The sequence below is a fragment of the Labeo rohita genome, chromosome 7, assembly GCF_022985175.1.
Source record: "Labeo rohita strain BAU-BD-2019 chromosome 7, IGBB_LRoh.1.0, whole genome shotgun sequence".
In the NCBI taxonomy this organism is placed as follows: domain Eukaryota; kingdom Metazoa; phylum Chordata; class Actinopteri; order Cypriniformes; family Cyprinidae; genus Labeo; species Labeo rohita.
This window is the reverse complement of record NC_066875.1, coordinates 3,981,584-4,125,762: the sequence shown is the minus strand read 5'-3', so window position 1 is coordinate 4,125,762 and position 144,179 is coordinate 3,981,584. Positions and strand designations below refer to the sequence as shown.

At 35.2% G+C, this 144,179-nt stretch overlaps 5 protein-coding genes across 18 annotated transcripts; 1 reads left to right on the top strand and 4 right to left on the bottom strand.

Annotated features, from left to right (window-relative positions):
* Positions 1 to 6,073: 6,073 nt before the first annotated feature.
* Positions 6,074 to 47,976, bottom strand: dhx15 (DEAH (Asp-Glu-Ala-His) box helicase 15). Of its 2 annotated transcripts, none has more exons than XM_051115506.1 (14): positions 47,824 to 47,976; positions 43,987 to 44,329; positions 42,224 to 42,417; positions 41,949 to 42,108; positions 38,449 to 38,667; positions 30,957 to 31,124; positions 18,861 to 18,947; positions 18,436 to 18,585; positions 18,085 to 18,193; positions 13,977 to 14,168; positions 11,409 to 11,531; positions 9,183 to 9,373; positions 6,687 to 6,856; positions 6,074 to 6,583 (listed from the first exon to the last, which is right to left on the bottom strand). In XM_051115506.1, exons 1-14 carry the CDS (start codon positions 47,829 to 47,831, stop codon positions 6,466 to 6,468), a joined length of 2,232 nt encoding a protein of 743 aa, XP_050971463.1. In that variant the 5' UTR covers positions 47,832 to 47,976; the 3' UTR covers positions 6,074 to 6,465. The 2 variants fall into 2 exon arrangements, with proteins under 2 accessions (XP_050971463.1, XP_050971462.1); XM_051115505.1 differs by lacking the exon at positions 47,824 to 47,976 and adding an exon at positions 47,635 to 47,796.
* A 3,234-nt stretch (positions 47,977 to 51,210) lies between these two features.
* sod3a (superoxide dismutase 3, extracellular a) lies at positions 51,211 to 57,677 on the top strand. Its single transcript, XM_051115509.1, has 2 exons — positions 51,211 to 51,367; positions 55,345 to 57,677. Exon 2 carries the CDS (start codon positions 55,354 to 55,356, stop codon positions 56,020 to 56,022), a length of 669 nt encoding a protein of 222 aa, XP_050971466.1. The 5' UTR covers positions 51,211 to 51,367; positions 55,345 to 55,353; the 3' UTR covers positions 56,023 to 57,677.
* Positions 57,678 to 65,218: 7,541 nt separating this feature from the next.
* Positions 65,219 to 86,217, bottom strand: ccdc149a (coiled-coil domain containing 149a). The gene is given in 13 exon segments (XM_051115508.1): positions 65,219 to 65,879; positions 67,686 to 67,772; positions 80,196 to 80,272; positions 80,593 to 80,642; positions 80,644 to 80,738; positions 80,879 to 80,963; positions 81,075 to 81,147; positions 82,240 to 82,412; positions 82,595 to 82,711; positions 83,308 to 83,415; positions 83,510 to 83,548; positions 83,637 to 83,798; positions 85,883 to 86,217. Coding segments are annotated over 13 exon segments (1,632 nt in total). The 5' UTR covers positions 85,934 to 86,217; the 3' UTR covers positions 65,219 to 65,364.
* Positions 86,218 to 86,959: 742 nt separating this feature from the next.
* On the bottom strand, positions 86,960 to 128,005 carry LOC127168547 (uncharacterized). 13 transcript variants are annotated; one of them, XM_051115492.1, is made up of 7 exons: positions 127,875 to 128,005; positions 120,207 to 122,211; positions 119,967 to 120,130; positions 119,638 to 119,858; positions 108,693 to 108,822; positions 108,435 to 108,535; positions 94,772 to 97,048 (listed from the first exon to the last, which is right to left on the bottom strand). In XM_051115492.1, exons 2-7 carry the CDS (start codon positions 122,185 to 122,187, stop codon positions 96,916 to 96,918), a joined length of 2,730 nt encoding a protein of 909 aa, XP_050971449.1. In that variant the 5' UTR covers positions 122,188 to 122,211; positions 127,875 to 128,005; the 3' UTR covers positions 94,772 to 96,915. The 13 variants fall into 13 exon arrangements, with proteins under 13 accessions (XP_050971459.1, XP_050971449.1, XP_050971450.1 ...); XM_051115493.1 differs by lacking the exons at positions 108,435 to 108,535; positions 108,693 to 108,822 and adding exons at positions 97,228 to 97,328; positions 97,470 to 97,599; XM_051115496.1 differs by lacking the exon at positions 119,638 to 119,858 and adding an exon at positions 109,043 to 109,263.
* Positions 128,006 to 128,461: 456 nt separating this feature from the next.
* LOC127168550 (uncharacterized) lies at positions 128,462 to 136,289 on the bottom strand. Its single transcript, XM_051115507.1, has 7 exons — positions 136,192 to 136,289; positions 130,483 to 132,474; positions 130,242 to 130,405; positions 129,937 to 130,157; positions 129,651 to 129,780; positions 129,406 to 129,506; positions 128,462 to 129,314 (listed from the first exon to the last, which is right to left on the bottom strand). The coding sequence occupies exons 2-7, from the start codon at positions 131,462 to 131,464 to the stop codon at positions 129,176 to 129,178; spliced, it is 1,737 nt and encodes a 578-aa protein (XP_050971464.1). The 5' UTR covers positions 131,465 to 132,474; positions 136,192 to 136,289; the 3' UTR covers positions 128,462 to 129,175.
* Between the last annotated feature and the right edge of the window lie 7,890 nt (positions 136,290 to 144,179).

The following is a 144,179-nucleotide window of genomic DNA, read 5'->3' as shown; positions in this document are numbered from 1 at the left end:
TTTAAAACCTATTCACAAAGCTGCTGAGACAAACTTTTACCAAAGAATAGGGATAAGTCTTAAGCTAAGAGTAAGGGCGGGGTTGACCTCGTTGCTATAGATGATGTCAGCATGCTTACTAACTATGCACACAGTGATTGGCTGATAGGGGAGGGGTCTCTGTCAAAGATTAATTCATAGAAATATTGTAGAGTATAAAAATGTTGCCAATTTAAATAAAGATTTTAAAATGCAGGCTAAGTGTCACTAATTAAACAAGTATGTTCAGCTAACTGTCAGCCTCTTACACGTGTGCTTCTCGTAAACAATTACCGGATATGCATATAAACAGAAGATAGAATAATCATGGCTGATATTAAGACATGCAAATGTAAAAGAAAACCAAACTGGATACAAGAACAGCTGTTACTTCTTGCCCAACTGGTTAATGAAAACAAGGATGTAATCAAAGGAAAATGCAGAGTTGGGATAAACTCCAAAACCAAAAAAGTTGTGTGGGAAAACATGCAAATAATGTGGCGTTTCTAAAATGTTTACGTTCCGAGGCAGATTGCCGGCAACAGCCATTTTAGCCCTGCTGAAAAACAAAACAAAACAATAGAAACCATCACAGAATTTTTAATGTTGTTACTAGTTATAATGGGAATTGTATTGGTTTTAATGGTAGCTGTAATGGTGTCTGTTGGTCTCTACCGGTAATTGCTCACCTTCTACAGTATCTCACAAAAGTGAGTACACCCCTCACATTTCAGCAATCATTTTAGTATATCTTCTCAAGGGACAATACTATAGAAATGAAACTTGGAAATATTTTAGAGTAGTCAATGTGCAGCTTGTATAGCAGTGCATATTTACTGTCCCCTGAAAATAACTCAACAAACAACCATTATTGTCAAAACAGCTGGCAACAAAAGTGAGTACACACTAAGTGAACTTGTCAAAACTGTCCAAAGTGTCAATAGTTTGTGTTAGCACCATTGTTATCTAACACTGCCTTAATCATTCTGCGCATGGAATTCACCAGAGCTGCACAGGTTGTTGCTGGGATCCTCCTCAAATCCTCTATAATGACATCATGGAGCTGCTGGATGTTAGACACATGGTGCTTCTCCACCTTCTGCTTGAGGATGCCCCATAGGTGCTCAGTAGGGTTCAGGTCAGATCACCTTCACCTGCACCTTCCTCAGCAAGGCAGTTGTCATCTTGGTGGTGTGTTTTTGGTCATTATCATGTTGGAAAACTCCCATTTGGCCCAGTTTCTAAAGGGAAGGCATCATGTTCTGCTTCAGAAATGTACAGTACATAATGGAATCCATGTTTCCCTCAATGAACTTTGAGCTCCCCAGTACCAGCAGCACTCATGCAGCCCCAGACCACGATGCTACCACCACCATACTTGACTGTACGAGAGACACAATTTTCTTGATACTCCTCACCAGGGGATCACCACACATGCTGGACACCATCTGAGCCAAACAAGTTTATCTTAGTCTCATCAGACCATAGGACATGGTTCCAGTAATTCATGCTCTTGGACAGGTTGTCTTCAGAAAACTGTTTGCAGGCTTTCTTGTAAGCCAGCTTCAGAAGAGGCTTCCTTCTCGGATGATGCCAATGCAAACCGACTTGTTGCAGTGTGCAGCATATGGTCTAAGCACTGACAAGCTGACCTTCTACTTCTGCAACCTCTGAAGCAATGCTGGCAGCACTCATGCATCTGTTTTTTGAAGCCAGGTTCTGCACCTGACGCACAGAACGAGCACTCAACTTCATTGATCGACCCTTGCGAGGCCTATTCCGAATGGAACCCGTCATGAAAATGACCCTGGCCACAGTACTGTAACTCAGTTTCAGGTTGCTGCTGAACCTCTTATAGCCTAGGCCATCTTTGTGGAGAGCAGCAGTTCTAATTCTCAAATCTTCAGAGAGTTCTTTGCCATGAGGTGCCTTGTTGAACATCCAGTGGTCAGTATGAGAGAATTGTAAAGCACCAAATTTTAACTGCTCTAATACAAGATACACAACTTTGTATGGTCCTGTCAAGCAGACCAAAACATGAACTTGAAAATGAATAGGACATGTGGCTTTGCATGGTTAAATGACATAGTGCTGTTATTACTTTTATTGCCAGGTATTTTGTCAATAATGGCTGTACACTGCTACACTGCTGCACACTGAATATTCTAAAATATATCCAAGCTTAATTTCTATAGTATTGTTCCTTAAGAAGATATACTAAAAACGTTGCTGAAATGTGAGGGGTGTACTCACTTTTGTGAGATGCTGTATGTAATCAAACGCAACAGTCATAATACCCCCGCGATAAAGGTGATACCTTTTTAAAAGCTCATTATCGTCAAATGTTTCTAAATGTATGTATACCTTCCGAGGCAGATTGCTGGCCACAGCCATTTTAGAATAGTTTGTGATTTGGTCTTAGTTACCTAGGGGTCTTCTTCACTACTCCTAATGTTTCACAGATTTAGGAGCTAGTTTCAGTGCTCTTAGAGCAAAAATTTAGGAGTCCTAAATTGAGGATCGGCCCAGTATTTTTACGATTTTCTCCTAAATCTGCAAGTTATGAGCTACTTTTAGCATTAAGTGTTTTGTGAATACGGGCCCTGATTTGGAATTTATGTCATTCTGAATTCAGTTCTGAGCATACATAGTTGATGCCTTTTTTCACGGATTTCACAAGCCTTAAGTCTGTCTGGATGGGTCTCTGTCAGCCGCTGCAGTGCTTCCCCATTCGTCTTTGACAAACTGCTTAAATTCAGTCTGGTTTCATGAAGATTGTGAGCGGACAGCCTTTTCTGAGTCCACCCATAAATTTCCCAATTGGATTGAGATCTCGGCTTGGCCACTCCTGGACTTCAACATTGTTTATAAGCACTTCTTGTGCAGCTTTGGCTTCATGCTTGGGTCACCGTCCTAGAAAATAAATCATCTCCTGGGTCGCAGGTGTCTCAGACTGCATCAGGTTTTCCTCCAGGATTTACTCGTGTTTTGCTGCATTGATTTCATCCGCTACACCCCACAATCCTTCCAGGACCTGCTGCAGAACTTCATCACGGCACTTCACGGTCGGGATGGTGCGTTTCTGATGATGCACAGCGATTGGCGAACGCCCGACATGGCATTTAGTTTGATGGCCAAAAGCTCAATTTTGGTCCCATCAGACCAGGGGCTCTTCTTCCATCTGGCTTCAGAGTCTTCCTCATGCCTTCTGGCAAACTCTAGCCGAGATGTCATATGACATTTTCAACAGTGGCTTCTTTCTGTCACTCTTCCATAAAGCTGTGACTGGTGAAGCACCCATACGACAGTTGTCATATCCACAGTCTCTCCAATCACAGCCACTGAAGCTTGTATTTCCTTCATTGGTCTCCAGTGTCCTTGCATGGTCACATCCTTCTCTAGGTACATTGACAGCCATACTCTTTCCATTTCTTAACTATTGATTAAACTGTACTCCAAGGGCAAGGGCTAATCAATGACTTGTATCCATCCCCTGCCTTATGCTCTTCAATTATTTTTTCATTCAGGTTCTTCCACAAAACTGACCTTCCATATTGAGGTGTATTTATATTAGAATCAATCGAAACTCTCTGACTATGTACAAATGACAAGCATTTTTGGTGACCTCAAAAGTCAATTGCTTCCACTTGTGATGATATAGATCACATTTAGGAGCTTAGTACTTGAATACTAATAGTTGAAAGCAGCTATTTTAGATTTTTCATTGTAATTATTTTGATCAGTTTGTAGACATGCAAGTATTATTCATGTGCTCTGTAACATTTATTATTTTGATTTCAGTTTTTATGTTAGTCATTTTGTGCTGTCATGTTTAGTTGGATACACACACTACCGGTCAAGTTTCTGAACAGTAAGATTTTTAATGTTTTTCTCTTCTCTCACCAAGCCTGCATTTATTTGATCCGAAGCACAGCAATAACAGTACAATTTTGAAATTTTTCCTATTTAAAACAAACTTTTCTATTTAATTAATTTTTTTTAATGTAATTTATTCCTGTGATCAAAGCTACATTTTCAGCATCATGACTACCGTCAAATGATCCTTCAGAAATGATTCTAATATGATTATCTGCTGTTTAAGAAACTTTATTCTTTTTTTTTTTTATCATCAATATTTAAAACAGTTGAGTAAAAAATTTTTTTCAGGATTCTTGATGAATAGAAAGACCCAAAGATCAGCATTTATCTGAAATAAAAAGCTTTAGTAACATTATACACTATACCATTCAAAGCCTGAAGTCAGTATTTTTTTTAAATGATAGTAATGAATACTTTTATTTATCAAGGACACTTTAAACTGATGAAAATTGATTTTTTTTTTTTTTTTTTTTTTCATTTTTTACATTTTCTGATGGATCATGTGACTGAAAATATTTTAAAATGCAATTTATTCCCGTGATTTCCAAGCAGAATTATTTAAGATTTATATCGTTACTCCAGTCACATGATCCATCAGAATATATATATATATATATATATACAGTAGTCAACATTTGAAGTGGATCAAAAGCTTTCACCAAAGTTGTCCTAAAACCAAAACAATACCCGTTCTTGTCTTAGGACAACTTTGATTAACTTTTTCGATCCACTTCAAATGTTGACTACTGTATATATATATACACATATATACACATACATACATACATACACATATATGTATATACATATATATATATATATATATATATATATATATATATATATATTTATATGTATGTATGTATGCATGTATATATATACATGTATAAAATTATTATTATTATTATTATTATTATTATTATTAATTGTATTTTATTTATTTATTTCATTTTTTGAAATAATTCTGCTTGGAAATCACAGGAATAAATTGCATTTTAAAATATTTTCATTTAGAAAACAGTTATTTTAAATAGTAAAAATATTTGTACAAAATTGTACTGTTTTTGCTGTATGTTACTTTGGATCAAGGAAATTCAGGCTTGGTCAGCAGAAGAGACATCTTTGAAAAAATTTAAAATCTTGCTATGGTAGTGTATATACAGTATTTATTCACACACACACACACACACACACACACACACACACACATTATACACACAGCTTTTCAAATTGTAGTTCATTACTGATTATTTCTATTCTTTATCAACATCATGAAGTGCATTAAACATTACTGGGGTTCATAAATAAACCACAGGGTGTTATTTTAGCTTCATTTCAATTAATGAAAAAAATAATCATCATCATCATCATCATCTTAGTTAGTAACACTGGTACCCCCTTTTCCCCCAAGTAACAGTACATAACATGGAGACAATCTGAATCAAAATAAGAGAACAGAAAAATTAGAATATTACCTTGAATGATACTGCACTCAATGCAGACAATATTCAAAGTCTTCCAAAGACATTCAATATTTTGTACTCCAAACGGCACTCAAGGTCTGCAACTTTATTCACATTTTAAAAATGGCAATGCATCAAGACAAAAATATCATTACATATGACCTAGCACTCAAAAGATTGACAATAACCCATCAAAATCTATATTTCAGCCACGTTGAGCTTTATGATTCTACTGTACAGGGCAGTTTAATGACTTGGTTCCATCGGGATCCTTATTTTGCCATTAACAGATAAAAAAAGTATCCAAAAAGTGGACTACTGTGTGTTTATCAAACAGCTAAAACAACTATTTTAGTATTCCTTCAACCAGTCTTAGAAATCAGAAGGAAACTGTTGGAATTCTAAATTGGGTGAATATGATTAAAAAAATTAATGCGGTTAAACATGCAATTAACCTTATAAATGAACACATTAACATGAATGCCCTCAGCTCGACCCTAACAAATATGACCACTCGTGTAATTCATTAATTTATTAAGCAATTTGTAGAAATCACATCTCAGCAGTACTTACATTCAATATATCTCTACCTAAACTATTAATAAACATTATGCTCCTTTATTTTGATAAATGTGCAATTTAAGTCCACCCTGTAAGTGAATGCTTTATTTCCGTTTCTTTAAAGTCAACAAAAAAATAAACTTGAGCATGGCTGATATCAAGGATTTTTATTATTGAAGTAAAAGCTCCTTTACAGAATAAACAGGGACTTTTCTACTCAATAACATAGCAGGAAGTTCTCAATGTCGATAAGGAATGTCAACATCCACATGAATGCTCATGCAAAAACAGTTGATGTGTTTATCCCTGTTAAGCATTTGCTCCCAACCAATCCTTAGTGCCTAGAGTGACCAATTAAACGATACGCTTTTCACCAGAGCCGGGAGCAGAGAGTTATAAAAAAATAATTATATCTCGACGACAAATCAAAACAGAAAACAAAACACAGACGGAAACCTAATGTCGACGTGTGACGATGTACAACTTCAGAAGCATTGCACGGCGCGTAATTCAAAACGATCAGTCCTTACACCGTTGCGCAGGTTCAGTATTGAGAATACTCCTTGGTTTGAAGTTTAGCGATGATGCGCTCCAGCTGCCTCTTTGCCTCGCATTGAGGGAAGTTGCCCATCTCGTAGTACTGTGGAGCGATTTTCACCAGCCTGAAGGATGAGATGACACACAGTGTTTGCTTGGGTCTTTGTTGCAAAAGCATTTGCCAACAATGCACAAACAAATTCAACACATTTGCATGTTTCAGCTTACCATTCGGGTTTGATATCAGTGCAGGTGCGGATGTAGTTCTTGGTGGTCAGCACAAACTCGTTGTAGAGGACCCACTCGGGCTTGTGGTCCAGTACGGTGGAAGGGTGCAACTGGACCACCTGGTTGTCCTTCACCGTGAGATAGTGTCCAGTGCGCTCCAGGTGAGCAACCTGATAACACCAGAGACGCAAATTAACAAATAAATCAAGCACGAGCTAACCAAACTCGCACACGGCCGTTTCTTCAGGCGGCGTAAGGATGTCGAGATTAACCCGGGCAATCAGTCTCAATAAACGGCCGACTCAAACAGAGACGTCAGCAACAGTGCGCCCGGTAATTCGTACGCTAAGGCGCAAATTTGTCTCACCAGTAAAGGTTAATGTTGACAAATATTTCAATATTAATGGAGTAATTCAACTAGTCAGGTCACTTGTTTCAGGAACCCCCTCCCAGAGAGCGACTCGATAAAAACGTCATTTATTTTCACCACGCCGGACCAAAATTGCCTTGATTTCTTGTGTGCGCTTAAACGGTCACACTTTGATAGAAAGCCATGCATTACATTAGCAAGCTCCAGTGATCCTGTATTCCCAACAGACACGGTAACTTTTAATTCAGACAGATGGGAAGGGAGAGGAATCAAGCTCTGCTTTAAAACTGATGTATTTTAGTTTAGGATTAAGAAAAATACAGTGGACTAAGAATTAACTAAAGCCTTTAAATGATACGATCACTCAAGGCTGTGTTTGATTATAATATATTCATGGCTGAAGGGTGTTACTGTCTTGACAATACGGCTGTGACTGTATTGAATGATTTTCTAACATTGTTGCTACAAAAAAAAAAAACTTGCAATGGAAAAAAGGTTTCTATGAAAGCATAGTAAATTTTGCTTGCAATTCTGAGTGTGTCGCATATCTTTTTTGTGGCAATCCTAAGAAAAAAAGTCACAGTAGCAAGATATAAACTCAGAACAGCATGAGAAAAATCAAAATTACCCCTATTTTATTATGTGGCAGAAAAAATAATAATTGCAAGATAAAAACTATTAATTTTGAGATGTGGTTTATATCAAGAAAAAAAAGTTGTAATAAAATGTTGCAATTATACCTTTTTTCATCCTGTGATGGAAACCAAAAACTGAATTGTGACGTGAAAACCTTTTAAAAATACTTTTTAAGTTTTCCCAAATTCCGTTTTATTTGTTTCAAAATTCCAAATTTTCAGTTTAAATTTTTCTGGATTCAGTTTTTTTTTTTTTCCATTTGAAATTTTCTAGACTCCTTTTTAAATGGTTAAACAATTATTATTATTATTTTAAATCAAAAAGGATGTCTAATAAGTTAAAATCATATTTATTAAAAGATTAACAAAAATTACACGTTTATGGCCCTATAAAAAGTTTTGTTTTTCTTACCATACGTTTTATTGTTACCAAATTCGTGTTGTATCATGTCTAATTATTTGAATGCATCAGAACAACTTAATTTATTCAAATTTATTCTAAAAACAGCCTTATGAAATATTTAGTTGCTGCTTTCCTCAGAAATTCTGTATTGTATTGTTCTGTACTGTACATTTTTCTTTTTAGCAGGAAGCAGGATTCATATTTAAATAGTGTTTTTGCGTCTTAATATTCACAGATTCTAGTCCATACTGCAATTTAATTAAAGTGTTCTTTTGATAAGTACTAAAAATACAAGTACTAAAGTACTAAAAATACAATTATTTTGTAGCAAACTTTAAAAAATTATAATATTTACTTTTTTATATACATTTTCATCATTTTCAAATCTAAAATTAGCAAGCTTTTATTTTGGCGGGTATTTTATTTTAGTATTTTATCTTCAGTAAATAAAATGTCACAGTTTTGCATTGAGCTTTGAAAACTGCAGCGAATAGCCTGGAATTCTGCTTTCTGTTTGAATAGAAATCTTATACAGTATTACAGTTTGTTGATCTACTGTCGGTATGCAAAAAGCATGGCCTGAACTTATTTACACACTGCATTTCTTATTTTTGGTCGCACTTACTTATTTTTTTACACCTTTTTTTTTTTTAATAGTGTATTAAAGCAGATATTTTCATGAAAATGTTACATAAATTCAAGTGGTTTGCTTCCTATATTGAGCATTTTTATACAGCTGGAACACTATCCAGAACTAGTTTTATATTACTATCTTAAGGCGAATTTTACATAGTACAACCACAGTCAGTGCATATTATCAAGATCAGTTCAAGCGACCCGTAAGGCCACATCCATTTTCTGTTGATATGCCAACACATTATGTTTTAAGCCTCTGGGTTGAGGACATTTCCACAGGATATAAATAGGATTATCGCAACGGACATTACAATTTACCATAAAGCACATCTCCGTGTGCAATAACGTGCAGGGAGATCTACAACACTCTGAATCAAAACCTTGGAACTAAAGAAGCTTATTGGCATATTCATTAATTGACTATGATATTTTGGGTGCATAAATAAACATACCTGCATGAAGAAGCCGGTGACGAGAGCGCGGCGGATGTTGATGTAATAGTCTCGGCTGGTGAACTCCGTGCTGCGTCGCGGCAGGTTGAATCGGTCCATGATGCGTGAGAGCTGTTGCCGCACGTTATCAGCCGACATCAGCGAGCGGTAGTTAATGAAGTTATCGTAGCACCACTGCACAGACTCGTGGTCTTTAAACAGAATGGTTATATGTTAAAAACAGGTCAAGAGCAACATCTGAAGAATGGTCTACACAAAACACTAAATATGCAGCTTAATAACAACTTAAGATTTAAGTTGTGGCTTTAAATGTAAAGTGTGTAATTTTTGCAACACTCAAGTCACAAAAAATTATGGGTTTCGCAAACAATTCTCTACATCTACTAACTAGAAGACCAAACATATTCAAACCCCAATCTGAGGCCACTGGTTGAGTTAATGTTGTCAGGATGTTCAAATGAACAGAACAGTGTTTCACTAACAGCGTTTATGCTTTCGAAGGAATCAATCTACAAATGGCTTACTTGTAGTTGTCCTTCAAATTTGGTTAAACACAAAAATTACACACTTCACTTGATATACACTACCAGTCAAAAGCTTTTGAACAGTAAGATTTTTAATGTTTTATTTAGCAAGGATGCTTTAAATTGATCAAAAGTGATTATAAAGACATTTATAGTGTTACAAAGGATTTCATATAAATTCATATAAATGCTCTTCTGAACTTTCAACAAAACCTGAAAAAAATTCTACACTGCTGTTTTCAACAAATGTTTTTTGAGCAGCAAATCAGCATTTTAGAAAGATCATGTGACACTGAAGACTGGAGAAATGATGCTTAAAAAAATCAGCTTTGAAACCACAGGAATAAATTACCTTTTAAAATACATTCAAATAGAAATTTTATTTTAAATAGTAAAAAATATTTCAAAATTTACTGTTTTTGCCGTACTTGGAATCAAATAAATGCCAGCTTGGTGAGCAGAAGGCATTAAAAATAGTTTTGACTGGTACTGTATTAAGTAACTTAATAAGAAAGCAAGAAATATCATAAGCATACCGGCTATTGGCCCGTATTGTTATTTAGCTGGAAGAAATGTAAATCCTCAGAGAACCAGCATAGTATAAAGCAATCAAATACCTAATTGTCACTAACTGCGTGTAAAAAATACACATTATAGTACATAACAATCTGAAATATATTACAATGACATTTCAGGAAAAAAAAAAAATTCAAAATAACAAGAAAATGTATCTATTTACAAAGTAAATATATATATATATATATGCATCTATTTAAACCATGTTTTTCTTATTTTATTTCTACATGAAAATTTGATACGTACATTCATTTAGACCATTTTTCTAAGAATAGCAAAAATGCAACACTAGGCATTGAGTCACATTTTCTATGGTTCTATTATGGCAACTATTTAACTAACAGTTATTTTTGAATCATTTTAGTAGTTAAGAATTATTGCTACATTGTATTTAAAATATACTTTGATATAAATTACAGTATTTAAATGGTCAAATACTAAAATCGCAGACATTTTCATGACTGTATACTAACTGGTTGGAATTCTCCAAATGTGTTTTTTGTGCTGTACTTTTACTTGTCTATCAAAAAATGGTGGTGAAATTTGCAACCCTAAATGCCCAGCACTGCATTTTTGCAACATATTTCCAAGTTACACCCCAACACAAATTCTCCCAAAACTGAAGTTTTTTTTTTATAACTAATAGCTTCCTAAAGGGTGAAAAAATACATAATGAATAAAAAATAATCAATGCTTTTTCCCCCCCCCCATTCTCTATTAACTTATCTATGCACTAATAATGTAGACTTTTTTGTACTAACAAATTAACATGAAACTTACATAAACTTTAACATACTCTCATGACTGTTAGCAAGCTTCATATAAGCACAGACTACTAGATAAAACCAGTGAGGTGCAAGAAACCCCATGGGAGCTAATACGGAAGCTGACGTGACGAATGAACTGCATGCAAGTCACCGTGCCTTTCAGAACAGTTTTAATAGTGCGCTGCCTCGCAGGCACCGATTTTGATGAAACAAATTACGATTTTTGGCCACCTACAAAAACAATCTGAAATTAGTTGTAATAGATTTAGGCAATTAGGCTAATTAAAAACGGGTGAAGGGAATCATCTCACATGAGCAGTAGATGCAAGTGTGTGTATGAGTGTGTGGTGTATACGTACTCTGTTTGAAGGCATGGTAGACGTTGAGCAAGGTCAGGTGGTCCCCGTCGATGTGGGCGAACCTCATTTTGGACTCGTCGGCTGCCTTCTTAGCTTCGGTGGGACGCACAAAGCACTGTGGGACTAAACAAGGTTGGTATGGGCCCCAACATAGCCGCCCATAGGGATGAGTCAAGCGTTCACCCAGACAGGACACAAGGCCTAGTTCTGAGGCTAGAGCACGGCACAGGGTACGCTACACCAAATGGTAGGACGGGGTGGGGGGAGAGATGCTTCTCTCAGCTTTTGATTTTCCTTTCTGGAAGAGAGGATTTGCGGCTGTGCAAATTAAGCTAAACTTAGGTCTGATATTCTTGAGGGAGTCACCCGGCACGGTCGAACCTGACTGATGTTACATTTACAAAACATGCTGGCTACATGCACTTAGGCCTAAAATTAAGATTTGTGCATTTGAATTGCACAGTTTTAGTGTGTTGAAGAAAATTGGGAAGTAGTAATTTTCCCGGGTCCAAGCCTCTACTCATTTTATTTTAAAAATACTGTCTCAAGATCCATTTACAAGCAATATTTATTCAAATTACACGTTTAATCTCACAGTTTCTGTGCTCACTGCATCCCAGACACCAATATTTTAACAATTTATAAAAGATGAATCATTGTCTGGCCATCTGGCATTTCGGTACCGAGATAAAGGTTAGGATTATAATTTTTCAGTAGCATTACATCACAACAACACAATATTAGCACCTTTTGGTGTTTTCCCGTGTCATCTGAGCGTTTGGACTCTGAAGTGGATTATGATGTCTGGTGTGTTCAAGTTATTCAGTCTGCACAAGATATCGATGTACCACTTCTACAAAAATAAGCATGATTTTTAAACATTAAAATCATTAACAAATGTGCATCAGTGTGTTTTTGCTTTTTTTTTTTTTTTTTTTTTTTTTTTTTTTTTTATTCAGTTTATGAATGTGCAGTATTTATTTATTTATTTACTTATTTATGCATTGTCAGCAGCAAGACTATCTTCATGGGGAAAACACAAATAAGTTCTATAACAATAAGCTATATGAGATGTGTAAGGTTAATACTAGACAAAAAAAAATATTGCATTCAGATGCTTTTTTTTTTTTTTTTTTTTTTTTTTTTAAATCATATAAACTTCTGAAAAAAATTGTTATAAAAGTGCTTTAAATTGAATCTTCTTCACTGTCTAGTTGTACAATACTGTCGTATTATATACAATTGCAATTTGGATAGTTTTATACAGAACTATACATCTAAAAATCAATCATTATTTCACTTATTTCAATAATTATTTCAAGTTTGTCAATACAGCTGCCGCCACCATTGCATATAAAATGTTTTCTCTGTAGGCAAGTTTCCATTACAGATTTGCGCAACTTTGGCGAGATTACAGAAATGTCGATAAAACAGTATTGCGAAAGGACAACGTTTTTTATTACCAGTGTTATGCGACTAAAACGTAATTTGTTCCTCTCGCGATAAATCATGGCACCGGATTTTGGTGGGATTTGGACGGATTTTGGCTTTATTTAAATCGAAAGAGGCGTATGTGTGTATCTTTACAGAAGCAGCGCTGAGAGCCACTTCGGAAACGTGCTGGTATAAACATAACGGGTTGGAGCCGTTACGCGCCGCAGATGCATGCAGCGTACATAGCCGCTTTCAAGTGTAAGGGGCTTTCCCTGATATTAAAGCTTTAGACTATGTATGAAGTGTTTATTGGAGTTTACAGTACATTGAAGAATGATTATATGACTGTTTACATATGCCATGTGATCTGTAAATGCGAAAAAGCCGTTTCCATTGCAGTTTTGCGAAATATTCCTTTTTCAAATTGCCTGAAAAACCACCTAATGCGAGCGTATTAATCGTTAATTAATCGTTGCACAGCACTAAATACAATCTTTCCGATATGACTTCAACACACCATTTTAACAATAAAAAAAAAAAAGATTTTGAAATGAATTCTACATGCAATTCAAAAATATAAATCTTACATTAAGACCTAAACATATTTTCAGTAATTAGGAATAAGTGAGGTTCAAATGTTCATGAGTTTAGATTATATTGGACCGGATCTGAAGCCTACCATTGTTTGAAGGTTTACTCAGGTCAGATCAGAACTCTAACCTCTAAAGCGCTAGTAAGCGAGCTCTTAAGCGGTCGTATCCTACGTCCTTCTCTCCCCCACCCCTTTGCATCAGACATTTAATAGCTTCAAGCGGCATTCTGATTTGGCAGTCTTACAATGTGACACATTAAAAGACTGGACTGTTTGTGAGCACTTCCTTTGAGAGTCGTTCTACATAATGGCTTCAGCCAAGCAGCTAAACGCATAAGCAGACTGTTTGTTTATGCAACCATTACGATTAACTTCGTTGGCAACTTGACATTGTGCATATGTAGACAATACAACAGAAGACATTTTGCTTTGGTAATTGATAATGAGTGAGCTACAAAGAATTAATATTTCATAGTCCATTAGGCTACTCTAATAATTCTTAGATCATATGCAGGGGTCGTGTGTACGTGAGCATGTACTACCTGATAGCATTGCGGTGATGGAGAGGATCTCGTTGGAGCAGTTGAACTCGCAGCTGGCGATGACCATCTTGGCCAGCTGGGGGTCGAGAGGGAACTCAGCCATCATGGAGCCCAGCTCCGTCAGGTCACCATCGTCATTCAGCGCCGCGAGATAGTTCAACAGCTCCAGGGCTCGCATCAGGGTCTCAGGAGCTGGCAGAAAATTTTTTTTTAATATAATACATGAAATTGAAAGTGAAACTAAACTGGAAAATGGATCGGGAATTCTGTGCATGTAATATATATTAATTATTTAGACGATAATCAAACTATTTTTTTAGTAATGTGTTTAGTGAGTGTTTGTGTTGGTACCTTGGCTGGTTTAAGCCTATTGTGGGGACAGACAATTTTTTTTTTACCACCCTTATTAAAATGTGTGTTATTTTATATCGAATTCTTACATCTAATCAAATTCAATTAGTATCATTTCAAAAAATAAAAATGAATAAAATGACAACTGCATTAATAACAACGCATTTTAAAAAATTTATATTAAAATAAAACTAACTGCCAGTAAAGTGGAAGAAAGTCTCTGTCTTAATAAATCAGTCATTGAATCATTCATTTTAATCAATTTGTTCAAAATAGCTGATTCTATAAAGAAACAAGAGTTTGTGACTGTGGGACTGCCCCATTACCCACACCTGCAGTCTTGGCAACTTGAGAGGAACACTTGAGATGTCTCTTAAGTGGCCAAGATTGTATGTGTTGGTACTGGGACAGTCCCAGAGTCACAAACTTTGTTTATTTATGAGTTAAAGAATTCGGTATAACTTTATTTTAAATAGTACTAACTAGTTGCTTATTGGCATGCATATTAGTAGCATATCAGCTGTTTATTAGTACTTATAAAGCACATATTAATGCCTTATTCTGTATCACCATATTTTAGATCCCTCAACCTTATCTCATACTTAAACTACCTTACTATTAATATGCAGGAAAACAGGAGTTTACTGCGGCAAAAGTCATAGTTAACAGTTAGTTAATAGTGAGTACTGATCCCCAAACTAAAGTGTGAACAAATTCTTTGATTTTTTTTTTTCTCCAATTTTTAAATAACTTATCATATAATATTCAAACTGTTTTTAAAATCTATAATTTATTTATAAATTGCATTATTTATGCAAATATAAAATATCTGACCCTGGACCACAAAACTAGTCATAAGGGTTACATTTTTTAAAATCTTTTTTGAATTAAAAAAAAAAAAAAAAAAATTAAATACATTTTTGGCCGAGATACAACTCTTTGAAAATCTGGAATTGGAGGGTGCAAAAAAAGCAAAATATTGAGGGAAAAAAAAAAAAAAAAAAAAAAAAAAAACACTAATAATTCACCTTTCAAGTTGCATATTACTAATCAAATATTAAGTTTTAATATATTTACGGTTTATCTTCATGGAACATGATCTTTACTTAATATCCCAATGATTTTTGGCATAAAACAAAATAAATACTAATCGACCAATACAATGTATTGTTGGCTATTGCTACAAATACACCCGTGCTACTTATGACTTTGGTTTTGTGGTTCAGGGTCACATATTTGCATTAAAAAAAAAAAAAAAATTAAATAATTTTTTTAATAAATTGTTTAATTTTGTACTAAGTGTGCAAGACTATCCCAACTTCAGGCCCTTAACAAACACTAAATCCACACTTTAGAGCGGTATTTGAAGCTAAAATTATCCCATTATTCATCATGTTCAGCAATTTATGTGCACAAAATCATGAGATTAAAGAAAACGTTCAAGTGTAACATAACTTGGCAGTAAAATGTAAAGTGCACATGGTGTACTGGTTCAGAGATGAATATGCATATTTTCTAACTGCTTTTTATAACTTAATTAGAAGCACCACAATGTAATTCTCTTCTGTTACAGGAAAATCTGAACAGACATTTAGAAGTGCAAAGTATTGCATTTTTACAAAGCTATGTTGTCCAATTGGGTCTGACACACACTTGCACCCTTCACACCCACTTGAACACTTGGGCCAAATAAAGGTAGACCAAGCCAAAGACTGCAAGTGCAGCTATTACTTACCAATCTGTATGAATGTGTTACTGAATCATTCGCTCAAATGATCTATTTAAATATGCAGATCATTCAGTAAAAACACCACTTTTGCTCTATTTTTTGTTGGCTTTCTAACTCGTTTCATCACGCAGTGAAAGCATAGACACTCATCTCTGTTTGCTTTTTGGAAAGTAGGTATAGATAATACATGTACACTAAATGGCATTTAGTTTGATTTTTCAAATCTCTAACCCCAAGCAAGAGAAAAAGTAACGGTGATGCTTGCCTTAGACACCTTATTTAAAAGAAATGCACATAATGAAAGCCATTTTCTTGTCGTGATAACATTGTGGCTGTGGTCTCCTGGACAACAACTAACTTTTAATTCAAGACAAAAGGGGCTAATTTTTCATCTGACATGCAAGCAGTTCCAAACAGCAGCACCACTAATTCAATTATAGGGAGGAACCTCTACTTAATGCATCAACACTGGTCACACACCAACAAATTCAATTACTGACCTTTGGCTCTAGAGAGTTTGGCTCTAATGACCAGTTGCATGTTAACTGAAAATTAGCATTGCCCAGGGTTTGGAGGAGTTTGCTGAATAGGATGAAAGACCGTGGCTGTCTTTATCAATGAGTCAGGAAAACTTCATTTAAAAAAAAAAATAAATAAATAAAAAGTGCAGCGGTCAGTCTGTTATGAACGAGTATCGATCTGTTATATCAGACATATTTTTTCTATTTGTTTTGAAAGGATGTAGAATTACTCGTGCTAAAGCAAGTAATACGTTCGAAGCAAAAATTAAGTATAGGTGCCATGCAGTGAACCCGGCTGGAAAAAGTAATTTACACACACGGACACCACATCAGAAATAAACTATACCAGGGAACGTGCCGACGTGTTAACTAAATGCAAAATCAATGAGAGAGAAAGCTAAAGGTACTTTAAAGTCAGGAAAATATAAGCTAGCGTTTGGCAAATGTCACCAAGCAAATGGCTTCTATCAGCTTCAACCAGCAATGCAAACACCTGCTGTTTTTTTAACTTATTTTTTTAACAATATTTTACATTTCTATTTAAATTTGTCAAATCTACTTTGCAGCATCATTGGCTGCTGGTTTATTTAACAGGCCTTATAAATTCAGTGAGGCTATCACTCTCTCTCTCTTTTATATTATCCAGCTACACATCTACTTAGCTAGTCAAAAGCATTGGTATTTTAGGAAGCAGAAAGCTTCAACATTTTTTGCGCAACTTTAGAGATCTTTTAGGGTCGTGAACCTTTCAGAAAAGACGATGAGCCAATCACACGGAAACGTTCCAGTCGTTACTATTCAGAGATTACAAGTCTGGTCATCATGCACTTTTAATGAACGTCCACATCAGTCTTCATACTGCATAAAAGCAATTACACGATCAAAGCAAAGCCAGACTCTGAAATATCAGTCAGTTTAAGAAAAGCAGTGTCCAGCTGCTTTTTTACCCAGGCTCCACCAGATACTCTGAAATGACCCAGACAAACTATGCAAAACACTTAAAGAGCCAAATACTTTTTGACATTTCTGAAGAAAATTTGAGTGCCAAGCATCTTTACAGAAAAGTACTTAAACATCCAGAATATCTGCAGTTGACACACCACTGGCTCTCTTACAATATGTATTAACTAAATAATACAGTCTTTTAAACTATGGTAACTTAATGACGTTAGCTAATGGATTCATCTTGTTGCATTGTGTATACGAATATATGTATATAAATGTAAACGACAAGTTTTCCCAGATCGCATAATATATATATGCAACGACTTTGCTGGTAGACACAAGCAACGTGCTCTCGAGTTATCACAGAATGGCTTTGACAGGTCCAATATGGCAGATGGCTTACACACAGCAGCCCATATAAACAGCCACTAATAAGGCAACTTAATACATATTGACAATCGTGTTCTGATTGGTCTTCAAGTATGTGCTATAAAACTCTAATATGTTCCATTTCATAGTATCAGACTCTAAAGAAGCCAGAAAGTAGTTATTAAACTCGTACCTGGTGGGTCCATGAAGTCAAAGTGCACCAAATCATCGATACCAAGCTTCTTGAGCTGTAGCACCACAGAGCCCAAATTCGACCTGAGAATCTCAGGGTATGTGTTATCCTGACAGGAAAAAGGCAGACACAAAAAGAAAAACAAATGAGCTGACTGAATTTACATGGAAATTTGCCACAGTTTGTGCAAAAAGGGGGCTAGAAGTGACCAGAAGTACTAAAGACTTGAAGGAACCTGGGTCATCTGCTGATCGACCAAAATATGATCCAACCAATTTCACTGGCGTATAATAAATTCAGAGCAAGTGCACCTCCCAGATGCCCGCAGCAGTTATGATTAGTTTCACAAACCTGCATCTCAGTCTTGTAGGCCTTTTCGGTGTAGAGCCGGAAGCACTTTCCTGGGCGCGTACGTCCAGCACGACCGGCTCTCTGCTGGGCCGAAGCCTTGCTAATAGCGGTTACGAGCAGCGACTCGACTCGAATGCGAGGGTTATACACCTGTGCAACGAAAAGGAAAGAGCCATGTGAATAATAAATGCACACCATTGCACCACAGCAATATGCCAAAGCGAAGCCATCCTTCATCTCTGACTGGACTACATGTATGACAGCAGCAGCTGGGCTAGGGAAATGTCAGCAGAATAAATAACTAGCTTTTCCATCTCGAGTCGCAGTCAGAGCCCCGCCACTGGGTTTATCTGGGGATTTCAGAGGCAAGAGAAACAGATGATGGGGCGAGATTAGACAAGTGAGGCAGAGGAGAGAAGACTAACCTTTTGCTTGGCAAAGCCAGGATCAATTACGAACACCACGCCATCGATGGTCAGGGACGTCTCAGCGATGTTTGTAGAAACCACGACCTACGAGAGCAGAAACAATACGATCAAGAGATCAAACTGACCAGGCAGCTTTTACCACACACAAAAAACCTTAAAAACAAAACAGCCCACCCTTAAGTCTCTAAACTTACAGTTGAACGTGTAATCTTTTAAAGTATACTCCATTTGATATCGTGTGCTCTAGAAAGCTTAATCTTTGTCCAGTGCCTGCGCTTTTTCCAGAAGTTACGACCGATAAAAATATTGTATGCACCCTTAAAGTTGCAGCTATCAAAACTTCTGTTGCAGTCTCTGGTATTCTGCTGTTGTTCTCTGTTTAGTTACATTTTCTACTGTGAAAGAAATGGCTCGAGTCAGTGTTGCCACCAGAGTTGGGTAGTAAGTGATTACTAGATATTTACTTGAAATATCTCTGAAGAACACATTCGCAACACATTTGCATGTTTACTGATCAATATCACACAATGGTAATACTGACATGGAGGTAAACAAATGAAACGCATCTGTTTTGATGGTACATTCAATGATAAATTTAAAACAAGTTAGATAAAGTAATTAAAAAGTAGTCAGAAAACATTATCTAAAATGAGCAACCTGGATTATGTTACTAAATACAGTTTTCATCATGTAATCAGTAATGGATTACAACTTGTAATAGCGTGGTCACCATATCAAAATTTTGACTTGCTACCTGACTAAAATATCGCAATACTACGACAAAAAACAGAGAACAGGAAAAGTAGAGATCTTTAATGGTAAGCTAGCTAAAAGGATAAAGCCAAATCTTATTTTATGATATAGCAATTTTATTTTACAAAAGTCATTTTTGTTATTTTATCTTTGTTATTAATAAGAACACAGATGCAAGTAACAAACTAAAGGAAAAAATACAATAAAACAAAGGCACAAATGAAGTTAATAGCACCCTATAAAATTCATTTTATTTCTTCCCAAATTGCGTTTTATTTTCTAAATTCCGTTTTCATTTTTCTAGATTCAGTTTTTTTCCGTTATTTTTTCTAGATTCTATCTTAATGGTTATGTGAAAAAAAATAATAATAATAAAACAAATAAATAAAATCAAAAAGCATGTTAGCTTAATTGAAATCATGAAACTTACACAATTTAATAGCAATTTATTACAAGTTTAACAAAATTTTTATTTTAAGGCCCTACGAAATACGCTTTATTTTTCTCAAATTCAGGTTTATTTTTATTTTAGAAATATGGTGTTGTGCATTTGCAATTTTCTGGTAAATAATTTTTTCTGGTAAATATTCATTTAATATTGTTTTAATATTTTATTAGTAGTAGTAGCACTGTAATTACATTAAGTAATATTTCTGCCACGTTAAACTGAACTTTTATTTTGACGGGTTGCTGTGAATTCTACAGATTGTTCATGTGTTCATGTACTCATTAAGGCAGTAGAGGCTGAAAACACAGCAAACGTAGTGTACACTTCAGTATGTGCGCAGTAAATGAAACCGCGTCTGCGCCATTCATTCATACAGAACATGCAGGATGCATATTTTCCGTGATATTCCGCATTATACAGTTTGTTCCATTTCTATGACTGAATCCTGTGATTCTGTGTTTTCTGCTTCACAATTATCATAGGGCCCTAAATAAACAGTGCTTAACTCAAGAAATACAGCTCCTTATCAGAATGCATTCTTAAAGTACCACTACTAGTGAAATGTGGTATCGTACAGTTTTTAAAAGCAGGGTGCCGTTATACCTTTTTAGTGCCGGTATATCGTGCAACGCTAATTTGTAAGTAATCAACCCTTCTCTAGCTGCCACTTTGTGGAACAACTCATTAGTGGAAAACAAATTGCGACCTGTGCGTACAAAGAACGCATGAGTGTACAGCAGTCACATACTATTCTGGTACGAAATTTGCATCATACGCACAGTACGCAGACCTTCACGTACGCATAAAACCAAAATACACTTGATTTTACAAGTGGTGTAGGACAAGTAATGTTGAATACTTGGTGTAATGGGTTTATTCAAATCTCTAACCACTCTCTACACCAGCAGGGTGGCTTTTTTTTAGTACATTTCATTGGTGATTAGACAGTTTTGCACTGCTGTGGGCAAACCAAAAATCGAATTAAAAGAAAAAAGTTCTGTGGTAACTGAAGAGGGCTGAAAAAAGGCAAAAATAAAAAAAATCAGTGGGAATTAAATCCTTAAAGACAGTTCAGTGAGCTGTCGCAACCTGGAAGACTAATACAACCCAACAGGGGAGTAAGGCAACAGTTGCTGCAATCAAGTCAAATCGTGAGTGTGCTGGCTGAGCCGGACTGCTTTCCGCCGAGCAGCCCGTCCAGACACATTACTACTGCTCTTTTTGGCGGCAAGATACATGTCTGTGCACAGCACGCAGCCATCTTCCCCTCCCTAGAGAAGCCCACCTCTAAGAAACTCTATTATTCATGCCACGTCTCGCTCCTTCACTCGCTCTCTGTCCCTTTACAGTACAGGTGGCCTTCATCATGTGTGCTGTAGTGACATATTGAATCATCTTTGAGCTAGAGACCGTGGACTGTCTTTGATATGCTGAGATGACGGTGTCCATGAAGCTTCGGAAGAGCTTTATAACATTGCATAGGTAAGGGTTGCTTACTGTCCAAATGGGGGTCATGAATCACAGAACGTAAAAATCACAATCCGAGTCAAGTCAGAGGTAGGACAGAGTCTCTTGATAATTTAAAGGTTTGCTTTGTGTAGTGTCCCAGAAAAACCAAGCAGCCAGCAGAGCTGTAGCTGGACGCCATCAATGGATCACAAATGGTGGAGGTGTGAGGCGCACATTCACAGATAACAATTTGTTAATGATTAAATTACATTTTATGAAATGTTTTATTTGAATGCATAATTACAACTTAATTTAAGTGTATTTTTACAATAGTTAAATTTTCTGGTTATGAAATGAAGGCATAAAATAATTTAATTTACTTTTTAATCAAATGAAAATTAAACTTTATTTTTGGCCAACAAGGTTCTATTCAAATTAAACGATTAATTATTTAACGATTCATATTTAAATAGTCTTTTTGCTTAATATTTAGAGACACTAGTCCATATTGCGACTGTAACCTATTTGATTAATTCATCCAAATTTTGACAAATTCCATGACATTCCACAAAATACAGTAAATTACGTTTTTATAACTGGATTCCGCAATTCACTTCACTTTTTCCACATCGCCGAAATCACAGGGCCCTACATATGCCAACAAAGAGAAGCCTGTTGCTTCACCAGAAGACCAGATTGTGACATTCTGATCAAAAGCAAAAACTTTAAAATTTTCAAACAAATGCATGGATGAATTCATCAATAAGATCAAAAACATGCATTTTAAAAAAACAGACAAAATTCCACTTCATGCTGACTTTAAGTATAATATTCTACAGAAACGTTCTATATTAATTCTAGACTTAAAGGGACCTATTATGCAAAAATTACTTTTATAAGGTGTTTGAACTTTTTTTTTTTTTATTAATACAATAAATCATAAACAATCTTTCTAAACAGGCGATTCCAGATTTTCCAGGGAGAGATCTCTATGCTATTAGCATAGACAAAGCCCTGAGTGAGAAGCAGCAGTCAGCCATTATTGTTTTCTTGCTGTATAGCTGCTGGAGATCTACAATGTCAGCACCTAAGAGGCATTACAAATGTTGTGTTTTGGGATGCACCAACGAACATAGGAGTCTCCACAGACTCCCTCTTTCTGAGCCACTAAAGACACTGTGGTTAAATTTAATTTTTGAAGTAAATGTCCCAGAAAAAATAAATTGGTAAAGTCCCCTATATGTTTAGGGATCAATACAAACGCTTTGTGTTTGTCAGCTCCAAACAAAGTAATTATCAGCTGTTCGTCTTCCAAACTGCCTTTCTGAAAGAGCTTCTTGGCACTCTGTAAGGCTAATGTTGCTAAAGCTACCATTGTCTCGGCCTGTTTTCACTGATGCTGCCTTTACGTGCTGCCAGAATGATTGTAAATAGGAAAATGGTCATTTAAAACTGCATAGGAAAGCAATGTGAAGTCAACAGCTTGATATGGTCAAGCTCATAATCCCAAGCGGACTTGTAAGGTTTGTGAAAGCACACAATGGAACCATGAGACCAGCTATGTCACCATTTTTAATCACGCCGTGCTCCCTGTCCGTGTAATTCATAAACGTGTATTTATTATGCACAGTACAATCAGATGACTGACTTTTAAAATCGATTCCAGTTCAAACAAATAAGGCTGAACACTGCTACTGAGAGTTTCTGACATTTTCAGTGCGCGAGATTGTCCTGTTTTGTTTTTGACGGTTCTTGGGGGCAGAAGCACCAGCTCATTTGCATTTAAAGGGACAAACACAAAAACGCAGTGTTTTGGCTCTTCTCCTAAAAGTGGCATTTTTAACAAGCTATAAAGAATTATCTGTTGAGTATTTTGAGCTAAAACTTCACACACATTACGGGGACATCAGAGACTTATTTTACCTTCTTGTAAAACAGGGCATAACAGGTTACCTTTAAGATTTGAAAAAGTATCCTACCTGAAATTACCAAGATAACTAAATGGATTCCAAGTTAGGACAGTTCAGTAATGCAGAACTTGTGCACCCTTTTACAAAAAACAATTTAAATATTTTACAGCAATACAAACACAATTTGAGCCACAATTCATGCCTACAGCAGAAACAAGCTTAAAGTTTAATTAATTTGAATATTGTTTGAATTCCTAACCCTAAGTGGGAGCAATAATATTACAGATGCTTGCTTTGGCAAGCTCCACTAAAAAGTTTTTTGCAATGTAAATTTTGAGTTTCATTAAACTTCCTGGCCTCCATTACTAAGAGAAAACAAACAAACCTCATATTTCATGTAATTCAGTCCTCTCAAATGGCTTCGAGGCTCTTAAATCCTACTTTTATAAGTGGATTTCTCTTCAGCCACAAATGTTTGGCTAGGTTTGGTAATGCAGCAGAGGGTCTATTCATGGAGCCTTTGACCTGATGTAATTCAGCTGCTGAAAAGAATCATCTGCCTATATATTCATGGAGAATTCACTGAAAAAAGGCCATCTGGAGTCTGGAGACTGAGGGCCACGACCCAATGCCCACAGAGCGTGCTCTTAACAGACCAGTGAATGACAGCGGGGTCCGGAGCGCTTCTGACACACGATAAAAAGAAATGAGGGTTCCTAACCAGTCTGCATCCTTTCAGAAAATAGGACCACCTGGGAAAGACCGTTGAGATGAAATATATTCCAGAGTGGTAGCCATGGAAATTATCGAAAGGTGAGCGCCATTGGAATGAATTGCACAGCAAAAACACTAAATGCATTACCAGTACTTAGTCATACTCGTTGAACCGTGAGGTGTTGAGAAATTGCATCTTTTAGGAGGCAATGATCCATGCGCAAGTGGTCTGGAAAAAAGTAGGCGGGCTGACCGAACAAGGCTAATACCAGCAACATTTCACTTGAATAAGTGCATTTTCAATTCTCTTCGATGAGTCCCTCATTCGATGTTCTTCTTTGGTTAAAAAACTGTGAGGAAGACACTACAGGTCAAAAGTTTGGAACAATTAAGATTTTGTATGGTTTCAAAACAAGTCTCTTCTGCTCACCAAGGCTGCATTTATATGAAAAAACAAGATGTTGCAAAATGTTTTTGTTTTTAGTTTTCTATTTTAATATATATTAATGTAATTTAATCCTGTGATGAAAAAGCTGATTTTTTTGGCAGCCACACTTCAGAAATCGTTCTAATAAGCAGATTTACTGTTCAGTTATCATCAATTAGAGGTGCTCAATTATTAATATTTTTATTTTTGAAAACGGTTTTTGCTGCATAATGTTTTTTTAGTATCCTTTGATAAAAAGATCAAAAGAACAACATTTATTTGGAACAAATCTGTCACTTTTGACAAAGCACTTAGTATTTTTTTTTAAATCTTACCTTAAACTTTTGAGTGAAAATAAAAATATTATGCAGCAAATTGTTTTCTACAGTGATAATGTTTGATTTGAAATGATTTCTGAAGGATCATGTGACATTGAAGTAATGATTCAACTTTGCATCACAGGAATAAATTAAATTTTACAAAATAAAATAGAAACATTTTAAATAGTAACAATATAGTTTTTTCTGTATTTTTGAGCAAATAAACAGCACAGGTGAGCATTAGGCTTGCCACGATAGACGGTGTTGACGGTGTTACCGGTTTTAAGACGCAACACCGATGACATCACTTTTCCACCGTGACACCGTCCCCACGTTTTTTTTATTAAATATTTATTTGAATTAAATGGAAAATATAATTCTAAATAATTTACTTAAGACAAGAGCATGCACTATAATTAAAAACTGAACATGGCTACATTGCGTCATATTTCATTTATCACGTGAGGAGAACGAGAGGAGTCGAATTTACAGAAAGAGAATGGCGTTGTGTTTTTTTTTTTCGTTATGTTAATAAAAGTTCTGTTTAATATCAGTGATTTATTTTTTTTTGGTACTTTCGTTGTCGTCCATTCAAACAATTGACGCCGAATTGCCAATTCCCGCAAAACTGAAAGTGAAAGTATAATACGCACGCATTTATAAGCTATTTAAACGCAGAAAAAAAGAGGAAAAGAGGAAACCCCCACCCCCACGGTGATACCGGTATTACCGGTGTTGTCACATGTCGATTAACCGGTGGGGAAATTTCCTCATCGTCACAACCCTAGTGAGCATTAGAGATTAGGACTGTCACTAATTATTTTGGTAATCGAGTAATCTGTCGATTATTCTGACGATTAATTGAGTAATCAGGGTTTTTTTGTAGCAGTAGTAGTAGTAGTAATACAAACAGACCTAAGTGAACAACAGCCTTTAAAATGACCTAAAATACATATATAATAGTAATGAGGCAATAATAATTCAAATAAAGTAAAGTATCAAAAGGAAGTAATCAAATGGTTTATTCACACAAAACTGTTATAATACATAATGTATTATAAACAATCAAGCTAATGTACATTATGCATTATAGCAAATTCCTGCAGAGGGCGCCCTGATGATTGTTTTTACACTTTACTGCACAATCTAATCCATGTTTGAAATTAACTCAGCAACATTTAATTCAAATTTCCACTTAAACTTCAATATTTGGCCACTTCTTCATGGTCGAAACGCTACAGCCACTGTAATTTCTTGAAAATGTGAACATCAAAACGTCTAAACTCAGAGCGAGGATTTAAACTTTTATTTTGAAATCGCAATGAACAGTTACCATATTCAGAAAGATACGGATGTATTCTCCTGTGTTTGCGTAGGTTTATAAATGATTTACATTACAAATCTATAATAAACCCAAACTCACAACAATGTGCAGAGATGGAGTTTGAGAAGCTTCACACATGTAAACGATAACACTTTGTGAATGGAGAAGCTCTGAGATGCACGTACGTAACCTACACGCATGTGAATAATTAAAGCGCATATTAGACCTGCATCACATTTTTATTTAATTGAATCGCAACGTTTGTAAATTCTTAATAGTATTATGTTTTATAATGATTTCTAAATGGGTTTAATATGTGGAATGCGCCACTTCCGGGCAAAATGCAAGAATGGACTTTTAAAACTGAATACTCAAATAGAATTGCATCCTATTAGATGCAGTCTATTAGAGATTAATTCAAAAACAAACAAAGAATAATCTTAATTATTCCAAATGCTCCAAATATTCACAAATGCTTTCACAAGTGCATTTTTGCATTACTATAGTGATAAAGTTGGCTTAAAATGTCCATGCTTTTAAATCAGATGTGCTGTTATTTAGGTAACTACCTATAAACATGCTGACAGTTTGACCTTGTTATACAAGATTTTCTTCAAACGGTTTCTCCGCCATGACAGCAGTTGACCAGAGTTGTTTACATTTCAAATTCACAAAAATAAGCAAAACACTTCCTTCAATCACGCTGAATTAAAAGTGACTACGGAAGCCATCGCAGTTGCGAACAGGCCGAGACGGCTTCTGTCTGTCCGTTTCTGCACTGAACCAAACAGACATTTCATCAGCAATAGCACGATTTTATTATACCTTACCTTATTATATAGTTTTTAAGCAGCACAAGTGGAAAAAGCTCTAAACATCATCATCATCATCATTACTGGGCTGTATTGACAACCATTTAAATCCAATGGACTTCATATTAAAACAGACATGCTTTATGACTTTGCTTAGAGTGGACAGTAACATATCAAATGGTTTTAGGCACAGACATGGTCTTAGGTTAAGAGTCTAAATATTTAGGAAGACCACTTTCTGTCCACGTACAGTTCTTAACAAGCTAGATTCATTAAGAATTGTTTTTCACCGCATCCTCGTTTTTTCCTTTCCATTCTTCCATAACCCGCTTATTCCCGCTGTCAGCACAAGGGAGATCTTACCACATCCCAATTAACTCCAGGATCAATAAAAACGTTGTTGCCGAAATTTGCCACAGTCCTTGATTTCCCTACATGTGACTGCTAAGAGTCACGTGAAGTTAAATCCCATCTAATAAATCCATGCATCAGCAGTATAACAGGGCTGCTGGATTTGTCCTGAAGGAGGATGTGACTGCACAGGTGCAGATCTCACAATATCTGCACACACACACAAACACATCCCGTATCTGCCAAAGGTGGCTTATATGCATTGTGTTTAATATATGCCAGAAGGTGTGAAGAGTTGACATTTTTACAAGGTAATCTGAGCCTGTCCTTATGTACCGCTGCCACTGAAGGACAGAAACACAAGGCGCTAAAAAATAAATAGTTTCGAGACAATGTACAGTCACCTCATCCTTAAAAAAAACAAACAAAAAAAAAAAAAAAAAAAAAAAAAAAATTTTTTTGCTAAAAAAAGTTTTGCTAATCCCATTACGGAGACCAACCTCCTCTTACTTTTTGTATCACAGAGATAATAAATGTAACCATCTTTAGCATGCTAGTTATTTACCAACAATAATTTTTTTTAAACAAGTAATAAGTAATTATTGCTTTAAACAAGTAATAAAAATGACAAAATTATTCAACTTTATTAAAATGAAAAATCTAAAAAATAAATAATTAAAATTAAATAAAAAAAATTAAAATTTTAAGCATTTTGATGATACAAAATTAACCTTGGTTTAAAAAAAAAAAAAATACATACATATATATATCTATATACACACACACACACACACACACACAGCCGTTCAAAGGTTTGGGGTCAGTACATTTTTATTGTTTTTTTTTTTTTTTTTTTAAAGAAATTAATACTTTTATTCACCAAGGATGTATTAAGTTAATAATTAAAAGTTTATAATAAATAATTTACATTGTTATAAAATATTTATATTTTGAATAAACACTGTACTTTTTAAACTTGTTATTCATGAAAGAAACCTGAAAAAAAAAAAAAAAAAAAAAAAAAAAAAAAAAACCACAGGTTCCAAAAAATATTTGGCAGCACAACTGTTGATATTATCCAACATTGATCATTCTAATAATAAATCCGCATATTAGAATGATTTCTGAAGGATCATGTGACACTTAAGACTGGAGTAACAGCTGATAAAAATTCAGCTTTTCATCACAGGAATAAATTCTATTTTAAAGTATGTTAAAAAAAAAAAAAAACATTTTATATTGTAAAAACATTTTGCAATGTTACTTTTTTTTTTCTATATTTTTAATCAAATAAATGCAGCCTTGATGAGCATAAAGTGTGTGCGTCTATATATATATATATACACACACACTACCGTTCAAAAGTTTGGGGTCAGTAAGACTTGTAATAGTCTTTAAAGAAGTCTCATATATATAGAGATAGATAGAAAGATAGAGCAAAAATGAAGTTGTTGTATTGTGGACCTAAAGTAACAGCGTGGAAGATTCTTAATTTAACCAAATTCTGTAAATAAACAAATTTTTGAGTGCATGGAAAGTAGGGAAACATTTGTTACCTTATTCGCAAGTCTGAGCTTTTAGTTTTTGACAAAAAAAAACAAAACACAAAAAAATTATATATTATATATATATATATATATATATATATATATATATATATATATATATATATATATATATATATATATATATAAAAAATTGGTATTTATTTATTTATAGTTCTGAGTTTTGCTAATCCTATTATTGAGACCAATCTTTTCTCGTTTCATTAATGTCTATAAATGAAATCATTCATTTCTATAAATTATCACTGATAGCTTTTTTTTTTTTAATAAAATAGAACGTTTCTGAATAAGCAGCTCTCTGTTCCCAACATTAGTGTACATCGCAGGCATTGCAGCATATTCACATCAGCCCCTGCGAATCCATGTCCACTTTCATTTTCTCCTGAACAGCGCAGGCAAACAGCGGCAAATGTTTGAACTTCTGAAGCAGCTTATGCCCGGGCTTACGAGTAATCAAACCTCTGAGAAACCCAGAGCCTCTTTAAACATGGAAGTGGTCAGGGGAGAGATGAAATGACACAATGCCCTAGTGGAGGGGGATGGACGAGGCAGATACTTGATATGTGAAGCAGGCGGATGCTGATGCCGTTCGCTACATCAAAACACAAACCAGGCATGCAGCTAAGCCTTCGTTACGGCTACAAATACAGCCATCACGTTGAAGGAATAAAAATGCGGAAATCTGTGGTTCAGTGAACGCTTGCGTTCGTTCATTAGGACATCAGCAATCTTTGCCTGGCAATAATGACAAGCGGAGCCATTTCTGTAGGGGAGCGATGACTCATTAATCAACTCCTCATCAGATGTTCGGCTAAATGTTTGCAAACTCGTAGCTGACGATCAGACGTGATATTCTGTCAGATCTTTGGCCAGTCAAGCAGGCGTCCAGGTGCTTTTCACACTGTAATCGTCAGGCTTGTTTGAGAGACGAAGAAGTGAAATGAGAGTAGAGAAAACAAAAGAGTGATTGCGCCTGAAAAGCCTCCTGCTAAGAGTAAAGGATGACTGACGATGAAAGACACTTTACAGTGGATGAGCTCTGATAAAACATCTAGAGTGAATTTTGTTTTTTCAAAGCCAACATGCCAGAAATGCCAAACGACCATATTCAAGTCGGGAAGCAGAACAGGAGGGAGCGAAAGCAAACCGTCCAAAACCAACTCGAAAAAAACAGTACCGATCCAACACATTTCAAACGATAGAAGGATGAGTAATATTCCTTTCCAAAATTAGAGAAAAGAATCATATGCTGACAAAAGCAGCATATGCTATGAGTCATTGCTTTACCAAAGCTAAAGATGGAAGGAGAGAAAAAAAGAAAACCTAATTTCCACCATTCCTTATTTCTCATCCTTCCCTCTCCTGACAGACTTGAGTCATTCTCGCATCCTCTTTTTTTTTTAAAAGGAAGATGCTACTATAGCTGTGCCGATACAATCACATATTAGTATTTTAATTCCACTGACAAAAGTGAAAGGGATAGTTCAACATAAAAAAAATAAATAATAAAACATTCACTGCTTTTACAATCTCTAGAAGTCCTTTTTAATGCATTGGAAGTTTAATGCAAGAGAATCCTAAAATTTGATGATTGAAAGTCTTAGGTTTCATATGGTTTTTAAAAAAGTCCAACACAGAATGTCTCCTCCCCCATGTTAAATGTCAAATGAAACTGTTGCCAACTTGCTACTGTAAACAAAAGCTTTTTTTGAGGTTTGCCCCACCTCCAGGATTTTCTGATTGGTCCTTTTGAAAACACAGCGCTTATACATGAGACAGTCATTTATTATAGTAAAAACAATGGAAATGTAGCGTATTTGAATAGAAAAATGCGTTCTGTTCTATTCTGTTTGGAACTTTTGTCTGTGGAATATTCTACCAAAGAATTAAAATATCTCTTAAATCAAACCACATTAGAGGAAATAAAAGCAACACCCATCCAGAAAAGCAGGGTTTGTCAGTTTCTTGTTAAAATCTTGTGATCACGATGTATTGAGTCATATGTGGTGGTGACATTTACCTTCCTGCCGATGGCTCCGTTGGGTTTGCGGGGTGGAGGCGGCTCGAAGATCCTTTGCTGTTGTTGTGGTGGCAGTGTGGAGTAGAGCGGGATGATTTTGATGTCGCCAACCTCAGGGCCGAGATCGTCAATCTCACGTTTGATCCGTTTGCAGGCTTCGTCGATTTCCTAGAAGGTAAACAGACTGATGTTAGAGGCCACAAAACAGAATTAACCCCTGCCGAGTGCCAAAAAGACACTTCTGATGAGTGAATTCAATAGAATTATCATTTTAGGAACTGAATCATAACACAAGGTTTAAACAGATGACATTTGCCATTCCAAAAGCTTTTTAAAATCACAAACTAGGAACATCTGAAAAACATATGTCTACCTACCACAGATATAACAATATCAAAATCTCACAATACGATAACATTGCAATATGAAGTCCACGATACAATATTTATTGCAATATTTATAAAAAAAAAAAAAAAAAAAAAAAACAAACAGACAAATGAAGAATTGGGAAAAAAAAAATAGTTTTGTACATTTTAAAGTTAAATTATTCTATCTAATGCACTTTGAAAACTGAAAATTAATAGCTCCAACCCATGTTAAGTTTAAAAAACAAAAACAACTTAAGTTAGAAAAAAACCTGAACTTTAAAGAGGACTCAACCCTCTTTTTATTTGCAATATACCATCTCAGTCTAAATTACGTTCACACTGGCGTTTTAGGAAGTCAAACAAACTAAAATATAACAACAACAACAACAACAACGACATTAATAACCATATATTGTAAAACAATTGCACTGCAAAATAAATGAAAATGAATATTTCATAAGTATATTATTTTTGCTTTACACTACAGTAGAGAAATTACAATACTTTCCTAATTTCTACACTTGAAAGAGATATTTTGAATTTGGACTGCAGTAATAAATAATTAAACCGCTAGCTGTCAGCAATTCATACTGCACTTTTAAGCTTTTATTTTGACGGAAACAGTAGGAGCGCTTTTATTTTGAAGGAAAACTCCAGCTTCAGTGAAAACAGGCTTACAAAAACACGTCACACTAAAAATCTAGTCTGCCATGAAAATAAAGCACAACTACTGGCCGTTGCTTTCCCTAATGCATGCAAGTTCACTGCATTCATTCACTGTGAATGGAGCCGTTCGGAGGCATAGAAAACACCGGATCACGAGCTGATCACCTGAACGAAGTGAACAAACCAGGGTCAATTTTTCAAAATTAAGATTTATACATCATCTGAAAGCTGAATAAATAAGCTTTTTATTGATGGCCAAGTTACAACTACTTAAATATCTGCAATCTGAGGGTGCAAAAAAAAAAAAAAAAAAAATTCTAAATATTGAGAAAATCACCTTTAAAGTTGTCCAAGTTTTGATATATTTACAAAATATCTTCATGGAACATGATTTTTACTTAATATCCTAATGATTTTTGGCATAAAAAAAAAATTCAATAATTTTGACCCATACAATGTATTTTTTGCTATTGCTACAAATATGTGGTACAGGGTCAGAAATATTTTTCATTTTAACACAAATTATGATTACGAGGCACATTATGAGACTAATTTTTGCACAGTTCCTTGCAAAAAACTGTTATGATCTCACAACACTTTTAGCATAATATATGATTTGTAAACTAACACTTTTTTGTCCCATTAAACATTTCACTTTGAAAGTGGCACTTACTTTATTTAAAAAAAGAAACATGTACTGATGACAGAATTGCCATTTTGGGTGAATTATCCCTTTATAAACAGGGAGAATTAGGTATGCTAATAAACCTTAACAACTATTTTGATATGCTTTAATAAGCTCCAAATCAGTGGTTTGTGTAAATCCACCCTCTATTTGTCCAACTTCACCTCATATCAACTGATTTTGGATAAGCTAACCATTAATCTCCACCTTAGCCACTTTTACAAACATCATTAACTGCTGGATCAATTCCCCCATGCTGGAAACACCAGCACCACCGAGGCTTCAGTGGTTTAGTTGCGGTACACTTGATGTGCCAGTTGTGTCAACGGAGTGAGAAAACGAAAGCTGGAGTGCATGGCGTGCGTGGTGCTCGGGTAAGATCCCTATGGCTGTGCTATCAACAGCGGCAGTCACAAGGGCACGTGTACACTCACACGCACGCTTTATTATTCCAGATGGCAATGTAGTAGAGCTAATGTGAGATGAGAAAGCCCCAGTGATGCATAACCAGGAGCAAATCACAACAGATCAGTTAAGCGAAGCTGAACACTGAATGAACAGAGTGGCTTGAGATCTAGAAATACGTGCCGGTCGTCACAGCAAATTAGAGACGCGACCAGCACGAATGCGTTTTAAAAAAGCACATACTTAAAAAAAAGGAAGTGTCAAAATAAAGTTCATCTAGACTGCTATTAACACTGTTCACTAAATGCTTTTTCTCATAAGAAATATTCACTCTGACACAAATGAAGAATGCTTAATATTTACTGCAAAGCTTTGTCTTTTCTTCATGCATGAGCACATCACGCTCCTCACAAGAGGCACGGTCCTAGTGACTTGGAAGTCAAAGCTTATGCAGTACCGCCATCCTCAGGCCAAAGTGTGCATTGCACACAGAGATAAATGGCAAACAGTCAAGCAATGATCTCTACAAAAACTTCAGGCTGTTGTAATAAAGCATTTATCGATATTGTGACATGCACTGCGACACTGAAAGGCCCTAAAAGTCTCTTACATCTTTTACTCGAGACCCTTTCATTACGTATCTAAGCAGCCATAGCTGATCATTTACCCATAAAAGCATTAAAGCTCGTAAGCGCGCTGATATCCCAGACATGGTAGTCCGTGCACGCGCCGAACCGCTCCCTGGGGCACAATATGCGCAGAAAATGGCGCCGGTGGCCATGTGCATCTTAATCAAAGCTCTGCCACAACAGAGCAGGACAAGGCAAATCTGAATGGATTGATCAAATTAGCCAAAGTATTAATAGTCCATCAGCCCTTGGGAAGCGGCAGCTGTCAGGAGGACTGCTATCCGTGCTGCCAAGGCACCGGGGAGAGAGGGACACGCGGCTGTGCCAAAGCAGAAGAGCCTGCACCTGGAGCAGGACGCCAAATCGAGATCCCTCGCTTCTCGCGGCGGGCGCGATACAATACCGGAGGAAAATATTTTAAACGGACGCTTTAATCTACATGCTGCAGATGCAAATGAGCTGGCACGGATCGAAAGGAGAAAACTAATCTTAATCAGTGGTAATTTAGGCCTGATTTAAATGAGCAAAGTTGAACAAATAACCGCATCGTATCAGCGAGGGGTTTTTTCTTTTCTGAAAGATTGTGTGGTTTAAAACTAATTGCTGTTTGCGGAAAGCCTACGGAGTAAAGTCGTCCGTTTCTTCTGCAGAATTTCGACGCATTAGCGGGAACCTAAAACGAAGTGGACAAACAGCTTAAATTGCTCAACTTCATTGACCTAAAGGAGCAAACTAAGCTATTATATGACCAGCCTAAAAACCAAGCTCTTGGCCTAGACTTTTATCATATTCAATCATTCTTTAAATGGCCGAAATATAATGGGCAACTCCACTGCTGTGATCATTAGTCTCATCACATGCTTAAGATGGGAAATGCTTAAGCACAGCACCCTTTGAACTGCCCAAGTCCATATGAACTCCATTAACCCAATTAAAAGCACATTAACAAGCGAATGTGCATTAAAAAGCGAGATCTGCTACTACAGAGCCAAGAGATGTTCAAACAGTCAGCATGTTGAGTGAGTTTTATGTAAGATACTTTGAAGAATGTTGATAATCAAACAGCTGCAACATTGATTTCCATTATATGGACAAAAGGACAAAACAGACATTAAAGTCAATGGGAGTAAAAACTGTTACAACTATTCTTCAAACATCTTAGGGCCCTAGGATTTACACAATGCAGAAAACGCATACAGAACTTTGGAATTCAGTCGTAAAAATGGAATACTGTATAATGCAGAATGTCATGTAGTTTGCCAAATTTAGTCACTTAATGAACATTTTATCATTTCACTTGAGAAAAACTATCATATGATATGCAAACAGAAACGGGTAGAAACAGCAACCCATCAAAAAAGTTGAAGAAACTTGAAGAAACTGTGACAGCAATACATGAATTCACGTAATAAAATAAAGTGCTAACAATAACACTAAAATTATTATTAAAATATTATTGGGTTGCGTTTCATTTTTATTTGAGTAAAAGATAAATAATGTTTAATGCCTACTTTTATTTATTGAAAAAAAAAATAATAATATTTAACAGTTTTTCTAGAAAGAAAAAAGTTTTTTTTATATAAAATTAATTAATTACAGACACTTTTAACCATTAAAAAAAAAAAAAAAATAAATAAATAAAAAAAAAAGGAACACTGAATTTGGTACAAATAAAACTGAATTTGATAAAAAAAAAAAAAAAACGTACTTCATAAAAATGTCATTTCTGTTAAACATTTAATAAACTGCTGTTAAATTGTTTATATTTAGTTTAAATGCTTTCTGATAAATACAATTTTATTTAATAATTATAATAGAGTCCAGAAATATTAAAATAGAAAAAAAAATGTAATTTTGTTTTTATATAAACTTAATGTAGTTTTATATAAACCATTAAAAAGGTTTCCAGAAAATGAAAGCGGAACAGAATTTGGTACAAACAATAATAAAAAGTATTTCATAAAGCCTTAATGTCATTTTTGTTAAACAATTAATAACTTGCTATTAAACTGCTTAAATTTCCTGATTTCAATTAATCAGACATGGTTTCTACATAATAAAGCTTAATTTAACCATTAAAACAGAGTGCAGAAATATTACAACAACAAAAAAAATGGTATCCAGCAAAAGTAAAACTGAGGGGGAAAAAAGGAGTTTGGAAAAAATTACAACAATGACAACAGGATATTAATTTTTGGGTAAGCTATCCATTTTGGTTGAGTAAATGACAGAATTTAAAATTTGGGGTGAATGATCCCTTTAAGAACGTCATATTAAATTTTGACTTTGTTTGGGGCAGGACTACGTTAAAATGCAAAAGTGCAAACGAAGAGTCGGGCCGATCGCGATAAAGACGAGCCCGCTTGTATCCGCTGACATTCTGGACTTGATAATGATTAGTTCACAGCAAAGAGAACAATCCTGCGCATCGATAAATCTCCACTCAATTATCATCCGAAGCTGGTGGAGACACTCCAACTGCAACTTACTTGAGTTCATTCATTCTGCAACGAGCCAGCGATCAATCTCACACCTGCAAATGAAAACGGATGTACACGACCAGACCCACTGGAGAAACTAATGACGGGAGTCTGCCGTTAATAAATAGGGTGTCAAATTACCTGATTAGGTGGATGGTGCGAAGATATGACTTCTCTTTGAAAAGGGAAGTGAGAGGCATAAATGGAGGAAGTACTGTGTTAAGTCTGACTGTCTAGCTTGCTTTGAATGCGGTTTCAAATCAAGCAAATTGTTAAATTACTGCAATTTGCATGATTTTTTAGTCTCCTCATTACCTTCATGTAAAGTATCCAAGGAAATTAAGTTCATTTGTCTTTGATCTTTGCAAAAGGAGAAGAGGAACAGAAGCAATATGCGGGGAACACTGGTAATTCTCCATCTGTGACCGTATTTATCATTTGGGTGGGTCCCTGACCCTCCACTGCGCTCAGGTGAGCACTGGTTGCAGGAGACGTAAAATAATAAATGGCTTAATTTCAGGGCTGAATCTGGGTCATTCTCTGCCATCTCTCACAGGCTTTTGCCTTTGCGCCAAGGCCAGCTGTGTTCATGGCCATTATCAATCTAAGCATTGATCTCTTCTGCACTATTTAACTGTTGTGTGTGAGGCGGCTTGAAAAATGTCACAAATGACAAATGTGGCTCATAATGAGCATCTTGAATGTGAAGTCATAAAGCCACACACACACACACACACAACCAAAACAAAGTACCCACGGCTTGGCATTTATTGGTTTCTGCAATGCCATTAAAAAACACTTTTAAACAAAAAATAAATAAATTTGTGCGGATTTGTCACATGGCATTTGTGTAAAAAAATACAATAAAATAAATAAATAAATACATAATAATAATAATAATAGTAAATTTAAAAAAAATTATATACACACACACACAAACATAAATGATTAATTAGGGCTGTCAGTTTAACACATTAACGTGATTAAAACATTTTAACGCCGTTAAGGCGCTGACCTACCCCCTAACCTGTACGTCGTCTTGCATGTCATATAGTTGACTGTTGATAAATATGATGCAGGGAACAACTCTATAAATGCAGTTATGACCTAAAATTCAAGATATTTGTGCAAAAATTGCCCAGTATGTGTTTTTGTCTCATATCATATAAAAAGCAATAATCACATAAGCGCTGATTTTGTCCCGATCTGTCACGAGTTTAAATGTGACTTATATAACAGTTCAGTAAATAAGAAGTTGATATTTTGTTTTATCCTAAACACATTATGTGGTTTTGCTCAATTTTGCAGAGAACATATTACCTTTAAACCATAGTAGAATTGTTGTGTGCCTCCGAGCAACACAGCAGTGTTTTGTTTCTGAATGACTCTTTATTTTATAAATTTTTTGGAACGAATTGTGTGAATCAATGATTCAAAGGCCCATTCATAAAGAGAGTCGTCTGAACGAATCATAAAGGGACTTATCGCCACTTGCTCGCAGATTTAGTTTATTTACGGTGTCTTTTCATAAAAAAAATAAGAATAAAATAAGAATAAAAATGAAGGATAGTTCACCCAAAAAGTTTAAATTGTCATTTACTCACCCTCATGTCATTTCAAAACTTTCTTTTGTGAAACTTTTTTTTTTTTTTTTAAGACTGCTGTAACAAAGCTGTTTTGGTTACAAATTACTTTCACTGTATGAACAAAAAGTACTGTTACGTTTATGTTCCACAGTTTATGTTAGGCCGCTGCAGCCTAAATGTTTGTGTAATTAATTTTATGTTAGATCAAATAAAATATTTCTTTCTAAAGCTACAATCTGTAATCAGATTAATTAGATTAATTAATCGAGACATCATATAATTAAATCAAAAGTTTTAAATCGAACGTCCTATTAATAATATGTATTTATTTTAATTTTACATAAATGATATATACAGAGAGGTTTTATTTTCCAATATTTAGACAAAACACTAATTTTGAACCAAAAATCTACCTAGCTGCCTCTGTACCCTGTCCTTGGATAAAGAGAGTAAAATGCCTGAGTTTGTACAGTTTATACAGTTCTTAAAAGTGAAATCCAAGCACTTTTCAAAATCTCTGTGCTTTTCAAGGCCAAGGAAGCTGTTATGATAAACTTATAAGGGAAGGGAAAATATCAAGCATTTTCAAGGACACTACTCAAAATTCAAGCACTTGAAAACACAATGGATGAAATCAAGCATTCTCTGCATGAACCCTATGCAGCGAAATTACCTCCTGTCCGGTGAGGAATAGCAGCACATCTCCCTCATCTTCCTCACACATGTGGATCTGGATGACCGTGCGAATGGCCGCTTCCAGGTAGTCCCTCTCGGGCTCGGGCGTGTAGAAGATCTCCACGGGATGCGTCCGACCGGGAATGGTGAGCAAGGGGCAGTTGTCGAAATAAACCTGAAACTTTCCGGCGTCCAGAGTGGCGCTCATTACGATGACCTGGGGAGAAATAAATAGACTGAAGTGACTTCTGAACGGACACCATTTCACACAGCATTTGGTAAAAGCCGCTGCGCTTTGCCCGTGTCGACAGCGAGCACGTCTGGTTCTCTCTGGGGACATTATGATTCTAATGGAAGAAAAAAAGAAGAGAGCCATTTTGAGGTCCACCCAGCGCTTTTCCACATCATGACACGTTATAATTGCTCTTAAAGCATATTAAACTTTAAAGCTGCGTGGGGATGCGGGGCTGAGGGATCACTTGGAGTCACCTAGACCTTATTTAACAGTCTCTGAACACATGTATAACCTTTGATTTGTTCCTGACAACAAGTAGTCATTACCCATCTGCTTTATGAGAATCGCTCCAGCACATTTCAGCCATAAAACTCGCTGTGCTTCTGCTCTCCTTGGGCTGATGGCTTTCAAATGGGCTGACCCAGCAGCAGCCGCTTTACCTCCACTAAAGCGACTGGCTGTGCATTTCTGAGTGCAATGGCCACGTTTGTCTTCAAACAAACGGCCACGCAGCTGTCAGGTGCGTGAGCGGCTTTGTCGGCAACGGTCCGATGAAGAATACAGAGAGACAGACACTCGCAGAATTATTTGCATTTGTTAAGAGAACAATTTCTCCTGGCTCAGCTTGATTCAGCTTCAAAACTGAACTTCTTACAAATTAGATTCTCTCTCTTTTCTCTGTTACACAAACAAGTATTCATTCAAACAGCAAAGGAACAATTGAGGACATGTATAAAAAAAAAAAAAGTGTATTAATCAAAATAGTCAAAATAGTCACCTTTCAAATTGGTCAGTACCTTATTGACCCTATAATCAGAACACTAACAAATCAAAATTATTTGATAGTTAATTCAAGATATTCAAGATAAATGTGTATTATTTTGCTTTAAAATTCACCTTCTCAGCTTTCTGCAGGCTTTATGAGGGTAAATTTAAGACTAAATCTGAAATCAAGATACATTTACTTGAGAAGCAAAACTACAGAAGTCTTTAAGATTAGCACAAACAAAAATCTGCCCTAATTCAAAGGGAAACAAGTTTTCAAATCCAACTGACAGACATCTGCGACCATGGACCACAAAACCAGTCTTTAGTAGCACGAGTATATTTGTAGCAATAGCCAAAAAATACATTGTATGGGACAAAATTAGCGATTTTTCTTTTTTGCCAAAAACCATTAGGATAATAATTAAAGATCATGTTTCATGAAGATATTTTGTACATTTCCTACCATAAATATATCTAAATGTTTGATTAGTAATATGCATTGCTAAGAATTTCATCAGGACAACTTTAAAGACAATTTGCTCAATATTTTGATTTTTTTTTGCACCCTCAGATTTCAGCTTTTCAAATAGTTGCATCTTGGCCAAATATTGTCCTGTCCTAAGAAACCATACATCAACGGAAACCTTATTTATGTATCAGTTTTCAGATGATGTATACATCTCAATTTTAAAAAATTGACCCTTATGACTGGTTTTGGGATCCGGGGTCACATTTGTTTGTTTTAAGCATAAACTCACTTAACTTTGTTCAATTTCTCAGAAAACAAGACTTTAGTTATATTATTTTTGAATCTCAAGTAAATCTATCTTGAAGGCAGTTTAGATATTTGTCCTGGATAAGACAAAACACCAAGTAAGATTCATGTTTTTGCAATGCATGCAACATTTAATGCCATGAATTTCAGCTCAAATCTAAGATCTAAGACAATTCAATAGCTCTTAAAAAGGTGAATGTTTATAAGTCACACTTTTGTTCCCTAAAATGCAAGCAATGTTAACGCAACTAGGGATGTCATTAGCGATTAATTTGGTACTCGAGTAAACTGCCGATTATTCTGATGATTAAGAAATCGGATATATATTTTTTTTTGTAGTAATAAAATTAGGCCTAAGTGAATAGACCTTAAGATGGCTTAAAAATACATATATATAATTGCAATGAGGCAATAATAATTAGTAATCATAGTTTATTGAACAAAACTGTTAAAATACATGTTTTATAAACAAATGGAGCTAATGTACATTGTGCATTATAACAAATGCCTGCAGAGGGCGCCAACAGCCTGACTATTGTTTTTACACTTTACTGCGCTTTATTGACTCAAAAATGTCCACTTAATCTTTAATATTTGGCCATTTCTTTAAGATAGAAACGCTACCACCACTATAATTTCTTGAATATGTGGACATCAAAACATGTAAACTCAGAGTGAGGCTTTAAACTTATTTTTAAAAAAAACGATGAACAGCTAGCATATTGAAAAAGATACTGATGTATTCTCCTGTGTTTGTGTAGGTTTATAAATGATTTGCATTACAAATCTGATGAAACAGCGCACGTTTCTCAGATGAACGTTATAATAAACCCAAACTCACATGGAGTTTGAGATGCTCCACACAAGTAAATGATAACAGTTTGTGTAGCAACATTTACTGTGAACGGAGCCTCTGTGAGATGCACGTACATAATAATTAAAACGCATATTATATTAAACCTGCTTTGCATATATGTATTTAATTGAATCGTAGCGTTTGTGAATTCTTAATATCATTATGCTTTATGATCTTTAAATGGGTTTAATATGTGCAATGCGCCACTTCCAGTATTTTGACAAATACTATTTTTTATTAATCAAATACTCAAATAGAAATGAGGAATCTTTGCAGCCCTAAATGCAACATGATTTTAAAATTAGTTCAATTTAACAGAATTTAAAAATCTGGATTTGGCTTTATTTTTTACTCCTTTTCACTACTTTGCCCAAGAAAGCAGGGACTAATGCAAGTTTATGACATGGGTTTAGGTTATGTTTAGAGGTAAATTCAAGATTATTTTCTAGTTATAATATGTTCAATAAGTACATTTTATATTCAAAAGAGGATTGAAATATAAAGTAGCGAATTACCTCACTAAAGTCATGATAAAACTGAAGTAAAACAAGATTGTTAAAAGTGAAAAACAATTTAGGACAGTAACTTGATTTTATCCATCAGTTGTTGATTGGATGGAGGCAGATCTGAACGCAATCTTTCACGGTAAATTTGGGCTGTGATTTTTTTTTAATTAAAATGATAGTAAACAAAATTAAAATGAAATGCATGGATGAAATGTTCACAAATAAGATCATTAAATAGGGTGAATTTCCATTTCATGCTGACCTAAATATTCTTCACTTTACATCCTGCACTTTATATGAAATTTTAAACAAAACAATAACCACAAGGTGGTGCAAGCATATGATCAGCATGACATACCTTAAGGTCGGACCTCTGCCGAACCACTTCTTTGAGGACGCCCATCAGAATATCTGTGGCTAATGTGCGCTCGTGAGCCTCATCGAGAATAATGACACCATATCGCTCCAGCAGCGGGTCGTTCATAGCCTCACGGAGTAACATACCGTCTGTCATATATCTGTAAACACAAGACACGTCCATTCATTTACCACAAAAACAGACCAAATGTGATTTGTCCAAAAACTGAATAAACCACATACACATCTTTGTTTTCTGCAAGAATGATAACTTACTTCAGTATGGTCTTTGCAGAGCTACAGTCCTCAAATCTAATGGAGTATCCGACCTCCTGCCCCAGCATGACGTCCATTTCATCTGCCACTCTCTGAGCCACACTCATGGCTGCCACCCTACGGGGCTGTGTACAAGCCACACCGCGCTTAGGGCCAGGGAGCGCCCTCACCATATCCACACACCACTGAGGGATCTGAAAAACAAGAGCAGACCAATCCATTAATACGCTTTACTGCGTTTCTCTGGTTTTGCCTTAAACAAATGAGTGAGTACATTTGTTAACATGGTGCCAGTCACAAATTCGTCAGAATCCCTCTCGGGAAGGTTGTGAAAAAGGGCACACCAGCTTTGGATGCTTAAGCCTGTTAGCAAGCAGCAGCATCATTTAAGATATGAAAAAGGAGAACAATAAAAAGGACACCAAAAAAAAAAAAGTTGTAAAACCCGTTTTTTCATGCATTCAATATGCCTATGCAACAATAATGTTGGTAACACTTTACAATAAGGTGTCACTTAACATTAGTAAAAACATGAGCAAACAATAAAAATACATGTATTGCACTTTAATAATCTTTGTTAATGTTAGCTAATAAAAAAAATACAGTTGTTCACCGTTCACTATCATTAATATATATATTATTAATATTATTACTATCATTACTATTCTAATTACATTTAGTTTAAAAAATATTGTTTTAAATAAATCAATAAAGAAATTCATATCTTATTTTTAAAATATTATTATTATTTTTATTAATATTAATAGCAAAAACAACAATAAAACATCAATTTTTATAACATTTTAGAGAACTGCAATAAAATTACAAACCTAATATGTATGGCCATTTTAATTCATAAATATTTAATTTAATTTATTAAATAATTTCAACTATAGATAACTAATGAACCTTACTGTAAAGTGTTACCATAATAATAATAATAATGGGAACAGCAATAATAAAGACAACAACAATATATTGTGCTCCATAAAACAAAAAATGAATAAATAAATAACATTTGTAAATAATAGGTTTCTTTTTTATTTTATAGTACTATAGCAATATACTTCTTTGGTTTTTAGAATTTACAAAATACTTACCATTATTATTATTATTATTATTATTATTATTATTATTATGATTGTCATTTAATTTTCAAAAATATTGTTTTAAATAAAAATTAAATTGAAAAAGAAATAATATCTTACTATAAAATATTTAATAATAATAACAATAATAGCAAAAACAACAATATTTATAATTTTTAGAGAACAATAAAATCACAAAACTAATATTTATGGCCATTTTAATTTATATGCATTTAACTGAATTCATAATTTATTAATTTATTTAAACTATAAAGCTTTGTTTTGGCAGAAAACTGCAGGGAGACTTTAAATCTCCTTTTATTGAGAACCGATTCATAAATGATTCTCATTGCAAATTTGGGAAGATGGTTGGTGCACGTGACTTAAAAACCATGTTATATGTGACAGTGCTCACAGTCACGATGCTTAAGTGGAGCAATATAATTAAATCTCAGACTCTGCAATTTGAAAACTGCACCAAGTCATACTCCACTCTCATGCTTTAAAGCATTTACTGTTTTGTTATGATAAAGAACAATCTGAAACACCCTAATTAATAACTTTAAAATCTATTATCGAAAGATCTCTGAATGCAACAAGCTTTTGGCTACGGAGGCCAAAACAAGATCTTTGTGAAAAGCTGTAAAGCATAAGGAAACCCTTGTTCTGTCTAACCTGTGTGGTCTTTCCAGAGCCTGTTTCTCCAACGAGCACAAAGCTCTGGTGCCGGTTGAGGATGTCATTAAAACGTTCTTTGTACTCCCAGACGGGCAACTGCAGCCTTTTCTTGAGGATCTCGTAGTAGCGTGGCGTGTGAGGCAGGTTGGTGAAGGGGTTGATCTGCTGATTCATGGCCGTCTGCTTCAGTGGGATCATCCCACCGCCGGACACGCTGGAGCTGAGGGACGCACTGGACGCCTTGCTGTCTCTTTCCCGGTCTCGATCACGGTCTCTGTCTCTGTCTCGGTCACGATCGCGGTCCTTCGACCGGTCGTCTCGATCTCTGTCACGGTCCTTACTGATGGGGAGACACAAATAATAACACAAGGTTTCAGTTTCCTGGCAAAGTTAGTGCTCAAACTGATAATATTCAAGAGAATCTGATATTCAAACTATGCGTTTAACCAAGCGATTGCGTGACTCTATTAGCAAGCTCTTATGTAACATCATATTAATGAGATTTCAGAGTGTTTCACAGCTGCTGGGTTTCAGTTTATTTGAGGAAACCCACCTGACTGTCGGCCTACTGGTGGTAAACAACAGTTATTTGTGCATCTATTTATCCCAGTTAATAGCAACTTAGTGATAGGCTAGCAACTGATAACTGACAAACATTTATAAATACAGCAGACTGATGACTTTAACAGTAGCACGAACTATGAGAGCTCAAAGTAAGTCAGTTTTAAGGATTTAATAATACTGTTCAAAATCTATTCCCTTGTGAAAAAAATGAATGGGATTTTTACTTCGAGTACACAATTGGTGCATTCTAAGTTTTAATATTAACGATAACTGTATTTTTATAAATGCTTCTAGTTTGGGTTGAATGGTTTGTAGCGATGTCTGAATGTCAAAAGAATAGGTTTTGTGTGCGTGTATGCGTCAGATCTTTTAAGTGAATCAATTGTGTCAGTCCTTAAGAGTCTAAATGATCCGTTCACTAACCCAACTAAATCAGTTTGGTTGACTACTCACTGAACCGAGTGCACTCTATTAAGTTCTAATAAGGATGACTGCTTTTGCAGCAAATGATTATGAATCATGTTTTGGCCAAAAAATAAATAATTAAAAACCTTTGGATGTTTTAAAGTTTTGCCAAAACCAACTCTGTTTGGCATTAGTTGTTATTGTCATACAATCAAATGGCAACCATATTCATAAGGAGTTTTATCCGTAACATTTACACTATTTCCAGATTTACAGCCATCAATAAAAAAAAAGTTATTTCAGTTCAGTCATCAGTTCAACGAGTTGACGACAAACCGATTCACTCAGGTTTGAATCGTTTAGAACACCATCAAAACCCGATTCAACCGAAACGTTTAAAAGAGCCGACAAAACGGAATGACTCATTCAGAATTTGAACATCACTACTAACCACTAAACACACAATTATTAAAATAAACTATATATTGAAAAAATAATACATCATCACTGAAAACCAAAGATTAAGTAGGTCATGCTTTAACCGTATACAGCCAAAAATCAGCCTCATTAACATAATATTTCAGGATTCACACACGCACATCCCAAACACTTAACGGTTTAAAGTCATTGTTTAAAGTGTCAATTTCCCTGTGAAGAAAATGAATGATTTTTTATGTTTTAATATTAAAGAAGTCTGCATTCAATTTTTTTCTAAATGCTTGGTGTGTAGCAATGTCTGAATTTCAAAATAATAGGTTTTGTGTGTGCATGTGTCAGACCTCTTAAATGAATCATTCGAGTCAATTGAGTCTACATTATCCATTCACGAACCGTCAACTGATTGAACTGAGTGCAATCTGTTAAGTTTGAATGACTGCAAATGTCTGTATTTGCAGCAAAATAACAAAACATCTTGGCAAATATAAGTAAATCCATAAATTAATTAATTAATAATAAAACCAGCTGTTTTGAATTACCTTCCACTCTCAAACAACCTAGCATTTTATTTGTAACATTTATGATATTTTTCAGATTCACAGCCTTTAATAAAAACCTGTTATCTCTGTTCACTCCTCAGTTCAACGAGTTGACGACGGAACCGATTCACTCAGGTTCGAAGCGTTTAGAACACTATCAAAAACCGATTCAACCGAAACGTTTAAAAGAGCCGACAAAACGCAATGACTCATTTAGAATTTGAACATCACTACTAAACATTAAACCCAAAAAACACACAATTATTAAAAATAAACTGCATATTGAAAAATAATACAACGTCACTAAAAACCAAAGATTAACAGGTCATGCTTTAACCGTATACAGCCGAAAATCAGCCTCATTAACACAATATCTCAGGATTCACACACTCACATCCCAAACACTTAACGGTTTAAAGTCATTGTTCAAAATCAATTTCCCTGTGAAGAAAATGAATGGAATTTTTTATGTTTTAATATTAAAGAAGTCTGCATTCAATTTTTTCTAAATGCTTGGTGTGTAGCAATGTCTGATTTTTTTTTAAAATAATAGGTTTTGTGTGTGCGTGTGTCAGACCTCTTAAATGAATCATGAGTCAATTCTTAAAAGAGTCTAAATTATCCATTCACGAACCGTCAACTATTCATCAACTGATTGAACTGAGTGCAATCTGTTAAATTTTAATCACGTGCTAGCGGCATCAGTCACAAAGACTCACAAAGGCAAAACATCTTGGCAAAAATAAGTAAATCCACAAATTAATTAATTATAATAAAACCAGCTGTTTTGAATCACCTTCCACTCTCAAACAACCCAGCATTTTATTCGTAACATTTATGATATTTTTCAGATTCACAGCCTTTAATAAAAACCTGCTATCTCTGTTCACTCCTCAGTTCAACGAGTTGACGACCGAACCGATTCACTCAGGTTCGCTAACGAATCGTTTAGATTAGAACACTGAAGAACCGAAACGGTTAAAAGATCCGACAAAACAGACTCATTTAGAATTCGGACTATGCACCAATAAACCCAAAAAACAAGAGCAATTATTTAAAATAAAATAAAAATATACTAAAAGTAATACAATGTCACAGAAAACTACAGATAAACAAAGTAGGCCGCGCTTTATTAGTCTCATTAACATACTATCTTAACATTTACACGCTCACATTCCTAACACTGATCACTTTAAGTGTTTTCTAGCGGATAGTTTCAGAGCCTACGTTAGTTGTGCCACATTCCGACACCGGCAAAGTCACGATCACACAACACATTTACACTCAACATCATCCGCTGCTCATTTAACGTTAGCGGCCTGCTTTAACACTCGTATATGCTGCACAAACGCTTCTTCACACACCGCGAACTGGAAGTATAAAGTAAATAGTCCAAAAAGCAAGTGGAATGTAAATAGTGCCTGTTGTATGTCAAACCCGCGATCAGACACGTGCTAGCGGCATCAGTCACAAAGACTCACAAAGGGCTTGTGTGTATAACAACGTGTTTTCCTGCGAGCTACGATAACCTTTTCGAAAAGCAACTGTGCATTTTATATACAATGTTTGTTAGCAACGATATCTCTGTCCGTGTAATATTAAAACCACACCAGCACAACAGTGTGGACATGCTAGGACAAGCTAGCCGCTCTTTCCCTCCACAGCGGACCGCTAAAAACACTCCTCAGACTCAACATACCCATCAGACGACCTCTTCTTGCTCGATGAATAATCATCGCCTAAATCCAACCGATACCGCTTTGACATCTCGTAATAGAAATATTAATAATAAGGCAAAAGAGAAGAGTTTGGTCGGTTACTCCAACGCAGCCGCTGCACTCTCTCTCATGCACGGCTAAACGACAAGATGGCGACCGGAAGCACTTACCTCATCATTATTATTTCAAGTGCACTGAAGATGAACACTGCAACAGACACCTCTATTTATGCATATTATTTACTGCAGTTCTTAGTGTATTTTGGCTTAAGATGCAAGAGAAGTGTATTAAATAATGTACACTGTGGATGCTCTGCACACAGTACCCGGAGGTTATTATATGTAGCGCCAAATAAAGCCGACCGCCCCCTCGCAGAGCTGCAGTTCCTGCATTCACCGCACGGGGCGGTAGAGAGTTTGTCTCATTGGATTTTCTTCACCAGCCATAACTGTTGAGTTGTTAATTTTAAGTAATTAACTATAGTTAAAGGGACAGCGAGTTGTTTTATTTTCTTAAAAAGTACATTTGAAATATGTTAACCGTAAATGTGGTATTGAATAACATACTAGGCAAGAGATAAAATTATAATTAATATACTTAAATTTGCCTTAATATGTTAGTGAGCACATTAAAATCTTTAAAGCATGACGAAAGATTATTAAAAATCATTTTAATTGTACTTAAAGTAAAACTTTTCTTTTAATTTTCTTTTATTTAATTTTTTTAAAAGAAAAAATCATTAAAGTGTCTTTTTTGTAGCCTTTTTGTTTCATTAATATGCATCCGCAAGTACAATTTAAAAAAAAGCTTCCAGTAAAGTACAGGTACACATTCAATACTATTACAAGCATACAGGAAAAAAAGGTTTAAAAAAGCCTGCATTTATTTTATCCAAAGTACAGCAAAAACAGTACAAATATTGAAATATTTTTACTATTTAATATAACTGTTTTCTATTTGAATATATTGTAAAATGTAATTTATTCCTGTGATCAAAGCTAAATTTTCAGCATCATTACTCCAGTCTTCAGTGTCACATGATTCTTCAGAAATCATTCTAATATGCTGATTTGCTGTTAAAGAAAAATATTATTATTATTATTATTATTATTATTATTATTATCAATATTTAAAAGAGTTGAATACATATTTTCAGGATTCTTTCATGAATAGAAAGATCCAAAGATCAGCATTTATGGAAAATAAAAAGCTTTTTTTTTTTAAAGAAGTTGTAGAAATTAATACTTTTATTTAGCAAGGATGCCTTAAATTGATCAAAAGTGATGATAAAGACATTTATAATGTTACAAAAGATTTCTATTTTAGATAAATGCTGTTCTTTCGAACTTTCTATTCCTCAAAAAAAATTCTACTCAGCTGTTTTCAACATAATAATAATAAATGTTTTTGAGCAGCAAATCAGAATATGATTTCTGAAGGATCATGTGACTGGAGTGATGATGCTAAAAATTCAGCTTTGAAATCACAGGAATAAATTACATTTTAAATACATTACAATAAAAACAGTTATTTTAAATAGTAAAAATATTTCACAGTTTTACTGTTCTTTGCTGTACTTTGGATCAAATAAATGCAGGGTTGGTCAGCAGAAGAGACTTCTCTAAAAAAAATCTTCGACTGCTAGTGTATGGTGGTGCATTTCAGAATTGTTTATTTTTCCAACAACATGCAGTTAATTGAATATTTAATTATCTTTATCTTTAATTATTTAATTTCTATCACTTTCGGTATATGACACTAAAAGTCATAATGATCTATCACAAGTCTGGCTGCAAATATCCACTTTTACTGTGAAGATTTGAGAATGTTTTATTACTCAGAAATCACGTTTCAGTATTATTCCCATATGTTTAGTCAACACTTTATTTATTTCTACCCAAGACATTACTGGGAAATCACCCAAACCTGTACTGGCATCCTTTGAGAATATCCCGACTGAAGTCTCAGAATGTACTGAGCTCTTGTACATCTCAGACTATGATAATATACTGCAATGAATCAGCTAGTGCAGAAGACAATCATTGCCGTCGACACAGGTAATTACACAGCCTAGGCATGGCTAACAAGCTACATAATAGCAACTGGATCATTGCTCGCGGCTGGGAATTGATGGTGATGGGAAAAACAAAGTTAACGTTAACAAGACTTTGCACAGCACTCTGTATAAATCTGAAATACAGGGCATTTTTATTTCCGCTTTCACAGACAATTAAATAACAGGCCAATTGCATGTGAAATAGGCTTGACGGGCTTAGGACAGAGTCTGCAGAAATGGTTTCTTGAAACAGAACTGTCAGATATTCACTTATGACAGTCCTTTATGTGAGATGAATAAAGAGTGGCTTTAAACTGTGACCACAAAACCAGTAAGGGTCAGTTTTTTGAAACTGAGATTTAAACATTATCTGAAAGCTGAATAAATAAGCTTTCCACTGATGTATGGTTTGTTATAGGACAATATTTGGCCAATACAACTATTTGAAAATCTGGAATCACCTTTAAAGTTGTCCAAATGAAGTTCTTAGCAATGCATATTACTAATCAAAAAATAAGTTTTGATATATTTATAGTGGGAAATTTTTAAAGTGTCTTCATGGAACATGATCTTTACTTAATATCCTAATGAAACCCATGCTACTTATGACTAGTTTTGTGGTCCAGGGTCACAAATGAGCTTTAAATAGGATTTACAGAGCATGTCGTGGCTCAGTAAAATTAGTTTCATGTAAGATAACTAACAATTAAAGCACAACTCTTGTGCTGTGCTGAAAATCTTTTACCTAATTCACTGTTTCAGTGAATGACCAGCCTTTTAAAAACAGCTTGTAAATCCCTCATTATGCCATACTATCACCAAAGTTTTTGTCAGCTTCTTTTCTTTGAATTAGCACAGGTTTTGTAGAGACTGACTGATCACAGGCCTCAATGATCTGAGGTTATACAACTCAGTTTCATACAGCATTATTTGTGGGTATTTTTTGATTTGATCGTTAAAAAAAAGGAAGAATGAGGAAATTACATTTCCAAAACAAATAGGAAAACAGCTCTGTTAAAAAATACAGAAATTATTTAAAAAAATATTTTATACAGTACAGTTTAATTTTATTAATATTAATTTAATTACTACAATTTAATTATAGCATAGTTTGCCCTATTTTTATAGCTTTTTTCTTTACAGTGTGTCATAATTAAAAGAAAACAAGCTAAAAAAAAAAAAAAAGACTGACTCTAATATTTTGCACGCTATTCATTTTTGACTCAAAACACTATAACAAGTGAACAAAATCCCCAAAGAAGCACAAAAACCATAAATAAAAATGGGAAGCTGTTATTCCCTCTGTAAACAAAACCAGTAACTTTTTGTCCAATGTGATAACATTATCTAGCATTTTGGCAAAAAGAAAATCAAAATGACCAGAACACAACATGAGAGTTAATGTGCCTCTTTTATATTAAAACAGACTCTATTCATATCTGCACATAACTGTCATGTGTTACATGTCACATGTCAACATGGTTAACTTGTAAGCTCCACACGAGTTCTCAGAAGAGCAGCCAATCAATAATACAAAGTTTGATCATAAGTGGTCATTCTCTCAACCCGGTTCACGGCTGCACACGGATTAAGCTTCGCCATAATCTTGTGACCGCAATAGTCTGTGCACTGTTTCAAGACAAAATTTCAATCATACGGTATGTATAGCTTTGCTGTTTTTCTTTTTTTTTTTTTCATTGACAGCTGGTGCAAATATTGACATGATGTTGACTAAACATGTGGCTTTTTGTGGAATGGTTCTGTCCTTTGATTTTTTTTTTTTTTTTTTTGCGTAGCTAATAATACCAGACTGTGCAAAAATAAAACTATTTTGTTTTTCTTTTTAACTTTCCCATGTGAAAAAGAAGAACACTTCCACATACTTTTAAAAAGAGTACATATTATGAAAATAATTGCAACTGAATGAAACACATTACAGTTATGTGAAACACATAATAGTTTAAATGGCAACACTTTACAATAAGGTTCATTAGTTAACATTAATTAACATGAACTAAGAATGAACAATACTTCTACAGCATTTATTAATATTAGTTAATGTTATTTTCAGCATTTACTAATGCATTATTCAAATCACAAGTTGTTAACATTAGTTAATGCACTGTGAACTAACATGAATTAACAGTGAACGACTATTTTTATTAACTAACATTATTAACAAGGATGAATAAATCGTGTAATAAATGTATTGTTCATTGTTCATTCATTTAAGATTAATACATTAACTAATGTTAACAACATTATTCTAAAATCACACATTACTGTAAAGTTTTGTTACTGTTTTATATTAAATGCAATTATCTGAACTTTAGAGTGCTTTTGGCACACTTAAGTAGGAGTCCATCTTTATATACAATTTTATAATTATGTCTATTGTTTTTAAAATATGGTGAAAGTACTGCTGAATGTACTGACAAATAATTATGGTAAACTAAAATATACAATGTCATTTCTATTAAAACTTGTATGTCATGTATTTAAATTTCTTTGTAATTACACATTTGTAATGATGAAGTTGCAATTCAGTGCATTTAAAATATATTTACTTTAAATGTAATATTGAATAACACTCTACTGTTACAATTATGTGCTTTGGTATGTTAAGTGTACTTCTTTAAAGCAAGAAAACAAAAGATAATTAAAACAATCTAATTTAAAATCTACTTTAAAGTCTAACTTTAAGGTAACATTTAATTTGACATTATTTTTTTTAAAGTGTACTTAAGTGTGTTAAGAAACAGTCATGAAAGTGTCTCTCTTTAAGTACATTTAAGTGGACTTTTATTTTGTTAATTTTATATTATCTGCAAGTACAGTTTTTTTTTATTTTTAAAAATACTTTCAAGATTTGATTGCACATTCAGTATAAAGTGCATTTGTGTTTCACAAGTGTACACAGAACGTTTTTTAAGGTTGTGCTATTTTTCCCTTGATGCAATCTAATCTGGCTGTGCTATTTTAAGCTAATGCGACTTCCCCTCACAAAGCTCCCTGAAAGAAAGCTTTGAAATTTGCCTAATGCAAAGAAGAACAAAACTGAAAACTTTGATGTGTACTTACTAGAACTCATTTCCTGAATTGCAACTCTATCAAAAATACAACATTGTTAATAGAGAAGTTCACTTCCAGAACAAAAATTTACAGATTTACTCACCACATTGTCATCCAAGATGTTCATGTCTTTCTTTCTTCAGTTGTAAAGAAATTATGTTTTTTGAGGAAAAATGGATTTTTTTCCATACAGTGGACTTCATTGGTGCTCGTGAGTTTGAACTTCCAAAATGCAGTTTAAATGTAGCCTCAAAGGGCTCTCAAAGGGTATTATCTAGCGAAACGATCAGTTATTTTCTTTAAAAAATTACAATGTACAGGTGCATCTCATAAAATTAGACTATCATGGAAAAGTTCATTTTTTTATTGTAACTTATTTTAAAAAATTAAACTTTCATATATTCTAGATTCATTACATGTAAAGTAAAACATTTCAAAAGTTTTTTTGTTTTAATTTTGATGATTAGAGCGTACAGCTCATGAAAGTCAAAAATCCAGTATCTCAAAATATTACATTTACATTTGAGTTTCATTAAATCTCCATCCCTACAGTATAAATTCCAGGTATCTCTTGTTCTTTGAGACCACAATAATGGGGAAGACTGCTGACAGGCAATGGTCCACAAGACAATAACTGACACCCTCCACAAAAAAAGTAAGTCACAGAAGGTCATTACTGAATGGGGTGGCTGTTTACAGAGTGCTGTATCAAAGCATATTCAATGCAAAGTTAACTGGAAGAAAGAAATTGAGTAGGAAAAGGTGCACAAGCAACAGAGATGGCCGCAAGCTTGAGAAAACTGTCAAGTAAAGCCAATTCAAACACTTGGGAGAGTTTCACATAGAGTGGACTGAAGCTGAAGTCATCGCATCAAGAGTCACCACGTTCAGACGTCTTCAGGAAAAGGGCTACCGAGCCACTTCTGAAACAGAAACAACATCAGAAGCATCTTACCTGGGCTAAGGAGAAAAAGAACTGGACTGTTGCTCAGTGGTCCAAAGACCTCTTTTCAGATCTGTTTTTTGATTGATCTTAGGAAATATTCTAATATTTTGAGATACTGGATTTTTGACTTTCATGAGATGTATGCTCTAATCATCATTAAAACAAAAAAAAAACCTTTAGAAATATTTTACTTTACACAAATCTAGAATATATGAAAGTTTCAGTTTTTAAAATGTTACAATAAAAAATCATGATATTCAAATTTTATGAGATGCGCCTGTATATACTTTTTAACCTCAAACTCTTGTCTTGTGTAGGTCCATGTGAACTCAGCTTTTTGCCAGTTCAATACAGTTAGGGTATGTCGAAAAACTCCCATCTCATTTTCTCCTCCAACTTCAAAGTCATCCTACATTGCTGTTTTACCTTTTTTTTCGTAAAGGGCGTTTGCTCTTCTTTGCATGTTCACTTTGAAAACAATGGGTCGGTACTAGGGCTGAAACGATTCCTTGAGTAACTCAAATACAAAAAATCATCGAGGCAAATTATTTGATTGTCTCATTCTCTCTCTTTGACACAGAAAGTTATAAAGTTAGTATCAAATGAAGAGTGCCTCAGCATTAGTACAAATGTGATGTTACTGAATTTATGCAACAGTTCATCAATTAACAACAAGTTAATATTAAGAGACTTACATTTTAGGCAGCATATTGCCTCACTTACTTAACAGTGACTTGCTGGCGGTTTTGATTTCACATTTAAAGTATCTTCATTTTTAAAATACATGTAAATATCAGTATTCAATGTTCTGATTATATAAAATATATATATATATATATATATATATATATATATATATATATACATATAATTATTATTATTATTGATATATTTGTATTTGCATTTTTGCATTTTGAATGTAATTTGCCAAATAAATGCATTAAATGGGTTTAGTTTTCATGGTTATTGTATGGAATTTCAGCAACAAAAATTCATTTTTCTAAAAAGGAAACAAAGTAGTTGTTTATTTTAAGAGAACTATCTTATTTTTTTAGATTTAGTATTATTCTTTAATAAAGAAAAATTACTTCTTATCCTATTATTTGATTAATCGACGGAATAATCAGTAGAATACTCAATTACTAAAACAATCGATAGCTACAGCCCTAGTCGGTACTTGTATGTAGGTTGATTTTAAAGTTGGAGAAGAAAATGAGATGGGAGTTTTTCGATCTACCCTAACTGTCTTAAAGCGGAATGCACACTGTTCACACAGAGCTAGACAAGACAAGCATTCGAGGTTAAAAGGTATATAAATTGTAAATTTGTTTAGAAAATAACTGATCGTTTCACTAGATAAGACCCTTCTTCCTCGGCTGGGATCGTTTAGAGCCCTTTGAAGCTGCATTTAAACTACATTTTGAAAGTTAAAACTCACGGGCACCATAGAAGTCCAATATATGGAGAAGAAAACATAATTTCTTTACGACTGAAGAAAGAAAGGCATGCACGTCTTGGATGACAAGGGGGTGAGTATATTATCTGTAAATTTTTGTTCTAGAAGTGAACTTCTCCTTTAAACTAGCATGATATTACTAATTCCACTCCTCATTGTAGGCTTTAAAGATGGAGAAAATCATCCTAAAACTCCCTCTGATATTGCTGGCGCTGCATATACAAAGTGGAGAGTTTTCTAACAGTTCAGTTCTTGTGATCGTCGAAGCTCCAAAGCCAGAAGTCGAGGAGTTCAACAACACAATCTACGCCACTTGTGAAGTAACTCCCGTCCCTAATTTACCCCCCAGCCAGCCACAGATCTTAGGGCAGGTGCTTTTCAAGCAGGTCTTTCCCAGTGGAACCCTAAAAGTGAAAATCAACCTCCACGGTTTGCCTGCTGATGATCAGCAAATGCGTGCCATCCACATTCATCAGTATGGAGACCTCAGTCAAGGATGCATCACTGCTGGTCCTCATTACAACCCGCAGGCGGTTGACCATCCCGCTCATCCTGGAGACCTGGGCAACTTTGTTTCCGAACAAGGAGTCATAAGGCAGTTCCGGAAGCTCCCGGGGGCCAAGCTGTTCGGGGGTCAGTCCATTCTGGGACGCGCGGTGGTGGTTCATGAGAAGGAGGACGATCTGGGAAAGGGGTTAGATGAGGAGAGCAAACGCAGTGGGAATGCCGGGAAGAGAATCGCTGGCTGTGTGATTGGCATTACTACTCCAAGTCTGTGGCAGAAGACTGAACGGCTCCCTGGGGAAGAGCTGGAGGAAGTAAACGAGAGTAAAAGATGAGAGTGGTGGATGTGGAGCAGAAGAAATAATGCATCGTGACTTAAATTGATACATGATACTGTTTATATGTAAGAACTGTGATTGAAATAGGACAATAACGATTAACTCTTAAAAATGGGTTTTTAAGAAACTTTAATTCAAACATTATTAAGATCTTTTTGTGACTCCTCTTCATGGAACCAGAGAAATAAATGTCATTTTTAATAGTGTTTTTTTTCTGTCCTACATTAACATAAAATCCATTTTAAAAATGTATTAAAATTCCCTATTTTTATTTCCATTACAAACACCATGGTCCCTTTAAATTAGGTGACTTTAACTACACTGTAAAAAACTATTTGTTGAGTCAACTTAAAATAATTTGTTACCTGGCTGCCTTTAAAATTTTAAGTTCATTCAACTCAAAAAAGTTGAGTCAACTTGAAATGTTAAGTTGTACTAAGTGACAACTATTAGTGACAACTTATATATCTGAGTTGATTCAACTTAAAATTTTAGGGAAGCTGGGTCACAAGCCCAGCTTTTAAGTTTAACAAATTCAATTTTTAGTTTATTCAACTCAAATATCTAAGTTGTGACTTAGTACAACTTAAAATTTTAAGTTGACTAAACTTATTTGAGTTGACTGAAGATTTTAAGGCAGCAGGGTAACAAATTATTATTATTAAGTTAACTCAACAAATCGCATTTTTTGTTGTTGTTGTTGTTGTTGTTGTTTTTACAGTGTAGCCCTCACAATAAAAAATAATAGTAATATTAATAGTTATGTTCATGTTTAATTGCAAATCACTTTTGTTGCTATTGAAGCGGGTTATAGTTATGGTTAGGGACAGATTTTGTCGTCTTCTACAGAGGAAAAAAATATATGAGCTCTTGGTCAGTGTTGTACACTGGGAAAGAAATGAATAGGAATTAATTAAATCATAAAAAAAAAAAAAAAAAAGCTGTGTGTTTTGTTGAATTGAATTGAATGTTGTTTAATTTAATTTGACCACTATAAAAGATTGACCAAGATCCTGAAGCACATGAGTTTCAACACTTACTTTTATTTTAGGAGCAGTTGTGCTCCTAACTTAAAAAACTTAGAAGCACAGTCAAAATTTCAGCAGCATCTTCAAATCAATCATGAAAATATCTGATAAAAAATTAGCCTTCCCATTACCCATTACAACGTGATATTTATATAGTTTGAAGTAAAAGTATTTGATGGACGTGACCTGACCTGACCTGAGCATTTACTCAATATCATTATCTAATTTTTGGCCGAGATGGCTTTTAGCTGGTTTTGCATTTGAACTCTTCATATATATATATATATATACTAAAGCAATAGAATAAGAACAAGTAGAATGAAATCAGTATTAACAAAATAACAAAATTAATTAATAAATAACAGAGGTGGCACAGCAACTCAAAAGTTGCTATAAGTATATTTTCAGATGTTTAATGCAATTAAATTCATGTTTTAAATATAAACATTTGAATATAGAAATGTTAAATGATTTAAATAATAGTAAAGATACTTTAAAAATAAAAAATATAACTGCCAGTAGGTGGCAGCAAGTCACTGATTTTATTACCGAATCATTCATTCATTTGATTCGTTTGAACGGCTGATTCATTCTGGAATAAAGCAAGTGTGAACAAAGCATGAATGGGCAATTGATTCATTGACTCACTAGATTTGTTTAAAAATGCACGTTCATTCATAAAAGAAACAACACTGTGTTTGAATGGAGATGTGCAGCAACATAGCTGTGACTTTGTTTTTAAACTACTTTTTGTCTACAAAATGGAGAAAAGTCAGGCAATACTGTTTTAGTCAGACAATATGAGTCACTTAATATTAACTTCTTGTTTATTGAACTGTTGTATTAAATCAATATCTCATTTACAAACTCCCTTAAAAACCATTAAAAGCCGTCACTCATCTCACAAAGTTCCATTATAATCAACAAATCTTTTATTTGTACTTATAATAAGTACAATGTACTTACTGCGTTCATATTGGATACTGGTAAGGTTAGGAACAGGTTTGGTGGTATGGGTAGGTTTAAGGATAGGTTAAGGTGTAAGGGGTGGGTCAACAGTGTCATTAAATGTAATTACATTCATGCATTTTTAAAAATAGAAGCACAATGTAAAAACATGTATGTACACAATAGGTGCATTGTATCAAATGATTCATTTAAATGTAAGTACATAGTAGTTAAGGCTGCGTAATATAAAGTGGGACCTCAGACTTCAAAAGCATTTTAAAGCAACAGATACCAGCTAACAGAAGTGACATGACTTCCACTCGCTAGTAAATCTGAAATTATTAATATCTGGAGTTATCCTGGCCACTGAGAGGCTCAGTTTCATGATTTGTGCCGAACAACCACCGACAGACAAGCTGCCTCAATTCCCAAGGCATAAACAAATCAAACAGAATATAAATAAGGGCATAAAACGCAATGTGCCGTGCGCTTCCTCTTAAGGTCTATTTGGGACAGTGCTCTTGAAGGAAGAAGCGCTGAAATAATTGGATGCAATGAATTACTTTCAGAAGGGAGATGTGATGTCTGCTGTGAGAGGCCGCCATGGGCTAAGCGAACAGATTTGAATTTAGGATTAGTGCTGTGCTTGAACTAATAATGTTTATGCATAAAGTCTGAATCGGGATCGTTGGAGTGTTTGCCTGATATCGTCAACTAAATTTTTTTAAAATATTTTACTGGTGCTGATATATTCAAAGCTGGGAGCTGTGCAAACATCACTGATGAGAGACTGAAAAATACAGAACTTTGAGCTGGTACTGTAGTACATTTCTTAAAGGAACAGTTCACCTTAAAATTAAAATTCGCTGAAAATGTACTCACCCTAAGGCCATAGATATAGCCTTGAGATATGAAAAGCTACATGTTTGTAAGAAACAACTGCATCGTTACTTCAAACCACTGAATCACTGAATTGTGAGGTTTTTTTCTCAGAATTGCAAGTTTATATTTTTCCCCCCTCAAAACTTTATATCTCACAATTCTGAGAAAGTCCAAAAAAAAAAACTGACTATTTCTCGCAACTGTGAGTTTATATCACACAAGTCTGAGAAAAAAAGTCAGAATTGTGACTTTATATCTCGGAATTCTGACTTTCTAACATGCAATTGCAAGTTTATATCTCATAATTCCAAATAAAAAAAAAGTCAGAATTGCGAATTTGCATCATGCAATTCTGAGAAAAAAGTCAAAATTGTGAGATTAAAAAGTTGCAATTACCTTTTTTTTTTTTTTTTTATTCAGAATGCAATGCAAATCATCATTACAATATTAAAATAGCATAACCTAACATAAAAATTAACAAGTGCAACAGATTTCCAGACATTTTCTTATACATTTCACTTGCTGTTTTACTGGCTTTTTGACCTCAAATGTCAAATATGCAAAATATGAATAAATTCATAACTTCATTCATGAATTCCACCTTAAAATGCTTTAATATTACAAACTAAATATCCAAAATATATTTTTAAAAAGTAAGAATTATAATCATTTTCCTTTATAATTTGTCTTTTCTTTAATGGAAAAAGTAGATGAAAAATACACTTCCACCATCAAAAGCCATTATTTTCCTTATTTATGAGTAGGAACTTAAGAGTACTCGCAGGCTGCTCATAATGCATGCACTCCTGTAAAATGAATCCCTCTAGATTTCATACAACGACGCTCTCACCTGCTTCAGAATATCTTTATGTTCCACAATGAATAATTCAGCAGTGTATGCACGCAATCTCCTGTACAAATGCGGCGTTTCTTGTCTAATAGGACCAAAGAGCAAGTGAAAGCAGCTGTTGAATATGTGTAACAGCGTGCAGACAGTGACTGACGAGCTGTCGGTGCGGCAGCGTGGAGATGGCAGGCGAACACGGGACGCAGCGCACAGAGGAGTCAACCGGAGTCACGTCAAACTTCCGATTTTAGTCCTAGTTAAGAAGTTTTACAGTGGCGGAGTGAAAGGCAGTCAGTGGCAGCAGGGGACTCGTCTTTGACAGGAGATGGTGGAGATGACAGCAGGCTGACTCAAAAGATTTGCTTCCTGCTTGTGGAGAGATCCTACAGCGCAGGCCCACCCGTGAATGCACTCGAGCTGCACTCTAACACGGGAAAGTAGCGCTCTTTGTTTTGCTTTTATGGTACAAAATCTGTCACTGGGGCGGTACCCTTTCCAAAAACGTACAACTTTGTACATTATATAGTCTCAAAAGATTATTATTACTTCAAAGGTACCACCCCAGTTTTTATAACCTGTTTTTATGAGAGTGTATCCGCCTTTCTCTTTAGGTAAGAGTGGGCGCGGCCATTTGTAAATTTTATGGGTCTGGCTTCTGGCCTCATCCGTGTCCGGCTATTTTTAGCTGTACAAAACAACTCGTTTTGCTGCTTATTGCAAATTGGTGTGACTTACCATTTTATTTTATTGTATTATCCTAAATATTAACATACTAGTTTGTAGTGCAAAAGTTTACATCCCCTTGATTCTTAATATTGTGTTGTTACCTGAATGATCCACAGCTGTGTTTTTTTTGTTTGTTTGTTTAGTGATAGTTGTTCATGAGTCCCTTGCTTGTTCTGAACAGTTAAATTGCCCGTTGTTCTTCAGTAAAATCCTTCAGGTCCCACAAATTCTTTGGTTTTCCAGCTTTTTTGTGTATTTGAACCCTTTCCAACAATGACTGTATGATTTTGAGAGCCATCTTTTCACACTGAGGACAACTGAGGGACTCATATGCAACTATTATAAAAGGTTCAAACACTCACTGATGCTCCAGAAGTAAAAACCATACATTAAGAGTCAGGGGTGAAAACTTTTGAACAGAATGGAGATGTGTACATTTTTGCCCTTCAGAGGCTACAGAAGATACTTGTTTCCCAGAAGACAAAATAAGTTAAATTTCCCCTTACCTTTAAATTAAAAAATGCATGATTATTCCTTCCTTTCCTTTCCTTCCTTCATCAGTGAGTGTTTGAACCTTCTATAGTTGCATATGAGTCCCTCAGTTGTCCTTAGTGTAAAAAGATGGATCTCAAAATCATACAGTCATTGTTGGAAAGGGTTCAAATACACAAAAAGCTGAAAAACCAAAGAACTTGTGGGACCTGAAGGATTTTCCTGAAGAACAGTGGGCAGTTTAACTGTTCAGGACAAACAAGGGACTCATAAACTATCACTAAACCAAAAAAAAAATAAAAATAAAAAGAAAACAGCTGTGGATCATTCAGGCAAGAACACAGCATTAAGAATCAAGGTGATGTAAAATTTTGAACATTTTTATAAAGTCAACTATTATTTTCTCTTGTGGACTATACGTAAACATCTTTTATGTAAAATATCTTATTCAGGTCAGTACTAAACGAACAATAACATGCATTTTGTATGATCCCTCTTATTTTGGTCAAATAAGTAACATTTTGCGGATACTGAAAGGGGGATGTAAACTTTTGACCTCAACTGTATATAAATGAAATGCAATGTAATGTAATATTTAGCCCCTGGAATGCCAATTTTACTAGAGGAACCCCACCACAAAACGTGTATTTTACCCCCTAAAATGTGATTTTTAGCAGGGGACCCCCCTTGAAACACATTTGCTACTTTCAGGATAGTTTTGAGTAGCAATTGGGCAGGTTTTGTTGTGAAAACCTGGCAACCCTGACTATTATGCCTAATTCTATATGGCGATACATGCTACTAGTTGTCACTATAAGACCAAGTAAACCGCCACTGCAACATGAACAAAATTACTAAGTGCATCTTTAATTACCTTGAAAATAATGTCACAACAATGTACAAAATAATCTAAATTATTCTACAAATTCTGCACTGTAACTTATTTTATGTTATGAATAAAAGAATACAATGAATCCATCTTCCAAATCAAACCCTGCTGAAAACAAAAACAACAACAACAAAAAACAATAAAAACCATCACAGAATTTGTAATGTTTTTTACTGGTTATAAGGGGAATAGTAGTTTTAATGGGAACTGTAATAGTGCCTATGGGTCTCTACTATTGGTGGCTTATTAAGTAGGAATAATTATTACTTTTATTATTAAAACCACTAAATTGTAATGGAATAAGTCCCAAAACACACTACATGAAACCATTTTTAATGGTTTTAATGGCTAAAAGTTGATGGTTTGTAATATTTAGTAGTGAAAACCATTTGTAGTGGAAATTTCTGTCATGGTTTCTACAGTATTTTTTTTTTTTTACACCAAAAATATCTTTACCCAAATGCACTTTGGTAAACCTATAATATTTAAATAATTATTTATATTTAAATAATATTTAAATAATTTAATTATTTTAGAGCTGTCGGGTCGGATTTCGTGGGTAATTTCATGCATATGTCATCCGCCCGTGCGTGTTACGTCACGTCCGTCCGTAGAGAATAATGATTTAGGCTTGAAAGTTGTCAGAAAGAGAAAATGATCGTGAACAAAAACAACAAACAAACCTTATTTATTTGTTCATCTGCTCTTTTGTCATTTTTCCATGTGTTCACGGCGCTTAATCCACATGAGCAGAGCCGAAGCACAACCAAAGCAGTGTTCTTCCGCAAGAGGCGCGCAGTTCTATTTTAACCGCTAGAGGGCAAAACGTTGCATAGTGTAGCTGTATCGTTTTTAATACAAAATTTTATCTATTTTTTTCTCCTGCTTACTCATTCTTGAGCTGGTGAACGGGTAACCTGCCTAACCTCATCCTGCAGAGACTCTCAGCCTCATAAGTCCATTAGCTCCGACTCCCATCTGTTTCCCAAAAGCCATTCCTTTCCTTCCTAATGCCGCATCAGCTGCCTGGCATCATGCCGCCCAGTGTGCCTGTGTATGTGTAATACTGAGGCAGATTAAAGGAGAAAAAGCTTGGCTTCTGCAGAACAAGCAGTTCAAACATTGCCTTTTGATGTATTTGCAGTCAGGAGCAGCTGCCAGCTGAGTTCATTCTCCGCTTCTTCTGAATCAGTACACACGCATGTGTGTGAAAGGGAGAGAAAACATTAACTTGCACAAGTATGGCTTAGGTCACAATTATTCAACTTTTTAGTTTTTCAGGGATGTCAAAATGATCATTTATGTTTCTCAACACACTTAAGTGCACTTGGTAATAATGTAAAATTATTAAATACATATTAAATCATTGTTTTAATAATTTTTTTTTGCGCTTTAATACACTTATTTTGATGTGTTGGCTAACATACTAATGCACATGTAAAGTATTTCATTATCATTTTAGCTGTAGTGTTTTATTTTACATTACCTTTAAAGTTAATGTATTTTAAATGTAATAATGTGAGAAATGTGTCTGAAGGAGTCTGAATAAATTATATATATATATATATATATATATATATATATATATATATATATATATACACTACCGTTCAAAAGTTTGGGGTCAGTAAGACTTGTAATAGTCTTTAAAGAAGTCTCTTATGCTCATCAAGGCTGCATTTATTTTGATTAAAAATATAGAAAAAAAACAGTAATATTGCAAAATGTTTTTACAATATAAAATAATGTTTTTTATTTTAACATACTTTAAAATAGAATTTATTCCTGTGATGAAAAGCTGAATTTTTATCAGCTGTTACTCCAGTCTTAAGTGTCACATGATCCTCCAGAAATCATTCTGATATGCGGATTTATTATTAGAATGATCAATGTTGGATAATATCAACAGTTGTGCTGCCAAATATTTTTTGGAACCTGTGATTTTTTTTTTTCAGGATTCTTTCATGAATAACAAGTTTAAAAAGTACAGTGTTTATTCAAAATATAAATATTTTATAACAATGTAAATTATTTATTATTAACTTTTAATAAACTTTTAATTATTAACTTAATACATCCTTGGTGAAAAAAAGTATTAATTTCTTAAAAAAAAAAAAAAAAAGAAACAATAAAAATGTATTGACCCCAAACTTTTGAACAGTAGTGTGTGTATATATGTATATATGTATATATGTGTATATATATATATATATACACACACACATATACCAGTCGAATTTTTGAACAGTAAGATTTTTAATGTTTTTTAAAGAAGTCTCTTCTGCTCACCAAGCCTGCATTTATTTGATCCAAAGTACAGCAAATACAGTAAAATTTTGAAATATTTTTACTATTTAAAATAACTGTTTTCTATTTGAATATATTTCAAAATGTATTTTATTCCTGTGATCAAAGCTACATTTTTAGCATCATTACTCCAGTCTTCAGTGTCACATGATCCTTCAGAAATCAGTCTAAAATGCTGATTTGCTGTTCAAGAAACATTTATTATTATTATTATCATCATCAATATTTAAAACACTTGAGTACATATTTTCAGGCTTATTTGATAAATATAAAGATCCAAATATCAGCATTTATCTGAAATAAAAAAGCTTTTGTAACATTATACAGTATACCATGCAAAAGCTTTTATTTAGCAAGGATGCTTTAAATTGATCAAAAGTGATAAGAAAGTTACATAAGAAAATGTTACAAAAGTAACAATTTCTATTTCAGATAAATGCTGATCTTCTGAGCTGAAAAGAATCCTGAAAAAAATTTACTCAGCTGTTTTCAACATGAAATCACAGGAATAAATTAAATTTTAAAATATATTAAAAAAGAAAACAGTTATTTGAAATAGTAAAAAATATTTCTTAATGGTATTCAGGCTACCTTTTTTTTTTTTTTTTTTAGAAACCAAGATGTAATATCTTAAGTAATTTTACTTCTCAGGTAAATGTATCTTGATTTTACAATCCTTAGATATTTGTGCTGGAAAACAAGATAAATCTACAGAGCAAGAAATTTTTTTTTTGCAGTGAAAATTGAGGGTTTATTGGCTTTACATATTACATATTGTATAAAATCCAAAATGTGTTAGTCATTTTTTATTCAGCTACTTTGTATCTGACCAATAAATTTCCACATTTTAAGTTGGTTGGGAAACACTTTGACTGTGATAATTTATTTTTCTTACCCAATGAACAGACATTTTTTTTTTTTTTTTTTTGCATATTTAAGGCAATTTTGCATGTCAATTAAATTACCCTGATTAAAATAATAATAATAATAAATAAATGCTGTGCTGGAAAGCAAGACAAAACTACTGAAAAAGTAAGTTTTTTATTTTATTTTTTTATTTTTTCAGTGAATGAGACATAAAACATTGAAAATCAATTTCTTTTTTTTTTTTTGCCTCAATATTATATACCGTATGTAATATGGATTGTTTTACAGATTTTTTTATTCATCTGCTTTGTATCCAACCAATAAATCAGACCCTTCACCTTTATTTCCCCCTCCTATAAAAGAAGAGAGTCACTTTGCTCAACAGGCTCCTTCTTAATGGAGGAACCTTCCGAAATATCTTCAAAGCAAGTTCTGGGCAGTCCCACAGAGGCCTGAAAGTCGACATTTTCCCAGGTGGTTTGGTCAAGAGTAATTGACGGTAATTGTGCAGGATCCAGAGCCAAAGCGGCATCTTCAGCCTCCTCCGCTATCAGACAGAGCTCTGCCAAAACCTCACCTTCTTCCACAGCCGGGCTTCCCCATCCGGAACGCGTTTTTGTGCAAACGCCCGTGTTTTTTTCCACAGGACCCTCCTTCACCTCGGTCCTGACCTGCCCATTAGTCTGCCTCCCAATGTCTGTCCCGCACAAGACGCTCTCCTCCCCGAAGTCAGGGGTGACAGGTGTGTCCACCTCCTCTCCGCCTCCATCTGGACCGGGGCGGGAGCCGCGCCACATGTTGGGGAAGCTGTCACCGCCAGCTGTGTCCTGCTCCCACGGCGATGGCCCTCCTCTTCCTGTCCTGTCATCTGAGCCAATCAGGGGGACAGAGAAGATGAATGGTCACTGTGTCAGTGCCATGCTAATGGCACACAGCCCTGCCTGAGCAGCTAATGTGTGATTTACCACCGCGGTGAAGCTCAGTTAAGAATTCAAACCAAGATGAGCATGCCGAGCCAAAGGCAGGAAACTGTGAAGATCACAGCGGTTCAATTTCGAGATCAATTATTTTTATAACACTGTTTAGTGGTGCCTGTTAACGCAGTGGTTCTCAACTTTTTTCAGATTCGAGACCATTTTCAAAGATATTTCTAGTTCTTCTGCTGTATCCACAGCTTGTTTTCAAACTTTTTTTATTTATAGAAACTAGGAGTGTTAATATAGTAAATAATTAAAAGTAAGTAAATTTTAAGTAATAACTACTTAAATTTTGTAATTCAGTAAGTTTGAAGATACCGTAAAAAAAACAAAAAACAATTTGCTAAATTAAAAATAATTTGCTGCCTTAAAAGTTTACGCTCCGTGAACTCAAATAAATGAGTCAACTTGAAATGTTAAGTTGTACTATGTGACAACTTAGATATTTGAGTTGGCTCAATTAAAATTTGGTTTGCTGAACTTTAAACCTGGGTTTGTTACCCAGCTGCCATAAAAGTTTAAGTTGAATCAACTCAAACATCTACGCTGTCACTTAGTACAACACTCAAAGTTGACTAAACTTTTTTTTTGACTGAACTTAAAATTTTAAGGAAGCAGGGTAACAAATTATTCTCAACAAATTGTTTTTACAGTGTACACGAGTTCATAGTTTTCCTTCAAAAATACCAATTTCTTACCAATTTCAACCCGATAAAAGCTTGTCATGTTAATAAAAAAGGAAAAGATGCTTGTTTGCACCACAGGATAAAAAAAAAAGATAAGGTAATTATGACGTTTTATCTCTCTTTTCTGTGAGTTTATATCTTACAATTCTGGGGTTTTTTTTAGAATTGTGAGGCAATTCTAAGAATAAAAGTCAGAATTGTGAGATATAAATTACATTTTAAAATACATTCAAATAGAAAACAGTCTTTTTAAATTGCAAAAATATTTCACAATATTACTGCTTTTACTGCATTTTTGATCAAACAAATGCAGCCTTGGTGAGCAGGAGAGACTTTAAAAAAGACATTAAAAAAATCGTAACAATTGCAAACTTTTGTTATAGTGTTATAGACTCAATGCTATGTCCAATTTTAACCTACAATGAATTATTAATTATACTCCTTATACATTTAAACAGAAGCCTGTGTGACAAAGCATGTATCTGGAACATTAAGTTTCAAATATCACACGAGCAAATAAAACACACACAACAAAGGCATCCAGCTGGGAGAAGAGCGTGACGGCCTGTCATCGACGGCAACAGCTTAGTTCTGCCTCCGTCTGCTTCACCGCTGCCTATTCTGCTGGATTACTGACCCATATTTGAGAGCATTCAGCTAAAAGGTTAAACGCCGCATGCGGCTTATTTGTGGGACGACAGGAACCCCAAATACCGCTTTACGCAACCGCATCCATATTTATGGGGCAGCGCCGAGCGCAAAACACGCCCCGAAAGTTGGTGAATGTCAGCGAACGAGAATTCGCTAGCATTTGCCAAATGCCATGGCATTTGAGAGGGATTGGACGGTCAGCCGCTCCGACCAATGAGAGCGAGCGTGAAGGATCGGCGCCATCGCAAAGGGACGAGAGGGGTGGGCCGCTCAGAGAATTAGCTAATTACAGCTCTTCAGCCTCTTGGCGGGACGATTAGCAAATGGCAGATTTGGTTACACACAATTACACCGGCTCACCTGCAGCAGGTCGTGGGTTAGTGCTTTTCTCTGGATGGTCGACGGAGGACAGAGGAGCGGCGCTCAGAGTGATGGCATCTCTGCCTCCTGTTGAACATCACAGAGATGAGCTTTCATTATTTATACTGTGAAAATACCATTGGCAATGCAAACTACCAACAGACAACGTAACCAGTAACAATACATTACAATAAATATTTATATATTTTTTTAATATTTAACTTAAAAATTGATTTAAATGTAAATATTAATTTTGTAATACAATTTGTAATTCAAATAATATAAAGCATAAAATACAATTTTTTTTTAATTCCAATAATAAATACAATTTAATATATATATAATAATTCATATCTTATAATTTATATTTAATTGTACATAATATATGTGTGTGTACTGTGTACATTTATTATGTATATATATATAAATACACACGTGTGTATATTTACAAAAAAAAAGTTTGTTGTATATATTAAAAATATTTATATATAAATATAAATTATATACATATTTTTTTTAAATATATACTGAGTCAGTTTTCATATATACTGTACATAATATACACAATACACACATATATATTACGTAGACAAAAACTTATTTTGAATGCAATTAGTGGTGATTCATTTTTGCCCATCACCAATTTTAATTAAAAATGAATTAAATGTAAATGTTAAACAAATTACATAATTTTGTAATGCACACAGTTTGTCATACATTTCCATAAATTCAAATAAATTATATATTCTATATAAAATTGATAAAACTAACACAATATGTACATTTTTAAAATTCAATAATTACATTTTACATTTAAAATGAACTAAATGTAAAACTTCATATGACCATTTTAATTAAAATGTATATTTAAATATTTTATATAAAATTAATGTTACATTTATAATTTTACACTTTACAATAATTCATTCATATTTATTTACATGTTATAAATATGAATATATTTTGTAAATGTAAAAACTAAATTTAACGTTAATTTGTTTTTTATAATTCTATTACAGAGTAGCTGCCTAAAGACTGTAAATTATGTGTAAAATCACAATATTGCATAAAGGCAGCACAAAAAGAAAGGGATTGTATGCATTATAAAAATGCCAAAATGTAAATATTAAACCGATGTACATAATTGACAAAATATGTAATAATAAATAATAATGCTATTTTAAAATAATGCAATAAAATGTATATTTTAAAATAAAACATGTAAAATCATGTTTAATTTTAATTACATAAAAATAAAATTAAATGTATTTTTTCAGTGCAAAAATACACACATTGTAAGCCTTATAAAAAGACAAAATATGTAATTTTGCAACATTAAATTCATTTTACATTTTTATGATAGTTTTTAAATTATCTTACATTAATTAAATTTATATAAATTAATTATGATGACGCATGATGTGTGCATATATTAAATTATTTATTTATAATAATAAATATATGATGTAACTGTAAAACATATATATTAAAATGTAAGCATTTATTTCATTTTAATTCTATTACAGAGCAGCTGTCTTAAGATAAAGATATGTGGTATAAAGGTGCAATGTTGCACAAAAGCAGCACAAAAATATGCAGATGTGAATCAACAAAATGTCTTGTGTCGGACGGCACTGATGCTGCTTTGTTTCTTTATAAATGAGCAAAAAAAATCAGCCAGAGCATATTTTTGAAAGTGTACATAAAATATTTTAGTTCACATTGTACCTAGATTTATTTCTAAATCAATAGCTCTATATTCATACTTAATTATTCTGTGTAAATGCATTATTTCCAGCACTTAACAGTCAAAGGTGAGCACATACACCTTCCTCAGATATAGTTTCTGCACTGCCTCTGCAAAATAAAAACGGCACAATATATGACGAGAGACAATGAAATCTCTGGAGGATGTCAGTGGTCAGTGATGAATCCAAAATCTCACTCAAACCCAAAAATACACAGAGCTCTCCCACACAAAAGGTGACAGTTTTCTATGGGTACGTATGGATCAGACGGGCCACATGCGCTCGCACACAGGAAGACTACAGCCGCCCTCATCTGTCTTCATTAGTTCTGGCTGCATGCATCACAGGTTAATGCCATATGTTTCCCACAGGGGACTGAGCACTATATGCTGGAGCCGTCGTAACACCGGCCACCAGCGTCTGATCCGTTTACACGCCGCTTTCTAGGGCCACTGTGCTATGAAATATAATAAACAGGGAAGGAACAAAAACTAGAGCAGCACTATGTATGAGAGATCAGAAGTCTTGTATAAAGTTCACAAAACAGTACTTGAATACTTGAAAGTCACATTTAACCCATTATATCCTACTATATGAGCTGATACGTGAATTTAAAAGCCTCTAAATGATCAATCTTTACAATCTACTACATGCCTTCTGTCGTCTGACTGATGATTTACACTTTCTATACAGTAAAAGGCCTTTTAGTAAAATAAACATACGAATGGCTTTTATATTGTTAGTAATATTTCAGGATGAACACCTACTGGACTGAAGCAACTTAGGTTCATTTGATTATAAGTTTTGAAAAATCATGTTCAAACTTTCAAAATCAGGCTTTTGAGAAACATTTATTCAATCATAATGTATTGCACTGCATTATATTAAAACTACAGAGTATTGATCATAAAGCTAATAATTAAATATCTTATCAAGACACATTATTGAGAAATACAGAGTGACAACTGATATTTATATGCATTTTATGCAAGCAGTCTGATATATTGTTATAAAGTTCACACTGATTCACATTACAAGCTATCAGCTCCTTATTCTCACTTCTCACTATATCATATATGAGCAATAAAAGCCAAATAAATCAAATGTGATGACATAAAAATGACAAATATGCAATTTAAAATAAGCTAACTGTAAATAATAATGTTATTTTTAAACAATGTCATTATTGGTATTTTAATCAAATGTACAGATATGTAAAATTATGTGTAAAATAATTGTAATTATATGTAATTAAATTTACTTTAAATTTAAGTTATGATAAGTGGGTTTAAATCAAATTAAAATATTTTAGTATCAGTTAGAAAAAAAAAATGTTTTCATTACATTTAAAATAAAACGTAAATAATAAATATTACATATTGTAATGCACACAATTTGCACATTTACATAAATTTAAATAAAACTATGTGTATAAAATTACAAATATGTAATTTAAAATAAATAAACTGTAAATAATAATTATATTTTTTAAAATAATATAATTGAAATTTTAATCAAATGTATACACATGTAAAACTGTGTGTAAATTCTTTTTAATTATATATAGTTAAATAAAAATAACTTAAACTTAAGTTATGTTAGGTTTTCTAAATAGAACTGATTTAGAATAGATTATTTAATCGTTATGACAAATTTATACACTACCAGTCTAAAGTTTTTGAACAGTAAGATTTGTAATGTATGTTTGGAGACTTTGGAGACCCCAGTTTAAGGGACAGTTCACCCAAAAATTGTCATAATTTACTCATCTCATGTCATTTCAAAGCTTTATGACTTTCAGCACAAAACTGTACAGTAAAATGTTGTTTTGAACCCCATTGACTGATCAAAAACAGTTGAATTTTTTTATCTGATATATTTGAATTTGATATTTTAATTTCATTTTAACCCTGTAAAGTCTGATGTGTTAAATAATAGTCAGAAAAAATATATACGTGCAGATTATTGTAACAGAAGAGATTATTAAATAATTTTCAACTCAGTCAAAAGATTTTTGATGTTTTTTAAAGAACTTTTTTCTGCTCACCAAGCCTGCATTTATTTGATCCAAAATACAGCAAAAAAACTATTTAAAATAACTGTTTTATATTTGAATATATTTTAACATGTAATTTATTCCTGTGATCAAATTCAGAATTTCAGTCTTCAGTTACATCATCCTTCAGAAATCATTCTAATATGCTGATTTGCTGTTAAAGATTATTGCTAATCAATATTTAAAACAGTTGAGTACATTTTTTCAGGATTCTTTGATGAATAGAAAGATCCAAAGTTTAGCCTCACCATTCCTTTGAGTCAGTATATTTTATTTTATTTATTATTAATTTTACTAAGTGATGATGATGAAGACATTATAATGTTACAAAAGATTTCTATTTTAGATAAATGCTGTTCTTCTGAACTTTCTATTCATCAAAGAAACAGCTGTTCAACATCAGAATATTATAATGATTTCTGAAGGATCATGTGACTGGAGTAATGATGCTAAAAATTCAGCTTTGAAACCACTGAAATAAATTGCATTTTAAAAATATATTAAAATAGAAAACATTTATTTTAAACAGTAAAAATATTTTCAAAATTGTACTGTTTTTGCTGTACTCTGGATCAAATAAATGAAGGCTTGGTGAGCAGAAGAGACTTTAAAAAAAAAAACACCAAAAATCTCAGCTTAAAAGGGCTCTAAACGATCCCAGCTGAGGAAAAAGGGTCTTATCTAGTGAAACGATCAGTCAATTTTTTCGGAAAATAAAAATTTGTATACTTTTTAAGCACAAAAGCTTGTGTAGCACAGGCTCTCGGATGCGTGTCCACGGGTCGTTCTTGAACGATTAATTCATTTTGAACGATTCTTTAATGTGACTCGCAAGTGATTAGTTCAGTCGCGCATGCGCAACATCCTATTAGTTTCTGTACTGGAATTAGTTCACCTGTTTGGAGTCTTTGGGTTTTTCGAGACGTTCGTTCATCTTATGGGGCTGTCACGTGATGCTGATTTTGCTAAAATGAACGAAATGACTCGAAAAAAGATTTGTTCATTTTGCTGTACGAGACTCAGAGGTCCGAGTCGCTAAAATGATCCGAACTTCCCATCACTACCACGAATCATGTCTTTGAATCACCACAAGTTCATCATCTGTGTACTCTGGCTCAAAAAGGTGGAGTATGTCAAAAAAACAACATTTTACTGTACAATTTTGTGCTCCACTGAAAGTCATACAGCTTTGAAATGACATGAGATGAGTAAATGATGACAAAATGTTCATTTTTGGGTGAACTGTTGCTAAAATGTGGTTCAAGTCTCCAAACTTTTTTGGGTACACTTTATGTACATCTACAGAAATGATCATACACTGACAGCTGACAGCAGTCGAGGGCCTCCATATGGTCCTCCGGACTTCTTGAAGATCTCAAGAGAGGCTTTATTTTTAAGAGACACTGAAATGATCCCGTACGCTCAACTTTCTTTGTCTGAAAAGGTCATTGGTGTGTTATGGAGAGCGGTGTCTGAGCTAATTAAAAAGTCAGGCTAATTCTGTATGCCGAACAGCATGGAGCTTGACTGCAGCAGCTTCACAGCCCGCTGTGCAAAGCAGGATGGATGGATGAGAGGCGATCCCCACCTGGCAGCTGCCCATCCATCCATTCATTCACTGCTTGTCCCTGCCGCACACTGGGGAACAAAACCATCTAGTTTTACAGACAAACAGAGCTTTGCGTCACGTCGTACGGCTCGGAAGCCACAGAAGTCGCCGCTAAATTCCTCTCGTGGTGACTTCTGGCAAACTTCAAACAAGAAATGATCTCTCTCACTCGTTGTCTTGTCATTGCGATGGCAGGTAAAAAGAGTCGTGAGGGGAAAACAAGTTTAAGTCAGACAGGCTGTGCTGACAGGAAACAAGGAAACAAGTACAGCCTGTCACCTAAACAGACAACATGAAAAAAAAAAACAGGACGTCCAAAACTCTTCTATTCTCTCTCTGGAAATAAAGGTGCACTCATTTTGTGTCCCTGTTCCCTTGTGAAAAAGAAGTACATTTTAGCATGCTTTTAAAATGAGTACTTAAGTGTGAACTGAATGTAAAGTTTTCTTACACTTAAGTGCATGCTAATTGCAACCAAATGAAAATGTACTATAGTTTACATTTATAATAAATGCAATTAGCTGAACTTTGTGCTTTTTGACCCACTTAAGTAGGACTTAAGTACACTTCTATATGTAATTTCATAATTACTTATATTGTTTTTGAAGTATCAATCATTTATGGTAAACTAAAATACACTTCAATGCAATTTCTATTGAAACTTATGTTATGTATTTAAATACATTAACTTAAAATAACACACTACAGTTAAAATATATTTAAGTACTTTACATGTAATTTACTATGTTAGTAAACACTTAAAAATAAGAGTACAGCACAACAAAAGATTATAAAACATCTATTTTAAAGTAAAACTTTTAATTTGATATTACTACAAAGAGCACTTTTTAAAAGTGTATTTAAGTGTGTTAAGAAACAGTCATGAAAGTCTCTCTTCAAGTACACTTTTACATTTGTAATACATTCTTATTTTTTGTGCTAAATAAAGCTGTAAAAGTTATGCACTATAAACACAATAATTATAGGTATATTTCTACTTCAGTAGTACTTCAGCGCACTTGAAAAAATATACTAAATACCACTAATACTTAAATTGATTTTTGGTGCATTGAAATAAAGTATACAACTGCAAAACTACACAGTTTTATTAGTGCATTTCTTAAAAGTGTACTTTGAATGCTTTAAAAATGTGTTAAATCTGAGTAGACTTTTATACAGTAATCCTAAATTTAAATGAAACTGATTTTATTAAAAAAAATTCTATTACTAATGTAGATTTTCCCAACTGTGGTACCCAAGCACACTTAATATAAATGTAACTAATGCTTAAATTGATTAAGTAGTCAGATATAATGATATCCTAGTGTACTTGATTGTATTATTTAAAGACACCATTAACATGTAGTTAAGTATATAAAATAAACAAAGCACAACAGAAGATTCTAAAACATATTTTTTAAATGTATTTTAAAATAAATTTTAATTTGATATTACTACAAACTGCACTTTTAAAAGTGTACTTAAGTGTGTTAAGAAACAGTCCAGAAATAAGAGTACTTCTATAAAGCACAACAAAAGATTATTAAAACATTTTTTAAAATGTATTTTAAAGTAAAACTTTTAATTTAATATTATTACAAAGTGCACTTTTTAAAGGTGTACTAAAGTGTGTTAAGAAACAAACAAATACTTAAATACCAGGAAATTACATTTGTAGTACATTCTTATTTTTTGTGCCAAATAAAATTGTAAAAGTTAGACACTTACAAACACACTAATTAAAATTATATTTCTACTTTAATAGTACTTTTATTTGCATTTGAAAAAGTATACTAAATACCACTAACACTTAAACTGATTTCTAGTGCATTGGAATAAGGTAAACTACTGCAAAAACACACAGAGGAGTTTTAATAGTGTATTTCTTTAAAGTGTGCTTCGAATTCTTTAAAACTGAGTTCAATCTTAGTAGACTTTTATATAGTAATCCTAAATTTAAATTAAATAGATTTTTATTAAAAATATATAACTAATATACTAGTTCTAATGTACTAGTTTCCCAACTGTGGTACTTAAGTACATCTAATATATTTATTATATATTATTCTTATATTTTAAATAAACAATAAGTCTATTTTCTACGTATAATGAGTAAATTTAAAAGTGCATAAAAATGGGTTTAAGTGTACTACAAGTGGTAACTAAAAAAATGTATTTAATACAGAGATAATATGTTAAAAGCACATTTTAGTTCATATTCATGGTGTTCCAAAACAGCACAGTTGAGTATACTTAGATGCTCTTAAGATTATCTCAAGAAGTACTAAAGAATAAGTACAAATAGAGCATTTTAAGTACATCATGGAAGTATACTAAGTGTACTGAATAAAAAGTGTTTTTAGTGCACTTTTTTTACCCAGGAAAATAAACTTAAAAATTGCGTTCTGGGGGTCAAAATACATGTTTTTAGGCAAGGTTCCACTGCTTAAATATCACGTTATTGGGGTCGCTCAATCCCGCGTAATTGGCAGCACTGTACAGAACGTGCATATTTTAAGCACTTTTTGGCCAATATGTCTTATACTGACACCTACTGGCATGGAGGAAGCCTCACAAAAAAACATTAGTAATCAATGCTGTATAAAACAACTTATTAATTTGTGACCAGATGTCCAAGTGGATATCAACATAAAGCCCCCATGAGGCCACTTAGTCCATGTAAAATAAATCATCTTTTATTATGCTACTGACATCACACAACTGCACATCACTTTAATCATATTTACCCAAAGCACTCTTAATTCAAACTTCAAACTTTTTTAATGAAGAAAAAATTAGCATGTGCACCTTTCTCCTGTTTATTTCTGCAAGGCCACCGAATCTGCCTTTCGATCACGTTCATAGACTAAGCCGTGATCCTCTCTCTCATCCACAAAGTTCCCTAATAATATCACATTCCCCAAATGTGTTTGTAATGTGGGCAATCAGTTTCAGTAATGGATGCTTGTCACTTTTATGGCGGCAGAACGACGTCTTGTGACATGTGAGCGTCTGATCGGTGCTTCAGTCGAAGTGCTTTACTACCCTCTTGTGGATGGAGACTGTGAGTGCTTCTCTTGAAGCAGGCGCTTGTATGACTATTTTAGACAAGTAGGCCTATGTGGGCAGTTGTTAAATGGCCCATATAAGAAATTAAGTGAGGACTTTGAAACTAAGCTAAAATCTGTTCATTAGTATTGCTTTGGCAAGTCAGGCATCACTATTGCTCATACTTGGGTTAGCGATTTGAAACAACCCCTAACTGGAAGATTAAAGCATGCTATTACTTTTCTAAGTAATCAGACTTACACATTTTGCCGGGTAGGCAGTAAAATAGAAGAAATCGGGGCAGAACCTTCCAAAAAAAATATTATAGAGAGATTTAAATATTTTGAATAAATATTTTGTTGAAAATGTACTTAACCTCAGGCTATCCAAGATTTAGATTAGTCTGTTTCTTCATCAGATTGGCAGAAATGTATCATTGCATCACTTGCTCACCAATGGATGTGAACGGGTGCCGTCAGAACGAAAGTCCAACCAGCTGAAAAAAACATCATAATAATCCACAAGTAATCCACAATAACACCAATCCATCAGTTAACATCTTGAGAAGTGAAAACCTACAAGTTTCTAAGAAACAAATCCATCGTTAAAGCATTTTAACTTTAAATAACTGCTACTGGTCAAAACATGAGTCCATAATTTATGATAACGCTTCTTAAAGTGCAAAAGTCCATCCTCTGTTGTCCTCTCACATCAAAATAAACCCACACATTTGTTTAGAGCTGTTTTTGCTTGCATATTTTCATTTTCATATGATTCAGACAAAACAACTGGAGGAAGCAATATTATAGAATATAGACTTGTATTTTAGCCACAAGCAACAGTTTGAAGTTTAAAAAACACAGATTTTGGCTTTACAAGATTGTTAAGTGATAGACTGGAGTGGTTTGGATTACTGTAATGTTTTTATCAGCAGTTTGGACTCTCATTCTGACGGCACCCATTCACTGCAGAGGATCCATTGGTGAGCAAGTGATGTAATGCTACATTTCTCCAAATCTGATGAAGAAACAAACTCTTCCACATGTTGGATGACTTGAGGGTGAGTACATTTTTAACAATTTTACATGAACTATTCCTTTAATAATTTACCCATCAACACAATAGTTTTAAACACAATAACAGCATTCAGTGACATTTCTCACCACGGTTCAGAAATCTAGCATCACTGTCACATGATTGACTGTTTCTGGCTGCTTCCTGACACTGAGGAATAGCTGACGAGTGATTTCACAAATCGCTGTCAGTCGTCCCATATATTTTTGGAGGAAAAGCTGGCGTGCACCACAGACATTGACAAATGCTGCGTGAATGCACTTATTCTTAACACGTTAATGTCCCATCTGAATACCTGCTAATGAATAAAAAAGCAGCATATCTCTAAAACTATGAGTACTGCTTGTTAATAATAAAATATTTGAACATTCCGTGCTAATTTTTATTGAGAACTTGACAAAAACTGCCTAGCTGATAGTTTCAGACTATTCTGAATGTTCCTAATCAGTTCATAAGGGAGCCGTCAAGTGTGCTGATATTTGTAAACTCTGTGCAATAACACATTTCTTCAATAAAACACGACAGATAAAAGAAAAAAAATGAAACACTTTAGCATACTTTTGAAAAGAGTACTTGCATAATATACTTTAAAAGAATATCCTTAAGTGTGAACTAAACTGCAAATAGATTTTTTGACCAACTTAAGTAGGACTTAAAGGAGAAGTCCACTTCCAAAACAAAGATTCACATGTAATGTACTCAACCCCTTGTCATCCAAGATGTTCATGTCATTCTTTCTTCAGTCGTAAAAAATTATGTTTTTTGAGGAAAACATTTCAGCATTTTCTCCATATAATGGACTGATATGGTGCCCCGATTTTGAACTTCCAAAATGCAGTTTAAATGTGGCTTCAAACGATCCCAAATGCGGCTGTAAACGATCCCAGCAGAGGAAGTCTTATCCCAGTCTTATCTTATTTTTCAAAAAATACAATTTAAATACTTTTTAATCTCAAACACTCGTCTTGCTCTGCCTGAACTCTGCGTATTCTGGCTCAAGACAGTTAGGGTATGTTGAAAAACTCCAATTGTATTTTCTCCCTCAACTTCAAAAATCATTTCAAAATCATCAAAGTGAAAATCAACGTGAACATGCAAAAAGATCAAACACCCTTAACAAAAAAGGTAAAACAGCGATATAGGATGATTTTGAAGTTGAGGAAGAACATGAGATGGGAGTTTTTCGACATACCCTAACTGTTATGAACTGGAAAAAAACAGTCCAGGCAGAGTAAGACAAGACGAGCGTTTGACATTAAAAAGTATATAAATTGTATTATTTTAATGAAAATAACCGGTCGTTTTGCTAGATAAGACCCTTCTTCCTCAGCTGGGATCGTTTACAGCCGCATTTGGGATTGATTGAAGCCGCATTTAAACTGCATTTTGGAAGTTCAAAATCGGGGCACCATATCAGTCCATTATATGGAGAAAAACGCTAAAATGCTTTCCTCAAAAAACAATTTCTTTACGACTGAAGAAAGAAAGACAGGAACATCATGGATGACAAGGGGGTGAGTACATTATTTGTAAATTGTTGTTCTGGAAGTGGACTTCTCCTTTAAGTAGACCTTTATATGTAATTTCAAAATTACTTTGAAAAAATGGTTTGAAGTACTGCTGAATGTACGGACAAGCATTTATGATAAACTTAAATGTGACCCTGGACCACAAAACCATTCATAAGTGTACTTTTTTTTTTTTTTTTTTTTTTTTTTCATATTGTGAAAGTTGTATAAATAAGCCTTCCATTGATGTATGGTTTGTTAGGATAGGACAATATTTGGCAGAGAAACAGCTATTTGTAAATCTGGAATCTGACAGCGCAAAAAAAAAAAAAAAATCAAAATATTGACAAAAATTGCCATTAAAGTCATCCAAAAGAAGTTCTTAGCAATGCATATTACTAATTAAAAATTCAGCTTTGATATACATTACCGTTCAAAAGTTTGGGGTCAGTACATTTTTATTGTTTCTTTTATTTTTATTTTTTTTTTAAGAAATTAATACTTTTATTCACCAAGGATGTATTAAGTTAATAATTAAAAGTTTATTAAAAGTTCATAATAAATAATTTACATTGTTATAAAATATTTATATTTTGAATAAACACTGTACTTTTCAAACTTGTTATTCATGAAAGAATCCTGAAAAAAAAAAAAAAAAAAAAATCACAGGTTCCAAAATATATTTGGCAGCACAACTGTTGATATTATCCAACATTGATCATTCTAATAATAAATCCGCATATTAGAATGATTTCTGAAGGATCATGTGACACTTAAGACTGGAGTAACAGCTGATAAAAATTCAGCTTTTCATCACAGGAATAAATTCTATTTTAAAGTATGTTAAAATAAAAAAACATTATTTTATATTGTAAAAACATTTTTGCAATATTACTGTTTTTTTTCTATATTTTTAATCAAATAAATGCAGCCTTGATGAGCATAAGAGACTTCTTTAAAGACTATTACAAGTCTTACTGACCCCAAACTTTTGAGCGGTAGTGTATTTATGGTAGTAAATTTACTAAATATCTTCATGGAACATGATCTTTAATTAATATCCAAATGTTTTTTAGCATAAAAGAAAAATCTATAATTTTGACCCATACAATGTATTGTTGGATATTGCTACAAATATACATGTACAACTTATGACAGGATTTGTGGTCCAGGGTCACATATATGTTTTAATGTCAATCTGTTAAAATTGTACCTATTGTGTTTCTAATATATTTGAAACTGCACATTTATAATGATGACATTACAACTTAGTACTTATAAAATATATTGACTACAATATCATTACTTTGATTCAAGGCTACGATTTTATCCTATAAACAAAAAGCTAATCAGATATTCAATAGATATATGGGTAAAAATAATAATTAACACCAGACAAAAATAACAATATCAACAAATGGAAAATGGAAAGCGCAAAAAAGTGAACAGAATGCAAAAAACACTGACCTGGGAGACTCCAAAGTCCAGAAATTTCCAGAGTCTTCAGCTTTCTCTCCAAATCAGCAACTCGGTTTCCCAGAATTCTTTAAGGCACAATAAATGTACTCAAAATGGATTTATGTGTAACCTAAGACATCTTTCTCTCACAACTTAAATATTTGAAAGCTGATATTTGAATGTACACTGTATATATGATTTTTAGTAAATAAACTAAAAATTATTGTAGTACATTTTTACAAAAAAAATAATATTTTAGTCTTTCTGCTTTAAAATTAATTTTTTTTGCAGTTTCCTTTGGATTAACTGTGAAATCTACGTGTAATTTCTGAGTGAAAATTGTTTCCACACCAATTTCTTGCAATTATACATAAAACAGTCCATGCAAAAATGGTTACACACAAACCTGTTGGTCTGTCTTTGGTGCTGAATGATTATGTTCTTCTCATGAATGGTCTTCCAGTAACGCTGTCGCTAAAGACTTCAGGTCTGCGATAGACTGAGGTGTGGCTGGTAAACTGCAACCATTATTCTCTGACAACAAACCCTGCACTGCAAACAGCAGGAACAGAGGTGTGAATAAGTCTACACGAGTGAATGCACTCATATGACATACTGAATAGCAACATTTCTTCACTTCCTTGTTAGGTCAGTTCTTTAAGCTTTTAAAAATGATCAAATGATCTAAGCACCTTGTTTAGGAGAAAGGACTCCAGAAAGAGCACTGCTTTTAGACTTGCCACCAATCTCAGGGTTTCTTCTGCGATCCAGAGCGGTCTATAAGATGTCCAGGAAGACGGCGATATTGCAAATACAGTGAAATGTTATAATACATTATAACAGACTTAATCCTGATTAAACTGAATAACTCAGACTTCTCAGGCTTACCTTATATTTCTGTATGTTACTCTTTAACAGACTGACCTCCTCTTGAACTTGTTTGAATCTCTCTTGCAAGTATCTGCAATACAACAAAACCTTTTGTTGCATGAAAAATACATCTCAGCTTATCTGCAAACCAAAACTCTGTATGATCAGACTGCCAAATGTATTCAGTCTAAAAATTCAGAATAAGATTTTTTTAGATACTAAAACCTAACGAAAAAACAGCTTTAAATGTTTTAAAATGGTTTCTGTCTGGTCCTTTGTGGTCACTACTTAGTCATGGCTGGTCTAAATGACCAATCAGTGGCTGGAAGGGTAGTTAGACCTAGTAATCCACCTTGAACCAGCAATAAACTAACTACCACGTCTGCACTAGGGGTCCGGGCCACTAGGGGGCCTCAGCAAACATTAAAGGGCACCAAATTATGACACAAAATTATTTAAAATAATTATAATAAGCAATAATTTTTGTCTTATTAGCTAAAAATAGCTTTTTATTATTATTATAATTTTTTTTTTTTTATTGATTGACTAATTGATTGATTGACTGATTAAAAAAATAAGAAGAACAACAACAAACAGAATTCACAGTCCTGGAAAATCTGAATATGAGAAAGCCTGATTTTAAAAAAATGGATTTCTAGATATCAAGTAAATTAAATTGTGATTGAAATGAATTTAAAAAAACTTCCTCAGTCAATTACAAACAGCTGGAAAAGCCAAATTCATTGGTTAAAAAGAGTGGGTAAAATTCAAAGTTGTTGTTTTTTTTATCTGGGAAATTACAAAATATCTGGAAATGGTAAACTCCTTGGTTAAACATCCCTTATCCAATACATTACAAACATATAGAAAAGTCAAACATATTAGATTAAAAAGTGGTATCCCTGAAGAAAAATTAGCTTTTAAAGTCTCTGGAACTCTGATAAATAAAATAAAATAAAATAAAATAAAAACTTTATCTATGGACAATCCTAATTTCTGTTAATTAAAAAAAATGTTCTGAAAAAAAAAACTTAGTCATTACAGCAGACATACTGAAGGAAACCTAGCCTGCATGTGAAGGCCTTAAAAAAATTATGGATAATCGAGTGCCCAAATGAATCAAAATGGTTGAGAACCAGTGCATTAAACACAATTCTGCCAAGCTACATTAACACCCCCTGACTTGTTTTCCATGCACAGGGCGTCCACGTCAATGATGCGTTTCTCCTGGCCGCCGAGGATATGGTTCAGCTCGAGGTTGAGACGTTCGGCCTTCTCCTTGAACACAGTCCTCTCTGCCTTTATATCCTGCAGTTCATCGCTCACCGTCTTCAGACTGTGTTCAAGCTCTTCTCTCTTAAAAAACAACAGCACCAGTAGATATTCTTACAAATTACTGTATTTGAATTACATCATTATAGTGAGCATATCATTATGACACAAGAAAGATCATGAAGAATATATTGTTGTTATTCACTCACACTGCAAAAAAGAAATCATAAATGGGAATCATATAAAACCTAAACGTAAAAACGTACATGCAGTGCTGCTTTCTCCAGCTGCCTGACCAGATCCTCGCGCTCATGAGCAGGAAAATGTCTGACCCCAACTTCATCGTCCCCAAGCCTCTGTTTGGTGATGGTCATTCTTAACAGCTATGAGGGGAAGAAGACAACAGGCATGTGAAAAGCTTATTATTAGCTATGTTTCCATATTTACATTCATGTATTTTTATGCAAATATGGGGGGGGGGGGACTGGATGGAAATTCCAAGATGTGCATAAAATCATAAAATAGGCCTAAAATGCACATGAGGTGGATAATTTTTTTTAATTCAAAAGAATTTAAAACAATGGAAACATTTATCAAATCACTTTTTGGATGCATAACAAAAAAAAAAAAAAACTGGGCAGCATCTTAAATATTGTTTTAGTTGTTCTTGTCATCAAAACATTTTGGTATAATTACCTACCTGGACTGTTTTATACAAAAATCAGCCATCCAAATGCAAAAATCACATAACAGCATTTGTTATTGTGCAAATCATTTATTATGTGGGGAAAAATTCACAGTCTTTCCTCTCTTGCAATTTTTTATTATTTTATTTCTAATACTTTGTGCCATTTTCACAGGAAGTGGCAATTTTGTGCTACTGAACACATGGGATGGAAGCAGTGCTTAATTTGTAAATGTTTATTTTGCAACTTTGGTTGGAAACAGCTATTTTTGAACAGTTTTATCATTTCTTTACCTTATTGTCTCCTTGTGTCTCAGTGAGTCTCTGAGTCAGTTCCTTTATCTCTTCAGCAAGCTGCTTATTTCTCTCCCTCGAATCCATCAACAACTGAGCCAGACTGACCTGAGAGAGAGAGGGAATGACAAAAATGCAGAGAAAAGGAGTAAGTGATGACCTGTGCAACCCAAAAAGTGAAATATCACAATCATCAACTGACCTGATGACGTTTTTCTGGTGGAAGTGAAGAGTCGCCATCCTGAAATTCATTATAAAACATACTATGAACTACAAACCCAAGAAACTTTTAAATATAAATAATAATGCATAGTAATGCAGAGACTCACAATTAGTTCCCTGTATTTCTTCTTCAAGTTCTGGTGTGTCTCTCTCAGCTGGTTGGCCATCAGTTTGTACTGGTCTCTCTCCTGCTGACAGCTGTCCAGCTCTTTGGACAGAATGAGGAGAGCGTCCTTCTTGCTCTCCAGCTTACGTTTGCATATCAAGAACTACAGAAAAGAAAAAACAAAGCATTATAATTCAGCTTTGTTTATTTATAGATAGATAGATTAGACAGACAGTCTGGCAGTAAGTGTATGAGAGGTTATTTTTCAAAAGAAGCCAGAATAACCAAGATGCACAAAATACAAAACTGCTACACTTTAGTTTTTGACAATTCATTAAAGGGATAAATTGTAACACTTTAATGAGAGCACTTTAAAAAATACTGGGTTAAAAACAACCCAGTCCTGGGTGAAATATGACCAAACCCAGCAATTTGGTTGAGTTAAATGTTTTGCCTAGCCTTCTGGGTAGATTTATTTAAGATCATTTACAACCGCATTTGGAATCGTTTGAAGCCGCATTTAAACTGCATTTTGGAAGTTCAAACTCAGGGCACCATATCAGTCCATTATATGGAGAAAAATGCTGAAAAGTTTCCCTCAAAAAACATAATTTCTTTACAACTGAAGAAAGAAAGACATGAACATCTTGGATGACAAGGGGTAAATAATTTGTAAATTGTTGTTCTGGAAGTGGACTTCTCCTTTAACTCAACTATTGCTTAAAAATGAATATATTTCTTGCTTACATTGAACTCAAAATAGGTTGGAAATGAACATTTATTGATATTTTCAATTAATGAATATTTATTAATAAGTTGCATAAATAATAATTAAATAAACTTTTTTAATTGCTTATTAATAAATGTTCACCGTTTGATTATTGCTGATGTCTCTAATAATTTTGTGTCTGATTTTTAATTTACAACCTATTTTGGTTTCATTTTAAACCAGGAAATATTCATTTTTAAACAATAGTTCAGTTAAATAACCAGAAAGTTACCCAGAACATTTAACCCAACTGCTGGGTCAAAACAACCCAATCGCTGGGTTTGTCCACAAACCTGTTTAACATAAACAGCAACAACAATAAAGAGAGCAAAACATATTTTTAAACACAATTTTAAAAAAATATACTTTTAAAAATATACAAAAAAAATGGCCAATGAATGTATTTGTAGAAAATTTGAAATAAATTGCAGAAATTTTGAAATATATTTTAGCAAATATACATATTTATTTTATTTTCCAAATAAAAATTATTTATTTGTTTATTTGTTTATGTGGCATACAAAACTTCAAACTGAAGACAAGAATTTAGCAAATCAATATTCAAAATACGTTTAAATACTTTTAAAAATATACTTTGAAAAAATATATAAAAAGTGTCCAAAAAACTTATTTGTAGAAAATATATTATATATTTATTTGTTTGTTTGTTGATGTGATGTGGCATAAAAACCTTCAAACTGAAAACAAGAATTCTGCAAACCAATATTCAATTAATATATTTTAATATACTTTGAAAAATATACAAAATAAATGTCACTACATATACATATTGTGTATATATGTGTGTGTGTGTGTATTTTCAAATAAAAAAAAAATATTTTTTATATTATTTGTTATATTACTCTTATATTGTTTGTTTGTTTGCTTGCTTATGTGGCATAAAAAAATTCAAATTGAAAACAAGAATTCAGCAAACCAAAATTCATCCATGATATTTAATATTTTGGCTTTCAATACTATTTATGTTTGCCTTCATTCGAAAAAAAAAAATTAAATAAAAAATTAATAAATAAAATTAACAAAATCTAACATTTTCACCAGTGGTTCTGGGCCTCGGCCAACTAAAAAGATGACTCAAAAACAAGCATTAAAATAAGTTAAAACAACTAAAAATCAATATATTTCTACTTGTATAAATATATGTTTCTTTCTTTCTCTTATTAGAATCACCAGGACTCCCATGGTCTTGGCAAACCTGCAGTCTAATTACATGGGGTACTTTTTAAACCCGTTTTAACATATCTAAATTCACACAGTTTTTCTTATAAACCTGACAAGTCCAACAACGCTAAATCTCGCCAACAAAGCACATTTGGTTTTATGTGAGTAATGTAGCAGGATCTTATGTATCTGTTGAGTTCAGGTGGTTGGCGATACAGTGCCATATGGAAACAGCCGTCGTCATCATCATCATCATCATCATCACCACCGTCGTGTTTTAATAAAGCAGCACTCACCTCATTTACTAAACCTTGCCAGTCACTTTCACTTCGTTTGAACGAGGTCATTTCGTCCAGCGTTTGGCGATGATACAATGTTTGCAAATCGCTTTCGCGAGCTTTACGGAGACCGAGAGCAGAAACTTCACCCTTCCTCTCAGTCAGTGTTTACTCTGGGTCAGCTGGTGCACAAGATCCGGGTTTGTGAAACTCTCAACCAGCAGCGATATTCACAATATTAGTGCGGGCGTGGATGAGCAACTGTGAATTTTCAATAGCGAATTTAATCAAACAATGTGCAATAAAAGGTTTAGTTTCTTTTTAACTGTACAGCGGCATTGTACATATCCAACCAGTAGATGGCGAACACAAATTATGGAGGCACCTCAACGTTCATGTCAGTTAAATAGTGATTAACATTTGTTGATCTTGATTCAGCTCAGTAGTCATTATAGTTTATTTTATACAGATTATGTGCATGTGCATTATGTGCAAATCCTGTAAATCAGCCTTAAATGCACTCAAATCGTCAAATGAGTAAAAAGCTATTGCGGTTTCATTATAGTTTCTCCAAAATGTTTAGAATTATTAATTATTTTTAGAATATTTGTATGATTTATTTAACAATTAACATTTTTATCACAAAACACGAAATTATTTTTATTATTCAGTAGAAATATTAGTTACATTCAATGTTTTAATCAGCTTCTAGAGGAGTTAACAGTACTGTTATGTGTGATTTTCACATTACAATACATTATCTAACCAAGCTAAGGTGTGAAAAGGATGTAAGGATGTGATGATGATTCATTAAGGTGACAAGTTTAAATAAGGTGTAGGTTAAGGCATCTTTTATTTATTTTCTTCTCCCAAATGCAAAATGCCAACAAACACCACCACAATGTACTGGAAGGTTTTCTTGATCCATGAGGTCAATTGCATGCAATTACAAAACATTTCAAACTGAATGTGTACACTTTTGTTTTGTTAAAACATTAAGTCAAAAGTTTTGTGTTACAGACAAAAAAAAATAATAATAATAAAAAAAAGGATAAAAGCTTTGTGTCATTGTACAAAGCATTAATGATTTGCAGATTTGCATTCATGATGCTGAGTTGATGTCCATAATGACACTTTCTCTGGAGTTCCATCCTCTCTCCTTGGCAAAGATGTACACACTCCCGAAGAGATCAGGGAATAAAGCCATCAGGTTGATTTTTACAGCATCAGCTTTACTGTGAGAGACACACAAATAATAACAAAATTATTATGTAGGAATGTCTTAGTTAAAACTCTACACTTCTCTCCTTCTGGCTGTTGATCAAAATTGATCAATTGTTAGCATTACCTGCTCAGATTGTGCATTATTTTCCTATATTTCTGCAATTCATTGTTAATTATTCCTGTAACTTACTAATGCTCGTGTAGGTTGCGTATAAATCGCAGCAGGCCCAGTGTGTTCTCAGGATAGACTTTCTTCTTACCATCCAGTTTCTGGACAAGCTCAGACGGAAACTGAGAAAACAATATTTGACAATAAACAATAAAAATAATGATTTTCCAACATTTAAACTGCAGTATTAAGTTCAATTATATTATGTACTAAGTGTACAACACTTAACCTAATGTAATACTTACTTTAGTCTTCCATTCAGAAAAGCTTTTCCCCTCTGTGTGTTTTGAAATGACATTCAGGAGCTCCTCATCTGCATTACGACAGTTTTCTGCCTCTTTTTCATTTCCCAATATTTTCAGATACCGCACTCTCCTGTGACAATTTCAGATGCATTACACAATAAGTTGACAAATATATTGTCTGCACTATAGTGACCTTGTGACACCATCTGTGTTAAAAGTAAACTGTAATTGTGATCATAAGAGATCATAATGTACCTGTCATCAGTCCAGAAGAAGGGGTGTGCGAGGGTTTGCTCCACAGTTGGTCTCTCATTTGGATTTTCATTGATCATCCACTCGACGAGATCCTTCGCTACATCATCATCCAGATGCTCCAGTGAGTATCTTCCTCGTGAAATGTTGTACTCACAATCCACATCTTCACCAAACGGATGGTGTCCTCCAGAGAGAATGTAGTACACTAACATCCCAGCAACCTTAAAACAAGTTACAGTGTTACCATGAGTACAGAATGTGTACTGAGGAAACTTTTAGCTAAATATAAATTTTAATATTGTATATATATAAATATTGAAAACCCACCTGAATGTCGGAGCTCCTCTTGTAATTAGTGTTGACCTTCTCATTTATGGTTTCTTTTGCCTTCCAGCATCTAGTTCCAGCAATTCTTGTTCGTAAAGTGGTTTCACCCTGTTTCAGTCGGCGACTTATGCCAAAATCAGCCAATCTGGCTTTCCTTTTATGTCTGTAACAAACAGAAATGTCAAATTATAAAAAAATGGATTCTAATTATTTTAATTGCATTAGTTTAGCTCCTACCAATCAGGACATTCTGGGGTTTGATGTCACGATGGAGCACATTGGTTTTCTGATTGTGTAAAACCTCTAAACTGCAGAGAACTTCCTTCACCAGCTTCTTCAGAACCAAAGTTCTCTCAGCCGTGTCATCTGGTAAATGATCTTGGATATATTCCTCCAGTGTGTACTCACAAAGCTGAAGAACAAGGTATCCGAAATACACATCCTCTGCAAAGTCCACATATCGCACAATGGAGGGACTGTCCAGTTCTGGAAGCCGTAGAAATTCCTCCTCATTTTTGAGAACTTGGTAATTAAATTTAATCATTCGTTTCACAGCCACCTCAGTGCCGTCATCCCTCAAACCAAGGAAAACTTGTGTTCCATCACTTCCATTAGCGATCAAAAATTCAGAATCAAGAACAAGAGTAAGACATGGCAGTCTGTATGTTTTGGTATCATCAATGTTAGCTAGCTTCTCAAGCTTGGACCTCCAATGACGACTGATTTGATGCCACCTTCTTGAGATGTTTGAGTTCTCAATTGGCTGTGTGAACGGCTGCACACTTGAGTTTGTTTCCTCAGTGGATGTCACTACAATATCCTCTTTAACTTGAAGCTCAGTTTCTTGTGATCCCACCTCTTGTGGAATTCTTTTCTTCTTTTTCTTCTTTTTCTTCTTCCTGCTTGTTGATAGAGCTGCAGTCTCCTCACATAAATTATCCACTGCACTTGAACCTGCTGGATTTCTCAGTGAATCATCCAACTTTTGCAGTTTTTTTTTTCATGACTTCATCCATCTCTGTCTCTGCTTTGATAAGTATCGTCTCTGTGACAGGAGACAATCCACACCATGCAACAAGTTCAGGAGCGAAGTCATTTATATTGGCAAATAATCCATAGGTCGTCATTCCAATAAGACTTGAATAATTAGGACGTGTGAGAGGCAATAGACTTTTGCATAACTTCTCATAGACAGAATGATTTAGTTTCTGCTCAGACGACTTCTGCATCATGACATTGAGTATTCTGAGTATCAAACTAATGACTGTTTCACCATGTGTTTCCAAAGTGCTGAAGACTGTTTGTTAGAATTGGTACAAGATCACTGAATACCTCAGAAGAAATGCTTTTACTGACACACAAAGCAACATATAAGCAGTTCAGTGGATAAAGCCAGTGTTTCTGAGAGATTCTTGGGAAGCGCTTAATGACTTCCTCAATGTATCTGTCTGCACTCTTTGTATCTTTTAACCACTTGATGGCGCTCTGACGATACTGCTCTGCACCTTGACCAATGACAAAAATACACCTCAAACAGAATTCTATGAATGAAAGGATCCTCTTGAAAGAAATGTTCCTTATAGATACTGAAAACTTATGTCTGATCTTTTTTTGATACAGCACAAACAATAGAGAAAAACAGATGCACTTTCTCAAACTCTTCACCCTGTGAAGATAATTGAAAGATCATTCTCTCCACCTTTTTATCAAGCTCTGGATTTTCCCCATAGTTCCTTTCAGGTGAAGCTCCAGCCTCTATAAGTGCTTTCACAATGTCTTCACGGTCACGATCAACAGCACATTGTAATGGAGTAAACAACTGTAATTGATGTCCATTTGGATCAGCTTTTGCTGCAAGTAATCTTTTCACGATACTCAGAGGAACTCCAGCTGTAAATGCAGCATAATGTAGAGGAGTTAGTCCATTTGTTGAGGGTATGTTTGGATCAGCCGACTCCTTAAGTAGATAAGAGCAGACTTCCTCATTTCTGCATATAACTGCTGCCATTAATAGTGTAACATCATATTTCCAGACCTCAGAAGGGTACAGTCGATTAATATCTCTGCCTCTTAGTAATTTGTGAAGTTTCTTCAACTTGTTGTCTATGATGCATTGTATTAGGGGGTCTGTTTTTCTAGGTCCTACTGGAACTGGAACCGGAACTGCAAATGGTACTTGGATTTGGAATGCCATGGATCTTCAAATACTCATAACAATCTGTTGAGAGATGTTAAACACTTGAAATGTGGGTGCTGTACATTATAACTTCTTTTCTTCTTTCTTTACGTTAATAAATGCAGGGCCCTATTTTAACTTCAAAAGCGCACGGCGCAGGTGCACACATGGGGTAAAGGCACATGGTACTGATACAATTACTTTACCTAAAATAATGTTTTTTACTTGTTCAAAACAATCACTTTAGCAAAGTTTGTACTATTTTGAAAAATAAAATAATTAATTTTTGTTCAATATATATATATATATACTGCCATTAAAATATGTTAATATAAAAAGTATATTTTAAAATGCAGAAACAAAATCATTTTAATAAGTAAACATACTGAAAGTATTGAAGGAGATCCAACAATAATTGAATTTATTTACAGTAGTAACAACAAATTATATTTTATTATATAAAATTATTAATGTCATGTTTTTAAATATGATGGTTTCATTCTAAACATGGTGATAAACTTTAATATGGACACCCAACATTATGTATGATATTGGATATTTACTATCTGAATCTAAACATGTCATAACAACAAATGGAAAACTCAACATTCTATTAGGGGAGCACGGGGCACAACCTAACACTTTTTGAATTTCAGTTTGTGTAAATCCACGTGGAGTTCAGAGTAATTTTTTTATTTTTTATCCACGTTAATTTCACACTTGTCTAGTACAAATATGTTGCTTTGTTTCATAATTACAGTGTGTACGTCTTTTTTATTTACCTCAAAAGAAAGGAAGCGAAAAGTGACAACATGCCCCGTAGGTGGGGTACATTGTAACATGTGAGGGGCATGTTGTAACATGACCATATGACAGCTTAAAATGTTATCTGATCGAATGAAAAAAATATACACGACAAACTAAAATATTTTGTCAATAAAATAAAATGATTAACTTTTTCAAATAAAATGGCGTTTTTTAAGAATAAAAAAAAATCTAATTTTTGAGGTTCTCAATAAACATATCGCAACCATATGCGTGGGACGCAGCCCTGATCGAAAAACACAGCTATACAGTAAAGTTCAAAACAGTGTGCGCAAATAGACTAAACACATTCAGAAAAAACACTCCCCTCCCTCCAAACACAGCTCTCATAGAACACGAGACACATAAACGAGCCAAAATGCTTTACATTTCTTGAAATATTAATTGCTCAACATTAAACGTCGATTGTCAGTCTTTATTCACCTGTTTCTTGTGGTTTCTTTTTAAAACCCATAAAAGTATATAGTGAAAGTTACATGGCTAATGTCATAGAATAGCATAGTTTAATAACAGCGGGGCAGATTGTAACGCAGTGTTACAACTTTCCCCATCAGTGCCACTGGAATATAAAAGTGGTTCATGTCTTCTGTTGACTTGCCAAGCATTAATAAACTATCTAAACTGATAAACAACAGACTGGTGATTAAAATAATAGAAGATTTGTCTCATTTTAAAATAATACTAAAAACTGAGAAGAAAAATTTACTTCAGCCAGAAATGTATTTTTTACTACGGTAAAATAAATATGCAGCATATCATCAAAAGGCTTTTGAATTTTGGCTGAGGTTTTTCTCTGTATAGTGTTGCTATGGCAACTAGTAAATACTGTAAATTTGGCTATGCTAGCATCAGTGTTGGGGGTAACACATTACAAGTAACACGAGTTACATAATATTATTACTTTTTCCAAGTAACTAGTAAAGTAACGCATTACTTTTTAATTAACAAGAAAATATCTGTGTTACTTTTTCAAAAAAAGTAACGCCAGTTACTTTTCCCTCCATTGATTAAAAGTTCTCCTGTTCCCATCTTGAGAGAAATCTGGAGTAACATGTTAGTTCTAGAATAAATGTGAACATGCATTAATTCATCTCACTCACAAAAAAAGATTCAGTATTCCTAAAAATGAATAAAAACAGTGAAATTCAACTCAGAATATGACGCATACCTGCAATAATTAAGTATGTTAAATAATATAAATATTATGCATTTATGCATTTAATCCCATTTTATTAACCAGTGTCTTTGCTGCCGACCTTCAATGATCCAATTCAACCATACTAATAAGTAAAATTACTCAAGATAATCTAACATTTATTTTCCTTTTTTTTTTTATTGCTGAAGAGCTGACTTTTTTTCTTGAGTTGTTTTACAGACATGAATTTATGAATGACTTTTCTCAAAACCTGAGGATTTTGGTGTGAAAAGGCTTTTACATTTGCCAAAAATAGAACTTTTCATATTAAAAACAAGCAAGCAAGCCCTGGCCAACGCATTACTTTCCATAAAAAGTAACTAAGTAACGTAATTTGTTTCTTTTTTAGTGAGTAACTCAATATTGTAATACATTACTTTTAAAAGTAACTTTCCCCAACACTGGCTGCATGTGTGGAAATATTTAAACCACGTGTGTTACAACTAACCCAGCGCACCCCTAATTATCATGTGAATTACTGTGCGCCTTTAACCCCAACAGCAGGGGCGCTTTTTACCCCAAATACCATACTTTTACATATTCTTTCGTTATTTAAAAACTGTTGCTTTAATTCGGGGGGCATGCCTTTAGGTATTTGATGAAGAACAGTACAGTGGTCTTGTATAAATGCACAAACGCTACAGATTGATCACAAAATACTGTAATTATATTCCATTACTCTTTTAATGCATTTAATACATGTCTATCATATAATACAATTAGATATATCCGTCTAACATATAATACATTTAGATATATCCCACATTTCTGCCGCAATACCATGGTGCAGTTAGTGTTACAGTAAAGTAAATCCATGGTAAATGATTCTGACTGAATCGTTGCACACGTTTCTCCTGTTTGTCAGCGTTTTTTCACTCTTATATATAGATATTCTCACTCTTATATATATATATAGAATATATATATATATTCTCTTTACTTAGAAGACATGTTAGGGTTCTTTGGATATATAATTACCAAACAAGAATATCAAAATTATTCAGAAAAATAAGATTTTCTTATCAAAGTGATAAAATGTTGTATTGCAAAAATGAGTACACCCTGCTGAAAGTTACTAAATGAAGCTTTAAAAAAAAAAGTGTAGGTTTAGGTCTATTTTTGAAACAGAACTTTTAAAGACAAGTAATTTCCTGACAGTTAAAGGCATTTTATAGTATACTGAAATATACACAGACTTAATGCTATCAACAATGAAACCACTTGGAAGAGAACTGCCAGGTGACTTATTTCTTAGCTTAAAAGAGGACAGTGGTACAAGAGGAATACCATATTATTGTTTTAAGTGTGAAGCACCGACAATCAAAAACAATGGACTTGTGACGAGGCTCCTGAAATAATCAGGTCTTCACTTTAAGTTTTAATTTAGTGATGAGTGAATTTTTGCTACAAAAAGAGCCGGAGAAATACCACTGAAGTGTCTCAAAGCCGGCAAAAGCTATGAAAAGAATAATACTTTATCTCACGGAGTACGACGCAGCCTGCATTAGTGACATGCATGGTTATTGTCACCACTAGAATTACCTACTAAGCACAATAAACTCATTTAACCTCTTCCAAGGCCCATATTTACAAAATATAGACTTCTGGGAATCCATAATCTGGTCTCAAGAGACCAAGTAAATCTGGATCCAACAGCATCTCAAATGTTCTGGTGTTGCTAGAGGAGGAGTACAGTGAGAAGTGCCTGATATCCACAGTGACGTTCAGTGGTAGTAAAGCTCTTATATTGGGATGTATGGGTGCTGAAGGTGTGAGGGAGCTGTGCTTTATCAGTGCTGTCATGAATTCACACACCATTCACAAAAAAAAAAACTGAAACTACCCTCCCCTCGTTGCCTGCATTATTGGCCATTTTTTTCAGCATGACAGTGAAGACATTCATTCTCCCAAGGTGAAAATTCTTCAGTGGACATGTATTTTACTCAGTTTTAACATTCTTGAGCAGCTGTGGGGGATTCTGTAGAGACGAGCTGAGCAAAACTCCACATTAAAGACCAGGGCATTTAAGGAGGTCGTCCTCCAAGAGTTAAACAGGACAGATGTGAAAATTTGTCATGAACTTGTACACTCAGTGACAAGAAGATTCAGAGCAGTATACTTAAAGAAAATATTGCCATATATGTTGTTGTTTTTATTAAGTATATGTTTAATACATTTAAATTTTGCCATCTTTCCATGAATTATATTAGTGATCATTTAGAAAATACATCTTTTATATTTATTCAGAGGGGGTGTACTCATTTATGCTGTGTACTAATTTATGCTATATATATTCTGTGGTTAAAAATATTCTTATAGACCGGTATTCATTTTTTAAAAAGACATTTTAAATGATCAGTTTATTACACTGACCTTTGTGAAACCATTTGTTAGTTGTTGCATTCATTTTTGTTGCTTGTCCAAATGCAACATAAAAGAACAGAACAGGAACCAGTCAGGGTTTGAATCAAGTACAGTAGTGCTACAAAGCTGTTTTCAAAACCTTTATTTTTGGTCTCCCCTTTCTTTAATGTTTAGTTACATCTTTGTATATAGGCCTGTAATAATGTCAATTTAAGTATACAGGAGTACAAATAGGAAAAACTGTAAAATCTAACATAAAACAAAACGTTTGTTTTACTGGAAATGAAAGTCAGGGATGGGCTATCATGAAGGAAGACAGCACGTCTAAACACGCCTGCTACAAGCACAATCCGTCCATAAGAGCGCGCTCATTCATAAAGACAGGGAAAAAAAGTAATATTTTCTGGAGTCACATAATCACGAATGTTAATGTGATATTTAATATAACTGGTTTGTGTGACCTTTTAGTAGGTTTAAGTAAAAGTTGTTAAAAGACTGGCAATGATCTGTAATAGCTTTTGATAAATACTTAGCAAAACAGAAGTCATATTAAATGCAAAAAAATATGGCATTTAAATAGCATGGTAAAATCATATAATTAGCTTACCTATTTTATTCCCAGAAATCGCAGAAACTTTCCATTCAGAGGTCTGCCTATAGGTATTGGTAGGCTGTCTACGTTGATATTGACCTTGATAGTACTTGGTATCCGATTTAATTCTAAGTGCTATACCTTCCTCATTTTTACACACTCTGCACGTCATCCATCCCAAGCCTACTTTAGGAAAAAAGGTTGTGTATGAAAACACTGAAAGGTGTTTCGCAACTTGCTGCAACAAACACAGTCAGTGCTACAGTATGCCTAGTTTAAAATGAGTTAAATAACATCCTAACGTGAGGTATCAATATAAGAATGCTCAGCAATCTTGTCTATTTATTACAAAAAATTACAGGCTTCTTGAAATTGTCTTTACTTTTACTCTGTAATGCAAGGAGGCTGGAGGAATATTCTGGGTTGGGGCGTGGTCCTAGGTGCAGGCAGTGTTAATAAACAGACTGAGTGAGCATAGAACAGCAAAAACTGGGAACAAGGTAAACACAGCAACCATTACGTTCAACAACTGATCAAGCACAAGTGAAACACAAGGGCTATTTATGCACAGGAGAACAAACAGAACCAGTGAGATACTATGGAAACTAACAAGGAGTGGGTGTGGTCCAATAAGTGTCTATGGCAACTAATGAGGGTAGTTGGGGACAAACAAGGCACACAGCAGACAGGGGCAAAAACACAAGGGACATATAACACACATATTACCCAAAAAAGCACATCATAGGCTAAGAGATCCAGCTAAACCAGTGGAAGTGGTAAAGATGCTAAAGCATACACAGCGATACTTTTGGGTTTTGAAATTTAAGTGTAAACACCTTTTTCAAGCCTTTTTGGCTACCTCTCCAGATGGAGGTCATTTGATAAGAATCAATTAAATAGACCATGGCTCCTGCAGACTGAAGTCGGCATGCAAGACTGTGCAAGTAGGCATTCGCAATATCAAACAGAAAAATGATCCGTTTTGTACAGCTAAAAATAACTGGACACAGACGAGACCAGAAGCCAGACCCATATAATTTACAAATGTCAGTGCCCACTCTTACGGGAAGAGAAAGATGGATAGGCAAACAAACAAACCTCTGCGAATCTGCCTTGAATGCACACAAATAATTTAAGAGCTATTTGTGGTTTTGTTATAGTTCCTCCAAAATGTTTAGAATTATTAATTTTTCTTAGAATATTTGTATGATTTATTTAACAATTAACATTATTATTATTATTATTATATTAAGTATTAATTCTAATGACCAGGTAATTCAATAGCAAACCATGCATGATACATTAAATGTTTCAGTCAGCTTCTAGAGGTTATGGGACATTTTACAGTAATGCCATGTGTGATTATCACTGTACATGTGTGATTATCACTCACCAAGGTAATGTGTAAAAAGGATGTGATGATGATTAATTAATGTGACCAGCTTAAATAAGGTGTAGGTTAAGACACCTTTTATATATTGTCCCCCCCCTCCAAACACTAACTGGCAACAAACATCACCACACTGCACTGAAAGGTAAAATTACAAATTGTTTTAAACTGAATATGTACACTTTTGTTTTGTTAAAACATTAAGTTGGCAGTTTTGTGTAACAGACCAAAAAATAGCATAAAAGCTTTGTGTCAGTGTACAAAGCATTCATGATTTGCAGATTTGCATTCATGATGCTGAGTTGATGTCCATAATGACACTTTCTCTGGAGTTCCATCCTCTCTCCTTGGCAAAGATGTACACACTCCCGAAGAGATCAGGGAATAAAGCCATCAGGTTGATTTTTACAGCATCAGCTTTACTGTGAGAGACACACAAATAATAACAAAATTATTAGGTAGGAATGTCTTAGTTAAAACTCTACACTTCTCTCCTTCTGGCTGTTGATCAAAATTGATCAATTGTTAGCATTACCTGCTCAGATTGTGCATTATTTTCCTATATTTCTGCAATTCATTGTTAATTATTCCTGTAACTTACTAATGCTCGTGTAGGTTGCGTATAAATCGCAGCAGGCCCAGTGTGTTCTCAGGATAGACTTTCTTCTTACCATCCAGTTTCTGGACAAGCTCAGACGGAAACTGAGAAAACAATATTTGACAATAAACAATAAAAATAATGATTTTCCAACATTTAAACTGCAGTATTAAGTTCAATTATATTATGTACTAGTACCACATTAAGTACTAAGTGTACAACACTTAACCTAATGTAATACTTACTTTAGTCTTCCATTCAGAAAAGCTTTTCCCCTCTGTGTGTTTTGAAATGACATTAAGGAGCTCCTCATCTGCATCACGACAGTTTTCAGCCTCTTTTTCACTTCCCAATATTTTCAGATACCGCACTCTCCTGTGACAATTTCAGATGCATTACACAATAAGTTGACAAATATATTGTCTGTACTATAGTGTCTCTTATAGTGTCCTTGTGACACCATCTGTGTTAAAACTGACTTACAAATAAATTGTAATTGTGATTTCTAGCTTAAAAGAAATATATTGGAATTCATTGCTCATGGAATTATGATAATGGCATTTCACCTGTCAACTGTCATCAAGATCAAAATGTACCTGTCATCAGTCCAGAAAAAGGGGTGTGCGAGGGTTTGCTCCACAGTTGGTCTCTCATTTGGATTTTCATTGATCATCCACTCGACGAGATCCTTCGCTACATCATCATCCAGATGCTCCAGTGAGTATCTTCCTCGTGAAATGTTGTACTCACAATCCACATCTTCACCAAACGGATGGTGTCCTCCAGAGAGAATGTAGTACACTAACATCCCAGCAACCTTAAAACAGGTAACAGTGTTACCATGAGTACAGAATGTGTACTGAGGACTGGCCATTGTTTCTGAGGGATTTTTGGGAAGCGTTTGATGACTCCCTCAATGTATCTGTCTGTGCTCTTTGTATCTTTTAACCACTTGATGGCGCTCTGACGATACTGCTCCGCACTTGGACCAATGACACCAAAATACACCTCAAACAAAATAATACTAATGAAAGGATCCTCTTGAAAGAAATGTTCCTTATAGACACTATAAACTTCTATCTGATTTTTTGTTCGTACAGCACACGAAAAAGAGAAAAATAGATATACTTTCTCAAAGTCTTCACCCTGTGATGATAATTGATGAATCATTCGCTCCACCTTTTTTTCAAGCTCTGGATTCACCCCATAGTTGACTTCAGGTGAAGCTCCAGCCTCTATAAGTGCTTTCACAATGTCTTCACGGTCACAATCAACAGCACATTGCAATGGAGTAAACAATTGTAATTGATGTCCATTTGGATCAGCTTTTGCTGCAAGTAATCTTTTCACAATACTCAGAGGAACTCCAAGTGTTAATGCAGCATAATGTAGAGGAGTTCGTCCATTTGTTGAGGGTTTGTTTGGATCTGCCGATTCTTTAAGTAAATAAGAGCAGATTTCTTCATTTCTGCATAGAACTCCTGCAGTTAATGGTGTAACATCATCATTCCAGAGCTCAGAAGGGTACAGCCCATTAATATCTTTTCCTCTTAATAATTTGCAAAGTCTCTCTGCTTTGTTCTCTATGATGCATTGTATTAGAGGATCTGTTTTTCTTGGTACTGCTGGAATTGGAATTGGAATTGGAAGTGAAATAGGTACTCGGATCTGGAATGCCATGGATCTTCAAATGTTCGTTAAAATCTGTGGAGAGATGTTGAACACCACTGCCATTAGTTTTAGAAGTAGACACATCTATCTATCTATCTATCTATCTATCTATGTGTAGGACAGGGTATTTATATGTCATTAATGTAAAATACTAAACCAAATATTTTATTTAAAGCTGTTTTTTGATAATTGAAAAGTTGAGTAAGCAATGACAGATAAAGCAGAATCCCAGCAGACATTCATATGAAAGTTAAATTTGTTTTATGACTTAAGTGCATGCATATGAATATTTACATGAAATTACAACATTAAAATGAGCGGAGCCATTCATCAAAAGTGTTGCGATGTATATAAGCTTTTTTAACATTATTTGAGCGTTTTTTGGGGAATTTTATGTCAGATTTTGTTGCTGATTTGAAACATGCTAGTTAAATGAGAGTGTGGCGAGCAGTCTGTGAGATTTTATGATTTCATTCAAGACAAGTAGTCAAAACTTGGACATGTATGCCTGAAATAACTGCCCAGTGGCATTGCAAATACGGGTTAGGATTACGATTACGGTGTAAAATTAATATTAAATTACTTTTACATAACATAATATATTTCAACAATCTTTATCTTCAGTAATTTTTATCTTTATTTAAGAATAGTTTATAAAGTGAAAAAATTACATTTTTAGGTATGCTGTGTTCCAATGTGTTTATTGTACAATATATTTAGCTTTGAAATGCTTGCACAAATTTCTCAATCTGTTATACAACTAATTCATGAGGTTCCTGCTAAGACCTGATGTCCATTGCGATGGACAGTACATTTTAAAAAAATCCTGTGTTCTGCAACTCTGACAGATCTTCAAAATAACTTTAAATATTATCATTTTATAGTCTTAATTTTACAACCGGTGCAAGTTGATGAGTCTACCATTAACATAATTCTGCATATAAAAGGTAAAATATGAGGTTCCTCCTCTTCCTGTCTAGTTGGTTATCATGTCTCTCTTTTGTGATGTCTGTAGCTCAATCAGAATAAGTTAGGAGTCAGATCTTCATTGTAATTGGTTGATCAGGGACCAATCAGTGACCAGGCATTGCTCATATTTTAAAAACATAACATTTTATTGGTTTAAACAAACAATCATGTGATGTCCATTTCAATGGACGCAGGGTCTGAATTAATGGGTTATATATCCGTGTCCAGTTTGATAAAACTGTTAGCTGTCTATGTATATTGGTTGAATGCACAAAATGGCTAAGTGCAAATACAATCAGTGATGAGATTTTTTTTTACAAACGTGCTCACGTAAATGAGCACTGCATGATAAATTAGTTATAAATTATGTTTAGTGATGTTCTTACCAGGGAATGGATAAGTTGTATTATACAGATATATAGAGTAACAGCTAGGACTGTCAATGATTAATTATTTTGTTTAATCTAAATAATTCAATAATTTGCTTAATAATTAATCTAAGTAGTTGCATATACTTATATATCAATATTTGCTAAGAAACAACTCTAAATGCTCTAAATAAACAATTTAAAGATTAATTATTGTCACAGACAAGGGCATTTAAGAGACAACACAAAAACTGGCCTTTCAAAAAGATAATATTGTATGTTTTAATTCTCCTCATTAATTCAAAACAATCAAGATTCTCCCATGATTTACTCACACTCATGCTGCCCCCAGTATTAATGACTTGCTTCCATATAACTTTCTTTCCATGTTTTTAGTCCATATAAATCCAAGTGTACAGGATCACTTTAAAAAAAGGGGTCATCGAATGCCCATTTTTCACAAGATGATATGATTATTTAGGGTCTTAATGAAATGTCTATAACATGCTTTGGTTAAAATTTCTCAATGGTAGTGTAAACCACGCCCTTTTTACCTTGCCAAAATCAGCTCTGCAAAAATCATCCTGTTCTGGTTGAGGTTGCTTTAACTGTTAATGAGCTCTGCTCGCCCCGCCCCTCTCTTCTCTCTGTGGATTGACGAGCCTGTTTACTTTAACCTCGTTTAGCCGCTAAACTTGCTAGCTAGCACGTTATTAGGAAAGGCGATCGCAAAGGTTCATTAAAAAAAAACCCTTATACTCACTTCTGCTGTAAGTGAAGCTGGATCATGAATGATTCGCGCAAACATAGACAGATATATGTAGATCGGGAGGCGCATTCCCTTCACAAACAAGCGTAATCCACTGCATCTTCAGCGGCTCAGATGTCGGGAGTAAATGACGACCATTATGTTCATTATTACATCCAGCAACAGAACAACAGAGAAATTCTTGTCTAACTTACACCCCTGCTCCGGCATCGAAACAATGGAGGTCAGACTGTTGCAGCTGATTTAAGGTGGGTCTGAGGTAAGACGCTCATGTCAATCAACTATCGTGGGAGCGGCCTCTGTCGGTGTGATGGCACACCGTCTGAGAATGGCTCGATTTGAAAAAGGGGATATTATTTTTTACAGATTAATTAAAAACCACTGCATGGATTTTTATCATTATAGGGTAGATGTGTACATACACTGTGTAGCATTCTGGACCAATCAGACATACAGTTATTTGTTACATTTAACAAATAGTCTTTAAACCCAACAAGCCAGCTATATGCTGGAGCTCTGGAGACAACCCCCCAAAGCAACTAACACCCCAAAAGGGCTCAGTTGCCAGGATGACCATCTGATAACAGGTTTTATTGTTCAATGGAATGCGAGCAGAACACACTACATTTGCCTATACACATGGACTCTTTCCCATTCAGTTATGGACAAACCTTTCTTTGACCTTCCTTTCACACATAGCCCAGGTCATTGTGTACAGTATTACTGCATTGTATTTTAATTTTTGTCTGTTGTATTTGTATTTGTCTTTCTACTGTTTTGTGCATGCGTTATGATAGATGACTAGCCGTATAACCCACCTATGCCATGTGTGGTCTCTTTGAATTCGTATTTTGATGATCTAAAAGATGGTGCATATTATATGTTGATACCTTTGCAACATATTAGTGTTTTAAAAATCCTTAGTAGTTTTGCATCAACACCCAATTGAGTTACATATGCAAAATACCATGCTCACAGACAAAGAGTCGTAAACTTTCCCTCCAAAGGTGAAAGCTGCTATTGGTTCATGGACCTCCTGGAGGTGTAGCTTCCAGAGAACTTAAATGGTCACACGAGTGATCCCCCTCTCTCTTCGCTCTCTTCTGCAAAATCTCCCGATTGCTGCCCGTGTGGAGGAACCCACGGGGAGCCTGAGCCGGCACAGGGTGTGCCCGGCGGGCCCGACAGGCCCCAACATCTAGAGCTGTAGCTCTCGACCACAAAGAGCCAGACACTTTCACTCAACCCTGGAATTCATCCTCATGAAATGTTCTCGAACAGACATTTCTCTCTTCCGCGTTTTTTTGCTTTCTTCACTTGTCTCACGTGAGTTCTTTCAGAACCTAAGAGGATGAGGAGGATGAGCTAGAACTCGTCGGGATTCTAAGCTGCGCCAGGCCTTGCGGCCTTGTCTTTCCATTCCCCAAAGACCACAGGACTTCAGCTGGGTCCCTCTCAGCTCTTGGTTCTTCTTCCAATTTTCACATGGGAAGAAACTCCCAGTCACCATCGAGTCAGAACCTGTTTGGAGTTCATCACCAAGAACGTGATCGCGATTCCAAACCATCAAGACTTTCACCCGAGACTGCATTCGGACACTTGTTCATCGACCAAGGCAATGCAAGTATCGTACATTTAACTAAACAAAACAGAGGTTTAGTACAAGCTGTATAGACAGCACTGATGGTTTCACTCAGGTGGTTAACTGACTCTTTTCATAGCTACATTCTCTTGTCTCTCTAACTGCTTCTCACTTGCCCTTCTCCCATGTATGAGTGATGTTATGTTTGTTTAGATTAGTTATGTGTTAGTCCTTCGTTAATAAACTCTTGTGTACAAATTACATGAGTTTTTGATTCTGATTCTGCCTTGCAAATTAATGTTCCTTTACGATTCTGATTCGAGCTACATGCTCTAATGCAATAGTACTTTAAGAAAGTTATTTTCTGTGGCCAGGAAAATATCATTTCTTAAAGTTGATATAAAAATTATACTGAATGTTCGCTGGACGAACAGATTAGTTGATGGTAATTGAATTCTGCTACAGTTACTACTGGCAGCTGATATAAATAATTGTAATTAATCAAATTTAATTGTAATTATTTATATACATTTCCCTTTTGAGCTAAATCGCTACAACTGCCAACACACATTAATGTTCAAACAACATGCAACATCCGATGACCCCTTTAAAAAAGTGAACACAATGGACAAGTTTAAAATATTAGTGTTAGTATTTTTCTTGCATTTCGTATCTTATCTTTGTGTAGTTGTGTATTTTTTAAAGTGTTATTTTTGCACGTCCTATACAGTTGCATTATATTTTTTCTAAAACTCTAAGTTTGTGTTCATCTGAATAAAGTAAGTCATGAGGTTGTGTAGTAAAGGGGACTCACGTCACCAATGACGCTGTGATTTTTGGGTCACACGTCACTCAAGGTGTGGATGTGAGTATATCAGATGACCAGTTCCCACCTTGCTTGGTTCAGTGCATCAGTCAAGGACTCTTAATTCGGCAATAGATTCAATAATTTGAGAATTGCACTCTGGAGGGAGCTGGTCAACTGATTTATCTGAAAGTTTGGTGGTTTAGCTAGAGCCTTGGATCATCGACTCAAGGAAGACACAATTGTAATAAAATTAATGAAATTTATTAACAATAGATATGCAAGAGTAAATACAACAACTAGTGATAAAACCAATAAATGAATATGCACTGCTAATAGATAATAGGCAACTACACATGAAAAAAAGATATCAAATAAATCATAAAACAAATAAATGGAGTGAATACAGAATGGCAGAATGCAATGCTCTGAGCTGAATGTAGCAATGGAAGAGATTTCTATGGTAATGTTGCTTATGGAAAACCACTTAACGATAAATAATTTATCTTTGAACAAACAATATAGCTATCGTTTGTAATGCTGACCCCAAGTAAATGTTATCTAAACAGGTTAGAAAACATAGGCTGCAGGTATAAACTAAGCCAAGGTCTTTAGGAAAGAGGTTTGGTAAGTTTATAGTTACGGCCCACGTTGTCGGGTGATCAGTCTGGCGGCAGAGACGTCTTCCACTGGTGATGCAGATTGCGTACAGTGGGGAGTGGGGAGAATGCTGAACTTCTGTTGTGCCAAAGGGGTCCTTAGAGCATGGACCGGGCAGCTGGGTCAGATGGGTCTTCACAGGGTCCTTTGCAGCCGGGCTGCGTCATCAAGGAGCCATGTGTTTCAGGCAGTGTCTGCCTATGCGGAGGTCCTTTGCGGACTGGGCTGCACTGCTTTCGGAGTGGCAAGAGTCAGACGGGGTCCGTCACTGCTGGGTCCTTTGCAACTGAAGGGCAGCCGAATGCAATATAGGAGGTTACTCAAGAGCTGAGCTGAAATTTAGCTGTCTTGAAGTCTCTTTCCTCGTCAGGCCAGAAACTCAGGACGTTGTATCTGTAAGTGTCCTTTCCCTCGCAGGATTGGAACTCAGAGCACAGATGGTCTGTTACAGTCTCTCTGGATAAAAGACTCAGAACGTTGTTGATCTGCTGTTGTCTCAACCTTGCTGGAGACTCAAAACAAGGTGTGTCTTTGGAAGGGCACATTTGTCCCTTTCTGATGAGGAGGAGACTGGAATCTGGTGCCTCTCCATTCCAGGAATGTGATTGGCCGCTTGAGTCCGTGGTGGCCATGGTGTTGCCCGCCCTAGTGTGGAACTTATTTGCATATAGTAGAGTACAAAGTTAAACTGTGTCTTTAACAGCAATATTTCTTTACCAAACCTCTTTCAAATTGTTATGCACATCATGAGGAGCAAAAAGAGTCCAAACATGATAGGAAACTGTTAAATAGTCGCTCATTTATACCATAATATGTTATTAGGCCTGCTTCCGTGAACTGTTATGTTAACAGTCAATGGCCATCAACATAAACTGTACTTTATGTGAGGGTGACGTGAATACGGTTAGGGTTACGTCAGTTTAAGGTCTCCAAACATAGGTATGAATGGATTTGCATGGATCTCTGTGGCCTTTCTTTGTTTCGGCCGCTGCTGTTGCTTCCAGAGTTCTGAAGGAATTTTTATGGAAGTCATTACCAAACCTTAGGATTGGTGAGGGTCAACCCATAGTCCAATGAGAAGTCCTCCTTTAGGTGGTCGTGGGTGCAGAAGGTCTCCCTCCCTGTCCTGCTGGAGGTGTCTGGCAGTTGTCTTGGCATCTTATCTGATGTTTCTGAACATTTGTTTATTCTGCTCCACCAAGATCCAATCACAGTGTGGCACATCTCCCTCCACAGCTGGCAGTTAGGAAGGGCTCTGCCATAAACTGATCCCTGGAATGCCATCTTGACTGTTGTTCACTACAGTTGTGAAAGATTGGGTATCCCTTTAAGGGCTGTATATTTTTGTGTTCCACTTTGCTGTATTTTAATTGTTGTGTTTTAGATACATGTTTTGACAGCCATTACAGCCATTGTTTTTTTTTTTTTTTTTTGTTTGTTTTTTTTTACTTCCTTTAGCCAAAACTCTCTGTCTGACAAAACATTTTATTCAGTTTATTTTTAAGCAATTTCACGTTGCATTGAGAACAGAGATGGCAAAAGTACACACATCCTTCACTCAAGTAGAAGTACAGATACTCATGTTTAAAAAAACATTTGGTAAAAGTAGAAGTACTGACTACACTTTTTTACTTAAGTTAAAGTAAAGAAGTATGGGCTCAGACATCTACTTAAGAAAAAGTACCCATTACTACAACCTGTTTTAGTGTCACGCTGGTAACTGGTCCTCACATCATATTGAAACACATCATATTAATACAAAATAACTTACATTTAAAATTTGTTAGCTAATGAATGTATCAAGGCTAAACAACCACCATGTAGAACAGGGCCGGACTGGGACAAAATTTCAGGCCCGGAAATCTCACACTCATCCAGGCCATCCCATACACCCACAACAAATTCTGAAACCATGGACAGCCCTATTTTTTTGAATGGGCATTACATTTAAATAAATGTTTAAAACCTTAGGCTGGGGCTGTGCAAAATAAGAAAAAGGCTCTCTCTTGAACTGCACCTTCACTTCCATTTTCCTTTTCAGTCTCTTCATTTTCCATGATATCTCTCTGCATCTCACTTTGTGTGTGTTTGCTTTTTTTCCCACTAATTTTCTTGTACCTGTCACTTTCCCCATCAGCCATTTTCTGTTATGAGCAGAACTGTCTCCACCTTGTTGCAAAACAACCACCTCATTATATTCTATTAACAATTTTATTTAAGTTCAATTTAAAGTATCACATCATGAGCAGGTGTTGTTGTTTTATCTTAAAATGGTTTAAATACTATAGATTTAAGAAAACTATATTTTCTAAATTGCCTAAATGTCAAAATTTGCACAATAATGATTACATCATGACAATATCTTTACAGAAAAATCCTAATACTGAATATGTTATTGCATTATCACGAGTCATATTTTTCTCTTACCAAAATTAACCATGGCTTATTACAGTAAAAGTATAGTAACCATGTTTTGTTGTGTTTTGTTTTGTTTTTGGTGGATTGATTACAGTCAGTTTTAATGTAACTACAACCATAGTTTAACCACACATATCATGGTTAGACTATGGTTAGTGTAGCAAAACCATGGTTCAGTTGTGGTTACCATGGTTTAACTATAATAACCATGGATTTTCGTTTTAATTTTCGTTGTGTTGTTATCTGCCCTAGCTCTCTCTGAACGTATTACAAAAACAATGTTTTATAACATTTTTTGCTAACTTTACAGTAGACAATAATGACGTCGTTTGGCATGGAGTATTTTGAGTGATGATAGTAATTTAGTTTAATTTAGTTTATAGTACTACTGCTGTAGTTTTGTCTTTGTTTACTTAACCATTAAACTGCTAGCATCGTTAGCTAACTATGGTGGTAAGGTCCATTTAACTCTATTGGTAACGACGGAACTTACGACCATAGCTGCTTTTGGGAAACGCATCCCAGGTCAGTAGTTTTGCCTCTATGATCCACCCGGGCACTTCCACTCCATTCTCGAGTCACTTGCAATGATTACTCTAGAACAGGGGTGCTCAATCCTGCTCCTGGAGATCTACCTTCCTGCAGAGTTCAGCTCCAACCCTGATCGAACACACCTGAACCAACTAATTAGGATCTGAAGGAGCACTTGATAATTACAGACAGGTGTGTTTGGTCAGGGTTGGAACTAAACTCTGCAGGAAGGTCGATCTCCAGGAGCAGGACTGAGCACCCCTGCTCTAGAAACTGTTTGGCGGAAACACGGAGCGCGCGCGAGCCGAATCGCGTTGCCAGTCAAGATTAACCGATCCATTATTTAGATCTGTTATCGAATGGTGATCCACCAAATGCTGATTAAAACTAAAGTAACGAACCTGGTTTGAAAATGTAATAAGTAGGAAGTACAGATATTTGTGTAAAAATATAAGGAGTAAAAGTAAAATGTAGTCAGAAAAATAAATAGTGAAGTAAAATACCGATACCAGAAAAATCTACTTCAGTACAGTAACAAAATATTTGTACTTCGTTACTTTCCATCTCTGACTGAGAAGATGTTTCAGCTAGGGTACTTGTACTTTTTAATACTCAGGTACAGTTTAAAGTTGTACTGTTTTTACTTTTACTCAAGTATGTTTTTGGCCAGATACTTGTACTTTTAACTAAATAAAAATATCACTGAGTATCTCTACTTTCACTTGAGTATAATTTTTTAGTCCTTTTTACACCCGTTACCAGGTAATTCAATAGCAAACCATGTGATACATTACATTTTTAAATCAGCCTTTAGAGGTGACATTTCACAGTAATGTGATGATGATTAATTAAGGTGACAAGTTTAAATAAGGTGTAGGTTAAGGCACCTTTTATTTATTTTCTTCTCCCAAACGCAAAATGCCAACAAACACCACCACACTGCACTTGAAAGGTTTTCTTGATCTATGAGGTCAATTGCATGCAATTACAAAATATTAAAAAAAACAAATATGTATATTTGTTTTTTTTAAAAAAACATGAATTCAATAGTTTTGTGTAACAGACACAAAACTAAAAGCTTTGTGTCAGTGTACAGTTTTTCCCATCATCATTTCAGATTTGCATTCATGATGCTGAGTTGATGTCCATAATGACACTTTCTCTGGAGTTCCATCCTCTCTCTTTGGCAAAGATGTACACACTCCCGAAGAGATCAGGGAATAAAGCCATCAGGTTGATTTTTACAGCATCAGCTTTACTGTGAGAGACACACAAATAATAACAAAATTATTAGGTAGGAATGTCTTAGTTAAAACTCTACGCTTCTCTCCTTCTAGCTGTTGATCAAAATTGATCAATTGTTAGCATTACCTGCTCAGATTGTGCATTATTTTCCTATATTTCTGCAATTCATTGTCAGTTATTCCTGTAACTCACTAATGCTCGTGTAGGTTGCGTATAAATCGCAGCAGGCCCAGTGTGTTCTCAGGATAGACTTTCTTCGTACCATCCAGTTTCTGGACAAGCTCAGACGGCAACTGTGAAAACAATACTTGACAATGAACAGCGAACATAATGACTTTCCACAATACTAATTGAACATTTAAGCTGCAATATATTAAGTTCAACTATATTATGCATTAAATACTACATCAAGTACTAAATGTACAACACTTAAACTAATGTAATACTTACTTTATTCTTCCATTCAGAAAAGCTTTTTCCCTCTGTGTGTTTTGAAATGGCATTCAGGAGCTCCTCATCTGCATTACGACAGTTTTCAGCCTCTTTTTCACTTCCCAATATTTTCAGATACCGCACTCTCCTGCAATAATTTCAGATGCATTATACAATAAGTTGACAAATATATTGTCTGTGCTATAGTGTCTCTTATAGTGTCCTTGTGACACCATCTGTGTTAAAAGTGACATACAAATAAATTGTAATTGTGCTTTCAGGTTTAAAAGAAATATACTGGAATTCATGGTTATGGTATTAGGATAATGGCATTTCACCTTTCAACTGCCATCAAAATCATAATGTACCTGTCATCAGTCCAGAAGAAGGGGTGTGCGAGGGTTTGCTCCACAGTTGGTCTCTCATTTGGATTTTCATTGATCATCCACTCGACGAGATCCTTTGCTACATCATCATCCAGATGCTGCAGTGAGTATCTTCCTCGTGAAATGTTGTACTCACAATCCACATCTTCACCAAACGGATGGTGTCCTCCAGAGAGAATGTAGTACACTAACATCCCAGCAACCTTAAAACAAGTTACAGTGTTACCATGAGTACAGAATGTGTACTGAGGAAACTTTTAGCTAAATATAAATATTGAAAACCCACCTGAATGTCGGAGCTCCTCTTGTAATTAGTGTTGACCTTCTCTTTTATGGTTTCTTTTGCCTTCCAGCATCTAGTTCCAGCAATTCTTGTTTGTAAAGTGGTTTCAGTCTGTTTGAATCGGCGACTTATGCCAAAATCAGCCAGTCTGGCTTTTCCTTTTATGTTTATAACAAACAGAAATTTCAAAATTAAAGAAAAAAATGGATTCTAATTGTTTTAATAAAAGTTTAGCTCCTACCAATCAGGACATTCTGGGGTTTGATGTCACGATGGACCACTCTGCTCTGCTGACTGTGTAAAACCTCTAAACTGCAGAGAACTTCCTTCACCAGCTTCTTCAGAACCAAAGTTCTCTCAGCCGTGTCATCTGGTAAATGATCTTGGATATATTCCTCCAGTGTGTACTCACAAAGCTGAAGAACAAGGTATCCGAAATTGGCATCTTCAGCAAAGTCCACATATCGCACAATGGAGGGACTGTCGAGTTCTGGAAGCCGTAGAAATTCCTCCTCATTTCTGAGAACTTGGTAATTAAACCTAATCATTCGTTTCACAGCCACCTCAGTGCCGTCATCCCTCAAACCAAGGAAAACTTGTGTTCCATCACTTCCATTAGCAATCAGAAATTCAGAATCAATAACAAGAGTAAGACCTGGCAGTCTATGTGTCCTGCTAGCATCAATGTTAGCTAGCTTCTCAAGCTTGGGCCTCCAGCGATGGCTTGTCTGATGCCACCTTCTGGAGATATTTGGGTTCTCAAGCGTGAGCGGCTGCACACTTGATATTGATTCCTCAATGGATGTCCCTGCAGTGTCCTCTTTATCTTGCTGCTCAGTTTCTTGTGATCCCACCTCTTGCTGGATTTTTTTCTTCTTCCTCTTCTTTTTCTTCTTCCTGCTTGTTGATAGAACAGCAGTCTCCTCACATAAATTATCCACTGCACTCAAACCTACTGGATTTCTCAGTGATTCATCCAACTTATGCAGTTTTTTTTTCATGACTTCATCCATCTCTATGTCTGCAGTGTTAAGTATCATCTCTGGGATGGGTGACAATCCACACAATGCTACAGGTTCAGGAGCAATATCATATATATAGGCAAACACTCCATAAGTCCAAACTGCAATTAGACTTGAATAAGTAGGATGTGTGAGAGGCAATAGACTTTTGCATAACTTCTCAAAGACAGAATGATTTATACCCACTTTCTGCTCGGACATCTTCTGCATCATGACACTGAGTATCTTTAGTATCAGATGATTGCTTATTTCTCCTTCTGTGTTTCCAGAGTGCTGAAAACTATTTGTTAGAATTGACGCAAGATCACTGAATACCTGAGGAGAATTGTTTTTGCTGATGCGTAAAGTAGCATTTAAGCAGTTCAGTGCAACTGGCCATTGTTTCTGAGGGATTCTTGGGAAGCGTTTGATGACTCCCTCAATGTATCTGTCTGTGCTCTTTGTATCTTTTAACCACTTGATGGCGCTTTGACGATACTGCTCTGCATCTCGACCAATGACAGCAAAATACACCTCAAACAAAATAATATGATTGAATGGATCCTCTTGAAAGAAATGTTTGTTATAAATTCTGTAAACTTCTATCTGATTTCTGGTTTGTACAGCACAAGAAAGAGAAAAAAATAGATGTACTTTCTCAAACACTTCACCCTGTAATGATAATTGATGAATCATTCGCTCCACCTTTTTATCAAGCTCTGGATTCACCCCATAGTTGACTTCAGATGAAGCTCCAGCCTCTATAAGTGCTTTCACAATGTCTTCACGGTCACAATCAACAGCACATTGCAATGGAGTAAAGAATTGTAATTGATGTCCATTTGGATCAGCTTTTGCTGCAAGTAATCTTTTCACAATACTCAGAGGAACTCCAAGTGTTAATGCAGCATAATGTAGAGGAGTTCGTCCATTTGTTGAGGGTTTGTTTGGATCTGCCGATTCTTTAAGTAAATAAGAGCAGATTTCTTCATTTCTGCATAGAACTGCTGCAGTTAATGGTGTAACATCATCATTCCAGAGCTCAGAAGGGTACAGCCCATTAATATCTTTTCCTCTTAATAATTTGCAAAGTCTCTCTGCTTTGTTCTCTATGATGCATTGTATTAGAGGATCTGTTTTTCTTGGTACTGCTGGAATTGGAATTGGAAGTGAAATAGGTACTCGGATCTGGAATGCCATGGATCTTCAAATGTTCATTAAAATCTGTGGAGAGATGTTGAACACCACTGCCATTAGTTTTAGAAGTAGACACGTCTATCTATCTATCTATCTATCTATCTATCTATCTATCTATCTATCTATCTATCTATCTATGTGTAGGGTAGGGTATTTACATGTCATTAATGTAAAATACTAAACCAAATATTTTATTTAAAGCTGTATTTTGAGAATTTAATAACCAATGAGAGATAAAGCAGAATCCCAGTAAAATACATTCATATTAAAGTTAAATTTGTTTCATGACTTAAACGCATGCATATAAATATTTACATTACAACATTAAAATGAGTCATTCATCAAAAGTGTTGCGATGTATATAAGCTTTTATAACATTATTTGAGCTTTAGAAACAACATTAATGGGGCATTTTATGTCAGATTTTGTTGCTGATTTGAAATATGCTAGTTAAATGTGAGTGTGGCAAGCATTTTGTGAGATTTTAGGATTTCATTCAAGACAAGTAGCATTGCAAATGGGTTAGGATTACGATTACTGTGTAAAATTAATATTAAATTACTTTTATATAACATAATATATTTTAACAACCCTTATCTTCATTTATTTTTAGCCTTTTTATCATTAAGAATGAAAGTGAAAAAGTGAAAAAAATTACATTTTTAGGTATGTTGTGCTTCCAATGTGTTGCATTGTGCAATATATAAGTAAGTTATAATCATTATAATAATGTTGACCACCTGAATGTCGGAGCTCCTCTTATACCCAGCGCTGACCTCTTCATCTATGGTCTCCTTTGCCTTCCAGAATCTAGTTCCAACAATGCTTGTTCGTAAAGTGGTTTGACTGAGGTTCAGTCGACGGCTTATGCCAAAATCAGCCAGTCTGGCTTTTCCATTTATGTCTAAGAAACAGGGAAAGATCACTGTCATTTTAAAGAACAAACTTAGTCTTTATAAATTAATTAAACACGGAAACTTTGGTTTAGCTTTTACCAATCAGGACGTTCTGGGGTTTGATGTCGCGATGGAGCACTTTGGTCTTCTGGTCGTGTAAAACCTTTAACTGCAGAGAACTTCCTTCACCAGCTTCTTCAGAATCAAATATCTCTCAGCGCTGTCGTCTGGTAAATGATCTTGGATATATTCCTCCAGTGTGTACTCACAAAGCTGAAGAACAAGGTATCCGAAATTGTCATCTTCAGCGAAGTCCACATATTTCACAATGGAGGGGCTTTCTAGCTGTGGAAGTCTGAGAAATTCCTCCTCATTTCTAAGGACTTGGTAATTAGACTTAATCATTCGTTTTGCAGCCACCTCAGTGCCGTCATCCCTCAAACCAAGGAAAACTTCTGTTCCATCACTTCCTTTAGCGATCTGAAATTCATCACTGAGTACAAGAGTGAGATTTTCCAGTCTGTATGTCCTGCTAGCATCAATGTTAGCTAGCTTCTCAAGCTTTGACCTCCAACGACAACTCGTTTGATGCCACCTTCTTGAGTTCTCAGTTGGCTGTGTGAGCGGCTGCGCACTTGAATTTGATTCCTCCACGGATGTCACTAAAGTGTCTGAATACAATTCCTCGTCATCTTGTTGCTCACTTATTTGTGATCTCACCTCTTGCTGGATTTTTTTCTTTTTCTTCTTTTTCCTGCTCTTTGAAGGAGCTGCAGTCTCCTCATGCAAACTACCCACTGCTCCTAGTAGATGTTTGAGTGATAAGTTCAGTTTTTGTAGCTTTTTGTTCATAGCTTCATCCTCTATCTCTGCAGTATAAAGTATCCTTTCTGGGACTGAAGACAATCCGCACAATGCAAGAAGTTCAGGAGCAAAGTCATTTATGTAGGCAAAAAAACTGTACTTGGACCAGTGACACCAAAGTACACCTCAAAAAGAATTAAATGAATGAAAGGATCCTCTTCAAAGAAATGTTCCTTATAGATTTTGAAAACCTCTGCCTGGTCTCTATCATGTACTGCACAAGAAAAACAGAAGAACAGCTTAACATTTTGAAAATGTTCACTTTGTAAGGACAGTTGATGGATCATCCTCTCCACTTTCATGTCATTCTCTGGTTCAGTCCCACAGTTCCTATAAGCTGAAGCTCCAGCTTCTATAAGTGCTTTCAGAATGTCTTCACGGTCAGTAAAAGCTGCAATCTGCAATGGAGTAAAAATTTGTAATTCATGTCCATCTGGATCAGCTTTTGCTGCAAGTAATCTTTCCACGATACTCATTGGAACTCCAGGTGTTAAAGCAGCATAATGTAGAGGTGTTACTCCATCTATTGATGAAGTGTTTGGATCAGCTGACTCTTTAAGTAAATAAGAGCAGATTTCTTCATTACTGCATGAAACTGCTGCCATCAGTGGTGTAACATCATTATTCCAGACTTCAGAAGGGTACAGTCCATTAATATCTCTGCCTCTGATTAATTTGCGAAGTCTGTTTAATTTGTTGTCTATGATGCATTGTATTAGGGGATCTGTTTTTCTAGGTTCTTCTGGAACTGCAAACGGTAATGGGATCTGGATTGCCATGGTTCTTTAAATGTTCATTACAATCTGTGGAGAGATGTTAAACACTATTACCATTATGGACATAGCAGTCATTACTTGATCAAATTCATAAGCAGTTTTAGAGGTATACTCTCAGAAAAATGTTATGAAAGCTGTCATTGGGGTGGTACCTTTTTAAAAAGGTTTTCGATGCAGAAAAGCTGATGTTGTTTTGTGCTTAACACTATGCAGTCAATGTCTTTATTAAGATGCAAACTGTTTTTGACAAGAGATCATCAATTATATTAATATCCTAGAGAGAAGTCTTTCCCAGGATACTGTCACTATCTAAGTGTTTTGGAGTCGGAGACATATTGAACAGACACTGAATACAGCTCATAATAGTGAACTAATCCAATCATGGGTTTGTCAGCATCTCTTCATAGTTATTTAAAATTTTAAATGAATTATTATCATTATTATTATTATTCTGTTTAAGTTTGAAATAAATTGGTTTTTGGTAAAAGTATAGTCAGTGTTGGGAAGGTTACTTTGGAAATGTAATAGGTTACAGATTACAACTTACTCTATTTAAAATGTAATAAGTAGTGTACATTTTCAATTGATTAAAGTAGTGTAACATTACTTTTGACTACTTTTAGATTTTCTAAATTTCTAATATTTTCAACTGTTAATCATTTTAAAACATAAATCAGGCAGAGTTAACCTTACAGTAGCACTCAACACTGATTACTGTCAGACGTTATCACTTATTTATCACTTACTTTATCTTTATTTTGCAATAACAGCTGGCTGGATGTACATTGTCCCACTTATGACACAACTGCTTGCCACAAAAGTAAATATTCAGACACAAAACACTGATCTGAGTTGAAATATTTGAATGCAAAACTTCCACAAAGAAATCAGTTGCTAGCAAGTGGCAAGTTGACAGAATTAAGAAATTGTACACATAATATTGAATTGCATTTTAATACTTTATTAGCTAATCAAACACAAAGCTTCCACCAAGAAAACTATAATGCGTATAGCGCCGAAAAAGTTAACCAGTTGTTATTGGGAATAACATACCTTGGAATGTCACGACTGACCAATCAGAATCAAGCATTCCACAGAGCCGTGTAATAATTTAATTTAAAGCAAAAGGAAATTTAAAGGAAATTCAGACGTAACACCTCTTATTTACTTTTAGATCATTCTGATGTTAAATACAGATTTGAAATCATAACAAGAAATAGTTTAATAGCTATGATACTGGTTTTGAAATCAAATGTTTGAATAGATATGAAAGGAAACACTGGCATCTAACAACGCCTTGGGAAAAAAAACAAAAACAATTAATCTTAAAAAATAAAGTATATGCATAAACCCAAATAGGAAATAAAACAGTTATCGAATAAGCATGAGTCCTATTCTGTGTCCTAAACTCCTTAAACATTGGTGTCTCATTTTAGAGCAGTCAATGCAATTTTGGAAAAGTCAATTAAATCTGTATGTGGGTGGGTGTGTGTGTTTGAAAAAAAAATTCAGATGTAACCCCCTTTGTAATCATTAACATTTTCAAAAGTAGCTGTAATTTAATTACAGTTACATTGATTTTGTAATTAAATTATGTAATTCCGTTACATGTAACTAGTTACAGCCCAACACTGAGTATAGTAGTCACAATCTGTAGCCAACTTATTTGTGGGCATATAATATTCATAAATTAGTCTCCGCAAAGAGCCCATTTGAGATGCAAGCTTCTGAAAAAGGCATTTTATGACCATGTCAAGAATAAAACAAGACAGTAGTTTACTTTTAGACATGTTACTGTTGTGATTAGTAAGTAAGTGGTTATTCTTTATTAATTGATCATAATTAGGAAGTAGTTCTCAATGCAAATATTTTGTTTAGTAATTACTGAATGCCTAACAAGAAACTACTAGTTAATATTGCTTGCATATTAGTTAACAGTATTAAGCTCAGTGTTAATACTGAGCTTAATCTTACTTTCACCCCCCAGCTGTCCTCTAAGTTGCTCTAAGGCAGCTGTTATTCTGGACATCACTGTGTCAAAAAATGTTCAACAAGTGATCATATCTGCGTTATGTGTAAGAAAAACGGGTTAAGAATTAACCTCTATTCCGTAGAGCTGTACAAACGAATTAAAACCGAAAAAGCAATCAATGATTAGAAAACAAGAAACTGTACTAGAGTAGCCTATAACCACCATGAATAATAATAATAATAATAATAATAATAACAATAATACTTATGAACAGTTCTTTCTTCCTTTTTGCTTGTAATGGCGTTTCCAAAACTCCCGCTCTTCAGATTTGGGTAAAAAAGAAACCATACACTTCCTGACAGAAGACGTCATTTTCCACAGGATCACAGACGTGTTTCGGGCACTACTCGATTCTTTTGTACTTCCTCCGTTTTTCCTTTTCGATTTCGAATTGCAGTCGCGCCAGATTGATCAGGCGTGTAGCTATTCCAAGATTTAAGAAACATTTATGTAAGCAATAATTTGCATGTATATTCACAAAATTAACTGTTATAGGCTTATAGCAGGGTTACAATAGGTTGAACAGATTAACCCAGAATCTTCATCATCTTCCAAAAATATGTCTACAAGGACAGAGATAGAGAAGACCTGCTGGTGGAAATCTATACATAATCCAGGGGTGTTCAAGTAAAATTTAAACTGAATGTACTTTTTAGCCTACCCTTTTCAATTTTATTTCAACTTTAGAAGTACTCATTACAGTTTTTGCATTTATATTTTTATCTCATGCAATACAGAAACTCAAAAGTGCTTTTGATGTGCAAGAACCAATGAGGTTTGTTTCCACGCATCAAGCACACACATTTCAGCTTCAGTTATAACCTAAATCAGCTACATTTCTGGCATCAAAAGTTATGAATAGCAAAGTAGCTTTTTTCACAGAAAAAGTTTATTCATTATTTTTGTCCATTTTGATAAATCTGTTAGCTATCTGTATATTGGCTGAATCCACAAAATGGCTGAGTGCAAATACAATCAGTGATTTAATTTAAATACTATCTGTGTTTTGATAGGGATGACTGCTTTTTGAAATTAAATATTACAAACATGTTTTAATGAGCATTGCACGTTAAATTAATAATAAAACATGTTTAGTGATGTTCTTATCAGAGAATGGATAAGTCATATTATAAGGATATAGTAACAGTTAGGACTGTCAATGATTCATTTTTTTTTTTTTTTAATCGAAATAATGACTTGCTTTCATATTACTTGCTTTCCATGTTTGTAGTCCATATAATCCAAGCGTACAGGATAACTTTCAAAAACCACACAAAGTGAGTACAATGGTCAAGTTTAAAATATTAGTATTAGATGCATTTTCTTGCATCTTGTATCTCGTCTTTGTGTAGTTGTATATTTGTTGAAGTGTTATTTTTGGACGTCCAAAAACTCTTAGTTTGTGTTCATCTGAATAAAGAAAGTCATGAGGATGTAAAGGATTGGGTATCCCTTTAAGGGCTGTATATTTTTGTGTTCCACTTTGCTGTATTTTAATTGTTGTTGTCTAGATAGATGTTTTGACCTACAGCCATTGTTTTTTTTTTCTCCATTTAACCAAAACTCTGTGTCTGACAAAACATTTTATTCAGTTTATTTTTAAGCAATTTCACTTTGCATTGGGAAGATGATTCAACACTGAGAAGATGATTCAGCTAGGGTACTTGTACTTTTTAATACTTAAGTACAGTTTAAAATTGTACTGTTTTTACTTTTACTCAAGTAAGAGTATCTGTATTTTCACTCAAGTATAATTTTTGAGTACTTTTTACACCCGTTACCAGGTAATTCAACAGGAAACCGCGTGTTACATAAAATTTTTAAATCAGCCTTTAGAGGTGATGGGACATTTCACAGTACTGTCATGTGTGATTGTCACATTATGCTGCGTTTACGCCATATCGTAATTACCGTAATTTCGAGATGACAACATGTGACTTTCTACTCGGAGCTGTTCATGTCCTCAGACTCGGAATTATGCTTTTCTATGGCAACACTATAAACGCCTAAACAGAGCCTACGTTGGTCAGGTGGTACATCGGTCATATGGTACAACTCGTAGCTCTCAGAAGGCTCCCAGTTCACAAGTTGTAATTACGAGTTCTACAAGGACGTGAACGCTTGTTACAAGTTGGAATCTCGTAATTACGGGAATTCCGATATGGCGTGAACGCACCTTTACAATACGTTACCTAAGCAAGGTAAGGTGTTAAAAAGATGTGATGATGATTTATTAAGGTGACAAGTTCAGTTAAGGTGCAGATTAAGATACTTTTTTTATTTATTTTCTTATCCCAAACGCTAAATGGCAACAAACACAACCACACTGCACTAAAAGTTTTCTTGATCCATGAGGTCAGTTGCATGCAAATACAAAATATTTTTAGTTGAATATGTGTACTTTTGTTCAGTTTTTTTGTAACTGACAAAAAAAAATAGTAAAGTAGTATGAAAGCTTTGTGTTAGTGTGCAGTTTTTGCTCAGTCACCGTTAAATTAATGTTGCCAGCAAAATAAGATTTTTTTCTCAGATTTGCATTCATGATGCTGAGTTGATGTCCATAATCACACTTTCTCTGGAGTTCCATCCTCTCTCCTTGGCAAGGATGTATACAGTCCCGAAGAGATCAGGGAATAAAGCCATCAGGTTGATTTTTACAGCATCAGGTTTACTGTGAGAGACACACAAATAACAAAATTATTAGGCAAGAAAGTCTTAGTTAAAACTTAGCTTTTCTTAAAACTCTATACCTCTTCTCTCCTTCTGGCTGTTGATCAAAATTGATCAGTTGTTATTGATTAAATGTAGGCTACTTTACTTATTGTCCACCTTGCATTGTAAAAGCATTACCAGCTCATATTGTGCATTATTTTCCTATATTTCAACAATTCATTGTCAGTTATTCCTGTAACTCACTAATGCTCGTGTAGGTTGCGTATAAATCGCAGCAGGCCCAGTGTGTTCTCAGGATAGACTTTCTTCTTACCATCCAGTTTCTGGACAAGCTCAGACGGAAACTGTGAAAACAATACTTGACAGTTAAGAATGAAAATAATGATTTTTCACAATACTAATTGAACATTTAAGCTGCAATATATTAGGTTCAACTATATTATGCATTAAGTACTATATTAAGTACTAAATGTACAACACTTAACCTAATGTAATTCTTACTTTAGTCTTCCATTCAGAATAGCTTTTCCCCTCTGTGTGTTTTGAAATGACATTAAGGAGCTCCTCATCTGCATTACGACAGTTTTCGGCCTCTTTTTCACTTCCCAATATTTTCAGATACCACACTCTCCTGTGACAATTTCAGATGCATTACACAATAAGTTGACAAATATATTGTCTGTGCTATAGTGTCTCTTATAGTGTCCTTGTGACACCATCTGTGTTAAAAGTGACATACAAATAAATTATAATTGTGCTTTCAGGTTTAAAAGAATCTATTGGGATTAATGGCTTATGGTATTAGGATAATGGTATTTTATGTCAAATGTCATCAAGATCATCAGTCATCACCACCTGTCATCAGTCCAGAAGAAGGGGTGTGCGAGGGTTTGCTCCACAGTTGGTCTCTCATTTGGATTTTCATTGATCATCCACTCGACGAGATCCTTTGCTACATCATCATCCAGATGCTGCAGTGAGTATCTTCCTCGTGAAATGTTGTACTCACAATCCACATCTTCACCAAACGGATGGTGTCCTCCAGAGAGAATGTAGTAGACTAACATCCCAGCAACCTTAAAACAAGTTACAGTGTTACCATGAGTACAGAATGTGTACTGAGGAAACTTTTAGCTAAATATAAATATTAATATTGTATATATATATAAATATTGAAAACCCACCTGAATGTCGGAGCTCCTCTTGTAATTAGTGTTGACCTTCTCTTTTATGGTTTCTTTTGCCTTCCAGCATCTAGTTCCAGCAATTCTTGTTCGTAAAGTGGTTTCAGTCTGTTTGAATCGGCGACTTATGCCAAAATCAGCCAGTCTGGCTTTTCCTTTTATGTCTGTAACAAACAGAAATTTCAAATTAAAGAAAAAAATGGATTCTAATTGTTTTAATAACTTATGTTTAGCTCCTACCAATTAGGACATTCTGGGGTTTGATGTCACGATGGACCACTCTGCTCTGCTGACTGTGTAAAACCTCTAAACTGCAGAGAACTTCCTTCACCAGCTTCTTCAGAACCAAAGTTCTCTCAGCCGTGTCATCTGGTAAATGATCTTGGATATATTCCTCCAGTGTGTACTCACAAAGCTGAAGAACAAGGTATCCGAAATTGGCATCTTCAGCAAAGTCCACATATCGCACAATGGAGGGACTGTCGAGTTCTGGAAGCCGTAGAAATTCCTCCTCATTTCTGAGAACTTGGTAATTAAATCTAATCATTCGTTTCACAGCCACCTCAGTGCCGTCATCCCTCAAACCAAGGAAAACTTGAGTTCCATCGCTTCCGTTAGCAATCAGAAATTCAGAATCAATAACAAGAGTAAGACCTGGCAGTCTATGTGTCCTGCTAGCATCAATGTTAGCTAGCTTCTCAAGCTTGGGCCTCCAGCGATGGCTTGTCTGATGCCACCTTCTGGAGATATTTGGGTTCTCAAGTGTGAGCAGCTGCACACTTGATATTGATTCCTCAACGGATGTCCCTGCAGTGACCTCTTTATCTTGCCGCTCACTTTCTTGTGATCCCACCTCTTGCTGGATTTTCTTCTTCCTCTTCTTTTTCTTCTTCCTGCTTGTTGATAGAGCAGCAGTCTCCTCACACAAACTATCCACTGCACTTGAACCTGCTGCATGTCTCAGTGATTCATCCAACTTATGCAGTTTTTTTTTCATGACTTCATCCATCTCTATGTCTGCAGTGTTAAGTATCATCTCTGGGATGGGTGACAATCCACACAATGCTACAGGTTCAGGAGCAATATCATTTATATAGGCAAACAGTCCATAGGTCCAAACTCCAGTTAGACTTGAATAAGTAGGATGTGTGAGAGGCAATAGACCTTTGCATAACTTCTCATAGACAGAATGACTGAGTCCCAGTTTCTGCTCAGACGTCTTCTGCATCATGACATTAAGTATCTTTAGTATCAGTTGATTGATTTTTTCTCCTTGTGCATTTCCAGCATGCTGAAGGCTGTTTGTTAGAATAGACACAAGATCACTGAATATCTGAGGAAAGATGCTTTTGCTGATACATAAAGCAACATTTAAGCAGTTTAGTGGATTCATCCAGTATTTCTGAGGGATTTTTGGGAAGCGCTTGATGACTCTCTCAATGTATCTGTCTGTGCTCTTTGTATCTTTTAACCACTTGATGGCGCTTTGACGATACTGCTCCGCACCTTGACCAATGACACCAAAATACACCTCAAACAAAATAATATGATTGAATGGATCCTCTTGAAAGAAATGTTTGTTATAAATTCTGTAAACTTCTATCTGATTTTTTGTTCGAACAGCACAAGAAAGAGAGAAAAATAGATGTACTTTCTCAAATACTTCACCCTGTGATGATAATTGATGAATCATTCGCTCCACCTTTTTATCAAGCTCTGGATTCACCCCATAGTTGACTTCAGGTGAAGCCCCGGCCTCTATAAGTGCTTTCACAATGTCTTCACGGTCACAATCAACTGCACATTGCAATGGACTTAAAATTTGTAACCCAAGTCCATTTGGGTTAGCTTTTGCTGCAAGTAATCTTTTCACGATACTTAGTGGAACTTCAGTTGTAAATGCAGCATAATGTAGAGGTGTTCGTCCATTTGTTGAGGGTTTGTTTGGATCAGCAGACTCGTCAAGTAGATAAGAGCAAATTTCTTCATTAAAGCATAAAACTGCTGCAGTTAATGGTGTAACATCATCATTCCAGAGCTCAGAAGGGTACAGTCCATTAATATCTTTTCCTCTTAATAATTTCCTTAGTCTCTGCTCCTTTTTCTCTATGATGCATTGTATTAGAGCGTCTGTTTTTCTTGGTACTGCTGGAACTGGAATTGGAATTGTAATTGGAATTTGAAGTGGATGTGAAAATGGCACTGGGATCTGGATTTCCATGGATATTCAAATGTTCATTACAACCTGTGGAGAGATGTTAAACAATATTGACACCCGCCTTACACAATTTCAACATATCACTTATTCTGCCTGACCCTAAACATTGCAGATAACATCTGAAGGAACAATTAATTTACATACACACATCCTAAAAACGCTCTGATTACGAATGTAAACTTTGTTCCCTGGGATACAGGAATGAGCATTGTGACAATCTCACATTGGGGTAAATTAATTTTTCCTCCAAATACTGAAGACTGATTTGTTCACGTTTGTGCAAGTGCACAAACAAATGGCATTTTAGGCCACCAAAATGGGCAGGGCCGACTGCCTATATAGGTCGGCGCTAAATGTGATTTCATTTGAATCTTTTGACTGAACAGCGTCATCTTGTGCAGTCTTATAGCATGGCAGTGTGTCTTATAACATAGGGGGCCTCGGAGGGCCCTGAGGACTGTAGACAAGTCCCAGGTCAGAACAGTTTAAGGCCTTAAGAATCCTGGCTCCCCTTGAAGAATTTTTGCCAATGGACAGGCTGGCCCCGGAGCACGATTAGCCACAATGGCTAATACACATATACACTTTGTGCGAAGACAGGGCTGCACCACTTGTCTGACAGCTCCTGCAGAAAGGTTAGGATGGAGGACACATCACAAGAGGACAGGTCTTCACTCAGGGCTGCGCACCAACTGGAGAAGACAGTCCGTTTATGAGCGTAGAGGCATCTTGTAGATGGAGCTCTAGCTTCTGAGATTGTACTAACAACCCTCACAGGGAGCCATAACGGCTGTCATCCAGGGGCTATAAGTATAGGCACCACAGCTCAGGTTTGGGTGTCACACTGATCCCCTTAATTGAGAGACGTGGTCCTTCCTCAGTGGGATCAGGCACAGGGCTCCTGACAGCAGCTGCATTAACTCGGGGAACCACAACTGGTTTCGGCTCAGAGTGGGACCACTTGGAGGACTGGGAATTTTGTTTCCCTGACTCGTCTGATCACTTGAGGGAGCAGAGCGACTAAAAGGAAGGCACTCATGTGGCCAGTGAGCATTGTCTTCTGAGGCAGAGGGGTGGATCTCAGCTGAGTGTGAGGCATCCCATCTGCCAAGCACGAGGGGGAACAAGGTCTTCGAGCCAAAACTGGAGGGGGAGCATGAAGAGCAGGCCCAACAAAATCACTGAGGATGTGGCTTTCATGAGGCCCAGCATCCTCGGGAAGTCTCTGAAATCAAGCATGTTTCCCACTTTGAATGTTGCCACTAGCCGCTGAATTTTCAGTGTGCATTCAGGCGTGCAGTTCTTGCACCGAACGAGCCAAGACCAACCATTCGTCAAGATCAGTTCATGACTCAGTTTCCCGTCAGTCTTAGAAGGTTAGAGAGCTCCACCTATGCACTATGTAAAAGTACATGGAGTTAGAGACAGTCCAAATGGTGTAAATTGTATACTGATGAGCCACCCAATCTAACACCATTCTCAAGAATGATCTGTGATTGGGGGCTATCTGGATATGAAAGTGTGCATCTTTCAGATACACGGATTCAAACCTGATTCAAAGTTAACATCCTGAACAACCTCCTCATAAAGGTGTGATGAAGGGTTCTAAAACTGAGGATGGGCCAGAGCCCATCATCTTTTTTTGAAATGAGGAAGTATCGGCTGTAAAAGTTAGACTCCCTGAGTGCTGGTGAAACAGTTTCTAAGGTGCCCTTTGGTAGGGCATTGTACTTCGGATCTGAGAATGTGAGCCTCGTTGTCCTGGACAAGAGTTTAAATTAACCCTTGAAGCGGGGAGGTCTGCGAGTGAATAGAAGTGAGTAGCCTCGTCCTATTGTGTTTGAGATCCAACCTGACATGCCCCGGATGGCTTTCCAAGCCCGAAGCTGGGTGGCAAGGGGTCTGAGTTTCTTGACTGACAGGTCGCTACATAAAGGCAGGAGGCTGACAGCGGTATTTTGCTTGGCCACGGCAGGTAGAACAGGGCCAGCATTTGTTTTTATATTGCAATATTGCATCCAATGCCCAGAGCTGAATGGGGGATTTGGGAGGTAGATTTAAAGGGAGACTGGCGAGTCCACATTCTTGATCTCTGTGAGATTTTGCTGAAGATCGGCAAAATGCACAGCAACTGCCACTTTGAAGGGGGGAATATCTCATACCTCCTCTGCCTTTGTGCCATGAACATAGGTGGCCAAGGCCAAAATTGGAGAAGGGCATAACTGCAGCCTTTGGGTGCTCCAAAAAAGGGCGTGGTTTCCTCCCCTTGACAGACAAGCACATGGCACGCATGCTCAATTTTTTTTTCCCCCAATCCACTTCAACGCAAACTGTGCCCCACAGCTGATTCTAAAGATTTTATTGGTTGTGTCAATCACAGTATTCATTTTCTACACTATGCTACAAACAGTGCTAACCCCTAAACCTACCCTACACCTGACCCTAACCTTAACCAGTGAAACTGTGGGATTTGGTGTATAGCATGGTAAAGAACATTGCAGTTTAGGAAATAAGCAGTTAATAAGATTATGCGATATGACATCACTGAGCTGGCCGTTCTATAACTCCCCAACTGGACCTCACCGGACAATGGTACCTTTTTAGTTACACCCAGCATCACTACTGCCTTCTACCTTGCGAATCTCGAGCCCCGAACACACTCCTGCGTTGCGCTGCTCTGGGACGCCTTGCGGGAGAGCTCATGGGTGATTCCCATTTACATAATTAAGTAGAGGTTCAATCCCCACTACGAGATTTGGTCTCTGCTCTCACGGAGCATATTTATTTATCTAGCATATTTAATTTTTTATCAACTAGAAATAATGTTTAATTCATAAAATTTTATTTTGAAATATCAAGTAAGTCAATAACAATTGGCTGAAGCCAGAGCCAATGGTGAAAGCCTTTGTGCGAGGAAACTCCGCCCCATATTGGAGGTTCTGCCCACTTTTGAAGTTCACACCACAACCCTAGTAAGTTCATTGTGAACTTTAAGAAAGATGGGGCAGGTCTCTGATGGGGAGCTCACTGGCAACACCTCAGCTGCAGAGATTATTTTATCAAGTCAGCTGTGGCAGGCTCATCCAGAGCCGACCATTCCGAACCATGCTACTCAGTGGCCTCGGTGTGGGCATATATGAGTTTGGTGTCCAGAGTGGCCTGGCACTATCTGGCTCACCATGCAGTAGGAGACGGCATCCTTTATGGAGTTCACTCAGCCCACTATATTAGAAGCACCAATAACACAAAGTCATCAGCAAAATCCTCCTTGGAAAAGGCAAAAGGGAACCAGCTGCTCACATGTGACGAGGACCGTTGGTTCTCTCGGGAAAAGAGCACTGAAAAATCCTCTCGCTGCGAGGGAAGTGAGACATGCAGGATCTGAGCTGGCATGAACTCATTTAGAACTGTCTGCCCTAACCCTTAACTCTGCTGTCTGGGGGTTGGAGGCAGTGCTTAGGATGGAACAAAGTGGGGTGACCGATCAAGTGATGAGAGAAGGGAGAAGTAACGGAGCATTTGCGGAATCACTTGGTGGACCAACTTAAGTGATTATCGGCTTGCATCAGTTGCTTTTATAGTGCGCACATGTAGGCTACTAAAAAACCATGGTTAATTTAACTATCATTTCAACATTTTTTTGTGTTTGGGCAGTTTTTTGTGTAACCCAGCTGTTGGACAGTCGCAACAGTTGCGTTTGCAATGAGCACAGATATTTTGCATCCTCTTCAGTTGAGAGTAATTCTCAGTGTGCAGACTTGCATTTCTTTGGTAAAATATAGGTTTGTGTATGTTTTATTTAATATATAAAACAGTTTTGTTGCTGTAAATCATTTTATTTTATGCAAAGCAAACTAAAAGGACGAGATGTCAATCGCCTAAAGGAGCCTCATCTGGTCTTATTCTGACAAATAAATGTTTATTTTTTTACTTCTAAAATGCTTGTTAAACGAGTTTATATGTAAAAAAAATATCATATATGTTTAAAGGCTAAAAAATTTTGTATTAAGAGCTGTATTTAATGAAAACTGCAAGAAAACGAAACTAACAGTAGTTATTGAAAATCTAACTAAAATAAAATAAATATCAAAAATAAAAAGGGCCTAATCATTTTTGTACTCATTATCTCACCACATGGTGGAGCCGACCGAGTGCAGGACTCTGGTTTAAAGTGCACTGCTTAAGATATAATCAGGAATAAGGGACAATTGATGCATTGGAAATTGAAAAGCTAAACGCCCCCCTGACGCCGGGCCTGTGTCGCCTCGCATTGGCAGCGTCTAGACCAAAAATCTGCTCTTGAACACAACGCTCAGACTACAGCCGACTACAAACTAACACATTCCTGCATGAGAAGATTTAGCTGTCACAGAAATGATGCTCTTTTCACAGAAAGTGACGAGAGCAATTGGAAAGCTTAAAGAATTGTCTGCTCTCCAAACACTCTTGTGGTGATTCGGTGTCATGCACTGATCAGTCTGCGCTGCGCCAGTGCATCTCGAGCAAGCCTGGTGTGTTTATGTTTGGTGCTGCTGCATAGTTGCTAGGAGAGATAAGACGTATTCAGTAACATAAGACCTGGCTCTGTGGTGGCTGTCTATCCTGTGGAAAAGCAAACCAGTTCTTAGAAGACTCGTTAGTTGAACCAATTCCGAACCGGCAATAGCACTAACACTGAACTAGCACCCGGTTCCTGCTGGTGGAAAAGGGGCCTAATAGTGTCACCGGACAGCTGTAGGGAAGAACGGCATTCTAAGCTGTCAGCCACGAGCTGTAAGCACCGCATTCCTGCAAGGAGATGATCTTCAATCTAAAAGTAAAAGATAACAATCAAATGGCATTCAGCATCGACTTACATAGGCTGTCAGCCCTACCTGTTCTGGTGGGCTAACATGCCATTCAGCATGAACAAATCAGGCTTCAGGCTTCAGAGCAAAAATGGAGTGTTCCCCCAATGCGAGACTGATGCAATGCAAGTGAACGTATCTAAAGGGAACCCAAATCGGTGGTTTTTGGTCAAGCTTTTGGGTGTCAGTCAGTGATGTCCTCTGTCAGTAGGGAACAGTAAGATTCAAACAATTCACCGCTGAATAGAACTCACTGAGCAGTCCAGTCATTATATAGATCATTATAACAAAGTGATTCATTGTAACAGATTAATACATTTTAATATTTTGAAGGTGTTGATTTATTTTATTTTATTTTATTTTATTTATTTATTTCAAATTTGCAACTAACTATTATTTGTAAAAGTAAAGAATTGTACGTTTAAATCTCTCACTGCACTATTCTAAGTCTCTACACCGTGCTATTCTTATTATGGTGGTGCTTAGGAGATATTGCTTACACATTACATCTTTACTTCAATAGCGCACCCTCACTAATTTAAGAAGCACCCTCAGATATTCTAGACTTGCCTGCATCTGGCCTCCTCATTTCATCAGATATTATTTGTCAAATATTATCATCAACTAGCCCCTAACGTATTATTCTGGCCACTGCGTCAAATTTTCAAGAGTGAGTGAACAGATCTGCCTTATGTGAATGTCCCGTTAATTCGTGTCCTATGAATTAACATAGGCCTTCATCTATTCCGTAAAGCTACGGGGGAAAAAATCAAGTATCAAACAGAATCAAGTATTATTAAAAAGCAAGTAGCCTATAACAACGGCGAAAAAAAAAATACTTACGGACAACTGTGTTTACCGTTTGCGGGCAATGACCTCGCAGCTCTTCAGATGTGGGTAAAAATGAAACCACTTCTTCTTGTTGGCATTTGCGGCAGGCAAAGGCTTATCAAAGGCGTATTGCTGCCCTCATCAGTTCATCCGAAGAACTCCGCTTAGGTTATAGATCCTCACATAGTAGTCAGTTCGATACATAAAGCTAATAACAGCTTTTATTGTTTCATAACCCTTAGAAAGGATTTTGTTCGGTTTATGCAATCTTGATGAATCTAAATTTCTTTAAAAATCATAGTGGAATAAACTTTTGCTCTGGTTGTTCTGCCCCCTTTAGAGTGCACACAGGGACTGTTTGCTGTATGAATGGTCTTCCTGTTTACGTCAGTTTTGCTTGGATAGGAACAATAACTTTCTTTGTGTGTTTTTAATCAAATGCACATTTGCTAAAGGGCAGGACTGAAACAGGCATCCTTCTGAAGAATGAACAAGAAGAGTGTATTGTTGCTAAAAATTAATATAGTAATCCTATAGGCATCCTTGTAATGTTTATGTGAATAAGGATAGAAATAAAATGTACATTTCCATTTTTAATATTTCTATCAGAACGATACAATCACAGTTCATTATTTACACATAGATGTACAATACAAAATCTAAAACGTTTATAATTTTTTTGAAAGAAAATAAGTCTGATAGTGTAACAACTACATGTGAAGGTTAAGCACAAAGACGAAGGTCAAGGAAATCAAAATTTAATATATTCCAAACAGATAAATCCACAAGCAGGGCAGGAACACACGTGCACATAGACGAGACCGCACGATAAACACTGAACTGAAACCAACTTATAAAGACAGGTGATTACAATGAACTTAATTAAGACACAGGTGATATACTAATAATGACATAATGAGAGCAGGAACAGGAAAACCATATATGGGCACAAGATGGAAAAACCAATACAAAGAGTTCAGGGGTGTGAGAGAGAGTTACATTGTTTGTTTGTTTGTTTTTTAGTACTGGCACAAGAAATCTGGGTACGAGATATTTACATATTTTCCACAAGATGACTCAAGCAATAACTCAAATTACCCTATTAACATTTTGCATAATTGTTTTTTTTTATCTTTTAATATTTTATTATTATTAATATTTTTCAATCATCAGAACCTCGTTTGTAGAAGGATGAATCTTAGCTCATCAAATACAAAAAGTGTGAGGATCTTAAATCCTACATTTAAACTCATTCATTAAACACATTCATAATGCAGAATCAATGCACACACTGCATAAAAAAAATACAACAATCAGATCTGTGGAGTTGAGCTGAAGAACTTTTTCAGACTCGCCCTGGAGTTCCATCCTCTCTCCTTCGCTAAGCTGAACACACTCCCAAACAGATCAGGGAATGAAGCCATCAGGTTGATGCTCTCTGCATCCTCTGGACTATGTACAGATAAAACACACACCAAAAAACATGGTTTGACATGGAATACTACTGATTTATTGAGTAAATACTCAACATGACGTTACTCACTAATGCTCGTGTAGGTTGCGTAGAAATCGCAGCAGGCCCAGTGTGTTTTCAGGATAGGGTTTCTTCTTACCATCCAGTTTCTGGACAAGCTCAGACGGCAACTGACAAAAAATATTTTGACAATGAACAAATTTTTCTGCAGTAATCATTTAAGATTTAAGCTAAAACGTATTGAATTAAATTTTAACAATAAAAGCAAGGTCAATTATAGTCAATAACAACAGGTTTTAATACAACATACTTACTTTATTCTTCCATTCAGAAAAGCTTTTCCCCTCTGTGTGTTTTGAAATGGCATTCAGGAGCTCCTCATCTGCATTACGACAGTTTTCAGCCTCTTTCTCATTTCCCAAAATTTTCAGATACCGCACTCTCCTGAGATGATTTCAGAAACAATATACAATCAGCTATATTATCTATTCTATAATGTCTAAAATGTCAAGGAAGCAATAACTCATGGCCCATTGGATGTATTGATTCAAGATTTGTACTATATTTCATCACTCAAATGTCATCAAGATCATAATGTACCTGTCATCAGCCCAAAAGAAGGGGTGTGCGAGGGTTTGCTCCACAGTTGGTCTCTCATTTGGATTTTCTTTGATCATCCACTCTACAAGATCCTTCGCTACATCATCATCCAGATGCTCCAGTGAGTATCTTCCTCGTAAAATATTGTACTCACAATCCACATCTTCACCAAATGGATGGTGTCCTCCAGAGACAATGTAGTACACTAACATCCCAGCAACCTTAAAACAGATTACAGTGTTACCATGAGTTCAGAATCTTCCCAGAGTAAACTTTGAATTAACTGGTTAATATTGAGAACCCACCTGAATGTCAGAGCTCCTTTTGTACCCAGTGTTGACCTTCTCGTGTATGTTTTCCTTTGCCTTCCAGCATCTAGTTCCAGCAATTCTTGTTCGTATAGTGGTTTCGCCCTGTTTTAGTCGACGACTTATGCCAAAATCAGCCAATCTGGCTTTTCCTTTTATGTCTATAACAAACAGAAAGTTAAAATTATTTAAAGAACAAAAAGAGTTCTAATTACATACAAATACGTTTAGCTCTTACCAATCAGGACATTCTGGGGTTTGATGTCACGATGGAGCACATTGGTCTGCTGGTCATGTAAAACCTGTAAACTGCACAGAACTTCCTTCACCAGCTTCTTCAGAATCAAAGTTCTCTCAGCCGTGTCATCTGGTAAATGATCTTGGATATATTCCTCCAGTGTGTACTCACAAAGCTGAAGAACAAGGTATCCAAAATGTATATCCTCTGCAAAGTCCACATATCGCACAATGGAGGGACTGTCAAGTTCTGGAAGCCGTAGAAATTCCTCCTCATTTTTGAGGTCTTGGTAATTAAACCTATCCATTCGTTTCACAGCCACCTCAGTGCCGTCATCCCTCAAACCAAGGAAAACTTGAGTTCCATCACTTCCCTTAGCGATCAGAAATTCAGGGTCAAGAACAAGAATAAGGTTTCCCAGTTTGTATGTCCTGCTAGCATCAGTGTTAGCTAGCTTCTCAAGCTTGGACCTCCAACGACGGCTGGTTTGATGCCACCTTCTTGAGTTCTCATTTGTCTGTGTGAATGGCTGCACACTTGAATTTGATTCCTCAATGGATGTCACTACAGTGTCTGTAAATAGTTCTTCTTGGCCTTCACCTTCTTGTGATCCCACCTCTTGCTTGATTTTTTTCTTCTTTTTTTTCTTTTTCCGGCTAGTTGATAGAGCTGCAGTCTCCTCACATAAACTATCCACTGCACTTGAACCTCCTGGGTTTCTCAATGATTCATCCAACCTTTGCAGTTTTTTTTTCATGACTTCATCCATCTCTATCATTGCAGTGTTAAGTATCATTTCTGGGACAGAGGACAATGCTACAAGTTCAGGAGCAATATCATATATATAGGCAAACAGTCCATAGGTCCAAACTCTAATTAGACTTGAATAATCAGGATGTGTGAGAGGCAATAGATTTTTGTATAACTTCTCATAGACAGAATGACTGAGTCTCAGTTTCTGCTCAGACGTCTTCTGCATCATGACATTGAGTATCGTTAGAATCAGATGATTGATTATTTCTTGTGCATTTCCAGAGTGCTGAAGACTGTTTGTTAGAATTGTCACAAGATCATTGAATATCTGAAGAGAAACACTTTCACTGACACACAAAGCAGCAAATAAGCAGTTTAGTGCAACTGGCCAGTGATTCTGAGGGATTTTTGGGAAGCGTTTGATGACTCCCTCAATGTATCTGTCTGCACTCTTTGTATCTTTTAACCACTTGATGGCACTCTGATGATACTGATCTGCACTTGGACCAATGACACCAAAATACACCTCAAACAAAACTGTATGAATGAAAGGATGCTTTTGAAAGAAATTTTCTTTATAGATTCTGAAAACTTCTATCTCCTTTTTAGTTCGTACAGCACAAAAAGGGAGAAAAACAGATGTATTTTCTCAAACACTTGACTTTGTGAAGATAATCGAAAAATCATTCTCTCCACTTTTTTATCAAGCTCTGGATTCACCCCATAGTTCCTTTCAGGTGAAGCTCCAGCCTCTATAAGTGCTTTGACAATGTCTTCACGGTCACAATCAACAGCACATTGCAATGGAGTAAACAATTGTAATTGATGTCCATTTGGGTTAGCTTTTTCTGCAAGTAATCTTTTCACAATACTCAGAGGAACTCCAAGTGTTACTGCAACATAATGTAGAGGAGTTTGTCCATTTGTTGAGGGTTTGTTTGGATCTGCCGACTCTCCAAGTAGATAAGTGCAGATTTCTTCATTTCTGCATATAACTGCAGCAGATAACAGAGTAACATCATCTTTCCAGTCTTCAGAAGGGTACAGTCCATTAATATCTCTGCCTCGCAGTCCATCTCTGCCTTTTATTAATTTGCGAAGTCTGTCTGCCTTGTTGTCTATGATGCATTTTATGAGAGGATCTGTTTTTCTAGGTACTACTGGAATTGAAAATGGAATTGGAAATGAAATAGGCACTTGAATCTGGAATGCCATGGATCCTCAAATGTTCATTACAGTCTGTGGAGAGACAACAACCATTGTCATTATCGACATTTCATATCATTCTTTAATGACTTTTTATAGGTAGTTATGAACTACAGAACAAGTCTAAAGACAACAACATCCTTGTTGGTATTTTTATTATGCATGTAAATAAAAAAAACAATATATATATATATATATATATTTAACACTTTTGCATCGGTACACTTTCAGAAAAACATCATTTACTATTTTTAATCATTTTATAACATTGTGGTCCCCACAATGTAGCAAAAACAAGTACACACACACACACACATATATACAGGTGTGTACATATAGATAATCAATAATATATACACACATATTATGTAAACACAGACTTTTATCTTGGATGTGATTAATCATTTGACAGCACTTATTTTGATCAACCATTTATGTTAAATAGATAAGTGATATGTAATCTGTCCATATAATTGACTATTTCCAATGCTATTGTAGAGACATTCTGTTGTCATGCCCCTATCGAACGGTCACTCAAATTCTGTCATTTTTTTGGAAGTCCACTTCCAAAACAAAGATTCACATATAATGTACTCACCCCCTTGTCATCCAAGATGTTCATGTCTTTCTTTGTTCAGTTTAAATGTGACTTCAAATGATCTCAAATGTGGTTATAAATGACCCCAGCTGAGGAAGAAGGGTCTTATCTAGCGAAACGATCTGTTATTATTTTTATAAAAAAAAAAAAAAAAAAGGAAGTACTTTAATCTCAAATGCTTGTTTTTTCTTTCTCTCCCTGAACTCTGTGTACTCTGACTCAAGACAGTTATGGTATGTCGAAAAACTCGTACTGAATCATATTTTCTCCCTCAACTTCAAAAATCATTTCAAAATCACCCTACATCACTGCCAACCCAGTCTTTACAAAGTGAACATGCAAAGAAGATCAAACACCCTTAACAAAAAAGGTAAAACAGCGATATAGGACGATTTTGAAGTTGAGGGAGAACAAGAGATAGGAGTTTTTCGACATACACTAACTGTTATGAACTAGAACAAACACAGTCCAGGCAGAGTAAGACAAGACGAGCATTCGACATTAAAAAGTATATAAATTGTATAATTTTTATGAAAATAACCGATCGTTTTGCTAGACAAGACCCTTCTTTCTCGGCAACTTCTTTCTTTCTTTACAACTGCATTTGGGATTGTTTGAAGCCACATTTAAACTGCATTTTGGAAGTTCAAAATCAGAGCGCCATATCAGTCCATCATATGGAGAAAAATGCTGAAATGTATTCCTCAAAAAAAAACAATTTCTTTACAACTGAAGAAAGAAAGACATGAACATCTTGGATGACAAGGGGGTGAGTAAATTATATGTGAATCTTTGTTTTGGAAGTGGACTTCTCCTTGCTGTGCAGGTAAACCTTACTCCCCTGATCTCAAGAGGTGCACTAGCGACTGACGTTAGTGGCTGCAGTTTTAAGCCGCCTTGTTGGTGTGTCCCCCTCCGATGCCAGAGACCCGGGTTAGAGACCCCCTCAGAGCAGTGTGCGAGTAGGACCCTTATCTTAGGGAACCAAGGTTACGTTACTAACTGGAGCATTTTATTGTGTTCACGTCTTCAACTAACAACCAGCAATATTATTGAAATTTTAATTTAAAGGACAAAATTCACGCTAATTGTTTTAATTAATATATACAGTGCCCTCCATAAGTAAAGTAAACAGTAAAGACAAAATTGCTCTGTTTGCTGTGGTGTCAAGAAATCTGTAAATATGATTAAAAGATGAATATGAGACAAAACTACAGAATGTCACATTTTATTATTGGGCGTTTCAACACATAAATGTCTTACCAGCTAAGGAGATCAGCACTGAGTTTTATGGCCAGATGAGACAAGATTAACCTTTATTTAAGTGATGGGAAATTTAAAGGGGGAGGGTGGGGCATGTTTTTAGCATTCTAGCAAAACAGTGACATGTTTCACTATTAGGAATACATTAGGTCAAGCACAGAGATTCAAAAAATAATATTCATGAGTAGATTGTTCAGACACTGGCTGTGAAAGTATTCCGCCCTGTTAGGGGCAAATCCATATCCATATTTTTTTGGATGGCATATGTTCCTTATGCCATTATAGTATTTTTTTTATCCTTGAAACAATTACAAAACAATTTTTAATTAAAAAAATAAAAAAAAAAACGTGTTTTGATTATTAAGAACAGGTACTTTTTGTGCCCATTTTTGGCAACAGGATGGTAAATAAAATACATATATATGCTGTTAATGCTCATTACCTAACAAAATAAGACAAAAGTATGCCAAATATTTAATGTTGCTGTCAAATTATTTTTAAAAAGAGGGTGGAACACCAGTGTTAACAGGTTCAAACAGTGGATGAGATTTCCATCATTGTCCTTCATGGTTTGCCATCTGTAATGTGTGGAACTAAATCTATGCTGTCATATTATTATTTAACAGGGTGGAACACCAGTGTTAACGTGTGGAACTAAATCTATGTAATATTGTTACCAATTATTTTTTTTTTTTTTTAATTCATATTTCCTTGGGGGAGGGGCACAAAAAATAGCTAAGTGGTTTCTTATCACAATCAATCATGATGACAAGTGGCAAAACAATTCTCTGTTCAAGTGGCTAAAGAAATAATTACAATTTAGAGAGGACAGACATATGTTTTTTTCTTTAATTTATAATTAATTAGAATAAAGATGCTCTAATTCATTTGCATTAACTAGATTAACAAACAAAAACAAACACAGGAAGGAACAGCAATGGACAGTGATGCCCTTGTTTACAGACACTTTATGCACAAAGAAACCAATCTGCATTTCTCATTTTATCTTTAACTCTTTAAGTTACATTTAAGTAATTATCTAAATCATTTAAGAATGCACTTGTGAGGATACCCGACAAAACAGCATTAAAATATGTTTAAATTTCCCAGCTCACCCTAGCGGGTGGTCTTTTTTCTTCCTCCAAGCTCAGAACAGTACTTTTAGAACTATGTCAGATATGTTTTTAATTTTTTTTTACCAGACAAACATTCTCCATAAAAATAAGGGGTGGAAGGATAACATTAAAAAAAAAAAAAAAAAAAACTGTAAATGAAGAAAATGTAAAGTTCCAACTGGAAAAATAATAACTATAGTTTCAATAAGATTCATTGGAACTGTAGTCTAATTTGGAAAAGTTATTACATTTTTTATATTTCTTGAGGAAGTTGATTACTTTGCACTGAGGACATGATAAAACTGAATGCATATAACTATATATATTTATGTAAAATACAGGATAGTATTTTTAATGTCTATTATCTCTGTTTAAGTGATAAAGAAGATCAGTGTCATAAAGTAACTGACATGTCACATCAGAGCATTGCCATTTTTGTTGCCAGTAATTTTTTTAATTCAGGTTAGGTCTTTAAAGTCTGTTTGGCAAGATCATATGAGCCTTCTGACATCCACTTTCATCAACTGAGATATATTATTAAATATTATTCTGGCTATGTGTCCGATTTTCAATAAGCAAGTGATCAAAGTGTGTATGTATGCTGCCTTAAAGAAAAGGATAAAACAAGATGTGTAATATGACTTAACACATCTGTTCTGTAAAAGCTGAAAGAAAACAACAACTAAGTAGGCTATCTTTAAAAACTGTACTCAAGTATATGACAAATAAAAATAACTTATTAACTTAATAATAACTTAAGTAAAAAATACTTACGCACAATAGTATATTATTTGCGTGTAATGGCGTTACAAAACTCTCCACCGTCTTTAGATTTGCGTGAAAATGAAACTATACGCCCTTCCTTGTTGTTAGGTCCTTTTAAAGGCTATGCATTTTTTTTCTACCTCCAGTGCAAAAGACAAAACACTACTGAACTTTTTTTTATTAAATATCATATTTCATCAAATAACCAAAGTGCAAAGATAAACTAAATACATCTATTAACTGTAACTCTTAACATACACCCTTTCCAACAAGAGTCTTACATACTTTACTTTGTTTTTCTTTTCACTTTTCCATATTCAGGGCTTGACATGTCTTAGATATCTTAACCCTTAAAAGAGGTCTTAAGGTCCAAAACTGTTAGGAGTATGGATGAAGACTTTTAAGAGGCTTAATGGTTTCTTTAGCAGTGGAGAAAATTGACAGAACATGAACAGAAAGAAGAGATATGTTGCACACAATGTATGACAGTGAGTTAATAAGATGTTACAACATTAGATTGTGTTTGTGACCGATTTTATTAGAGACATGCTATCTCCGAGATGTCATAGCGGCAGAAGTGAATTGCAGAGGGAATCACGATGCCGCCTCAACACTGTGATGTCAATCAGCCATCGGCATTGGACGATGGCATTGCCAACCCAACCCTAGATAACAGAAGCAATTGCAACTTACATCTGCAAAGACATGGTCCCAGTCTAGAAACAGGGGTTTTGTTCATTGATGAAAACACTTGACTCCAGGTACACTTCACAAACGTTGAGTTGCCTCGTTTATATCAGAAGTGTCAGGCCAAAGTAGAAAAGGTACAAAAAGGAACTATATCATGATATATATTGTTGTCACGATATGAGAGGACTTATTTTGTGATATGAGATTTTTGTCATGTCGCCCACCACTATATTGGGCATTTCTTTGTAAACAGCAGTTTGGATCAGTGTGAAATCCTTTCATTTCTTTTCCTTTCCTCTCCTTTCCTTTCAAATGAATTAAACTGACCTGTCACATTAGAGCATTGCACATTAATATGCCATTTTTATTCATGCCAGTAAATTACATTTAAAAAAAACAAGTAAGGCCAATAAAGTCTGCTTTATGACTGACACATTTGTGAACTCTTCATCCACTTTCATCAACTATTTTTTTATTGGTATCAGCAACTAAAATAAATATTATAATACTATAAATAATACTACTAAATATTAGGGTAAATAAAAAAGGGTCATCAAATGCAAAAAAAAAAAAAATACAAATGGTTATACAAATGGCCATCAATAAAAAAAAAAAAAAATATAAAAAACATGGTTTCTACACTTTTACTGTAATAAAAATAAATAATAAAAGTTTCATAAGGATCTGAACCAAGGTCTTTACTCGCATCATGTTTTACAACAATGGAATGTTAGTTTAACCATTACTTCCAGTAAAAATGCACTGCTTTGGCCTTCTTGCTAGAAGTTTAAAAAATGAAGAAGACTACAACAAGGTTGATTGAAAAAGGCTATGCATCAAAGGCACATTGCTGCCCTCCTCAGTTCACCTGAAGAACTCCACTTAATGGGTTTTATCTAGGGCTGTCACTAACGATTATTTTGGTAATTGAGTATTCTGTTGATTGTTCTGATAATTAATTTGAGTAATCAGATAATTATAATTAATTTGTTTGAGGTAATAAAAACAGACGTAAGCAAACAATAGCCTTTAAAATGACTTAAAATACATATATAATAGCAATGAAGCAATAATAATAATTTAAAAGAAAGTATCAAAAGCAAGTAATCATATGGTTTTATTAAACAAAACTCTTACACATAATATATTAGAGCTAATCTGCCATACGCATTATAACAAATGTCTGCAGAGGGCGCCATGGCCTGGCGATGGTTTTTACACCTTACTGCGAGATCTGAGAGTGACTAAACACCATTTAATTCAAATGTTCAATTAATCTTAAACATTTGGCCATTTTTGTAGGACAAACCTGCTACAGACACTGTAATTTCTTGAATACGTGGACATCAAAACGTGTACACACAGAGTGAGGGTTTAAACTTTCATTTTGAAACGGAGATGAACATATTGACAAAGAAATTAATGTATTGTGTGTTTGGATAGATCTATAAATGATTTACCTTAAAAATCTGATGAATTGGCGCACGCTGCGTTCCCAGATGCAGGGGCGTGTCTACGTGGTGGCCAGGGGTGGCACTTTTTAAGTAGTAATATACATGGTTAAGAACAAATGTATGGTTGCCCTGAGGCAAAACACATACAGTTTGCATTTGAGGATCGTCCGATCCTTCAGCTCTTTGCAAGCTTTCTAGGCAATAATCAATTTGAAACGTGGAACTTTTGTTTTTGGAAATGACATCTGCATATTTATGCGGGATTCACTCTCAAAATAGCAGTGATTGACAGTGATAACTATAGCAATGGACGAAAATGTACATTAAGGCCAGAGCACCTTCACTAATTTCAGAAGCACCCTCAGTGACTAATTTCTGGAACCGCAGTCTGGTTAATACGCTTTTATTGTATAACTATATACAAACACAACAAAATACAAATAAATAAAATAATTGAATAAATGCATAAGCACCTAAGTCAAATAAGTATTAAGTAATAATATAAATAAATAGAGAAGGCTGACTACAGTTTGCTTCTATTTAGTGATTAACTTAATCAACCTATACATTGGGTTACAGTGATGTAATGAAATTTAAAGGCTAAAACAGGTAGAAATAACTCACTAAGAACCCTGCCATCCCCCCGGTCATTTTGTGGCCACCCTCTTTTGAGGCTGTGCCCCAGCCTGGCCCCCCCCATTTAAAATGCTCACAGACACGCCCCTGCCCAGATGAACATTATAGTAAACCCAAACTCACAACATCATGCAGAGATGAAGTTCCACTTGTGTTACAAAGAGCTTCTCTGACAGGCATGTATAAGTAAAAAATTAAAGCACATAAACCTGCACCGCATTAATTAATTGAATCGTAGAGTTTGTGAAATTACAGTAGAATTATGCTTTATTATGATTAGTTTTTTAATCGATTTAACATATCATGCAGCCTTGGAAAATGACCTAATAATGTGTAAATAAAAAAGTGTGATAGAAGAAAAACATGCATTTTTTATTATTATTATTCAGTACTGCCATGAGGTAGCTGTGTACCAGATATTTACGTATTTTCCACAAGATAAACCAATAACTGAAATTACACTGATTATTTTGTTTAAAACTTTACATAACGATAGTGTTGTGTCAGTGTTTTTTATTTATCAGAACCTTGTTTGTAGAGAAGGATGAATCTTAGTGTGACAGTCCTAAATCTATCCCTATATTTAAACTCATTCATGAAATATATTCATAATGCAGAATCTATGTACATAGTTTAACCAAAAATCCAACAATCAGATCTGTGGAGCTGAGCTGAAGAACTTTTTCAGACTCGCCCTGGAGTTCCATCCTCTCTCCTTCGCAAACCTGAACACACTCCCAAACAGATCAGGGAATGAAGTCATCAGGTTGATGCTCTCTGCATCCTCTGGACTATGTAGAGAAAAAAACACCAGGGGGAAAAAAAAGACATGGTCTGAGACACAATACAGCTAATTTATTGAGTGAATACTAAGTTACACATAACTCACTAATGCTCGTGTAGGTTGCGTATAAATCGCAGCAGGCCCAGTGTGTTCTCAGGATAGGCTTTCTTCTTACCATCCAGTTTCTGGACAAGCTCAGACGGCAACTGACAAAAGAAATATATTTACAAGTACAATTTATTTTTCAAACCAAGATTAAAGCAGGCCATGCTCTAAATTTAACTAATATATGAGAAGGAAAATCTTTAAGACATTAAATCAGATTTTTGAAGTTGTTTCTATTTTTATGCATTAAATATTTTAAATATAAAAATTAAAATATATATATTTTTATTGACATATATAAATATGTTTGAATATTACTACATTGAAGTGAGACACACTTTAGTCTTCCATTCAGAAAAGCTTTTTCCCGCAGTATATTTTTCAGCAGCTTGAAGGAGCTCCTCATCAACATTACGACAGTTCTCTGCCTCATTCTGGTTCCCTGTTTTTTTCAAATACTCCACTCTCCTGACAGAATTAAAAAAAAAAGTTCAGCTGATAAAAAAAAAAAGATCTAGATAGAATATAATTTAATATTAAATAAATAAATTACCGTTACAAATGTTAGTTATTTTTAAGTTCTTAACATTTCACACACAAATAACAATGATAGCGTTGTGTGAACAACAATAATCACACACACATACAGTGGTGTTCAGTAGGGTCACGTTGTAAATCTGTTATTCAATATCTAATTTAAACATTAAAATAACCAAACTTTTAAGATTTTAAAAAATGCTATAAATGCTATAAAAATGCTAATCTATTGAAAAAAAAAGCTTTAGAAATATTTAAGATTCTAGAGCCAGATGGTTGTGGTATTGAATTCTGGGAAGCTGGCTCTCTTTTTGCTGAAGATGTTCACTCATTCTCTTGAAACACAAATTTCCTGACACATTATATAATGCTAAAGGGTAGGGATGAGACTCAGACATTAACATTTAAAAAAATATATATATATACAGTGGGTACGGAAAGTATTCAGACCCCCTTACATTTTTCACTCTTTGTTATATTGCAGCCATTTACAAAAATCATTTAAGTTCATTTTTTCCCCTCATTAATGTACACACAGCACCCCATATTGACAGAAAAACACAGAATTGTTGACATTTTTGCAGATTTATTAAAAAAGAAAAACTGAAATATCACATGGTCCTAAGTATTCAGACCCTTTGCTGTGACACTCATATATTTAACTCAGGTGCTGTCCATTTCTTCTGATCATCCTTGAGATGATTCTACACCTTCATTTGAGTCCAGCTGTGTTTGATTATACTGATTGGACTTGATTAGGAAAGCCACACACCTGTCTATATAAGACCTTACAGCTCACAGTGCATGTCAGAGCAAATGAGAATCATGAGGTCAAAGGAACTGCCTGAAGAGCTCAGAGACAGAATTGTGGCAAGGCACAGATCTGGCCAAGGTTACAGAAAAAAATTCTGCTGCACTTAAGGTTCCTAAAAGCACAGTGGCCTCCGTAATCCTTAAATGGAAGACGTTTGGGACGACCAGAACCCTTCCTAGAGCTGGCCGTCCGGCCAAACTGAGCTGTCGGGGGAGAAGAGCCTTGGTGAGAGAGGTAAAGAAGAACCCAAAGATCACTGTGGCTGAGCACCAGAGATGCAGTCGGGAGATGGGAGAAAGTTGTAGAAAGTCAACCATCACTGCAGCCCTCCACCAGTCGGGGCTTTATGGCAGAGTGGCCCGACGGAAGCCTCTCCTCAGTGCTAGACACATGAAAGCCCACCTGAAGGACTCCAAGATGGTGAGAAATAAGATTCTCTGGTCTGATGGGACCAAGATAGAACTTTTTGGCCTTAATTCTAAGCGGTATGTGTGGAGAAAACCAGGCACTGCTCATCACCTGTCCAATACAGTCCCAACAGTGAAGCATGGTGGTGGCAGCATCATGCTGTGGGGGTGTTTTTCAGCTGCAGGGACAGGACGACTGGTTGCAATCGAGGGAAAGATGAATGCGGCCAAGTACAGGGATATCCTGGACGAAAACCTTCTCCAGAGTGCTCAGGACCTCAGACTAGCCCGAAGGTTTACCTTCCAACAAGACAATGACCCTAAGCACACAGCTAAAACAATGAAGGAGTGGCTTCACAACAACTCTGTGACTGTTCTTGAATGGCCCAGCCAGAGCCCTGACTTAAACCCAATTGAGCATCTCTGGAGAGACCTAAAAATGGCTGTCCACCAACGTTTACTATCCAACCTGACAGAACTGGAGAGGATCTGCAAGGAGGAATGGCAGAGGATCCCCAAATCCAGGTATGAAAAACTTGTTGCATCTTTCCCAAAAAGACTCATGGCTGTATTAGAACAAAAGGGTGCTTCTACTAAATACTGAGCAAAGGGTCTGAATACTTAGGACCATGTGATATTTCAGTTTTTCTTTTTTAATAAATCTGCAAAAATGTCAACAATTCTGTGTTTTTCTGTCAATATGCAGTGCTGTATGTGCATTAATGAGGAAAAAAGTGAACTTAAATTATTTTAGCAAATGGCTGCAATATAACAAAGAGTAAAAAATATAAGCGGGTAATAAATATATTTCATCCATTGTACATAAACTCTTTTTGTTCCTAATAGATTTTCTTTTCTTTTCTTTTTAGTTAGTAAGTTAGAAGATTAATGAACATGCAGTAATGTACCATAAGTTTCATATGGTGGCAGCCTTGTATTTAGATGCAGAGAAGGTGTATTTTAGGTGCATTTGACCAGGTGAAATGGCCCTATATGGTGAAAGATTTGGAAAAATGTGGGTTTGCTAGTCGTTTTGTATCATGGAACATTGTGTGGATTATTTCCTTGTATGCTGATGATATTGTTCTTTTTCTGTCAGATCCTGAACAGTCAGTCCCTATACTGTTAGATCTTATACAATAATTTGGTACAGTCTCTGGATAGACAATTAATTGGCAAAAGAGTGAATTCATGTCTTTAGGTGCTGATCTTGATACTGCATTCTTGCATAATCTCCCTTTAAATTCAGTAGGGTCTGGCTGCAGACATCTGCACCTGCACTCTCAGACGCCTGCACTTCTGCAAGTGATGTCATTTGCAGTCTATTTTATTTTTTACTTAATTTTATATATTTATTATTTTTTTTTAATTGAATCTCTCAACATTTTACTACAGTAGCCAGGTGGTGAAGACAAGAAAAAGAAACTAAATTACAATGTCACTCGCAATCGCCACCTGCACTCTCAGCTACCTGCAATGTCACTTGTAATCCACACAAATCGTGCGTGTTGCCAGTGGAGACAAGACGATGTGGTGGTTAAACGATTAAAACTAATTTAGCAAAACATACAGGTCCTGCAAGTCATCTGTAGGAGATAAAAACAAGACCCGCAAATCCGTGGCCACAGAACAGCAGAACATGAACGAGTATGAATATGAAACAGAATATGAACGAGAGATTATGAAGTCCCTTGTTAAGTTTTTTCCTCCCGTATAAAACCATTAACACTTAATATGGCTTCATTCAAATCAAATTCGATATACAGTTTATTAATATAATGTATATGTAGGCTATATAGTGTTTTCCTTCGCAAAACGTGGCATAATATGGCATAACGGATTAAGAAACTCAATATGCTCCTATTCATTATTAAAACAACTACACACAAGCAGGTGAGCCCAGAATAAACGCAACGCCGTGTACATTCGTGTTTTCCCATAAAGAATAATCTCTACAGCTGTTTTATATCATTGTCTTTTGTTAATATTGATTTTCTATGGGAGAAAACGTCTATTTAACGCATTGCGTTCTGGGCATGTCTGCTTGCCTATACAGAGTTGGTCTTTTTAATACCACTTAATGCCTTTTATAGCGCGTTCATATCTGCTGTTATATCGTTTGACAACAGTGAGGTTTATACTGAATTTGGTCTTTATCATCTTAGTCCGTTTTGCCACATTAAGCGTTTGCTGGGCAAGTATGAAAGTGAAAGTTTGCGCATTCATGGCCATATGCTTGCCTTGAAGTACATTAAATTAATAAACTATATTACAAATTTGATCATTTAATGGCACTTAATGTATCTTAATACATTAAGCCATATCAAGTGTTAATGGTTTTCTACGGGAGGAAAAAGCTTAACGAGAGACTTTGCGCATTGCCTTCATATTCTGCTGTTCTGTGGCCACTGATGTGCGGGTCTTGTTTTTATCTCCTACAGATGACTTGCAGGACCCTGTACATTATGCTATTAAATTAGTTTTAATCATTTAACAACCACAGCGTCTTGTCCCCATTGGCAACACGCACCATTTGTGTGGATTGCAGGTAGCTGATTAGTGCAGGTGGC

What these genes read in the sequence shown, in the direction of transcription:
- sod3a (XM_051115509.1), top strand. Translation starts at nt 55,354, where the DNA reads ATGGAGAAAATCATCCTAAAACTCCCTCTGATATTGCTGGCGCTGCAT.
- LOC127168550 (XM_051115507.1), bottom strand. Translation starts at nt 131,464, where the DNA reads ATGATGCAGAAGACGTCTGAGCAGAAACTGAGACTCAGTCATTCTGTC. An exon ending in TTCTTTTGGGCTGATGACAG is followed by an intron (nt 129,781 to 129,936) that starts GTACATTATGAT and finishes AAATCATCTCAG; the next exon opens with GAGAGTGCGGTATCTGAAAA. An exon ending in TTTCTGAATGGAAGAATAAA is followed by an intron (nt 129,507 to 129,650) that starts GTAAGTATGTTG and finishes ATTTTTTGTCAG; the next exon opens with TTGCCGTCTGAGCTTGTCCA.
- LOC127168547 (XM_051115492.1), bottom strand. Translation starts at nt 122,187, where the DNA reads ATGGAAATCCAGATCCCAGTGCCATTTTCACATCCACTTCAAATTCCA. An exon ending in TTCTTCTGGACTGATGACAG is followed by an intron (nt 108,823 to 119,637) that starts GTGGTGATGACT and finishes AAATTATTGCAG; the next exon opens with GAGAGTGCGGTATCTGAAAA. An exon ending in CGCAACCTACACGAGCATTA is followed by an intron (nt 97,049 to 108,434) that starts GTGAGTTACAGG and finishes TGTCTCTCACAG; the next exon opens with TAAAGCTGATGCTGTAAAAA.
- dhx15 (XM_051115505.1), bottom strand. Translation starts at nt 47,702, where the DNA reads ATGTCAAAGCGGTATCGGTTGGATTTAGGCGATGATTATTCATCGAGC. An exon ending in AAGAAGAGGTCGTCTGATGG is followed by an intron (nt 44,330 to 47,634) that starts GTATGTTGAGTC and finishes TCTCCCCATCAG; the next exon opens with TAAGGACCGTGACAGAGATC. An exon ending in CCTACAAGACTGAGATGCAG is followed by an intron (nt 18,194 to 18,435) that starts GTTTGTGAAACT and finishes TTTTCCTGTCAG; the next exon opens with GATAACACATACCCTGAGAT.